This window comes from Pseudophryne corroboree, chromosome 8 (genome assembly GCF_028390025.1).
Source record: "Pseudophryne corroboree isolate aPseCor3 chromosome 8, aPseCor3.hap2, whole genome shotgun sequence".
NCBI lineage: Eukaryota > Metazoa > Chordata > Amphibia > Anura > Myobatrachidae > Pseudophryne > Pseudophryne corroboree.
The window spans coordinates 329167070-329311248 of record NC_086451.1 but is presented as its reverse complement, the minus strand read 5'-3'; the positions used below and the strand labels follow the sequence as shown (position 1 = coordinate 329311248).

Sequence of the window (144179 nt, the reverse complement as noted above, 5' to 3'; positions counted from 1 at the left end):
AAATTTGCTGTTATTCCTTAAAACTGAATAAAAAATGTTTTAAAAAAAAGAAAAGAAAGAAAGTGATCGCTAATGCAATCACTTTACTTTGCGGTTTGGGACCCAACCACAATGGTGTGCATGAGCGGTTTTGAGACTGTACATGAGGGTAGGTAGGGTATGGTATGCCGGTGGCCTGGATCCCTGCGGTAAACATACCGGCTGCCAGAATGCTGTCAGGGGGGCGAGCACAACTAAACCCCTGCACTTGCCACACTGTGGGCCCTGTGGCTTGCTGCATTCGCCACAGGTTCTATTCCCACTCTATGGACACCCACGAGTGGGAATAGCCCCTGTTAGCCGGGACCCTGACCGATGGGATCCCGACTTCCGGCAATGTAACCGCATCCCCATGTGTGAGTGGAGGGAGCCTACTTATCCCTCTCTCAGAAACTGTTGCAGAGTGCTGCCCATAGGCTACAATGACTACCGCCATCTAAAGAAGCCGTTAGACGCTGAACATTTCGGGCTTGGTAAATTTGACATTTTAGCAGCCCCTATAAAACTGCTTTTGTAGTCAAAAACATGGGACTGCAACTGATACCCGGTGATGCTTAATATTTACAGGTAGTCCCTGAAAATGTCTGTTTGTTTTAGATATACTGCAAACATTTGCTCCATTGTGTAGAATGAACAGTTTAGAGATGTGCAGAAAAATATGCCTGAATATTAAGTGTATCTTGCACTTGTGGCCCCGTGTGTCTAGAGAGGCAAATTAGGATGAGCAAACACAAGTAATGTTCAGCAGCGGCATGCACAAGTGCAGGACATACAGTATCGTGGACGTGCAATTACTATAATTATTGGGGATCTGGTCTGAAGATCGACAGTGTCTAGGTCGACAATGTTTAAGTCGACCACTATAGGTCGACAGTCACTAGGTCGACATGGATGGAAGGTCGACAGGGTTTCTAGGTCGACATGTGCTAGGTCGACAGGTCTAAAGGTCGACATGAGTTTTTCACATTTTTTATTTTTTATTTTTTCATACTTAACGATCCACGTGGACTACGATTGGAACGGTAAAGTGTGCCGAGCGAAGCGGTAGCGGAGCGAAGGCACCATGCGAGGGGACGCGGTGCACTAATTTGGGATCCCGGTCACTTTACGAAGAAAACGACACAAAAAAAAAATCCTCATGTCGACCTTTAGACCTGTCGACCTAGCACATGTCGACCTAGAAACCCTGTCGACCTTCCATCCATGTCGACCTAGTGACTGTCGACCTATCGTGGTCGACCTAAACATTGTCGACCTAGATACTGTATATAAAACGAACCACACCCAATTATTAACCTACTATAATTATATAGACTTGGCCACATCTCCAGGTTTCCTCTTAGGAGGCGAATACCTTTTACAGCTAGAAAAGACCAGCTGTAAAGATACAGCCATAAAATAAAATTGATAATTTTTGGGTAATCACCAGAAAAAGTTGCAGTGCTCTTTAGCACAGGCTTACTGTAGTTTCCCATCGCGAGGCCAGCAAGCTTTGGAGGAGCCTTTTTCAAGTACAATATTCCAATATATTACTTACAGCTCTGGGGGGATTTCACATGGTCATCTTCATCATTGTTTATTTATATAGTGTCACAAATTCTGCACTTGGCAAATAGAAACATTAAAGGTCCATAGACATTAGACGATGTTTCTCTGTGAGCGACGTCGTCTAATGTTTCCCCTCCCGGGCCGGCCGGTCGGCGGCCGACTGTACACACTGAGCGATATGACCGCTCATATTGCTCAGTGACGTCACGCCTCCGCCAGCCCTGCATGCAGGTCGTGGACGACAGTCCAGATCCTGCATGCATGCACTGGCGACAGTGACAATCGTTGCCGACCCGCGGGGCCGCGCATCGGTCATCGCTGGCGGCATACACACTTGCCAATATAATGAGCAACGTCGCTCAGGGAGGGGGAAAATGAGCTACGTCGCTCATTTTATCGGCAAGTGTGTACGGACCTTAACACAAAGAAGCGTAATAACAAATAGTAATAATAAACATATACCCAGATTTATCACGGCTTGGAGAGTGATAATTAGCACTGTGATAAAGTACCAACCAATCAGCTCCCAACTGTCATTTTTCAAACTCAGCCTGTAACATGGCAGTTAAGTGATAATTGGCTGGTACTTTATCACTGTGCTATTTATCACTCTCCAAGGCTTGATAAATGAGCCCCATAGAATGAAAGGTCCCAGTCTTCACCTACTGTATAGCAGACTGTATTTCTTATACAGCGTTATACTGTATTTGCCTACCAGTATTCTATTGCCTGCCGGTTTTGTGCATTAGTATAGATTAATATTACTAAGATAGTGCATACATAGGATATACTGAATGCTAGTACCCTGAAACGGGAGGCAGTCAATTTACCGGCTGTTGGGATCAATGAAACATGTATTGCGAATACCAGATTCCAAATAGTACAAGCAAGAAGACTTCAATAGTGGCTGACAGATCTGAGAGACTTCCATGGGAGTTAGGCACAAGTACAGAAGCTGCAGGCAGCCTATTGATAGGGGTGTGGTATGCAAGGTCGACCACACCTAGGTCAACAGTGTGTAGGTCGACCACTATTGGTCGATGGTAAGCATGTCGACATGGTTTCTACGACATGACAGAAGGTCGACATGAGTTTTTTCACTTTTTTTGGTGTTTTCTCCGTACAGTGACCGGGATCCCCAAATAGTACACCTTGTTCCCTCTTATGGCTTGCCATGCTTCGGGCAAGGTGCCTGGCTCCGCTGCGCTCAGCACAGGTTACCGTTCCCAATTGTAGTCCACGTGTATCATAAAGTATGAAAAAGTTCAAAAAATGATTTTTTTTTTAAAAAAAACGCATGTCGACCTTTTGTCATGTCGACCTAGAGTCCCTGTCGACCTAGAAACCATGGCGACCTACTTCCTGTTGGCCAATAGTGGTCAACCTAGACAGTGTCGACCTACTGTAAGTATTGTCCACCTAGAGACCGGATACCATTGATAGGAAGGGTCCTAGGGCAGATCAGTGTCTCGATGCAGACAGGGTTTCCCCATGCAAGTTATAATGTGATCATCTCAGCCAGGCATACTCTTGGGGGAGTGGCACAAAGTTTTTGTTATTTTTTAACACAGTAGATATGGTACTAATCAACATGAATACGATGATAACGCCCTGAGTATCTAAGAGCTTATCTTGATGTGGCCACATATTCACACTGCATTTTGAGGTGCAGGTACTTTTAAGTTTTTATTTTGCCTACAGTATGTTTACACTTCTTTGGGCTTCAAATTTAAATTTTGCCTAAAGTATGCATACATTTTTAAAATTAGCAATAAATTCTGATTTTGACTAATTAGAAAGCTCAGCAAACACATTTTAAATGTATCTTAATAAATATTTACTAGGCTATAGTGTAAAAAATTATAAGAGAAGGACACAAGATCAACTATTGCACAAAAGAGGTTTTCCAGTTTTTCCTTTATTAGTTATATTTTGGAAACAAGAGCAAAGAAAATATGTGGACACATCATAATGAGGTTATACATATGCTAATTAAGTTACTGTTGCAGAGGAAACATTACTTAGGCTGCAGTTCTAGAGGGAATATTACTTTGAAAGCAACCTATTTTTCAAACAATAACAGCAAGTATACTTTTTCTCCCTTTTGTGTTTTTGAAATGATCCCAACGCATTGTGTTTTAATGTCTTGCCAAAAAACAGCAAACAAAAAACAAAAATGAGTCACTTACTTTTTTCCAACTCATTTACATTGCACGCTCATCAATCTACATACAAAACTAAGGTTTTGAATTAGTAGGAGCTTTATGTTCTGTGAGTTGAAGCAAAGTCTGATCTACAAATAGAATAGTAATGATGTGAATTACCATTCTATTTGTAGATAAGATCTGGTTTCATGCCTGACGTCCAAAACTCAGTGAAAGCAACATTTCAGATGATGCTATAGACTGCGACACATGCATAGTTTATATGGGGTTTTAAGGCTCAGTTCACACAGAACTAATAGTTTCTCAAAGTTTTGAGCTAGAAGTAGGAATTACATATTTAAGAGTATATTTTACCTGCTTCGTTGCTTCTGGATTTGTATGTCAACAATCAACAGAAACAGTATGCAGGAATCTGCTGGGTTGAATTTCCAGAGAATATAGATTTGTTCACTGGTGTATTTATAATGGGTGCAGTGTGTGCGGTGCACACGGGCCCCTGGGTCCAGGGGAGGGACAAACTACACACACTGCACCCATTTCTTTAATAATTACCCCTCCAGAGTCTTGGGCCAGCTGCAGCGGTGCTGCAGTAAATCACTGGGAAAATGGTGTGGCGGCCATTTTCCTGGTGTTTTGTGCATGCACAGTAGAAAAATCACTGGCAAAATGGCCACCGCGCCATTTTGCTAAGGATCTGATCATACGCATTGGAGTCTGAGCCCTCCAGACTCACATGCACATGGTCCTCCTCCTGTCTTAAAACACACCTGGATTTGTTTATGCATAGAAATAATCAGCTTGTGTAACTGAATATTCACTGATAAGTGTATTAATATTGTGACAATTATACTGCACACTTATCAATGTCATGCATTGTTATTGTATAAACTACTGACAAAGATGTATATCTGCTCTTAAATTGCTGTGATGATTCTAAATATTTTGAAAGGGCTACTTGTCATATAATACAAGTTGATTGAATATGTAAAGAATGTTTTAAAAATGACATATGCATGTGCTCTTTAATTTTTTTTTAGAAAGGGACCATGGAAAGTAGACCTGATGCGTTTCGGTGCTGGGCTTATGTATCTTATCCTAGGCATTTGAACTATTCAGATGGGGATATACATAAATAGGACGGGTGTAGTATGGTATGCCGGTGGTCGGGCTCCCGGCAGCCAGCATACCAGTGCCGAAATCCCGACCGCCGGCATTCCTGACAGCTGGGCAAGCGCAAATGAGCCCCTTGCGGGCTCGCTGCGCTCGCCACGCTCCAGGCACGGTGGCGCGCTATGCGCACCATGCTATCTATTCTCCCTCCAGGGGGGTTGTGGACCCCCAAGAGGAAGAAAAGCTGTCGGTATGCCGGCGGTCGGGATGCCGGCGCCGGTATTCTGGTTATTGGGAGCCCGGCCGCCAGCAAACTGAAGACCACCCAAATAGGACACATGGTGGTTTATTTACCAATCAATGGGTTCTACAAAACACCAAGTTTTAACAGTTTTCTCATGGAATTTAAAATTGTGATTTCTCTAAAGGCAATATGTCACGATCCGGGTATCTGGACGCCATTTCTTACCTATCAGATGCCTCCTAAGGCTGGCTCAGCGCTCCAGGACCGGATCCCATCTGTTATCCTGATGTGCACATTCCCGCATCCTCTCCTGTCTCTCTGGACGCAGTCACAGTAACGCATTATACATCTGGCATGGCGTCTCCCGCGGCCTCCGCCGCCGTCCCTGAGCTTCTGCATTCAGAGTGGCGATTACGTCAGCCGCGGCCTCCGCTGTGTCCGCGTGGTCGGATGTGCATCTGTCAGCCTTGCGTCTCCTGTCTCCGGTGGCCGGCGCCGCCATTACTGTTTTCCAGACCACATGGATTACAATCCAAACTTCCCTCCAAGTGTCTGCATGGGCGCAGCCATCTTGGATTTTGTCAGCTGATCATTCCTACCAATCCGTGGTCAGTGCTTACTGTCACAACTGAGGGCCTGAGCTGACGGAAGGCAGCCTCAGTTGTAGGGGCTGAGATGTACCGGAACCTGGGAGGTTGTATCAGACCCCTGGACATGTAAGTAACATGAAGAGAAACCGCCCGAAGGCGTGACCACGACAACTTGAGTAAAAGTCAATGATTTTTATGTTACTTTTTACTGCTACTGTGATGCATGGAGTTTGTCATAAATAAATATCATTGACTTTTACTCAAGTTGTCGTGGTCACGCCTTCGGGCGGTTTCTCTTCATGTTACTTACATGTCCAGGGGTCTGATACAACCTCCCAGGTTCCGGTACATCTCAGCCCCTACAACTGAGGCTGCCTTCCGTCAGCTCAGGCCCTCAGTTGTGACAGTAGTAAGCACTGACCAAATGAATCCAGCCGGAGACCAGGATCAAGCGGCCAGGCCGATGCAAGAACTGGCAGCCCGACTTGAACATCAAGAGGCTGCACAGGGCCACATCATCCGCTGTCTCCAGGATTTCTCTACTCGGCTGGATGGGATTCAGACAACTCTCCGTGGATCAGGCGCATCTGGGGCATCAACCACAGTGACTCCAACTATAACCCCACCCACCTTACCTGTTTCTGCTCCACGTCTTCATCTTCCAACGCCAGCAAAATTTGACGGATCTCCAAGATTCTGCAGGGGATTTCTCAACCAGTGTGAGATTCAGTTTGAGCTACAACCTGGCAATTTTCCCAGTGACCATACAAAAATTGCCTACATCATCTCACTTCTCAGTGGCTCAGCCCTTGACTGGGCATCACCGTTATGGGAGAGGTCCAACACCCTGCTATCTTCTTACACTGCATTCGTGTCAACATTCAGGCGCATCTTCGACGAGCCAGGCCGGGTAACTTCAGCTTCGTCTGAGATTCTCCGTTTACGCCAGGGATCACATACTGTAGGACAATATCTTATACAGTTCCAGATCCTGGCATCTGAACTGGCATGGAACGACGAGGCCCTGTATGCTGCATTCTGGCATGGTTTATCCGAGCGTATTAAAGATGAGTTAGCTACCAGAGACTTACCCTCCAAGTTAGATGAGCTAATCTCACTTTGTACAAAAGTTGACTTACGTTTCAGAGAGAGAGCAACTGAGCGTGGAAGATCATCTGCTCCAAAATCTTCTGCTCCTCCTCCTCGCCAACTGTCACCAACTAAAGATGAACCCATGCAAATTGTCCGTTCCCGTTTAACTCCTGCTGAGCGCCGAAGACGTCTCTCTGAGTCTCTCTGTCTGTATTGTGCAGCCCCGTCTCACACTATTCATGCCTGTCCCAAACGTCCGGGAAACTTCAAATCCTAGCTCGCCAAGGAGAGGGCCGGCTAGGAGTAATGATCTCCTCTCCATCTCCTCAAGATTGTAATCTCCCAGTCTCGCTTCAAGTTGCTCAACGTTATCAGAACGTCATTGCCCTCCTGGATTCCGGAGCAGCTGGGAACTTTATTACCGAAGCCTATGTTAAACGGTGGTCCCTACCCACCGAGAGACTTCCTTCCTCCTTTTCCTTAACTGCCGTGGATGGCAGTAAAATTTTTGATACAGTTATTGCTCTAAGGACTCTACCAGTTCGTCTGAGAGTGGGAGTTCTTCATTCCGAACTTATTTCACTTTTAGTGATTCCAAGAGCCACACATCCTGTGGTCCTGGGCCTTCCATGGCTCCGTCTTCACAATCCTACAATTGATTGGACGACTACGCAAATCCTGGCATGGGGTCCCTCCTGTGCTGAGACATGTTTGTTTAAAGTGTTGCCTGTCTGTTCTTCCTCCCCCAGGTCGTCTGATATTCCACCTCCTCCATATCAAGATTTCACGGATGTGTTCAGTAAAGCTTCTGCTGATATCCTTCCTCCTCATAGAGAATGGGACTGCCCGATTGATCTCGTTCCAGGGAAGGTTCCACCTCGAGGCCGAACTTATCCGTTGTCTCTGCCCGAGACGCATTCTATGGAGGAATACATTAAAGAGAACCTAGCAAAGGGGTTCATTCGACCTTCTTCTTCTCCAGCCGGCGCAGGCTTCTTTTTTGTAAAAAAGAAAGATGGTGGTCTGCGGCCGTGCATCGACTACAGAGGTTTGAACGACATTACCATCAAGAACCGCTATCCTTTACCCCTGATTACTGAGCTCTTTGACAGAGTTAGCGGAGCTACCATCTTTACAAAGCTGGACTTGAGAGGTGCATACAATCTCATCCGGATCCGTGAGGGTGACGAGTGGAAGACCGCATTTAACACCCGTGACGGACATTATGAGTACCTCGTCATGCCCTTCGGATTGAGCAATGCTCCAGCTGTCTTCCAGCATTTCGTCAATGAGATCTTCAGAGACATTCTATACCGTCATGTCGTGGTCTATCTAGATGATATCCTCATTTTTGCCAACAATTTAGAGGAACATCGTTTTTGGGTAAAGGAGGTTCTGTCCCGTCTCCGTGTCAATCATCTCTATTGCAAATTAGAGAAATGCGTCTTTGAAGTCAAGTCCATTCCGTTTCTAGGGTACATTGTGTCCGGTTCCGGACTAGAGATGGATCCTTAAAAACTACAAGCAATCCAGAATTGGCCGGTACCCTTAACCCTCAAAGGGGTCCAGAGGTTCTTAGGGTTCGCCAATTATTACTGAAAGTTTATACGAGACTTTTCCACCATTGTGGCGCCTATTACTGCTTTCACCAAGAAGGGTGCTAACCCGTCCAAGTGGTCTGAAGAAGCCATGCAAGCTTTTCATCTTTTAAAACAGAGGTTCATCTCTGCGCCTGTCCTGAAACAGCCTGACATCGACTCTCCTTTCATCCTAGAGGTGGATGCCTCCTCCGTTGGAGTAGGAGCGGTGTTATCTCAGAGGGCTAAAGATGGCCATTTACATCCTTGCAGTTTCTTCTCACGGAAGTTCTCCCCAGCGGAGCGCAACTATGCCATTGGCGACCAGGAGTTGCTAGCCATCAAGCTCGCTCTAGAGGAGTGGAGATATCTGTTGGAGGGAGCTTCTCATTCAATCACCATCCTTACAGACCACAAGAACCTTCTATATCTGAAAGGCGCACAATGTCTCAACCCTCGTCAGGCCAGATGGGCACTTTTCTTTTCCAGGTTCGACTTTAAACTCCAGTTCTGTCCGGGCTCTCAGAATCGCAAGGCCGATGCCCTTTCCCGCTCATGGGAGCAAGAAAATGAGTCAGAGTCTTCAGACAAGCATCCTATTATAAGTCCGTTGGCATTCTCCACGGTAGGGATGGACTCTACGCCCCCATCAGGGAAAAGTTTTGTGAAGCCGACACTAAGGAAGAAGCTCATGCATTGGGCCCATGCTTCCCGCTTTGCCGGACATACAGGTATCCAAAAAACCCTGAAGTTTATCTCTAGGTCCTATTGGTGGCCAACTCTGAAAAAGGACGTTTTGGAGTTTATTGCATCTTGCCCAAAGTGTGCTCAACATAAAGTATCCCGCCAGTCGCCTGCGGGGCAACTGGTTCCACTATCTGTTCCCCGTCGACCATGGACCCATTTGTCGATGGATTTTATTACAGATTTGCCCATGTGCAACAAGTTTAATACCATCTGGGTGGTAGTTGACCGGTTCACCAAGATGGCACACTTCATTCCTCTCACCGGTCTTCCGTCAGCTTCCAAGTTGGCTCAAGTATTCATACAAGAGATCTTTCGACTCCACGGTCTTCCAGAAGAAATTATCTCAGATCGAGGAGTTCAATTCACAGCCAAATTCTGGCGAAGTTTATGTCAAGCCCTCCAAGTCAAGCTAAAGTTTTCCACGGCTTACCATCCTCAGACCAATGGTCAAACTGAGAGGGTGAATCAGGACTTGGAGTCCTTCCTCCGCATCTATGTGTCCTCCTCTCAAGATGACTGGGTTCAATTACTTCCCTGGGCCGAGTTCTGTCATAACAACCAGTATCATTCTTCATCTTCTTCAACACCATTCTTCACCAACTTTGGATTCCACCCTAAAGTCCCTGAGTTCCAACCGCTTCCAGCAACTTCTGTTCCCGCAGTGGATATCACCTTGCATCAGTTTGCCAATATCTGGAAGAGCGTACGATCTGCTCTGCTCAAGGCATCGTTCAGGTACAAGAAGTTTGCGGATAAGAAGCGTCGAGCAGTTCCTGCTCTCAAGGTGGGTGATCGGGTATGGTTATCCACGAAGAATTTGAGGTTAAGAGTTCCCAGTATGAAGTTTGCACCTCGCTACATCGGTCCTTTTAAAATTGATCAAGTCATCAATCCTGTTGCTTACAGACTCCAGTTGCCTCCCTTCTTAAAGATACCCAGGACATTCCATGTTTCCCTGTTGAAACCGCTAATCTTGAATCGGTTTCATTCCTCACTTCCTCCAACTCCGAAAGTCCAAACTCAACGAGGCGTTGAGTATGAAGTAGCCAAGATCCTGGACTCACGTCACCGTTACGGTCAACTTCAGTATCTTATTGACTGGAAGGGTTATGGCCCTGAGGAACGTTCATGGACCAATGCTTCTGATGTCCATGCTCCTGCCTTGGTCCAGAGATTCCATTCCAAGTTACCTCAAAAGCCAAAGAAGTGTCCTGGGGCCACTCCTAAAGGGGGGGGTGCTGTCACGATCCGGGTATCTGGACGCCATTTCTTACCTATCAGATGCCTCCTAAGGCTGGCTCAGCGCTCCAGGACCGGATCCCATCTGTTATCCTGATGTGCACATTCCCGCATCCTCTCCTGTCTCTCTGGACGCAGTCACAGTAACGCCTTATACATCTGGCATGGCGTCTCCCGCGGCCTCCGCCGCCGTCCCTGAGCTTCTACATTCAGAGTGGCGATTACGTCAGCCGCGGCCTCCGCTGTGTCCGCGTGGTCGGATGTGCATCTGTCAGCCTGGCGTCTCCTGTCTCCGGTGGCCGGCGCCGCCATTACTGTTTTCCAGACCACATGGATTACAATCCAAACTTCCCTCCAAGTGTCTGCATGGGCGCAGCCATCTTGGATTCTGTCAGCTGATCATTCCTACCAATCCGTGGTCAGTGCTTACTGTCACAACTGAGGGCCTGAGCTGACGGAAGGCAGCCTCAGTTGTAGGGGCTGAGATGTACCGGAACCTGAGAGGTTGTATCAGACCCCTGGACATGTAAGTAACATGAAGAGAAACCGCCCGAAGGCGTGACCACGACAACTTGAGTAAAAGTCAATGATTTTTATGTTACTTTTTACTGCTACTGTGATGCATGGAGTTTGTCATAAATAAATATCATTGACTTTTACTCAAGTTATCGTGGTCACGCCTTCGGGCGGTTTCTCTTCATGTTACTTACATGTCCAGGGGTCTGATACAACCCCCCAGGTTCCGGTACATCTCAGCCCCTACAACTGAGGCTGCCTTCCGTCAGCTCAGGCCCTCAGTTGTGACACAATACATGTAACATAAAAATATTGGTGCCTTCAATCTTGGTACAGAACTATAGAAAATAATCACCAAAATCATTGACTTGTAAAACTGCAGATTGGTAAATAAACAAAATGCTTGATGGACACATCCAACCAGGAACCACCTCCTATACACCCATACCTAAATTTGAAATTTACCACAAAGCTTCTATTCCCCATATTAAAAAGTAACAGCAATTCAGAGTGGTAAAATGTTCCCTCCACAAATGTACTACATTGGGATTAGAAAATAAAATGTGTTGTTTATTAGTGGGGAGCCATTTTGGTGTTGCATAAAAGCTAATTCTGTAGTTGACAGAATCCTCTTAAACGGTTTTTATTTTCCAATATATACACTACTGTCCTTAAGCTCATTAAATGACATATTAATTTCAGATTTGTATAATAAGATGACCTCCTGTCTGATTAAAACATTTTAAAAACATTTAAATTATTCCCCTTAAAACTGTATAAACATTTGCTGATACTCAAATGTAAGAGATTTGTTAGTCCTCTTTAATGAGCGCTTTCAACTGCAGCTGTGCTCCTTTACCTGTGGCACATCAGCTCAATCTGCTCCAAATGCAATTTCTAACACACAAATCAGAGTCAAGGCACACCACAGCGCTATTCTAAAATCTTCTCCATGGAATATCACTTCTCACCATTATACTCTAATACAATACAATCTGTCCTTTGTGTTCACCTGTACGGTTTCATATATAAAAGTCTCCAGAACAGTCCAGCAAACAGAAAGTGGGTATGATTAAAACACACACTTTTTATTAAAATCCTCCGTAAAACAAATTCCTTTCATTAACGTGAAGCCATTCAGTCTGGCAGAATAAACGGATTACAGGGAGTATATTTACTAAGCTCCCAATTTTGGTGGCCATTCCGAGTTGTTCGCTCGCTGCTGATTTTCGCAGTGCAGCGATCAAGTGAAAAAACAGCAAAAATGCGCATGCGCATGGTACGCAGCGCGCATGCACTAAGTACTTTCACACTAAACTTTGTAGATTTGTACAAGCTCGAGCGACGTTTTTTTCATCGCTCGAGTGATCGTGGTCTGATTTAGAGGAAGTGGGTGTTTCTGGGCGGAAACTCGACGTTTTCAGGGAGTGTGCTAAAAAAAGCAGGCATGCCAGGTAAAAGCACAGGAGTGGCTGGGGAAACGGGGGAGTGGCTGGCCGAACACAGGGCGTGTTTGTGACGTCAAACCAGGACTGAGGTGATCGCAGTCTAGGAGTAGGTCTGGAGCTACTCAGAAACTGCAGGGAATTATTTAGTAGCAGTTCAGCTTATCTTTCGTTCGCTATTCTGCTAAACTAAGATACACTCCCAGAGGGCGGCGGCCTAGCGTTTGCAATGCTGCTAAAAGCAGCTAGCAAGCGAACAACTCGGAATGAGGGCCTTTGGCCGATTTTGTGTTTTTTGTTCAAAGTGTAATCTCGGGAATTTACTAAACTGAAATCTTGGCAGTGATGAGGGCATTCGTATTTTTTTTGAAGGCAGAGAAAAAAAATACTAATGAATACACCATTGGTCAAGCATGCCTGTTATTTTATACAACTCGGTAGTTTACTAAAAATTTGTTTCTGCTGCGGGGTACACTGGACTCCACAAGTCTGGACAATGGGGTGTAGAGTAGGATCTTGATCCTTTGACCTTCTTCCCAAGATGCATAGCGCCGCCTCCTATTTCACCCCGCCTCCCAGCACAGGAGCTCAGTTTGTCAGTTGGTGCTGCAGTAAGCAGGCACTTAACAGACGGGCTGCTCCAAGCAGCCCTGAGAAAAGCTTTTTATGAGGTAAAAAGAGAAGACTTCAAGGGCAACAGCGGTGGTAAATGTCTTGTGACATTCACTGCTGCAGCTCCAGCTCTCCCCAGCGGCGCTGTACACTCCCAAGCCCTGGTTGCCGGGTACCTACAGCGGAGGCTCCGGTTTTCTTCATGTTAGACACACACGGCTGGGGCTCTCCAGGATCACGTGGCCGCTCTTCGGGGGGTGGTAAGTGGGTCTAACACCCCCTATGGGACCTCCAATGCTGGTACAACCGTATGTGGTCCCTGCAGCTAACCCGCCGTGGGCGGACGATTTATCTGCTCAATTAAAGAAGTTGAACCAGTCCCTGACTACTAAAAAGTCTGACCAACGCTCGCCTAAGTCCAAGAGGTCCTCTAAGCGAGCGCTCGTCTCCTCACAATCCACTGCTGTCACTGACATCTCGTCTGATGAAGACAGCACATAAACTGACCTCACAGGTTCTGACTCAGATACGGCTGATGGGGAGGGTAGTTCACATGTGGATGTTCCTGATATTGTGGAGGCTATTAAGTTAATTCTGCAGATTACGGATGATCCAGAGCCATCCGTTCCTCCTAAGAAACCAGATAGGTTCAAGCGTCAGAAGATGATTAAACAAGTTTTACCTCACTCTGACCACCTAGTGGTTATACGTCAGGAACCCTGGCAAAGCCCGGGTACGAAGTTTGTGCCTCAAAAGAAGATGCTAGCTCGCGCCAGAACTGTCTAAGAATTGGGAAACGCCTCCTCCAGTAGACTCACATGTGGCTAGGATGGTGGTTTCCTCAGCTCTACCTGTCACTACCGTCACGTCTCTAAAAGAGCCTACGGATAAACGTGTCGAGGGTTGTCTAAAAGCAATTTACACCCTCACGGGTGCTGCACAAAGGCCCACTTTTGCAGCTACATGGGCGGCAGAGGCTATTGAAGCATGGGCCTTGGAGTTAGAAGCTGAAATCTCCTCTGACCATGCTAGACAATGCTTGTCATATAATGTCACAGCTTCTCACTATATTAAAGAGGCAGCTTCTGATGCCGGTATCCTAGCAGCCAAGGCCTCTACTACGTCAGGCCTGGCTCACAGGATATTGTGGCTGAGATCCTGGTCTGTTGATCTGGACTCTAGAAAAACCCTGGAGGTACTCCCTTTCAAGGGGGATATTCTGTTTGGGGAGGACTTAAATAAGATAGTGGCTGACTTGTCTACTGCCAAAACTGCCTGTCTGCCTAATACAGCTTCTTCTGTGTCGAAGGCCAAAGGCACGTCCTTTCGCCCCTTTCGTCCTTCAGGTAAAGCAAAAGGTCAGGCATACCCTAAGCAGGCCCGCACTTCCAAACCTGGTAAGCCAAGACCGATAAGCCTGCCGCATGACGGGGCGGGCCTCCCCCTGGGGGATCCCAGGGTGGGGGGCCGGCTTTTAGGGTATACCCAGGAATGGTTGAAGACCACTTCAGATGCCTGGGTACGGGAAGTCGTCACTCGAGGTTACGCCATAGCCTTCAAAAACCGACCCCCTCATCGATTTTGCCAGACAGACGTCCCGTTGGACCAGACAAAGGCAAACACTCTGCATTCAGTGGTACAGACCCTCCTGGATACAAGAGTCGTAGTACAGGTGCCTCTTGCTCAGAGGGGCCGGGGGTACTATTCTCCGCTGTTTCTTGTCCCGAAACCGAATGGGTCCTCCCGGCCCATTCTCAACCTCAAGGCACTGAACAAGTTTGTGAAGGTTTCCAAGTTCCGTATGGAAACCCTTCCCTCTATAGTTCTGGCCTTGGAACCTGGGGACTACATGGTCACCCTGGACATACAGGATGCTTACCTGCATATTCCTATAGCAGTGTCACATCAACAATACCTGAGGTTCGCTATTGGCAACCTCCATTACCAGTTTCGGGCGTTACCCTTTGGTTTAACAACTGCTCCGCGAGTCTTCACCAAAGTTATGGCGGTAATGACGGTGGTACTCCGCCGTAAAGGGGTCAGGATACTGCCATATCTGGATGACTTGTTAATCCTGGCAAATACCCCAGATCTTCTCCTGCGTCATCTGGATATGACGGTCTGGTTTCTACAAGCCCATAGGTGGCTCATCAACTGGAAGAAATCCTCCCTGGTCCCTGCTCAGAGCATGGTGCATCTGGGAGCGCTGTTGGACACTCACAACCAGAGGTTGTTCTTGTCTCAGGAGAAAGTCCTGAAACTTCAGGACAGGATTCGTTGCTTCCTTTCTCGTCCGCAAGTGTCGATACATTCGGCAATGCAGGTGCTGGGCCTCATGGAATCAGCATTCAACATGGTGGAGTATGCTCAATTCCATTCTCGCCCTCTCCAGAAGCTGATTATAGCCAAGTGGGACGGCCTGCCTCACCAGATCAGGTCTCAAATGATCTCTTTGACTCCGGAGGTCCGTCTGTCGCTGCTCTGGTGGCTCCAGGACCGACAATTATGCAGAGGCCGTCCCTTCTGGATATCCAACTGGGTCCTGTTGATGACAGATGCCAGTCTAAGAGGTCGGGGCGCGGTGCTGGAGCAGCACTTCTTGCAGGGTCGGTGGACCAAGGAGGAATCTCTCCTCTCGATCAACATTCTGGAATTGCGGGCGGTCTTCAATGCGTTGAACCTAGCCCAGCATTTGATTAAGAACCGTCCTGTTCAAGTACAGTCGGACAACGCCACCACAGTGGCTTACATAAATCATCAAGGCGGCACTCGAAGCCGTTTGGCAATGAAGGAAGCCTCACGGATTCTACGTTGGGCAGAATGCCATCTACCGGCAATATCGGAAATATTCATTCCGGGAGTCCTGAATTGGGAAGCGGACTTTCTCAGTCGTCAGGACGTGCATGCCGGCAAGTGGGGCCTCCATCCAGAAGTGTTTCAACTCCTCGTGGAAAGGTGGGGTCTTCCATATGTGGATCTGATGGCGTCTCGACACAATCACAAGGTTCCAGTCTTCGGATCAAGAACAAGGGATCCTCAAGCAGCATTCGTGGATGCGCTGGCAGTGCCGTGGAGGTTTCGGCTGCCGTACGTGTTCCCTCCGATGTCACTCCTGCCCAGGGTAATTCAGAAGTTCAAGCAAGAAAAAGGAAATCTGCTTCTCATAGCTCCGGCGTGGCCCAGACGGCACTGGTTCTCAGACCTGCAAGGCCTATCGTCAGAGCGTACACTTCTACTTCCACAACGCCCAGACCTCCTCGTTCAGGGCCCCTGTGTCTACCAGGACCTAGCCCGGCTATCTTTGACGGCGTGGCTCTTGAAGATTCCATCTTAAGAGCTAAGGGTTTTTCTGAAGAGGTCATTAAAACTGTGTTGCGGGCCCGGAAACCGGCCTCTGCTCGGATTTACCATCGGGTCTGGCATTCCTACTTTGTTTGGTGCGCATCTAACCATTATGACGCTTGCAAGTTTAGTACAGCCAAACTTTTGGCTTTTCTACAGCAGGGCCTAGATTAAGGCCTGCACCTGGCCTCCCTCAAGGTTCATATTTCTGCCTTGTCGGTGTGGTTTCAGAGAAAAATTGCGACTTTACCTGATGTTCATACTTTCACTCAGGGTGTGGCTCCTTGGGACTTGTCGGTGGTTTTGGAGGCGTTACAAGAGTCTTCATTTGAACCTCTTGGTTCAGCTGACCTTAAGTGGCTTTCCCTTAAGGTGGTGTTTCTGTTGGTTATTGCCTCTGCTAGAAGAGGGTCAGATTTGGGTGCCTTGTCTTGTATTTCCCCATATCTGATTTTTCACCGTGACCGGGCGGTTCCGAGGACTCGTCCCGGATATTTGCCTAAGGTGGTTTCTTCGTTCCACCTTAATCAGGAGATTGAGGTTCCAGCTTTTGTCTCTCCTGATTTGTCTCCCAAAGAGCGGTCTTTGGATGTGGTACGGGCTCTCCGTACCTATGTGAAGAGAACTGCTTCTATTTGAAAGTCTGATACTCTCTTTGTTTTTTTTTTGGATTTCACAAACGTGGCTGGCCTGCTCACAAGCAGACCCAGGCCAGGTGGATCAGAATGGTGATTGCGCATGCTTATGTGAAGGCTGGTCTGTCAATTCCTGTTCACATTACGGCCCATTCTACTCAGTCAGTTGGACCTTCTTGGGCAGCCCAACGTGGTGCGACCCTTGATCAATTGTGCAAGGCGGCAACGTGGTCCTCCGGGAACACGTTTATAAGGTTCTATGCCTTCGATACTGCCGCTTCCCAGGATGCTTCCTTTGGACGCCGGGTTCCTGTGCCCGCTACAGTGCGTCCCCTCCCATTAGGAACTGCTTTAGGACATCCCCATTGTCCAGACTTGTGGAGCCTAGTGTACCCCGCAGCAGAAAATTTGTTTTATGGTAAGAACTTACCCTTGTTAAAACTCTTTCTGCAAGATACACTGGGCTCCACAAGTCGCCCACCCTGACGCACTTAGCTTCTTTGGTTTGATATGGCATTAGCCGCTGACACTTCTCTTGTCGTGAGAGTGTGGTGTATGTGGCTACTAACCGTTGTCGTCTCTTTTCCTGCTACTGCATTGGGCTGGTTAACTAAACTGAGCTCCTGTGCTGGGAGGCGGGGTGATATAGGAGGCGGCGCTATGCATCTTGGGAAGAAGGTCAAAGCTTTGAGCCTGTTGGTGCCTCGGATCAAGATCCTACTCTACACCCCATTGTCCAGACTTGTGGAGCCCAATGTACCTCGCAGAGAGAGTTTTAACAAGGGTAAGTTCTTAATATAAAACTCGTTATTCTCAATTACTGCCATCAAAAGCCAAACACAGCCGTGAAAAAGTACAAATCGTAAAAATAAAGCAGTTTTCAAATAGACCTGCTCCCCCCCCCCCCCCGTATTCTGATAGGCATGCACGGATCAGTGAGATCTGTGCATGTTTATCAGTGGGAAGGGGTTGGAATGGGTTAAAATAAAAATTGCGTGGGGTCCCCCCTCCTAAGCATAGCCAGCCTCGGGCTCTTTGAGCCGGTCCTGGTTGTAAAAAAACAGGGGGGGAAATGACTGGGGTTCCCCCATATTTAAACAACCAGCACCGGGCTCTGCACCTTGTCCTGGTGCAAAAAATCCAGGGGACAAAATACGTAGGGGTCCCCCGTATTTTTAACACCAGCACCGGGCTCCACTAGCCAGGGACATAATGCCACAGCCAGGGGACACTTTTATATTGGTCCCTGCGGCCCTGGCATTACATCCCCAACTGGTCACCTCTGGCCGGGGTACCCTGGAGGAGTGGGGACCCCTTAAATCAAGGGATCCCCCCTCCAGCCACCCAAGGGCCAGGGGTAAAGCCCAAGGCTGTCCCCCCCATCCGTGGGCGGTGGATGGGAGGCTGATAACCTTTTGTGGTAAATAAGAACATTGTTTTTTGTAGCAGAACTACAAGTCCCAGCAAGCCTCCCCCACAAGCTGGTACTTGGAGAACCACAAGTACAAGCATGCGGGGGGAAAACGGGCCCACTGGTACCTGTAGTTCTACTACAAAAAAATCCAAATAAAAACAAAACACAGACACCGTGAAAGTACAACTTTAATGTACATACATGCACAATTACATACATACATACATACTTACCTTTGTTGACACGGAGCCCCTCGGTCCTCTTCTCCAGTTGAATCCATGGGGTACCTGTAAATAAAATATATACTTACAAACAATCCTGTGTAGATCGGTCCTCTTCTTTCTAGTTGTAATCCACGTACTTGTTAAAATAAAAAAACGAAATACCCAAACCACAAACTGAAAGGGGTCCCATGTTTACACATGGAACCCCTTTCCCCGATTGGCGGGACCCCCGTGACTCCTGTCAAAGAGGGTCCCGCCAGCCAATCAGGGAGCACCATGTCTTGGCACTCTCCTGATTGGCTGTGCGCTCCTGCCCTGTCAACCAGGAGAAGCGTACTGGTTACAATGTAGCATAGCGGCGCTCCATTGTTACCAATGCTGGGAACTTTGCGGTCTTGTGGGTGACCCCACTTAACTTGAGAGAGGATGTCTCGTCCTTCTCCCTGTCTTCCCTAAATATAGCCAAATGTCTGATTTGTGAAATGAATACATACATGTGTCTAGGTCACCGATTATTGTTTGAAATATTTTTCTTTTGTTAATAATTTATGGCAGTTATTGTTTACTGCCAAAGGGTGGACTGTCGAAGTCAAAAATATTACATAGAGAGGACATCCAAACTCCACACTGATGAGTCGCTATGCTTGCGAATACGCACAGCGTGCACAGCAATATATGGTAACATACGCACTCACACAGACATGCCACAAAGACATATTCAACACATATTTCATACAGCACATAAATTGAACATATCAAGAACTAGACCAGTGGTTTCCAAACTTTTTGAATCACGGCACCCTAGAATATCAGAATTTTTTTCATGGCACCCCTAGGCCAAAAATTTCTTATTGAGAAATTTAGAAAGAAATATTACATTAAGTAGATTGCGTTTATATGTCATCCTTAGGGTCAGTTGTGTGGTGAGGGACAAGATTTGCTTCTGTTTGGCCACATATTTTATGACTGGCAGCCACCAGCACTGGTTTTGCCTATTATATTGACCATGAATAATTTGAATAGGTCCTGGACCACCAACCTAGGGCACCCCTGCAAGTGTCCCGAGGCACCCCAGGGAGCCACGGCACACAGTTTGGGCACCTCTGCCTAGACATATCCTTTTAAATTATATAATGGAGCATAACGTCATGTATGTGTATTGTTGGAGCGGAGCAAGATGGACATGTCATGCTTGGTGTCCAAAGTAATCAGATTAATGAGTGGATTAATTTGATGCCTGTTGGTAAGTTTTATCACATTGCAATGAGAAGTTCTGATCAAATGTAGGAACATAAAGCCATAATTCTAATGACAAAGAACATTCCATTTGAAGCATGCATGGGCGGAAACCAGAGGCCTGCCCCTATGATGTAATCTTCAAGGCTGGACGTCGCTTGCATATGAACTGACCAATGACTCATCATGAATGAGAAAGTTCCCTCCCCTGGACCAATAACAGAAGACCTATACTCCCCTAACACACACAGTGTATAGCTGATCCCACACACAAGAGCTTCCTGTTTTTCCTGGGTGCTGATCAAGATGGTGTTTTGCCGATATTCTGCTGCTGTGAAGATTGAGAGATATGGAGAGATATGGAGAGCGGAGTGTGCATAGAGAGACAGGGAAATGGTGATGTATTGCTGGCTGTAATGAATGAGTTTGTAATAACTGCTTCCTGTGTAAATTGTAACCAGGGCCCTCATTCCGAGTTGTTCGCTCGGTAATTTTCATCGCATCGCAGTGAAATTCCGCTTAGTACGCATGCGCAATAATCGCACTGCGACTGCGCCAAGTAATTTTACAGTGAAGATAGTATTTTTACTCACGGCTTTTTCTTTGCTCCGGCGATCGTAGTGTGATTGACAGGAAATGGGTGTTACTGGGCGGAAACACAGCGTTTTAGGGGCGTGTGGATAAAAACGCTACCGTTTCCGGAAAAAACGCAGGAGTGGCCGGAGAAACGGAGGAGTGTCTGGGTGAACGCTGGGTGTGTTTATGACGTCAAACCAGGAACGACAAGCACTGAACTGATCGCAGATACCGAGTAAGTCTGAAGCTACTCTGAAACTGCTAAGTAGTTTGTAATCGCAATACTGCGAATACATCGGTCGCAATTTTAAGAAGCTAAGATACACTCCCAGTAGGCGTAGGCTTAGCGTGAGCAACTCTGCTAAATTCGCCTTGCGAGCGATCAACTCGGAATGAGGGCCCATGTAACTATATATATATATATATATATATATACTGTACATGTGAGATATTGTATACATATCCTTTTAATATCAAATATATACATCAATGAGCTTTGGAACTCAGAAATGTGTGTGTGTGTGTTTGTTTTCTCTTAAGGGATGTAGTGTTTGCAATGTAGAGTGCACTTTTATCGTAATAAGATGCGCCTGGTGTTAACAACATATATTAGCGCTGGCATTTTAAATATTTATTAGAAATTAAATTTGACCTTAACACCGGCCTGCACCCATAGACCATACTTACCTCTTCACCGATCAGAGCTGTAACAGAGCAGCAGCTTACTGTACCTTGTGCTGGCCCCACCCACTAAACCTTTGACATCATGATATCCTAAGGATGCTCCGGGCAGCTGCACAGGCTACAGGGTGTCTGCCCAGAGGTTACATACTATTTACCTGTAGGTGGGATGCCGGCTGTCAAGATCCCGACATCGGCATTCCACCCACCAGAATGCCGGCAGCAGGGCGAGTGCTAAGAGTCCCCTTACCAGAGACGTGTTGTGAGGTAAATGGCTCAGGAGGCACTGTCTAGCACTAGAGCCAGATTTACATGCAATACATGAGCCAAAAGGTACATCTTGGGCATTATGCACATGTGCAGCAGTATAAACTCCTGGAAATGTTGAGTTTTGATCAGAGATGTGCAGAAAAGATAGGCTGGAGAGGTAGCCATAGACTTTTTACTCCAGAGTATTGGCTATAAAAATGATTAGAATAATGCAAAGAAGATATTTCAAACATATTCTTAGTATTTCTCATATGCTTTATACAGTAAACAGTAATACAGCTCTACTTGGCACAGTGTGTCTAAGGGGTTCTACCTAGCGCAGTGTGTCTAAGGAATCTACCTGGTGCAGTGTGTCTAAGGGGCTCTACCTGGCGCAGTGTGTCTAAGGGGCTCTACCTGGTTCAGTGTGTCTATGGAATCTACCTGGTGCAGTGCGTCTAAGGGGCTTTACCAGGCACAGTGTGTCTAAGGGGCTCTACCTGGCACAAAGTGCCTAAGGGGCTCTACTTGGCGCAGTGTGTCTAAGGGGCTCTACCTGGTGCAATGCGTACAAGTAGCACTACTGTGTGGTTTAATGTGAATAACGGACACTACTGTGTGGTGTAATGTGAATTGGTATTATTATTATGTGGCCACACCCCTTCCCCATGAAACCGCGCCGCTAAATTTTTGGCACACATTGTCACTAATTTTGAGTATGGGGGGGCACCAATCAATTCCCTTTCTGGCACAGGGCACCAAAATGTCTAGTTACAGCTCTGTCCATAACATCATAATATTAGAAAATTACTGTTGTGATCTTCATGCAGTCCCAAATACCTATTAATTGTACTATCCATGCCAAGAATACACATCTGCTCTCATCGGTCAGCACTTTTTTCTTCATTGTGTGATAGACTATATTAACAATGGTCCTCATATGTCACACCTCGGTCATACCTAATGTTTCATTCATAGCAACAGAAGCTGGACATATCTACTGTAAGTTCTAACTGCTCATTTTTAAATCTCTTTATTTATCTTTAAATTTCTTTATTTTCCATAATTGCACCATATTCACAACCTATTTCCATTTTCACAATTGTTTTTTCTTTACCAATAGTTTCAACAAACAGGAGTAATCACACAAACCTTATGTAGAATAAATACAGTACAGTGAAGAGCGCTATATAAATAAAATTATTATTATTATTATTATAGTACTACAGTAGCAATCATTGCACCAGTCCATCATCTTGGATAGGATTTCTTGTTTTATGTCCTCTGCTGTTTTAAGGATATTCTATCAATGCACTGTTTGTTTGTACTCAATAGTTATCTTTCTTTTTCCCCCCATACATCTGTGCCAAGGGAAAACATTTTTTCATTTGTTAGTCTAGAGGGAAATTGGACACCCTTCTTCAACTAAAAAGTCTGTGAACAAATACGGGGATCAATTAACATATGGACTCTGATAGTTGGTGAGGTGTGGAAAGTTATTTTCAAGCAGGGGTGTATCTAGGGGTCCGGGTGCCTCTGGCAAAGTAAGGGAATGGCGCCCCACATATTTGAAATAGGCGCAGTGTGTGCCAAAAAAGAGGCACGGTCTTGTGGGGAAGGGGCGTGGCCACACAGTAGTGACCCCAATTCAAATTATGCCACACAGTAGTGTCTATTATTCACATTATGCCACACAATAGTGCCCCTTATACACATTATGCCACACAGTTGTACCCCTTATACACATTATATCACACAATAGTATCCCTTGTACACGTTACACCACACAGTAGTACCCCTTATACATGTTACGCCACACAGCAATACCCCTTATACATGTTATGCCACATAGTAGTACCCCTTATGCACATTATGCCACACAGTAGTACCCCTTATACTACAAAGTAGTAACCCTTTTAAATGTTACACCACACAGTGGTACTGCTAATACATGTTATGCCACACAGTAATACCCCTTATACACATTACGCCACACAGTAGTTCCCCTAATACACATTATGCCACAAAGTAGTAATCCTTTTACACATTACACCACACAGTAGTACTCCTAATACATGTTATGCCACACCGTAATACCCCTTATACATGTTACGTCGCACAGTAGTACCACTGGTGGTATGGCCCGATTTGTGGCACAAATGTCACTGAGAGATGCTGCTGACTCCTGCTGTGCACATCAAGGAGCTTAGCAGGCAAATCTTTTTAATGGGTAGCTGAATGGGGTTGTGCTGGGACCCCACGGAAGCATGCGTTCTGGTACATGTGTACCTGTAGTACCCCTGATGCCAGGCCTGTGTTTAAATATTATGTTCTCCTAATACTACATAGTGGGTCTGCACTAATATAGAGTTCCTTTGATGTTTTAGCTGTGCACAGCGCAAATGAAATAGGCACATTTTATCTGGATTTCAATATATACTCTGAATATTTGTATAAATCAATTAATGTATATTTTGATATGATTCTGGAATTTTGGTTTATATTTTACATATATAGCATTTATACTTCAGGTGCCAGGGATACTATTTATATTACTCAATAGCAGGTTCTAAGGGGGACTTTTGTTTAATATTCCTTAAGGCATCCCTACTTATTCATTATTCATACACTGGAGCAGCGCAGGTAAAATCCATTTTAACAAGAATCATCCACAATACAACTGGCAGATACTGACAGTGACAGACATGCACCTCCAGAAAACGACTAGGCTAGACGTGCAGCTCCTGTCCCTAGTCACACACAGCTGTGACAGGCGGGCATGATCTAGAGACAGTCACTAGGTCATGGTCACCCATTGCTGAGAGGCTTCAAGCACGGCTTTTGGTGTCGCCCTACCAGTGGTCTGCACCCTGTAATGATGCCACTGATTCTACCCCTTGCCCGCGGATGGCACCACTGGGCAAAGCCCCACCTCGGCTGGCACTCCTGGTGAGTGCCGTCTTGACCAATGGATAGATAAGCCCCTGTTTTCAAGTCATACCTGCCAAAGTCAGATTCAGTATGGGACCAACATTGGATACAAGTGAATATTTTAAGTGAATGTTAGATATTAATGGCTCATTTGGTAATATCAGCAAGATGATGCACAGATGGGAACAATGCCATAGACCAATGATTGCAGACTTGTGGCCCCTTGACTATAGTAGGAACTCCAGCAGAGGTATGAGTTCTATACACTTTAATATACTATAGGATGTGTATATTAAGGGCGGGATGTACTAATGTACATCGCCGCACAGCGCCACGATGCTGATCGCATATTTACTTACATATGCGATCAGCATTGCGGAGGACAGCTCTTACGATAAGAGCTGTCCTCCGTGATACGCAGCGGTAGCCTGACTTCAGTGATTCGCCCCCGTGAGTCAGTCTGCACATGTGCAGGGTGACAGGGGCGGGCACAAGGCATGCTGGGAAGGATCCAATCGGATCCCTCACACAGCGTTGCGGAGAGAAGCCCATAGGCTTCTATGGGGTATCGCCAGCAAAAGCTGGCAAACCCCGCTGCTGCGATGACCTGGTGTTTACCGCATTTTCCGCTCAGTACATCCCGTCCTATATGTTTACACATAGGATTCAGTTATTTTGAACATTAGACCTCTAAGCATTAGATAATTCAAGAAAGGACTATTAAAAAATGACCACTGATGTATTTAGAGTCATTCTTAATGAGCAAACATCTGTATCACTGTGTTCTCTTTAGTTGTTACCTAGAAGAGAACAGCAGAAGGGAAACAGAAACACTAATTATATTCTGAGGCACACAACCATTTTACATTCTGCAATGGTTTCCTTGTGAATATTGTTACACAGAATATTCCTTTCCAAAGTGACCCATATTGCTAAGATGAATCAGAAAGAATAAAATAGCTCTCTATGAGTGGGCGGACATAGGCTTCTTAACCCCAGAGTGGATAAGGAAAGCTTTTATTGCTACCGTATTCTTTCAAAGAAAATATTCTTAGTGGTAGAGATCTTTCTGGATGTCTTTGGCATGTAAAATACTGAAGATATGTTTACTCAAAAACAGTAATAATTACTATATTACAAAGTTGATATTGTTTAGGATATACCTTAAAATTAAACTATATCATACTTTTGATGCTTTTTATATCTCCTAGATAAAACATTTAGGTGACGTAAAGAAGGAAACTGCAGTCAGTCCCTGAGCAAAATCTAATTCATGTCTAATGACAACATAATATTTGCTGTTTTTTTCTACTCTAGATTACATGCACCTGTGATGTGCCTATAAAATTGATCTGCGCAACTTTCATTCTGTATATCATTGTGCTGTGGGCCATGGATGGGATCAGTAGTTTAAGGGTATGCTGATCCTTATTCTTAGATGTTTCCAGTTCTTGGGATGTTTCCAGGTACAGGGTTGGACTGGCTCACAGGGGCACAGGGAAACCACCTGATGGGCCCCACTGCCTGAGGGCTCACCCCCTCCTCTAGGGATCAGGATCCACCCTGTGCACTTGCATTAAACATTATACATATGTTACATTATACTGCACTGTATTTTGTACAGTGCATTGCTGCTATTAATCTGGTACATTATCATACATACACTAGCAGTATTTGCTATATATAATGTATATTATTAAAGGGGTAAGTAGCGGATCTTGCCACGGGCAAGCAGGACTTTTGCCCGGGGCGCCGCCTTCCGGAGGGCGCCGGCGCCATCCGGAGGGCGCCGCACCATGGCAAGATCCACTACTGCTGTGCCCTCCGCTGCCCGCTGTGTCCCCCGGCTGTGTCCCCCTGTTGTTTCCCTTCATGGAGAGGACCTTTGCTGTGCGGTGCGCGATGACATCATCGCGCACCGCAAAGCAAAGGTCCTCTCCACGAAGGGAACTAGACGCTACGCATCTAGTTTCCCTTCGTGGAGAGGATCTTTGCTGTACGCGTCTAGTTTCCCTTCGTGGAGAGGACCTTTGCTGTGCAGTGCGCGATGACGTCATCGCGCACCGCTCAGCATTTCAGCGGCGCTACTACTGTACAGGGGGCGTAACTGACCACGCCCCCTGTACGAAGCCACGCCCCTATGCACTACCCGGGCTGCAAAAAGGGCTTGAACCGGCCCTGAAAGGGGTCCAGGCCATGAACACTCTAATGGTTATCCAAGCCTCTGTGGAGGCGGGCCACAACCCCTCTAAAAGCTGGCCACATCCCTAAGTATTCCCCAAGTACTTTTTTTTTACAATAGGACTCAAAGTCTCTTTACAGACATCCAATACATGGTACATTGTGCAGTGAATTGGTATTACAAAATATAGAACACCACACAGAAATAGTTAAAAACAACAGAAACCTAGAAAGCACAATAAGCATATTTGCAGTGGTGCAAGTATGCAGGTACGCTCGGGTATGGAGTACCCTTAAGAATTTGGCAGTGGGTACTCAGTACCACCTGCCACTCACTTTGCACCCATGACCGCCATTACACACAATTATAATGCGCCACAAAGCAACAAGACCATGGTGCTTGGCACATGACAGCGCCTCCCACTTTGTCAGGGTTACTGGGGCATGACGGTGACGTCATGGTGTCACATCACACTTCCTCCTCTGGCGGCTGTGGCTGGCATGAAGAGAGGAGCCTGATTGCACTTTCCTGCAGCATCCCTTGCTGGGAGCAGCAGTGCAACTGTTTCCATTCACTCAGCTTTTGTTCTTCACATGCCTCCAGAGTGCAAAAAAATAGGGGCTGTGACATGTGGCAACATCGCTAGTGTCATATAGCCACTCCCATTAGTGGCATGTGGCCACACACCCTCACAACACATGACCGCGCCCATTTTCCGGCACTCAGTACCACTAAGAAAATATTTCTACTTGCACCACTGGATTTGGGTAATAACTTCCACGGGTCATATTCCACTGACAAAAGGTACTAGGCTAGGCAGGCGTCTAGGGTGGAATAGGTTACTCCTAGAAAAGAAAATGGACAATTCCAGCGTACTAACGCCAAGAGTAGGTTCCCACCATAACCGTCAGGTGCCTGCATTTTTGTACCCATCCACAAGCACCCCATATGAGGCAGCCATATTGGGCGCACTACGGAGGTTATACTGTCGGAGGTTAACCATACAAGGACCCACAGTATACATGAGAAAACTGACTCATGTGTGGCAGTATGATAAACCCTGTATGAACAGATACATTTGAAGTACATCCTGCCCATGGAGAAAGCACCTCAGTGGAGGCATAGCAGACAGGCACAGAATACAGTGGGGTGACAGGACATGTAAAAACATGGAACAACAAATACAGCAAACAGTGAAGCGGTTCGAGCACAATCTGTGGTGGGACCACATGCTGACTGATGGAGGTGGCAGTTTCAGCAGGTGGCAGAATCAGCATAGGACAAGGTTAACATAGTCCAAACATAATTAGTGGCGACCAAAAGTTTATGGTTAGAGAGCTCCTTTAGGGTACTGAGAATATTGCTGCAGCCCCAAGTAAAAGATTGCTGGTGTGTCGGTAGGGGGCGTCAGAGCCTCTGTGGCCCATACATACTAACAGATGCGGCCATTGCCACCATCCCTGTGCATTGGTGTTGCGGGTGTCTGGTGTTAGCTGGAGATAGGGACACCCAATAGTAATGTGGCCCTGAGGTAGGGAAGCAGCCTGGGTGGGGGTTTGGTGGCATGATGGTGAGCCCCCTGGTTCCCACGTCCCAACCGGCAGCAGATGCAAGCAGAAGCTGGCAACAAGCATGCAGTGGAAAGATGGCGGCTGCATTCTGGAGAGCGGCCCCACCTCCCTCCTCGGCTACTCGCTCACCTCACCCTAGAAGCTCTCTGCAGGCAGCGCGGCCGGGAAGCGCACCTTTATGCTGACCGGTGAATGTATTGTGGGGAGTAGCACACAGAGCCTGGGCTAGGATGGACAGTTCATGATGCTGCTGCCTTCAGAGGTCAGTGCTGTGGGCATTCCCGGGAAGGCAAGCTCACAATGTTGTGGTTGGCAGGTACTGGCAGTCAGAGCCGGCCTTAGCTATAGGCAGGCTAGGCATTTGCCTAGGGCATTCAAGCATGTCTAGGGGCATCCAAGCATGTCCCTGCAGTATCTCATGCTGAGAGGGACAGTCCGCAAACTAACTGTTACTTTCCAAATGTATTCAATCAGTACTTGTATACACTGCTGTTTACATTTGTCAAAAAAAATGCACACTGTGCCTTAAACTTCCTCCGACATGCTTGAATGCCCCTGACTTGTGAGACCTCAGACAGACAGCAGAAGCCCAGTAAATGCAATTCCTGGACCTGTGACATTTTTACTGACTATATAAGGTTATTACTGGATGGCTTCTTATGATAACACATGTGTATTTTGGAAGACTGCTTCACAGAAACCTGACATCACCTATACTGCTTGTGCACATGGGGGAGGGGGACCCTGCCATCCTGTGTGTGTCCCTTGTCCCTGTGCAAACCCCAGGTGTCTGCAGGGACATAACATGGGCAGTGTTCTCCCCTCACTTTATTTCCTAGTCAGTCCATACCGTAAAATTCCCCTGCCATCTAGCACTGTAACATGGTCAGTAAGTTGCGTTGTGCTATTTCTATATGAAACATCAGTGCAGCGTGACTTTCGGACACATCAGACTGGAGGGCAGAGCATTTAGCTCCCACAGTATAAAGTAAAGGGCATGCAGTTAACGGGAGTAACAGACACCAGCAAACACACTGAATAGTGAAGAGAATGGACAGTTTCTACATGCTTGATACTGATCTTTTTGTATAACCAGCAAGTGTGGCAGTATCTGTGGCAGTATATGTGTATTATGGGCATTACTAATGTGGGGCATATGTGTAAGGTGCATTACTGTGTGGCATTATGTGTATTATGGGCATTACTAATGTGGGGCATATGTGTAAGGTTCCTTTACTGTGTGGAATTATATTTATTATGGTCATTACTGTGTGGCATTGTGCAGAGTTGAACTGGCCCACAGGGTAACCCCCCGGTGGGCCCCACTACCTGAGCGTTGCAGGTACAGATGCAGAACTAGCGGCGGAGCTAGGGGGCACCAGACAAAATTTTGCCTAGGGCATCAAATTGGCTAGGGCCGGCTCTGCTGGCAGTCATAGCTGAAGCAATGTCCTCATGCTGGAAGCAGCAGCAAGGTACTGTGCAGGATGAATGCATCGGGTTGAGCTGGGAGCTCTTTGAGCATGCAACCACCCCCAGCACCTACCAGATCTAAAGATGCTCCATCTAATCGTGGCTCCATCTGTGCGTCTGGGCCACGCGAGCATCCGTGACGTGCACGTGCCCCATACGCTGTAATGGGAGCGTCTCAGTGCACTCCCGTAACACGGCTAGGTGCCAGATCGCTTAGTCACGCCAGGAGTGCACGTTTGTAATGGAGCCACTATAGATGAGCGTGGCGCCATCTGAAGTGTAGAGATCACCAGAAGAGATGTCTTGCTGTGGCTTGGTGGCTTGCCACATATTTGCAAATATATGCAACTGAGAGCTTTACATTGGTATTATCAGGTAAAATGTAAAACTCATTATGCTGGCCTATTTACAGTATGCTGGGGTATTCATTTCCTGGTTTTTTTTCTAGCCTTATGTCAATATCACCTGTTATAAAAGTACGAGGAAGAATAACACAGGTCGAACCATCAAACTGGATGGCCAAATCATACAGGGTTCAGATGTACAGTGACTCGGCTTGACCTATTGGATTACTTCCGGTATCATTGTGCCTGGGATGAGTATTGCAGTCAAGAGATGACCTCACACACAGGCCACTATGAGATATCTACAGCAATCTTGTGATTGTTTTTATGAACATGCTGATAGTGATGCAGGTGGAGTGTAACTTGCTAAACTTTTGATGGTGTTTATGACGGGACGTAGTTGGGCTCCCGGCGTTCAGGATCCCGGCACTCAGAATACCGGCGCCAGAATCCTGACAACTGCCAGAATGCCAATACTGGAAACCCCGCAGCCGGAATCCCGAACATGAGTACTGTATACCGGGGAGGTTAAGGTTAGGCAGCGGGGAGAGAGGGTTAGGCTGTGGGATGGTTAGGGGAAAGGTTAGGATTAGGGATACTTACCTCCACTGCCCCTGTTGGAATTTCAATCAATTGGGATGCCAGGGTCGGTGTTCTGACCGCCAGCATCATGACCACCAGCATCCCATACCTAACCCTTTATGACTAGTCAAACTCGTTCTTAGCACTGTAGGGGTTAAACAAGTTGCTTGCATGAAAATGTTCTAAAATGAATTGATCTCGGAGCAGGGACAAACTGGAGCTTAGAACAGGTCACATGCAAGGGATAAGGGCATGATCATGTATCACAGGGGTGTGGCCACACATCGTGCCGGCTTACCAAAAGTCACAGGAGCGCATCACCCCCCATTGCTGGCTGAACATAGCACTGGGAAGTGGAGCTGCTTGGAAAGGCTCCTAGATGACCTCCGGTCCAGCCCATCAGGCCATTGGCCCTTTTGGCATTTGCAGAATTTACAGATGGCAAGACTGACTGTGTTTTGAAGTACTGAAGTCTTATAATACATGAGTGGATGCTAAGGAATGAGGAAACATTATTGTAACATACAGTATCTGTAAGGCGTCCATTTAAGACATAACTGTTGCACATACAGGAGCTGATTCTGAGTCAGACGGATCTCTATGCATGGACGCAAATGGTGAGCTTTTGCATACAGCTCCTGTGGGTGGAACTTGGCTGCACCTGATGTAATGTATAATATTAATGGTACGCCTGACTTCTTCTCTACCGGATGCACCCCTGCTATTATACATTGCAATTCTGTAGGTCTTCAGTGCAGTCTCCAATTTCTATTTACTGGGCCCCACTGTTATGTATATTAGAAGTGGTGCACATGGCTCTGGAATTCCTGCCTGATTGGTTGCGATGTTGATTCCAGGCTGCAACGGGGTTGTAGCGCTGGGATCGTTAATGACGCAAGTAGGTGCTTAACCCCTCTTTATTCATTTGCATTAGTTTGGATTGCATTTGCAAAGCTGTTGCAGCTTGTAAACTTGTGTGCCAGCAGATTATTGGAGCCAGAGTATGGAAAGTGCTGGAGCAAGACATTGTAGGATATCCTGGCTTGCAGGGCAGGTGGCTGAGGTAAACCACAAGACAAGTTACTTGAACATGGGATAATTAAGTCAGGATTGTCGCAACTACAATATAATTAACAATGATCCTGAGATTATACAGTACCTACAACCCTTCACCTGATAAATAATTCCTAGCCACATCTCTGTGTGCAAGCTGCCACAGACACACACAATCTTACCAACACCACATATGTGTGAGAACTTTCTCTAGTGTAAAACAAAAACATAAAAATATACTAAATGTAATAAAATTCTATTAAAATTACTCTATCAACTATTATTTTATTATGACTATAACCATGTATAATAAATCCCACACTCTTTTTCAAATATTAGTAGGGGACCTTGCAATGCTGTAAACTGTATAACAGCAGTTGGCTTGCAGCCTTATTCTTTCATGCAGTAACTAGTTACCAGCCTGTCAAAGTGACAGAACAACATAACAGTAATGTCAGCGTGCCCGAATGGAGCAACATTAGAATTGCTCTTTTGAAGCCATCTAGTTCCCGCCAGCACACAAAACACTTGAATTGCCCCCATAGAGGTGAGGAGCAGCATTAGACTCTTATTATATAGGATGGTACTGCTTGTGAAATTTAACATTCTTATTTAGGTGGAACATAGTTCCTTCAGCTAGCAGAGTATAATTTGGCGTGTCAGTTGTTCCTGTCTTCCTGAGTGGGATTAGCAGTATAGAAGTTGCTTGGCCACATCATTTGTATAAAAGAATTGTGCTCCATCAATATTTCCCAGTAAGACAATAACCCATACATCCTGTTTGGTGTGATTTGTTCCTTTTAACCATTTGCCTGGCATGGTCACATCAGATGCGGCCATGCCTGCAGGTGCTTTATCTGACCTGGTCGCACAGGATACTACCAGTCAGATAAACAGTGTTAGTAGCGGCAGAGAAGCGAAACTTCCCTACGCTGCTGCTGTCAGAGGGACCGGCAGGCCCTCTGCTTCCCTGCACCCTCCCCTCAGTGTTGCTGTGCGCTGATCACTGCTGATTGGTCAGCACGGCAGGATCCCCCAGCGGCTGCAGACAATAGCAGCCGCTGGTAAGTGTAAATTATCGCCCCCCAAGCCACCCCCAGACCCCCCCCTGTGTACCTGGCAGCTGTCCGGGCTCTAAAAACTAAAGTTGCGATGGTTGCTATGTTACTGATGTTCCGATGATTGAGATTTTTCCTGATCGATGTTTCGATGTTTGGGGGGGATTTAAAAAAATATTTAATTTTTTTTTTAACTAAAATAATTTTGGATAGGGTTAAATTCATGTTCTTCACCTAATTCACTAATAAAAACCCAACAATTTCTGAGCGTTTTTTTGGGAAAAAATCGTCAGTTACGTGTTTAATAAAACAAACTGATATTTAGAATACTACTATGGAGTGGCACCAATATACAGTATGGGGTAAATTTACTAAGGTGGGAGATTTTTAGAACTGGTGATGTTGCCCATGGCAACCAATCAGATTCTACTTACCATTTATCTAGCTGCTTCTAGCAGATAATAGGTATAATCTGATTGGTTGCTATGGGCAACATCACCAGTTCTAAAAATCTCCCACCTTAGTAAATTTACCCCTATGTGTTTACATAAGCCAAAGTGTACTATCCCATTTCAGCCTGAAAACATTTGTCAGTTCTGGCTGATGTTGCTAAAGAGCTCTGAAAATGTCCAGAACATTTTTATTCTTCCCTATTACTAATGTCATGCAAAACTCAGAATAGAAAAAGAAGAAGAGAAAACTGCGACAATTCTTTGCCAAAACATGGAGAGTGTTGTGTATGGTTATGAAATTATGTTGACTAGATGGATCTTGATTTGGGATCCGGTCTGAAGATCGACAGTGTCTAGGTCGACAATGTTTAGGTCGACCACTATAGGTCGACAGTCACTAGGTCGACATGGATGGAAGGTCGACAGGGTTTCTAGGTCGACATGTGCTAGGTCGACAGGTCTAAAGGTCGACATGAGTTTTTCACATTTTTTTTCTTTTTTTGGATTTTTTCATACTTAACTATCCACTTGGACTACGATTGGAACGGTAAAGTGTGCCGAGCGAAGCGGTAGCGGAGCGAAGGCACCATGCCCGAAGCATGGCGAGCGAAGTGAGCCATGCGAGGGGACGCGGTGCACTAATTTGGGATCCCGGTCACTTTACGAAGAAAACGACGCCCAAAAAAATAAATCCTCATGTCGACCTTTAGACCTGTCGACCTAGCACATGTCGACATAGAAACCCTGTCGACCTTCCATCCTTGTCGACCTAGTGACTATCGACCTATAGTGGTCGACCTAAACATTGTCGACCTAGACACTGTCGATAAAACGAACCACACCCCTTGATTTCTATGTCACTGCAAAAACACATGACAAACTAAAAAAAAAAAAGCATCAGATATTTTGAAATATTATGAATTCTAAGTACTGTAATCTCAATTCCATGTATCACATTGGTAGGAATCCAATTGGGCGTGAGGTTTACTGAGGTAAAAAGCCTTGCGTACCTCTCGCCCAATTTTGGATTGCTGCGTGTATGCGCGCTCCCGTTACTCGCAGTATCCATTTTTTTCTTTTGAAATGGTCACGTGGTTTTCAGAGCTAAAAACCCTGTGGCGTGTGAAAATAAAATACTCACCTGTCCGGTGCTCTCCGGTGGTCTTCTGGAGTCCCCGGGGCTGCTGGAGGCTCCAGGGGTGCTGGGGGGATTGCCCCATACACCAGGGGACACTCACATACATGCATACACACATATTCACATAACACACTCACACGGACACACACACCTAACATACTCACCGCTGCTGCAGAGGTCCGGCTCCTGATGCTGGATAAAGAAGACCCCATTTTGGAGGGTGTGTTATTACTGACTAATTAAGCTAATTGGAAGCTCCCAATTGCATAATTAGTCCTCTTTGGGTACCGTCGGGGTCCCAAAGCAAGTCCCGGTGATTTTTCCTGAAAATAACGATTTTAGGAAAAATCAGACTTGTTCTGGAGGTGCGAGAAAAAAAGACAAGGTGATTTATATAGAAATCACTGCATCCAATTTTCTGGGTTCAATTTGAATATCAAAACCCTCCGGCCGTGGATTTTTTTTATTTATTTACCGCATGCAATTGGATTCCTCCCATTATTGAACTAGCCATTAGAAATGCAAAATATGTGTAATAGTTAAATACATAACATCCTCCAGATAGGTTTATTCCCCTTATGAAGCCGGCACATGACAACACTCATCAAAACATTGGCCACAATAAGAGTAAAAAAGCCAAACATCTCTATAGAAAGCAATAAAATACAATACTTGAAAGGGGAAACACAAAGCATTTTGTTGGGTCTCCTTTTGATTTGTATGAAAAGAAGCTGGTACATAATTGTAACACAAAATATTACTTCTGGGTCACCTATAGGTTCAGGTTTCTTCTGCAGCGCTGAATACAAATTATTACCATGGTCAAATGCCAAAGTAAGAAAATCTCTTACAGCCTTTCATTGCTCATTCTCTATTGTGTGAAATAGAATTCAATGTACCTTTCTATTGTTAGGGGATATAGGGGAAAACAAACAGAATTTCTCATTGAACAACGAATCTATAATTTACTTCTACTTTTAAAGTTTTGGATTTAGTACTTCAGAAGAAACTTAGGGGCCTATTTGTTAAGATCACTGCACAGCCTCGAACATTAACATTCCTTTTTGTAGCATATTGTAGTAATAAGGAATTCATTTTTAAATGACGCTTGTCCAGAGAGTGGCTCTAATAATAGCCCATCCAGGGAAATAGTAAAGTTATAGTGTAAGTCGGCTCCAGACCTATCTTGCCTATTGTGGATGTTGTTGGGTCACACATAGGCAAGCACAAGCTACCTTAAGCTGGGTACACACTTGATGACTTTTTAAACAAATTTGCCGTTAACGACAATTCGTGCACTAGTGATCTAGTGTACCCACAAGATCACTAGTGACATCCCCCATCGTTTGCACATGCAGCTCAAGGAGGGGACGTCGCTAGCGATGCACTCCTCACTCACCGCCGCAGCTCCATCGCTGCTGACATCTCCAAGTGTGTATGCAATTGCCGATGCCGGCACCCCCAACAGGTCCGTCACCGCCAATGTCGCACTGGCTACACATCGTTTAGCGTGTACCCAGCTTTTTTAGAGGGATCCAAAGATCTATATCTGGAAAAGAATGCAATATTGTAGCAAGATGGAATTAGCTCTAGGATGGGATCAAGTCCTGAAGCTTGATAGATTGGAGAAGGCTGTTATTCACATTAGAAATAATTGTTAGACAGTGGATCACTCTGTGGTCTGTCTCCGTTCCCAGCACTAGAGGCAGCTTTCCTGCTCTAGTGTTTTTCCTCCTAGTGTTAGCTCAGTGCAGGAGGAAGTGCTTAGCTTCCTCACAGTCTGAGTGAGTTCTTCCTGGGAAAGACAACTGCACTGACGTGCAGCTTCTGCTCTCCTCAGTGTATGACCTTGTCTACCCCGCAGCCTCACCCTGTGTGTAAAAAGCTGCATCCTGTGTGTACTGAGATGCTGTGTTACCACTGTACTGCTTCACATATATACTGTGAGTTCCTGCTGCTGCAGAACATCTTCTATATACTACAAGCTGATATCTCTGTTATCTGAATAAGCTGATCATCCTGGGTAAGTGCCGTTGTTTGGACTAACATCCCTATCTGAACCCGCAACACTCTGCCAACAGGTTATGGGCACAGGACCCCAAGTCGGAAATGCATTCTAAAACAGAGGTACATAAGAAATAAAAGTGCAGCTGATTAAAGAAGGAGTACTTTTATTAACTATAGAGAAGAATGTACAGTACAGGGAACAGTGTGAACTTTACAAAGCTAAAAGGCTCAGAGAATTACACAACGTGGAAATTCGCCATGGAGATGCAGCTTAAGCGGAAAAGTTATGGAAAGTTACAATTGAGCCAGGAGCAAACCCAGTTGAAGTGGATAGAGCCATCGGGGCGATAGGCTTGGCCGTGGACCAACACGTCTACTCCATTCTCAGTGGGAAAGTGTTAGCCAAAGACATGTGGGCTGCTCTGCAAATGGCATATGAGGACAAAGGTCTGATGAGAAGAATAAACTTAAGGTGCATGCTGTACGGGACAAAGTTAAGTGTCTGTAATTACATGAATGATTATATTGATAAAATACTGTCAATAGCTCAGCAGTTGACATCTGTGGGAGCACAGGTGGATGACGAGGAAGGGGCGGTGGTGATGTTTCAAAATCTGATGCCGGAATTTGATTTCCTGGTAATAGCTTTTGAGTCTAACGATTCCAAGCTGACAACAGAAATTGTAAGAGTCAAGCTGCTGGAGTTCCAAAAACTTATTCCTGTCGAAACACATGCTGAGGGTTCTGCCTTATTCACAAAAGGTACTAAGTCCAGAAAGCTCAAGTTCAAGTGCTTTATATGTCACAAGGTGGGGCACAAGGCGTCAGATTGCAGACTGAGAAATTGCAGTGGTACGCAGAAGAAGCGTGACAAACCAAATGAGTCAGCATTGAATGTAGCAGAAAGTCACAAGAAGGATTTCTGGTACATGGACTCGGGGACCACTAACATTTCAGTTGTAATCAGGGATGGTTCAATTCACTAACAGCATGTGAACCCATTACAGTAAAATTGGAGAAAAAGTCCTTACTGCTTCAAAATTTGGTACAATCACAGTGCGTCTAAGAATTAAAGGTAAAACAGTTATTACGGACATCCAAGACATCTTGTTCGTGCCAGATTTGGGAAGCAATCTCATTGCTATAAGCGTCCTGGAGAAAAAAGGGTTACAGAGTCCAGTTTGCAAAGGGCAAATGTATGGTGCAAAATGAGAAAGGGACTGTAATTGCTTCAGCAACCCGGTGCAACCAACTGTATGTCCTGGACACCGAGCAGTGTTCTGCAATGGCAGCCTCTGATTCAAACCAGTTGATGGAGCTGTGGCACAGGTGCCTAGGTCATCTGGGGCATGACAATGTCCAGAAACTACTCGATGGAATGGCAACTGGACTCATTGTAATACTGAGAGGCCTGTGTGCGAGAGTTGTATAAAAGGAAAGCAGACTCACACCCCATTTCCTAAGTCTACTAGTAGAGCGGAAATACCACTAGCCCTAGGCATACTGACGTATGTGGTCCGATGGAGATGGAATCAATGAGTGGCTACAGGTATTTTATAACATTTATTGATGATGCCACAAGTATGACACGTGTATTTCATAAAAGCTAAAAGGGAAGTTGTCAATAAAATTGTGGAATACAAGAACCTGGTGGAGACTCAGGCGGGTCTGAAATTAAAAGTCTTGAGATCCGACAATGGCGGAGAGTATGACAACAGAGTTTTAGCACAGTTCCTGAAAAAATCTGGCATAGAGCATCATCTAACAATTGCTTACGTGCCAGAACAAAACGGTGTGAGTGAGCGTGCAAATCGTACAATTGTTGAGAGAGCATGGACTATGTTGAGTGACGCAGGCCTGGAGAAAAGCTTTTGGGTGGAAGCAGTGTCTACTGCAGTTTATCTTAATAACCGTGCGCTCACAGTAGCTGTAAAAGGTAAAATGCCACTGGAGGCGTGGTCCAAGAAAAAGCCAGCTGTCAATCATCTCCGTGTCTTCGGCTGTAAAGCTTATGCACATATACCTAAGGAGAAAAGACAGAAATTAGATCCAAAGTCAGTGGAATGTATTAGGCTAGGATACTGTGAAGAAAGCAAAGGATACAGGCTTTGGGACATTACAAACAAACAAACATCTTCTAAAGTCTAGAGATGTGGTTTTCCATGAGACAGCACCAATCACTGGAACAGTGGAACAAGAATCACAGCAACAATATGTATCGCTGGATGTACAGGCAGCGGCAAGCTACCTATATTTTGTATCATTTGAAAACATGATCTAATGAGTAACTGCTGCCCCATTGTGATTTGTTGGTCTAGTCTCGTAGTTATTAAATTGCTATATAAGCGTTGTTTTAATTGATGAAAATACAATAAAATGAGAGACTAGTCTATCAAATCTAAAACTAAAAAAAATTCCAGTTAATTTAAATTAGTCCACTAGGGTCTTGATCCATTGACCCTCCATAGAGAGAGAGAGAGAGAGAGAGAGAGAGAGAGAGAGAGAGAGAGAGAGAGATTAAAATAAGATTTTAAACCTACCGGTAAATCTTTTTCTCCTAGTCCGTAGAGGATGCTGGGGACTCCATAAGGACCATGGGGTATAGACGGGCTCCGCAGGAGACATGGGCACCTATAAAGAACTTTTAGTATGGGTGTGCACTGGCTCCTCCCTCTATGCCCCTCCTCCAGACCTCAGCTAGAGAACTGAGCCCAGAGGAGATGGACAATACGAAGAAAGGATTTTGTTAATCTAAGGGCAAGATTCATACCAGTCCACACCAATCATACCATATACCCTGGAATACCCAAAGTCAGTTAACAGTATGAAAAACCAACAGCACCGGTCCAAGACCGATTCCAACTGTAACATAACCCTTATGTAAGCAATAACTATATACAAGTCTTGCAGATCTTCCGCACTGGGACGGGTGCCCAGCACCCTCTACGGACTAGGAGAAAAAGATTTACCGGTAGGTTTAAAATCTTTTTTCTCTTACGTCCTAGAGGATTCTGGGGACTCTGTAAGGACCATGGGGTTTATACCAAAGCTCCCAATCGGGCGGGAGAGTGCAGATGACTCTATAGCACCGACTGAGCAAATGCTAGGTCCTCATCAGCCAGGGTATCAAACTTGTAGAATTTAGCAAAAGTGTTCGAACCCGACCAAGTTGCAGCTCGGCAAAGCTGTAATGCCGAGACGCCTCGGGCAGCCGCCCAAGAAGAGCCCACCTTCCTAGTGGAATGGGCCTTTACTGAATGTGGTAACGGCAATCCAGCCGTAACATAAGCCTGCTGAATCGTGTTACAGATCCAGCGAGCAATAGTCTGCTTTGAAGCAGGCGCGCCAATCTTGTTGGCTGCATACAGGACAAACAGAGCCTCTGTTTTCCTAATTCTAGCCGTCCTGGCTACATAAATCTTTAAGACCCTGACTACATCCAGGGACATGGAATCCTCCAAGTCACTCATAGCCACAGGCACCACGATAGGTTGGTTCATATGAAATGAAGACACCACCTTAGGTAAAAATTGAGGACGAGTCCTCAATTCTGCTCTATCCACATGAAAAATCAAGTAGGGGCTCTTGTGAGACAATGCCGCCAATTCAGACACCCGCCTTGCCGAAGCTAAGGCCAATAACATGACCACCTTCCAGGTGAGAAATTTAAACTCAACCGTTTTAAGGGGTTCAAACCAGTGTGACTTAAGAAACTGTAACACCACGTTCAGGTCCCATGGCACCACTGGGGCCACAAAAGGAGGCTGGATGTGTAGCACTCCCATCACAAAAGTCTGGACTTCTGGAAGAGAAGCCAATTCCTTCTGAAATAATAGCGATAAGGCCGAAATCTGTACCTTAACAGAGCCTAACTTCAGGCCCATATCCACTCCTGTCTGTAGAAAGTTGAGAAAACGGCCCAGGTGGAAATCTTCCGTAGGAGCATTCTTGGCTTCACACCAAGATACATACTTCCTCCAGATACGGTGATAATGTTTCACCATCACCTCCTTCCTAGCCTTTATTAGAGTAGGTATGACCTCCTCCGGAATACCCTTCTCGGCTAGGATCCGGCGTTCAACCGCCATGCCATCAAACGTAACCGCGGTAAGTCTTGGAACGTGCAGGGACCCTGCTGTAACAGGTCCTCCCTTAGCCAAAGAGGCCAAGGATCTTCTGCGAGCATCTCCTGAAGATCCGAGTACCAGGCCCTTCGAGGCCAGTCTGGAACAATGAGTATTTGTACTCTTTTCCGTCTTATGATCCTCAACACCTTTGTGATGAGAGGCAGAGGAGGAAACACATAGACCGACTGGAACACCCATGGCGTTACCAGAGCGTCTACTGCTATTGCCTGAGGGACCCGGGTCCTGGCACAGTACCTCCGAAGCTTCTTGTTGAGGCGTGACACCATCATGTCTATTTGAGGAACTCCCCAGAGACCCGTTATCTCTGCAAAGACTTCTTGATGAAGTCCCCACTCTCCTGGATGGAGATCGTGTCTGCTGAGGAAGTCTGCTTCCCAGTTGTCCACTCCCAGAATGAAGACAGCTGACAGAACGCTTACGTGATTTTCCGCCCAGCGAAGAATCCTGGTGGCTTCTGCCATCGCGACTCTGCTCCTTGTCCCGCCTTGGCGGTTCACATGAGCCACGGCTGTGACATTGTCTGATTGAATCAGAACCGGTAGGTTGCGAAGAAGACCCTCTGCTTGTCGAAGGCCGTTGTATATGGCCCTTAATTCCAGCACGTTGATGTGCAGAGAGGACTCCTGGCTTGACCATAGTCCTTGAAAGTTTCTTCCTTGGGTGACTGCTCCCCATCCTCGGAGGCTCGCGTCCGTGGTTACCAGTACCCAGTCCTGAATGCCGAACCTGCGACCCTCTAGAAGGTGAGCACTTTGCAGCCACCATAGGAGAGACAACCTGGCCCTGGGGGACAGTGTTATTTTCTGATGTATTTGTAGATGGGAACCGGACCACTTGTCCAGAAGGTCCCATTGAAACGTCCTCGCATGGAACCTGCCGAAGGGAATGGCCTCGTAGGCTGCCACCATTTTCCCCAGAACTCGAGTGCATTGATGAACTGACACTCTTTTTGGCTTTAGCAGGTCTCTGACCATGTTCTGGAGGTCCTGGGCTTTTTCCAACGGGAGAAAAACCTTCTTTTGTTCCGTGTCTAGTCTAGTATCATGCCGAGGAATGATAGTCGAGTTGTTGGAACCAATTGTGACTTTGGCAGATTGAGAATCCAACCATGTTGCTGGAGCACTCTCAGAGAGAGTGACACGTTCTTCAGTAATCAATCTTTTGATCTCGCCTTTATCAGGAGATCGTCCAAGTATGGGATAATTGTGACTCCTTGCCTGCGCAGGATCACCATCATTTCCGCCATTATCTTGGTGAAAATCCTCGGGGCCGTTGAAAGCCCAAGCGGCAACGTCTGAAACTGGAAATGACAATCCTGTACCGCGAATCTCAGGTACTCCTGATGAGCAGGATATATGGGGACATGCATCCTTTATGTCCAGTGACACCATAAAATTCCCCCCTTCCAGGCTGGCTATTACAGCTTGGAGTGATTCTATCTTGAATTTTTGAAGAAGCCGGGGAGGACTTCTGTTCCTGGGAACCCGCCGCGGCAGGTGTTCTTTTCCCTCTACCCTTACCTCTGGAAAGGAAGGAGGAGCCCCGACCTCTATTGGGCTTTTGCGACCGAAAGGACTGCATCTCATACTGTGGAGTTTTCTTTTGCTGTTGGGGAACAAAAGGTAGATTTACCTGCGGTAGCTGTGGAAACCAAGTCCGCGAGCCCATCCCCAAACAACACATCACTCTTATAGGGTAAAACCTCCATATGCTTTTTTGAATCCGCATCACCCGTCCATTGGCGGGTCCATAAGGATAGTCTCGCTGAAATAGCCATGGCATTGGCTCTGGAACCCAACAATCCAATGTCTCTTTGAGCGTCTCTCATATATAAGACTACGTCTTTAATATGTTCTAAAGTTAGCAAAATAGTATCCCTATCTAGGGTATCAAGGTCAGCTGACAGGGTATCTGTCCAAGCTGCAACTGCACTACATACCCATGCCGACGCAATTGCCGGTCTAAGTAAAGTACCAGTATGTGTATAAATAGACTTTAATGTAGTCTCCTGCCTGCGGTCCGCAGGGTCCATGAGGGCCGCTGTATCTGGAGACGGCAGTGCCACCTTCTTGGACAGGCGTGTTAGAGCCTTGTCCACTATGGGAGAGGATTCCCAACGTGCCCTGTCCTGTGTAGGAAAAGGGTACACCATAAGAACCCTTTTGGGAATCTGCAGTCTCTTATCTGGAGATTCCCAAGCTTTTTTAAATAACTGATTAAGTTCATGAGATGGAGGAAAGTTTACCACAGGTTTCTTTTCCTTATACATGCGCACCCTCGTGTCGGGAACAGAGGGGTCGTCTGTGATATGCAAAACATCTTTAATTGCAATAATCATATACTGAATAGTTTTTGCCACCCTAGGGTGCAATCTAGCATCATCATAGTCGACACTGGAATCAGAGTCCGTGTCGGGATCTGTGTCCACAATTTGTGACCAGGGACGCTTTTGAGACCCTGACGGGCCCTGTGAGTTGGTCCAATCCGTGGATTGACCCCCTGATGTCTCCCTGGATTCTGCTTTGTCTAGCCTCTTATGCAATGATGCTACACTTGCATTTAACATATGCCACATATCCATCCATTCCTGAGTCGGCACTACCGACGGGGACACACCACTCATCTCCTCCACCTCCTCCTTTGATAAGCCTTCCGCTTCAGACATGCCGACACGCACGTACCGACCCCCCACACACACAGGGATATAACTAAACGGGGACAATTCCCCAACCAGGCCCTTTGGAGAGACAGAGAGAGAGTATGCCAGCACACACCCAGCGCCAAACTGACACTGGAAAACCCAGATAGCGCTTTTATATATAATGCCAATGCTATTACCACTCACTGTGCTTGAAATGTGCCCCCCTCCTCTTTTTTTCAGCCCTCTGATGCATTCAGCAGGGGAGAGTCCGGGGAGCCAGCGTTCTCTGCAGCTTCTGTGGAGAAAATGGTGCTGGTTAGTGCTGAGGGATCAAGCTCCGCCCCCTCCAGCGGCGAGCTTCGGTCCCGCTTCAATATCATAAAAATGGCGGGGGATCGTCTATTTGCTGCCTCCGCATCCTAATATATATATTTGTGCCAAAAATGAGGTTTATTGCTGCCCAGGGCACCCCCCCTGCGCCCTGCACCCATCTGTGCCTGTGTGTGTTGTGTGGGAGCAATGGCGCGCAGCGTTACCGCTGCACGCTTACCTCATGAAGATCTGAAGTCTTCTGCCGCCTTGAAGTCTTCTTTTCTTCTTATACTCACCCGACTTCTATCTTCCGGCTCTGCGAGGAGGACGGCGGCGCGGCTCCGGGACAAACCCCAGGGTGAGACCTGTGTTTCGACTCCCTCTGGAGCAAATGGTGTCCAGTAGCCTAAGAAGCTGATCCTATCATTTAAGTAGGTCTGCTTCTCTCTCCTCAGTCCCACGACGCAGGGAGTCTGTTGCCAGCAGTGCTCCCTGAAAATAAAAAACCTAACAAAATTCTTTTACACAGAAAACTCAGGAGAGCTCCCTGTAATGAACCATATCTCCTCTGGGCACAAGATCTAACTGAGGTCTGGAGGAGGGGCATAGAGGGAGGAGCCAGTGCACACCCATACTAAAAGTTCTTTATAGGTGCCCATGTCTCCTGCAGAGCCCGTCTATACCCCATGGTCCTTACGGAGTCCCCAGCATCCTCTAGGACGTAAGAGAAATTATTTTAAACATTCTCTGTGATGCCAAAGTTTCAAGATATGTGTATTATGTTATGCTGAACTCAAAGACATGAATTTTCTTTTATATATTTGTGCTGCCTCTATAGAAGTTTTTATTGATCATTTATATGAAGAAGTATTAAGATCTCTGCTAATGCTATTTGACTGATGAATCAAGTATGCACAGGTGTTTTCTATAATGTGAACTTTTCATTGGCTGAAACCAGCATAAATACCTACCTAACAGGGACACCTGTATACACCTCCTGAGGAAACCGCCAAACTGCCAGTGTGGAGAAATGCATAGTGGAACGTTGCATGTGTGCACTCTTGGTCCGGTGACCAGACTTATTGATGCAGCGTGCGCCCTCCCCCCATCAGGGATTTTTGCCGTGACCGCCAGCTCCGGTTTCAAGACCGTACCAAGGTCTCAACAAGTACCTTTCCAGGGGGGACCTTACCGGGACCGCCAGCTGGCTCCAGCACTGCCAAGAGTCCAACTAATGCCGCAGGTGCCTGAGAGGTCTTAAACACCAGTACCTCTGTGCGGGAATGGGCTGCGCTTGTGAGTCCCACAGTGGATAACCTATTCCAACCATCAGGGGTGAGATTATATACAAATATCGGGGGTCTGAGCATAGCGTACCTGGCCTAATGCTAACGATAAAATCTGGACTTAATCTATTTTGAACTGTACTAAAAATCACCAGAGAGCTCTCTAACCAACCTGGAAGTAATACTGTGCATGCATATGAACATTACTTGTAAACACATCAGTCTGAACTTTTTTGCTATCAGAGATCTTTTTAATGCTATTGTGTTAATACTGTTTTTGATAATTAAATATCTCTATGATTCTTTAAAGCGCTCCTTATCATTGGTTTATATATCAATGTATTTCTTTGTTTAATTGACATCTAGACTGTCCCCTAGGAGCTGCAAAAATGTTTTAAACATTGAGGTTTTTGCACTATTAGTTTCTTACATGAGATTGTGTTAACTATTGACTATTTTCATTACTACTAAGCTTTAATTGTGTGCCCGATTATTCTTATATGTATATGTAGATACGAAACATATTTAAAGAGCTAGTGAAAGCGTGTCTGAACCTGAAAGAGTTAATGCAGATACCCAATCAGGAAACAGAAGTTCCATGCGGAGCAATAAAGGTGTTCCATACAAAAGATATAGTGAGGAATATGCAAATATAGCTTACTGTGAACCCCAAAATATACAGTAAGCAAAATCAAGTAACAACTGGAAACAATGGAAGTCAGCAATAGATACAGAGCTGTCAATTGTGGATGATAACAGTACATGGACTGTAGTTGACAGGCCAAATAACCATAAGTGGGTCTTTTGCAGAAAGCTGAATGCGGACGGGACTATTGCTCGTTATAAAGCCTGCTTTGTTGCTAAAGGATACACACAAAAATCTGGGATAGACTACGGAGAGATCTTTTTACCTGTTGCAAGGTACAGCACCTTGAGGTTAGTCATTGCCATTGCTACACTTCATGATTTATTGTTATACCAGTTAGACTTTGATTCTGCATTCCTAAATGGAGAGTAGAGGAGAACATTATGATGAGCGTGTTTTCAAAAAGGGGAAAAGTTTGCCTCTTAATGAAATCTTTGTACGGACTAAAGCAAAGTGGTCATTGTTGGTATGTAAAGCTGGATGCTGTGCTGCTAGAGATTAACTTTGTTAGGTCAGAGACTGATCACTGCTTATATCACAAAACTATAGAAGAAAAACGGTTAATCATAGTTGTGTATGTGGATGATCTATTGCTAGCAGGTCAAAAAGAGCACATTACTGATGTAAAACAGCAGCTGAAACAAAGATTCAAGCTAAAGGATTTAGACCCAACAAATAATTTGTTGCATGAGGATTGTACAAAACCTGAAAGATGGGACTGTTACAATTGATCAACAAACATATATTGAAGCAATATTTTGCAAGTATGGAATGTCTGATGCAAAACCAGTGAGCACTCCTATTAACAAAAGCATAAAGATGGCAAAAGCCATGTCACGGCCAGCCAGGAGGAGGTGGAAGAAATGAGGGAGGTTCCTTAATGTATGCAAGTATTGAGACTCGCCCCGACATCACACATGCAGTGAGCCGGGCAAGCCAGTTTGCAATTAACCCTGGAGGGCAACACTAGATTACAGTCAAAAGAATCTTGAGACACCTGAAAGGTACAAGTTAATTAAAGTTGATGTTTATAAAAAAGTCAAAAGGTATGACTTTGGAAGTTTCTATGATGCCGAATGGGGTTCAGATGATCTACAATAAAAGGTGGGGAGGAAAATACTACCGCGCCCTACGGATGGCTGCGATGGGTGTGTAGAAGGAGATGTCACTCAATCTCCAAAAGGGCATGTGAGGAAGAAAAATACTACCACTTTGCGCGCTATCCAACACAATACAGGAAATAAACAATGGAATGGATATGTAGACAATACAATAATTATATTATGAAGTAAATGAGTCAATGTTCAAAGTGATGGGAATCCTGTGGAGTAGGTAATCATCAAAAAGGAGCATTCTTAAGGATAAGAAAAAGTACCACGGGGTACACACCGTACTCACGTTGGAGAAGAGTAATCAATGCTCATACTGGTTTCTTTTCCGGTTGAAGTCTCATTTAGATGGTGTATGTTTGAATAGACCTCTTCATATTGGTGTGCATCCTCCCATATATATAGACAGTAAAAATACCAATAGTGCAGTATATCCCAACCAGTGTGTAGAAGATAAGTGAAGAGAGAAACTTGAAACTATATAGGCAGTTGAAAGATTCCCAACGTACCAAACTTACGTGGGTACATGTATGGATCCTATTGTTAACGTTTGTCCTGTTAAGGAACGGGGGTGGAACGCAAGTGCCATCATGTAACAGGGTGCTTCCGGGTCCGTGGAACGCATACGTCATCCCGCCTCCCCTCGCGCCCTACGTCACACGGACAATACGCGCTGGAAATAGCGCCCAGCTCGACCCCTCCCCGCTCTCCATTTCCGTGTCCTCCCTACCAGCATGTCACAGGACGTTTATGTCACATGCCTGTGACGCGCGCCCGGCAGCCCCCTCTTCATGTTCTTGGAACGCAGGTCTCTTCCTGCGTTCCTCATAAAAATATGTACCACACAGTACACCCTGCTATTTCCGGGAACCGTAATGGCCGGGACCGGATATCCGCCGGAAGTTGTTTGCGTTCCAAAGGGCCGGAATGCAAATGACTAATTAATGTTTTTATATGAATATTTTATGTTCTAAAGTTACTTGTATCATGTATAAATATACAGCTGCACTCTTGTAACAGACAAAATATACCAATATCAGTGATATCCCAGTATAAGGGATTTATATACTCCTCTTTGAGCTAATTACCTTCCCCCGCCCCTTAAGGGGGTGGATCTATAGCTTAAGGTATATATAGACATCACTTGCAATGCACACCTACCTTGATAAAGACTGCTTGTCAAAACGTGTTTGTTTTTACTTCTAGAGGACACTTGATTCCTTAGGGGTCCAGTCCCTAGGAGTGTGGCAGTCCGGACCTCACCACCATCCAGGTTCTGTTTTTATATACCGTCTCCCCTCTAAGTTTCATTGTGTTTCCCATTCTTTTATTATACATATCACTCAGGATGTGACTTTCCTTTTTTTAAATTGATTGTATCATTAAAACCTTTTTATATACATTTTGGATTAGCCCCTCCTGATTCTCTCACGTGAGATTTAGAGGGATTACTTAGGAAGGGACTAGTGTAAGGAGGGGTCTGAAAGGAACCTCCATATACCTTGTGACCCCACACTGGCGAGTGTATACCATACCATTGGTTCCTTTTTTCTGCTTGCCTTTGTCGTTATCACGAGAAAAAGCTCAGAAGAGGGGACTACTGGAACAAGATACACTGCAGGAAGGCTAGCGCTGGTTCTTGATGAACATAATCCATAAGGGAGAGAAGATTGAAAGATACCTTTATAAGCATCGTTTATCATCCACCTGATGTGAGTTGGGTACGCTTTACCTAGAGATATCTCCTCCCACTCCTCCTACCTCCTTCATCTGTTAAAGATACCTTTATATAAGGATCCATACACGTACCCACGTAAGTTTGGTACGTTGGGAATCTTTCAACTGCCTATATAGTTCCAAGTTTCTCTCTCCACTTATCTTCTACACACTGATTGGGATATACAGTACTACACTATTGGTCTTTTTACTGTCTATATTTTCGGTTCCACATGGGAGGATGCACACTACCATGAAGAGGTCTATTCAGACATACACCATCTAAACGAGACTTCAACTGGAAAAGAAACCTTTATGAGCATTGATTACTCTTCTCCAACGTGAGTACGGCGGGGTTCAGATGATGATGACCATCGTTCCTATATAGGATACTTGTTCATTTTGGCAGGTGCAGCCATCAGCTGGGTGAGCAAAAAGCAACCCACTGTTGCCCTATCCACCACTGAGGCAGAGTACACGGCACTTACAGAACCTGCAAAAGAAGATTTATGGATAAAGATACTTTATGTGAGCTTAGTCTTCTTTACCACAGTGAGACTATCAACATTGCATGTGATAACAAGGGAGCAATTGATTTGTCTTCCAGCACCAAGCATTATGAATAATCCACATTGCCATTAGACATTACTTTATCCGTGAGTTAGTGGAAAACAAGTCTGTCAATGTGGATTAGATAACAAATGAGAGCAATGCTGCTGATATGTTGACAATGGGACTGTCATCACACTTGCTGAATATGTTCATGAGAAATGTTGATTTGTTTTACTGTTTGCTTACCATGCTTTATTAATGTGTTTTCGGTTACAGGAAAACTTTATTGAGAAATGTTTTGATAAAGTGTTATGCAACAGCCTTGAGCGGATGGGGGGGGGGGGGGGGGAGTTACACAGTGGATCACTCTGTGGTCTGTCTCTGTTCCCAGCACTAGAGGCAGCTTCCCTGCTCTAGTGTTTTCCCTCCTAGTGTTAGCTCAGTGCAGGAGGAAGTGCTTAGCTTCCTCACAGTCTGATAGAGATCTTCCTGGGAGAGACAACTGCACTGATGTGCAGCTTCTGCTCTCCTCAGTGTATGACCTTGTCTACCCCCGCAGCCTCACCCTGTGTGTAAAAAGCTGCATCCTGTGTGTACTGAGACGCTGTGTTACCGCTGTACTGCTTCACATATATACTGTGAATTACTGCTGCTGCAGAACATCTTCTATATACTACAAGCTGATATCTCTGTTATCTGAAAAAAACAGTCATCCTGGTTAAGTGCCGTTGTGTGGACTAACATCCCTATACAACACCGCAACACTCTGACAACAATAATAACCTGCATTACTCTGTGATATCTCCTGCATTCTGTTTTTGTTATACAGCAGTGATAGTAAAATCACAAAGATATGTATAAATATTGCCCTTAATCATAACTTCTAATTGAGGCAAATTTATTTTTTAGTTTAAGATATAACAAGTGTTGGAAGGGGGTGTGGATCACTAGATCTACAATAAAAAGGTCTACAGTCAATAGGTCGACCACTAATGGTCAACATGCATTAGGTCAACAGGGTCAAAAGTAGAAAGTGTAGAATACTTAGGGCCTTATTCAGGTTTGTTAGCAAACCAAAAAAGCACACTAATGAGCAAAACCATATTGTACTGCAGGTGGGGCAGATGTAACTTGTGCAGAGAGAGTTAGATACAGTACCTTTCAAATCCAGTCCTTGTACTGATCTGTTGACAATGACAAATAGACAGAAGAAAGGATCCTGAACAATAGGAGACCACAGAGAGTTGCAGAGATTTATGATAATATTTGTAATTAGAAAAAAAATTACCACAAAAAACTTTTTCACATGAAAAACGTGTTGCAGCCCATTGAATCAAATCATATTCTGTTATCTTTGTTCTATTTGGAAAATTAAAGCACAGTTCTAATGTGTTAATACAGCTTTTTTTTTTTCCCCGTTTTCGATTTTCATAAATGTCTGTAATTTATTGTTTTGTTTTCATCTTTTTTTATAGTTTACACTACACATGCAGTGAAAAGCCGTTTCACTCTCCCCCGGTGATAACAGGCTTTTTACCTCTTCGATTCATTCACAGTAGGGGTTGCCGTGGAGAAATCTTAGATTTCTTCAGCTGTGCCCCTAATTAATGTAAATATTTAATGTATGGGGAAAGTGATTCCGAGGAGAATGGAAAGCTTCTCTCCAAAGAAATATCCCTATCTCAGGATGTCATAATGATGGGAAACTAGCACAGGGGTGGGAGAAGAGCAGGGTAGATTAATATCTTCCTTCTGTATCTGGTTGATAGATCTACTGTAAAAAGATAGACAGTTAATAGGTTGACTTCAAATGGCCGACATGTAAAAGGTCACCTCTGGAGCCGCCACTGGTTACCATCCACATGGACTACAATTGGGAATAGTAACCTGTGCTGGGTGTAGCGGTAGTGGAGTGAAGAACCTTGTCCGAAGCATGGAGTGTGAAGCAAGCCCACAAAGGTGTACGTTTCTACTAATTTTACTCAGATATGGTGAAACATACAAAATGACACAAAAAACAGAAAAAAAGTGGTCGACCATTTCTGTGTCGACTAGTATTTTCATGTTGACCTTTTGACCCTGTCAAACTTTTCTACTGTCTACCTTTTGACCCTGTTGACATTTTGCATTTTGACCTATTGACTATGTTTTTAATCTAGATCTATTGAACCACATCCCTTCCTGCCTCTTCCCCCTATTCACCAGTCACTCCACTACTTCTCTACTTGGGAAAATACTTTTCTTCACTCTCCCCACAGATACAGTATATCTCCTGTTCCTCCCACTTGTACAGCTCTTCAGCTCCCTTGTGCCCTGCTGCAGTGTTGCACATCTGACATACTGTACAGTATATGCAGCGATTGGAGGGCTATCAATGCACATGCATGAACAGTGCCAGACTGGGGCATGGAGGGCCCACCGGGGGAATGCAGTAGTAGAGGGCCCATGTTTAGAGGTGTGGTCAGTCTCCAGAGGGGATGTGGCCAGCCACTACATTGGTTTGCCTAACCGTTAGTGCATGGGCAGGGGCTCTTGATATCAGCGCCGTAACTACGTGTGTGCCAAGGGGGCTTGGCACACAGCGCAGTTGCCCTGAGGGTGCAAATGCCAGCGGCATGTAATGAGTCAAATTGACTCATTACATGCCGCCTCTGTGTGCGCCGTGCGCGGCTGGAGGGAGAAGAGACCAGCGCCGGGTTCAAGGAGGAGGAGGGAGCGGGAGCAGGGAGCCGCAGCAGCGCTATTTGATTGGTAGTAAGCGCCGCTGCAGCATCCCCCTCTCCTTCTGTATTGGCTGCCAGGCGCTGCTATGGATGCTGGGATGCAGTTCCTTCATCCCAGCATCCATAGCAGCGCCGGGCAGCCAATACAGAAGGACAGGGGGATGCTGCAGCGGCGCTTACTACCAATCAAATAGCGCTGCTGCGGCTCCCTGCTCCCCCTCCCTCCTCCTCCTTCTCATCTCACTGCCTGCACCGAGAGGGAGATGCCAGCACGAGGAGCCTGTCAGCGGGGAGAAGGTAAGTATATCCCTCTCTCTCTCTCTCTCAGGGGGACACCGTCTGCCGCAATGTGTAAAAAGGGGTCCTGGCTGCCGCAATGTATAAAAAGGGGGTCTGGCTGCCGCAATGTGTAAAAAGGGGGGGGGTCCTGGCTGCCGCAATGTGTAAAATGGGGTCCTGGCTGCCGCAATGTGTAAAAAGGAGGCCTGGCTGCCGCAATGTGTAAAGAGGGGGCCTGGCTGCCGCAATGTGTAAAAAGGGGTCCTGGCTGCCGCAATGTGTAAAAAGGGGGACTGGCTGCTGTAATGTGTAAAAAGGGGGACTGGCTGCCGTAATGTGTAAAAAGGGGTCTTGGCTGCCGCAATGTATAAAAAGGGGGTCTGGCTGCCGCAATGTGTAAAAAGGGGTCCTGGCTGCCGCAATGTGTAAAATGGGGTCCTGGCTGCCGCAATGTGTAAAAAGGGGGCCTGGCTGCCGCAATGTGTAAAGAGGGGGACTGGCTGCCGCAATGTGTAAAAAGGGGTCCTGGCTGCCGCAATGTGTAAAAAGGGGTCCTGGCTGCCGCAATGTGTAAAAAGGGGTCCTGGCTGCCGCAATTTGTAAAATGGGGTCCTTGCTGCCGCAATGTGTAAAAAGGGGGCCTGGCTGCCGCAATGTGTAAAGAGGGGGACTGGCTGCCGCAATGTGTAAAAAGGGGTCCTGGCTGCCACAATGTGTAAAAAGGGGGCCTGGCTGCCGCAATGTGTAAAAAGGGGGCCTGGCTGCCGCAATGTGTAAAGAGGGGGCCTGGCTGCCGCAATGTGTAAAGAGGGGGCCTGGCTGCCGCAATGTGTAAAAAGGGGTCCTGGCTGCCGCAATGTGTAAAAAGGGGACTGGCTGCCGTAATGTGTAAAAAGGGGGACGCTGTCTGCTGTAATGTATAAAAGGGGCTCTACCTGGTGTAGTGGCGCTACTGTGCAGCGTAATTTGAATAATGTAGACTACTGTGCACCGTAGTATGAATTGCTATTATTTTGTGGCCACGCCCCTTCCCCGTGAAGCCACGCCCCTATAATTTTTCACGCGCCTACGGCACGCACTGCCCCTATCTTACATGGGGGGGGCGCCACTGTCGTTTCTTGCACACAGCGCTAAAATGCCTAGTTACGGCACTGCTTGATATATATATATATATATATATATATATATATATATATATATATATATAGTAAATACTGCAAGTGTGAGCATGATAATGTACCAGATTAATAACAGAGATGCACTGTAGAGAATTCATAACCCTGTGCAGTATAAGGTAACATATGTATAATGCATAATTCAAGCGCACAGTCTGGAAACTGATCCTAGAGGAGGAGGTGGGCCCCCAGGCAGCAGGGCCCACCTGGGGTTTCCCCTGTAGGCCAGTCCGAGCCTGTGCATGAAGTTCAACTGTGAATTCAGATCCAAGGACTCTGATGCAGTATTTTACAAACCGCAGTGATAGGCTGCCTTGCCGAGAAGACTGGATATCGTTGAACACTGCAAGATGTGTTATTGTATCACTTGTTAGATATGTTGCATCAATATAATACAGTATCTGTATGAATAGACCCCTCATTTTTTCAGGCCAGTTTGCAATTCAACCACTGTAGTATTTTATAGGCCTAGTTAGTAAAAATGTTTCTGACTGACATTACAATTAATAGTGCAGAAACATAACATAAGAAATCTGGAGACAGGCCTAGATTTCTTTTTAACCTATATTTTCATAAAAAAATGTTAAAAACACATGAAAACTAAAACTGTACAAGAAACCACTCTAGTACCCTATTCTAGATGCCTTATGGGGATATAAGTTATTGTATCTCACTTGCGCTATTCATGCTTTGCATTTTTATTTATACAACCCACTGTATTGTTTTAGTAACACATTTTTTCGCCTTACAATATGACAAATAGGAGATGTCACGTTTTAACAAAAACTAACAATAAGGGGTAAATTTAATAAGGGGTCTATTTACTACGCCTTGGATAAAGTGGATGACGATAGTTCCTAACTGCCATCTTACAGGCTGTGTTTGAAATTGACAGTTATGAGCTGATTGGATGGAACTTTACCACTGTCCACTTAATCTCCATCCATGGCTTAGTAAATAGACTTCTAAAGCGTCTAAAAATGAAAGGTGGTGATGTTGCCCATAGAAACCAATCCGATTTTGTTTATTATTTCTCTATAGCATTCTAGAAAATGATAAACAGATTCTGATTGGTTGCTATGGGCAACATCACCATTTTTCATTTTTAGAAGCTTCAGTAAATTTACCCCTAACATTTTAACATACATGAGCATTTGAGAAGCACAAGAACAGTAGATACAGCGGGTACGGATATTAACGACATACTTTTTTTTTAATCCTTGTTTTTTTTTCTTCTTTTGCTGTCTCCATAAATCTTTATTGTCTTTATTTTTGTTGCTCTCCATTTTATATATGTTTTAAAGTTCCATTATGATGTTGCTTTTGTTTAGTTTTAAGAACTAAGGGGCAGATGTATTAACCTGGAGAAGGCATAAGGAAGTGATAAACCAGTGATATGTGCAAGGTGATAAAGGCACCAGCCAATCAGATCCTAACTGTTAATTTACATATTGGAGCTGATTGGCTGGTGCCTTTGTCACCTTGCACATATCACTGGTTTATCACTTCCTTATGCCTTCTCCAGGTTAATACATCTGCCCCTAATTTCCCAAAAGTGTACTCTTCCTTACAGATGAGTTATGTGTGCTTATGAATGATCTATAGCACAGGTTCTCAAACTCGGTCCTCAGGACCCCACACAGTGCATGTTTTGCAGGTCTCCTCACAAAATCACAAGTGAAATAATTAGCTCCACCTGTGGACCTTTTAAAATGGGGCAGTGAGTAATTAATACACCTGTGCACTTGCTGGGTTACCTGCAAAACATGCACTGTGTGGGGTCCTGAGGACCGAGTTTGAGAACCCCTGCTCTATAGCATATATCCAACTACAAATGAATAAGCCACAGCATGAAAATATCCGGACATTTCTAAACAGGCTAACTATTTGTGACAGCCTCTCGTCATTGTTCCCCAGGCAACTGCGCCTCACCTTCGTTGTATGTAAAAATGTCGTTTTCTGGGAATGCTGCATGTGATGTCCTGGTCATCAGCACATAGACATGTAACAAGGGCCTGATTCAGAGATGGATGGAAATGCAATGCTGCCTGTAAGCAGCATTTAATTTCTGTCTGAGTTGAAGGTGGGAACATGCAGGAGATGTATCAGCAGAAGATATGCTTCCTGCATGCAGCTGCGATCCCAGCACTGCATCCAATATTGCAACAGTCGGCATAGGCAAACGCAGGGGGGGGGGGGGGTCTGGTTGCCTGGAAACCCCCCCTCCTCTTGGCAAGTGGCTCAAATTATAACAATAGCAATGGTATATAATATGATGGTAGCTGCCATGAAGAAGAGACAGGAGCCTTTCCATGGGGTGGGAGAATGTGTGCTTAGAAAGTGCACTTCTGTCTACTACTTGTTTTATTATGTTTATTTATTTATTTATTTAGTATGGCATGTTTAACCTTTTCCTGACCACTTATCTTATTTATATTGTTTAAATATGTTTGATACAGCCTATACTATAGACAATCTATAGCGTTAAATATTAATACTGTATTCCATACAGCATCAAATGTATAAAAAGTACCAATGTTCAGGATCATTACTAGGTTCTTCTACCGCTCCCCCGACTCCTGCACTTGGTCCGCAGAGTGGGAGATTATGGATTGCATTTGGAAACCCAGCCCTAGAAATCCTGCGTTTGCCACTGGTCGGTTGCAAGGTTCATGCAGATGGCCAGCTGAGTAAGCCTCAGCTTACGCAGCTAATCAGTGGAACGGGGGTCTGCGAGGCCAGGAAGTCTGTGTGGTGACATGCGGACCCTGTACTCTCTCCTCCCAGAAAACGGGGGTGACGTCCCCTTTTCTGACAACACAAGCCTCCCCTTACCACCACCACACACCCTCAACACCGCTGCCTGTCAATCATGTATTGGCAGAGAGGAACTAGGGGTTTTGCGCAGCTGCAGATTCACGATAATCTACTCTGTGCTTGTTCAATATAACTTTTGTTTTTCATTTATAAAAATGATGATTAATGTGAACAACTTAATACTATAACCTTTATTTCACTTATTTATTTTGCATTTGTCTGATTTTTCATCTCAGATCAAGTTAAAAACAATTACAAAATCCTTTACTGCTTACATACTACTTGCCACAAAGTGCTATTATGTTGCCGTGGGAATAACAGGTATACATTACTGTACATGACTTGTAATAGTCACAGTCTTAGTAATTCTTTTTCTTTACGACAACACTCATAAATATATGTTAACCAGTAATAGTGCTATAAATCCAGCGTCAGTACGTGTTAAAGTTAATAGACCATTAGATTTACAATATCAAGCTGTGTATCAGCCATCACTTCCATTTACATGTAGAAGCAAGTAATCCTCATTGTTCCCCTGTCCAGCTGTCATATACTTATTTATGTTATTTATTGTCCTTCAAAAGAGAGATACATGGTGACAATGAAAACAATCTTAGACAACAGCTTAGATTATGTCATTTCTTTCACAAACATCAGAAGTATAAGAACAAACATTTATTCTTAGGCCTCTGCATTCCAGTATATAGATTGTTTTAATACGTGAGATAACTATGAAGCTCTGTAGATTGTATTGATGACAATGTAACCTGTCCAGTGTACTATAGGTCCAGTGTACTATATTGCTGTTATCAATTATTTCTGTGACTGTAATAGTATACAGTAGGTATTAGAGATGCGTGGGTTCGGTTCTCAGAGAACCAAACCCTACCGAACTTTGCCCTCCGAGTCCGGATCCGAGCACGGCTCAGGTTTTCCCGCCTGACTCGGAAACCCGAACACGGCAAATCGTCATCATCCCACTGTTGGATTCTCGCGAGATTTGGATTCCATATAAGGAGCCGCACGCCGCGGCCATTTTCACTCCAGTCTCGGAGAGTGTATAGAGAGGACGTGTCCTCAGTGTTCAGTGTCTGTGTGTTGGGGCGGAAAAGTGGGGTGGCAAGTGTTGTCCAGTCCAGTGTAGTCACTCAGTGTAGTGTGCTGCATCAGTCCAGGCAGTCACAGTGTTGGTGTTCTCTGCTGCCATATATCCAGTGTAGCTGTATAAGTGGTGCTGTGTTGTGCAGACCAGTCCAGTGTAGTCATTGTATTGTGCTGCATCAGTCCAGCCATTCACAGTGTTGGTGTTCTCTGCTGCCATATATCCAGTGTAGCTGTATAAAGTGGTGCTGTGTTGTGCAGACCAGTGGTAGTGTCCTGTGTCATCAGTAATTCCAGTGACGATATACGATGCTGCTATATGTCCAATGCTGCAGTATAATAATTATAACAACAACGTGTTATGCTGCATCAGACCAGTGGTAGTGTCCTGTGTCATCAGTAATTCCAGTGATGATATACGCTGCTGCTACAAGTCCACTGCTGCAGTATAATAATTAGAACAACGTGTTGTGCTGCATCAGACCAGTGGTAGTGTCCTGTGTCATCAGTAATTCCACTGCTGCAGTATAATAATTATAACAACAACAACCTGTTGTGCTGCATCAGACCAGTGGTAGTGTCCTGTGTCATCAGTAATTCCAGTCATTCCTGTGACGCATATTGTCTCGTATAACTCCCAAAAAATAATGGAGAACAAAAATTTTGAGGAGAAAATAGGGAAAGATCAAGAAGAACCACTTCCTCCTAGTGCTGAAGCTGCTGCCACTAGCCATGACATAGATAATGAAAGTATATCAACGTCGTCTGCCAAGGCCGATGCCCAATGTGATAGTAGAGGGCATGTAAAATCCAAAAAGCCAAAGTTCAGTAAAAAGAACCAAAATTTTTTTTTTTAAATCGTCTGAGGAGAAACGTAAACTTGCCAATATGCCATTTACGACACGGAGTGGTAAGGAACGGCTGAGGACCTGGCCTATGTTCATGACTAGTGGTTCAGCTTCACATGACGATGGAAGCCCTCATAGATGAGGCCTTGACACTTATGTTGGTGTTAGATGTGCTTCCGGTATCCACCACTAGTGCAGTGGGATTTAGACAATTGATAGAGGTATTGTGTCCCCGGTAACAAATCCCATCTAGATTCCACTTCACTAGATTTGGACGTCTAATTACAGTAATTTTGCCAATTAATTACAGTGATTTATAATTATTAATTCCAGTGATCTTGCCAATTAATTCCAGTGATTTATAATTATTAATTACAGTGATCTTGCCATTTAATTCCAGTGATTTGGACGTCTAATTACAGTGATTTTGCCAATTAATTTCAGTGATTTATAATTATTAATTACAGTGATCTTGCCAATTAATTCCAGTGATTTGGACGTATAATTCCAGTTGGAATTGTTTGTGTTGCTTGGCTTAGTCATACAGCTACCTCATTGCACCTCTTCTACATCTTTGCATGAGGTGCTGTTTGGGGCCTAGTTTTTGAAAAGTGCCATCCTGTGTAACACTGCCGTATGAGTCCAGGGGTACTGCTGTATTAGTCCTGGGATACTGCCGTATAAGTCGACCAATTGCAGATTTCTTTTTTTTTTTTTTTTAAACATTAAATTTTTATTGAAGGGTTTACACACAGAAATGGGGAACAGAAAAAAGAAGGGGTTAGGGAAACACAGGGGAAGTCCAGAATGGTTACCATATACAGAATATAAACAGTGCACAGTTGGATGAATATACAATTGGCTACATTAAGCTTTCAAATACGTGAGAAGTAGAAAGCATTGAGAAAAGAGATGGAAGAAGAGAGAAAAAAAAGAACAATAAGGATTAAAGTGCATTACACATAGGGAATACCTGATAGCATAACATTTTTGTTGAGGTCAATCTAGGATGGGTAAAGCACAGACACATCAATTGGAGAGCTATAAACAGTTAGCCTACCCTCTCTACTCCTATAGTCGGACCATCCTAACCATTTCAGGTGAATAGAGGTAGCCGAGGAAGAGTATTTAGCCTCCGCTGTTTCGAAAATGAAATGTTTGTGAATTTTATTTTGAATAAACTCTAATGTAGGAATATTCTCAGACTTCCACAATTGTGCTATAGCAGCTTTAGTGGCTATCAAGATGTGTCCCAAGACGTAGCGATCACCTACGGAGAGGCGATCAACGCATAAATGGAATAGCGCTAGAGCTGGGTCCATGGGGATGTTGAGCCCTAACACTATACTAGCCATATGCAAAACCTCTCTCCAAAGAGGCTGTACCTTTGGGCATGCCCAGAAGATATGAAAGATATCCCCCGTAGAGCCACATTTCCTCCAACATGATTTAGATTGTGAAGGCCAGATCCTGTGTTGTTTTGCAGGGGTAAAGTAGGCCCTCTGTATAAGCTTGTAGAACATTTCAGAGTGGTTTATACATTTGGAGACTTTAAAACAGGATCTAAATATACTGTCCCAATCTGCATCAATAAAGGACCTGTTCAAATCTCTTTCCCATAAAGTCTGAGATTTAAGTTTTGTCTGTGGGCCATTAGTTAATTGAAATTGGTACCACCACGTAATCCCATATTTATGCGAGGACGATTTCAATCGACTTATAATATAAGACGGAAGAGAAGGTTTGTGGAGATGTGGGGGAGTAAATGAGTGTAACCAACTTCTCACCTGCAGGTATTTGAAGAAATCTTGAGTCCGAATCCCAAATCTCTCTTGCAGTTGAGAGAAGGACATCAAGACGTCGCCTACAAATAAATCGCCCACAGTAAAGAGCCCCTTTCGAATCCACTCCTCTAGGGAGACGTTAGGAATTGATGACATAAGAGCAGATAATGACAGGCAGGGGGCAGGTAAATTAATCTCTTCCGAAGAGAGCACTAGTTTATGCCATGAATCTAGGGTCGTTTTAATAGACTTGCAGGATCCGGCCCTACCCCGAGCAGCAGACAGTGGTAACCAAAACAGATCAGGGAGAGAAACAGCGTCTAAGCATGAAGCTTCCAGGATAACCCAAGGTTTCGGGCTCGAGGTGTCGAACCAGTCTCTAGACTGACTCATCAGACATGCAGCATGATATTTTTCTATATCTGGGAAAGCTACCCCACCAGACAGTTTGGGCAGAATGAGAGATTTTTTTGCAATTTTTGGTTTAGAGCCTCCCCACACATAACTGGTCAGGACCTGATTAAATTTATTATAGAAGAGTCTGGGAAGGGGCCTTGGTATAGCGCGAAACAGGTACATTAATTTCGGCAACAGGACCATCTTGGCAGCAGCAATCCTGCCCAACCAAGACACCTCCTGTAGCATCCACTCCCCAGTCAGCTCCGTAAATGCTTTTAATAACGGGGCATAATTACACTCAATCAAATTAACTTCTCTGGTTAAATTAATTCCTAGATATCTCAAAGAGTAGGACTTCCAGGCATATTTGTACGAGTCCTTCAACCTAGAGACCACAGTCGGGGTTATATTGAGTGGGAGGGCTTCAGTCTTATTTGTATTTAATTTACAAAAGGAAACATCAGAGTAAGTTTGTAGGACGTCATGAAGAACCGGCAAGGAAGCCTCGGGGTCAGAAAGACATAGCAAAATATCGTCCGCAAATAAGCTAATTTTGTGGGAAATGCCCCCTATAACCGGGCCTCATCGAGTCCCGGGATCTAATGCAGGCAGCCAAGGGTTCTATCGCCAATGCAAAAATAAGAGGAGATAGCGGACAGCCCTGTCGTGTGCCATTAGAAAAATTGAAGGGTGAAGAAAGGCATCCTTTAACAAAGACCCGCGCACTGGGTGTGGAGTAGAGAGCCAGGATAGAGTCTAAGATCCTTCCAGAAAAGCCAAATTTGTCCAGAGTTAATCTCATAAAATCCCAGTTCAACCTATCGAACGCCTTTTCGGCGTCCAGAGACAAAACTAGGAGGGGTTCTCCTCTACAGGCAGAGTGCTCAATGACATTAATCACCCTACGTGTATTATCCGGGGCCTGTCTGTTTAAAACGAAGCCCACTTGATCGGGGTTGATAAGGGAAGGGAGAAGGGGACTGATACGGTTAGCAATTAATTTGGCATAGATTTTTAGATCCGTATTTAATAAAGCAATTGGTCTAAAATTTTGGACTGAGGTAGGGCTTTTTCCCGGTTTGGGAATGGTGATGATTTGAGCTTCCAGCATCTCTTTGGGGAAGTGGCCAGCCTCTGAGGCTTCATTAAACACTGTCAAGAGCACCGGGACCAAGTTCTCCTTAAAGGATTTATAGAAACCAGAGGGGTAACCATCAGGTCCCGGGGCCCTATCTGCTGGAAGGGAGTCAATGGCCTTTTCAACTTCGGCTAAAGTCCAAGGCGCACTGAGTGAGCTACATGACTCCGACGACAGCGAGGGGAGAGGAAAGTTACTCATAAAATTCTTAACATCTATGCCTGTAGGTTGAAAAGTAGAAGGATCCCCCCGTAAGGTTGTATAATTTAGAGTAATAGGATGCAAAAACATTTGCAATTTCGTCAGGATCGTAAACTCTCTTACCCTTATCTGTGTGAACAATATGGATTTTTTCTTTCGCCCTCTTACCCCTCAGCTTCTTCGCCAGTAATCTACCAGCTCTGTTGCCATAAACATAAAATTTTTGGTTCAGTCTATGTAGGTTGCGTTGGACCTCCGCTAGATAGAAAACATTTACCGCCTCCCTTGCTTCTTTCAAGGACTTAAGGAGGGCTTTATCGTGCGGATGTGCCTTGTGAGAACTCTCCAGGGAAGCGACCGTGAGCTCAGCTTGTTCTAATTTCTTACGATATGCCCTTTTAAGCTTAGCCGTAGTTTGAATCGCCGTCCCTCGTGTTACTGCTTTGAGGGCGCACCAGAATGTGAAAATAGATGTCTCCCAAGGAGAGTTCTCAGAGAGGTAATAATCCAAGGTGGTTTGGATCGCCTGCGTGGTCTCTGGCTGAAGAAGGCTAAGTTTACCTACGCGCCAGGGGGCCGGGGAAACCTTTCTACTATTTATGTCCCATTCGATCTATAGTGGGGAGTGATCCGACCAGGACATGGGGAGGATGGAGATTTTACGGATGGACTGTAGAGTCCACTTGTCTGCTAATGCTAGATCTATTCTAGAATAGGAGTCGTGCACCGGGGAGAAAAACGTGTAATCTCTGTCCATTGGATGTTTAACGCGCCAGAGGGCTAAGAGATTATATTCCGCCAGTAGCTGGCTAAAGCCCTTTGCATTCCTATGGAGCTGACTGGAGAGCGAGGGCCGCTTGCTAGAGTTATCAACTAGAGGGTCCAGGGTCAAGTTAAAGTCCCCCATTAGGAGTAAAGCGCCCTTAGCCAATTGTTGCACCTTAGCGCAAAGTTTCCTGCAAAATGCTAGTTGCTTGTTGTTGGGAGCGTAGCAAGAAACTAATGTCACTTCTTTATTTTCAAGAGTGCCAACCAAAATTAGAATTCTCACCTGAGGGTCGCAGTATTGCGAAGTGAGGGAAAACGCGCAGTGCTGAGATATCAAGATTGCCACCCCCGCCTTCTTTGCTGGCCCGTTGGCTAGGTAGCAGTGGGGAAATCTCCCATTAGTAAACCTAGGAGGGGCTGATTTAATAAAGTGAGTCTACTGGACGGCTATGATTTGAGCTTTAAGTTTATGGAAATAATTAAGTGCTAATCTCCTCTTGTGTGGGGAATTAAGACCCTTTGCATTTATAGAAACAATGGGGTACATTTACTAAGATTCGTATTTTCCAGAATCATGTCCAAGTTCAATCACGAATGACATCGACAGTGTAAAATTGCAACTTTTTGAATTGATTACGATGGATTTACTAAGCTGTCGTATTCGGGTTTTTCTTTTCTTCCGATGTCGATGTCATTCGTGGTTTTTTACCTATTTTTACGGCAGTGATTAGCAAAACACTGCCGACTTTTTTTACAATCAATCTCGGCCGGATCTGTGTGATCCGTGCTGGGGTTTTTTTTTTTTTTTTAAATTAAACACTGTAAAATCATTAAAAAAAATGCATGGGGTCCCCCCTCCTAAGCATAACCAGCCTCGGGCTCTTTGAGCCGATCCTGGTTGCAAAAATATGGTGAAAAAAATGACAGGGGTTCCCCCATATTTAAGCAACCAGCATCGGGCTCTGCGCCTGGTCCTGGTCCCAAAAATACAGGGGACAAAAAGGAGTAGGGGTCCCCCGTATTTTTAAAACCAGCACCGGGCTCCACTAGCTGGACAGATAATGCCACAGCCGGGGGTCACTTTTATATAGTGCCCTGCGGCCGTGGCATCAAAAATCCAACTAGTCACCCCTGGCCGGGGTACCCTGGGGGAGTGGGGACCCCTTCAATCAAGGGGTCCCCCCCCCCAGCCACCCAAGGGCCAGGGGTGAAGCCCGAGGCTGTCCCCCCCATCCAATGGGCTGCGGATGGGGGGGCTGATAGCCTTTGATGTTAAAGAAAAGATATTGTTTTTAGTAGCAGTACTACAAGTCCCAGCAAGCCTCCCCCGCATGCTGGTACTTGGAGAACCACAAGTACCAGCATGCGGCGGAAAAACTGGCCCGCTGGTACCTGTAGTACTACTACTAAAAAAATACCCAAAAAAAGACAAGACACACACACCGTGAAAGTATAATTTTATTACATACATACACACATACATACATACTTACCTTAAGTTCCCACGCAGGTCGGTCCTCTTCTCCAGTAGAATCCAAGGGGTACCTGTTGAAGAAATTATACTCACGAGATCCAGGGGTCCAGGCTCCTCGGCAAATCCAGGGTTAATCCACGTACTTGAAAAAAAAAAAAAAAAACGGTGTCCCGACCACGAACTGAAAGGGGACCCATGTTTGCACATGGGTCACCTTTCCACGAATGCCAGAAACCCACTTTGACTTCTGTCTAAGTGGGTTTCTGCAGCCAATCAGGGAGCGCCACGTTGTAGCACTCTCCTGATCAGCTGTGTGCTCTTGTCCTCACTGACAGGCAGCACACGGCAGTGTTACAATGTAGCGCCTATGCGCTACATTGTAACCAATGATGGGAACTTTCAGCTCAGCGGTGACGTCACTTTAGGTCAACCGCAGGGCAGAAAGTTCCCATCATTGGTTACAATGTAGCGCATAGGCGCTACATTGTAACACTGCCGTGTGCTGCCTGTCAGTGAGGACAAGAGCACACAGCTGATCAGGAGAGTGCTACAACGTGTCGCTCCCTGATTGGCTGCAGAAACCCACTTAGACAGAAGTCAAAGTGGGTTTCTGGCATTCGTGGAAAGGTGACCCATGTGCAAACAAGGGTCCCCTTTCAGTTCGTGGTCGGGACACCGTTTTTTTTTTTTTCAAGTACGTGGATTAACCCTGGATTTGCCGAGGAGCCTGGACCCCTGGATCTCGTGAGTATAATTTCTTCAACAGGTACCCCTTGGATTCTACTGGAGAAGAGGACCGACCTGCGTGGGAACTTAAGGTAAGTATGTATGCGTGTATGTATGTAATAAAATTATACTTTCACGGTGTGTGTGTCTTGTCTTTTTTTGGGTATTTTTTTAGTAGTAGTACTACAGGTACCAGCGGGCCAGTTTTTCCGCCGCATGCTGGTACTTGTGGTTCTCCAAGTACCAGCATGCGGGGGAGGCTTGCTGGGACTTGTAGTACTGCTACTAAAAACAATATCTTTTCTTTAACATCAAAGGCTATCAGCCCCCCCATCCGCAGCCCATTGGATGGGGGGGGGGACAGCCTCGGGCTTCACCCCTGGCCCTTGGGTGGCTGGGGGGGGGGGGGGCCTTGATTGAAGGGGTCCCCACTCCCCCAGGGTACCCCGGCCAGGGGTGACTAGTTGGATTTTTGATGCCACGGCCGCAGGGCACTATATAAAAGTGACCCCCGGCTGTGGCATTATCTGTCCAGCTAGTGGAGCCCGGTGCTGGTTTTAAAAATACGGGGGACCCCTACTCTTTTTGTCCCCCGTATTTTTGGGACCAGGACCAGGCGCAGAGCCCGATGCTGGTTGCTTAAATATGGGGGAACCCCTGTCATTTTTTCCCCCATATTTTTGCAACCAGGATCGGCTCAAAGAGCCCGAGGCTGGTTATGCTTAGGAGGGGGGACCCCACGCAATTTTTTTTGACAAAATAAGCACTTTCCCACCCCTTCCCATTGATATACATGCACGGATCTCATGGATCCCTGCATGCCTATCTAATCACGGGGGAAAAAAAAAGGTCTGGTTTTTTTTAGCACTTTTTTACGAGTTGTAATTTTTCACGGCAGTGTTTGTTCTTTTTTTGCTTTGCACTTCTTAGTAAATGACCGAGATTCATACTTAAACAGCCGCGTTTTGACCGATGGTGTATTCATTCGTAATTTTTTACCTGAACTTGCAAAAAATTACGAATGCCCTCATCACTGCCGTGATTAGTGCTTAGTAAATTACCGAGATGACACTTTGATGAAAAAACGGCATCTCGGTCAAAATCGGGAGCTTAGTAAATTTCCCCCAATGTTAACCATTTTGTAGAGCTGTCGGGGATTGCATAACTATCGACAACCAACTGGCAAGTAAAAAGTGTATGTAACGTTTCCGGACAAATATAGAGGGAAAGGGAGAGAAAGGACACAAAAGATGAAGGATGACAGAAAGAAGAAACAGAACAATAGCCCCTCTCGGGGGCACATGTGGACGCCTAACCATGGCGACTCAGAGTTAAACTGTGGGGGGTAGTGGTCAATCTGCCCGCACCCGAACCAGGATTAAACAAATTGTAGTTCCTCGGTACTCCATCTCTGGTCCCCCCGACCGCCACCGGAATTAAAGGAGACTCGGGTAGAGTTCCCAGCCGACAGAAAAATGCGGGCGGCAGACGGGGCAGCAGAGACAGGCAACTAACAGTAAATCGGCAAAGAGAAGGCATCACTGAAAAACATGCTAATAACACACAGCTATCACATAGACACCCTCATCAAACAGTTGCCAAGGAACTGGTGCAACGTAGGAAATACGACACTATAAACCAGTCAGAAAACATGAAATCAATGCAAGTGTAGTAAATCAATCAATACTCAAAGTTCTGCAGCCGAAGAGGCCCAGTCCCGCTGAAGGCCCCGCTCGGGAGAGGTGTGTGTAGAAGAACTTGCAGAGTTCCATGATGCTAGGATCTTTTTACCCTCCTCGACAGTTTGCTGAAGAGGTCAACTGCAAAATCTTTTAAAGCGCTATTAGCGACGGCTTCCGGGACACCACGTAGCTTTATGTTGTTACGTCTCGCTCTGTCTTCAATATCCGAGAGTTTGTCCCTGAGTGCGTGACCTCATTTTGGAGCAGATCATGAGAGGAGATCAGGTCGTTGTGCGACGACACCACCTCACCCATTTTCGTTTCTAGGTGATCGGTGCGACCACCTATCTCGTCGATAGATCTCTGACATTCCTTCATAGTCGCTCTGAATTCTGCCGCGACTTCATCCTTAAATTGTGTCAAGAGATGTTTCATCGCACCCACCGTAAGCGAGTCACCATCATTGATGGAGCGGGGATGTGCTGTGGTAGGGGCAGACATGTCTCTAGATGGCGAGGGCACCGGCACAGCAGGTTTAGAGGTACCACCCCATGCATCCTTTGCTTTAGCGGCCAGAGGAGAAGGTTTAAAGAACGCCACCTGGGAGACAGTTTTAGCGGCCTTATATTTCTTGGGAGGCATGGCAGCGCTGGATGACAGAAGTAGAGGAATGGGAGGCACACGGCTTCTGGAGTATCAATCGAGGAGGGGTCCTGTCAGGAATCGACTCACCAAGCTGACATCTGTCCGCCGCTGCGGACTCCATCCTGGGTCCCTGCGTTCATCTGTCATCCGCGTCTCTGCCATCAGACGCCATCCTGGGCCTGGGAGCGCTCCTGTGATAGCGGGCGTGTAACACGCCGCGTTCCCGCTAGGCCGCGGCATGGGCGCCGCCATGACAGCCTCCAGCAGTCAGCATACGGCGGCCAATCCGGTGCTTGGCCGCACCCACTTTTCCTCACTCCACCAATGATTGTTTAACAAGGGGTATATATGAAGCTGCAGGATCAGTCTGCAGGCATCCTGAACTTTGTGTCACTCCTGCGACTCATGTGTAAGGTTCTGGTTCCTGTTTCCTCCGTGTACCTGGATACCTACCTGCTGTTCCGTGTTCCTGGCTTTCTACCTGAGACTTTGTACTCCTGGTTACTTTTCACAGCTCCGTGGAACTTCAAGCCCCAGCAATACCTGCTTCCATCTACAGGCTTCACACTCATCACCATCTCTGTGTGCTTCAGCCTAGCAGTAGAGACTGACTCCAGGTGTGTTCCATCTCTCCACCTGTGATACAGCTTGCTTGCTGCCAGTGCCTCATCACCTGCACTGTGAGTCAGACTCCTGCCTCTGCTACCAGGTTTGCTATACAACACCATCTCTGCTGGTTCCATGTTTTAATCTGCTCTGGTTCCCATACCAGAATATTCTCTGCCAAATTATCACTCATCTGTTATCATCACTACCGGTTATTATTTCATCAGTCACTATTCATTCTGTTACCATAGACTTTCAGCTGCCACGCTGTACAATTGACATTTGCATTTCCTATTGTTATTTTCTGCTGCCGTTTTGTGAACCATCTGTTTAATAAATATCATTGCGCTCATGCGCAGAAACATAATCCAGCCTCCTCGTTTTCTCCCATCCACCTCCACTGACCCACTAGCGCCCCCTCCGGGGACACAGACAAAACCAAGTCTGACAGTAAGTTCAGGATCGATGGACTCGGATGGTGGACGGAGTGTGGGGTCAGAGGCCTTGCAAAATCTGGTCTCCCGTCTGGATGGTCAAGAGGCTGCGCAGCAGCAGATGTTCCAGTTCCTGCAAGGGATGTCCTCCCGGATAGATACACTACAGCAATCCCTGCCTAGTGTACTCACTTCTACAGTTCCTGTTACTCCAGCACCTGCCAGTACTGTGAGTTCCTCTATGCCGGCTACATCAGCTCCAGTGTCACGTCTGCACCTGCCCGTGCCAAGCAAGTATGATGGCAGCCCAAAGTTATGTCGCGGGTTTCTCAACCAATGTGAAATCCAGTTTGAATTGTTGTCACATAATTTCCCCACGTCAAGATCCAAGGTTGCCTACATCATCTCTCTACTTTCTGGATCTGCTTTGAGTTGGGTGTCTCCTCTGTGGGAACGTGCCGACCCTCTGATTAACAACTATACAGAATTCGTGTCAACCTTCAGACGGATCTTTGACGAGCCTGGTCGTGCAACATCAGCTTCTGCAGACCTAATCCAACTTCGTCAAGGTACCCGTAGTATGGGACAATATGTCATCCAGTTCCAGACGTTGGCCGCAGAGATTCAGTGGAACAATCAAGCCCTGGTAGCAGCTTTCTGGCATGGACTCTCTGATCGGATCAAGGACGAACTGGCAACCCGCGATCTTCCTGTACAATTGTCTGATTTAATTTCCCTGTGCATCAAGTTGGACTCTCGCATCCGCGAACGCAACAATGAACGTGCTCGGAGTGAGCCACGCAGATCAAGGATGATACCTTCCGTACAGTTCCAGTCTCCACCTTCTGATGAGCCTATGCAAATAAATAGGTCCCGCCTAACTCCTGAGGAGCGGTCAAGAAGACTTCGTGAGAGACTTTGTCTTTATTGTGCGGCTGCGGGTCACCAGATTAATTCCTGCACAGTGCGTTCGGGAAACGCCAGATCCTGACTTGTAAAGGAGGAGTCAAGTTGGGATCTTCTAGACAAGCTCCTTCTAATCAAGACCTTATCCTTCCTGTGACTTTAGAGACTTCAGTTGGGCTTCAGTCTGCATCAGCATTAGTGGACTGTGGAGCCGCAGGAAATTTCATCACCCAAGCTGCGGTAAATACATTTTGCTTGCCTGTATGTGAACTTTCTTACCCAGTCTACATTACCGCCGTGGATGGTAGCCGAATCTCCAAGGGGAATATTTCTCACCAAACTGCACCAGTGGTTTTGGGAGTTGGGTTCCTACACTCAGAATTAATAAAGTTCTTAGTCATTCCTCAAGCCACCCAGGAGATCGTTTTGGGCATGCCCTGGCTCCAGCTACACAATCCACAGTTTGACTGGTCAACGTTACAACTTACTTCATGGGGTTCACATTGCCATCAGTCCTGTTTAGCCCAAGTTTGTCCAATCAAGTCTACTGAAGTAAAAACCCAGTCAAGTCTTCCTGCGGCTTATCAAGATTTCTCTGATGTCTTCAGTGAAAAGGCCGCGGATGTCCTGCCGCCCCATAGAGAATGGGATTGTCCCATCGATCTCCTTCCTGGCAAGAAGCCACCTAGGGGGCGTACCTACCCGTTATCTGTTCCTGAAACTGAAGCGATGAGCGACTACATCCGGGAAAATTTACAGAAGGGATTCATCCGTCCTTCATCATCACCCGCTGGTGCAGGCTTCTTCTTTGTTAAAAAGAAGGATGGAGGACTGCGTCCATGCATTGACTACCGGGGTCTCAATGACATTACCATTAAAAATAGTTATCCATTACCACTCATTACCGAATTATTTGACAGAGTTAAAGGAGCCCGCATCTTCACCAAGCTAGATCTCCGCGGTGCCTACAACCTCATCAGAATCCGGAGTGGTGACGAATGGAAGACAGCTTTTAACACTCGAGATGGTCATTACGAGTACCTGGTAATGCCATTCGGGTTGAGTAATGCCCCAGCAGTGTTCCAACACTTTGTGAACGAAATCTTCCGTGACGTTCTGTATAAATACCTCGTTGTTTATCTGGATGATATCCTCATCTTCTCCCAAGATCTTCCCTCTCATCGTCTACAAGTCCGTGAAGTCCTCCGACGTCTTCGTGAGAACCGGCTCTACGGTAAACTATCCAAGTGTACCTTTGAAGTTTCCTCTATACCCTTCCTGGGTTATATAATTTCCGGATCGGATCTCCAGATGGACCCGACAAAGTTGGAAGCCATTGCCAATTGGTCCATTCCAAATTCTCTCAAGTCTATTCAGCGGTTCCTGGGATTTGCCAACTACTATAGGAAATTTATTCGGGGATTCTCCACTATCATCGCTCCTATTACCAACTTAACTCGGAAAGGGGCAGACCATTCCAACTGGTCAGAAGAGGCTTTAGCGGCCTTCCAGAAGATCAAGCTGGCCTTTATGTCTGCTCCAGTTCTGTCCCAGCCAGATGTAAAAAACAGACCGTTCGAGTTGGAGGTGGATGCCTCTACAGTTGGAGTTGGAGCTGTTCTCTCTCAGAAGGGAACCGATGGGAAAATCCACCCCTGTGGATTTTATTCTCGTAAATTCCTCCCTGCAGAAGCTAACTACTCCATTGGAGATCAAGAACTACTGGCGATTAAGCTGGCCCTCGAGGAATGGAGGTATCTCCTGGAAGGGGCCAAACATCCGTTCAACATCTACACGGATCATAAAAATCTGCTATATTTAAAGGCAGCCCAGTGCCTTAATCCTCGCCAGTCCAGGTGGTCTATGTTTTTCTCACATTTTAACTTTAAGCTTCATTTCCGCCCAGGTTCGCAGAATGTTAAAGCTGGCGCCTTATCCCGATCTATGGAATCCGAAGAGGAAACGCCTGACTCAGTTCCACATTCCATCCTGAGTCCAGTGGTATTTGCTGCATCTCAAGTCTCCCCAGCTCCTCCTCCTGGTAAGACTTTTGTTTCCCCAGAACTCCATCCCAAGTTGCTGTCTTGGGCCCATCAATCCAAGTTCACTGGTCATCCCGGTGTCCTGAAAACCTTCAAGTTCCTCTCTGAGACATACTGGTGGCCAAAGATGAAAGCTGACATCAAGGATTTCGTAGCATCCTGTCCTAAGTGTGTGCAGCACAAGACTCCTCGTCAGTCTCCAGCAGGTCAGTTACAACCATTGTCTATTCCTAGTCGCCCTTGGTCACACCTGTCCATGGACTTTATCTCCGACCTTCCTCCTTCTCAAGGATACAATACCATCTGGGTTGTAGTGGATAGATTTACCAAGATGGCCCATTTTGTTCCTCTCCAGGGTCTCCCTTCTGCCCCAAAACTCGCCCAAATCTTCCTACGGGAGATTTTCCGCTTACATGGTCTACCCTCAGAAATAATATCCGACCGAGGTGTACAGTTTGTAGCGAGGTTTTGGAGGGCTCTCTGTTCTGCCATGCAGGTTAAACTGAAGTTCTCGTCATCTTACCACCCTCAGACGAATGGGCAGACAGAGAGGGTAAATCAAGAACTAGAGACATTTTTAAGATTGTATGTTTCATCTTCTCAGGATGACTGGTTTGATCTGCTCCCATGGGCCGAGTTTGCCCACAACTTCCGCTACCACACTGCTACTGAGACAACTCCATTCTTTGCAGTATATGGGCAACATCCTCGTGTTCCAGACTTCCAAGAACTCCCTCACATGGATGTTCCTGCTGCCACTACTGCCCTGAGTCAGTTTTCTTCAATCTGGAGGAAGATTCACATTTCTCTCAAAAAGGCCTCCAGCCGGTATAAATACTTTGCTGATCGCAAAAGACGCGCAGTTCCTAGCCTGAAACCTGGGGACAAGGTTTGGCTGTCTACCCGGAACCTCCGTCTTAGGGTCCCGTCTATGAAATTTGCACCACGTTTCATTGGCCCCTTCCCTGTCGAAAGAGTCATCAACCCTGTGGCCTACAAGCTGAAGTTACCACCTTCTCTGCGAATACCTAATGCTTTTCATGTTTCTCTCCTCAGACCTTTAGTCCTGAATCATTTCCAAAGAGCTCTTCCAGTTGGCCCCAAAGTTCGAACTCAGCGGGGCGTGGAGTTCGAGATTGGCAAGATTCTGGATTCCCGTTGCCGGTATGGACGTCTTCAATACCTTGTCGATTGGTCCGGTTATGGCCCAGAGGAGAGAAGTTGGGTGAATTCGTTGGATGTCCATGCTCCAAGGTTGGTCCGTATCTTCCATAACACTCATCCTTCCAAGCCACGTGGGTGTTCGGTGTCCACCCTTAAAGGGGGGGGTACTGTCAGGAATCGACTCACCAAGCTGACATCTGTCCGCCGCTGCGGACTCCATCCTGGGTCCCTGCGTTCATCTGTCATCCGCGTCTCTGCCATCAGACGCCATCCTGGGCCTGGGAGCGCTCCTGTGATAGCGGGCGTGTAACACGCCGCGTTCCCGCTAGGCCGCGGCATGGGCGCCGCCATGACAGCCTCCAGCAGTCAGCATACGGCGGCCAATCCGGTGCTTGGCCGCACCCACTTTTCCTCACTCCACCAATGATTGTTTAACAAGGGGTATATATGAAGCTGCAGGATCAGTCTGCAGGCATCCTGAACTTTGTGTCACTCCTGCGACTCATGTGTAAGGTTCTGGTTCCTGTTTCCTCCGTGTACCTGGATACCTACCTGCTGTTCCGTGTTCCTGGCTTTCTACCTGAGACTTTGTACTCCTGGTTACTTTTCACAGCTCCGTGGAACTTCAAGCCCCAGCAATACCTGCTTCCATCTACAGGCTTCACACTCATCACCATCTCTGTGTGCTTCAGCCTAGCAGTAGAGACTGACTCCAGGTGTGTTCCATCTCTCCACCTGTGATACAGCTTGCTTGCTGCCAGTGCCTCATCACCTGCACTGTGAGTCAGACTCCTGCCTCTGCTACCAGGTTTGCTATACAACACCATCTCTGCTGGTTCCATGTTTTAATCTGCTCTGGTTCCCATACCAGAATATTCTCTGCCAAATTATCACTCATCTGTTATCATCACTACCGGTTATTATTTCATCAGTCACTATTCATTCTGTTACCATAGACTTTCAGCTGCCACGCTGTACAATTGACATTTGCATTTCCTATTGTTATTTTCTGCTGCCGTTTTGTGAACCATCTGTTTAATAAATATCATTGCGCTCATGCGCAGAAACATAATCCAGCCTCCTCGTTTTCTCCCATCCACCTCCACTGACCCACTAGCGCCCCCTCCGGGGACACAGACAAAACCAAGTCTGACAGGTCCACTCAAAAATTAAGTTGTCATATCATGTCATAGGAGCATTCGGGTGTAGGCAGAGTTATCTCGGAGCGATCACTTCATGATATCTTGGCTATTCAACCGTAAGGACATCACGACCGATCGTCTCGGCGGGTGACGGGATATCTGCGATCCTATAAATTCTGCAGAGTAATATGTATTTTATATCCAGCACCCTGTATGAAAAATGTGTGCTATTACACCCAGAGGCCACTAGATGGTGCAGTTGCAGTATAGAATATTAGTGCCAAGTAAAAGGCTATTTCTCCACTCACAGGTGTAAGCACAAATCCCTCAACAGGGGCCCCAGAGTGGGAGCAGGGGGAGAACAGAGCCAAAGGGCCACCAATCCAGGTGTAGCCCTAATCCAGAGACCCCCACAGAGACACAGGCACACAGCTACCTCAGGTGAAGCTTCTTTAGTTGAATCCAAGATGGCCGCCGCGTCTCCCTGGGCCTCGGATCCACTGCTCCCTCCTGCTGTCAGGCGTCTCCCCAGCCTGCTGCCCCAGGGGGTATCCACTCAGGGGGGCAGGGGAGGGCTCCTTGATGGTCCGGTGCCCCTGTGAGGGGTCCACGCCGCTTCCCGGCGCCGCGTCTCCGCCGTGAAGCTCGAATCGCGGGGGCCGGGAGTACGCGAGTCCCCGGCTTCCGGGGATGTATAGGCCGCAACCTGCGAGAGCAGTGAAAACTGCTCCCCGGCTCTGCGGCAGTCGCTGCAGGGCTTAGGAGGCCTGCAGGGAGGGAAGGGGGGCCCCCGGGGAGAACTAGCAAAGGGTAAGCCTGTAAAAAGAAGAAGTTAGTAGACTGGAGAGAGGAGGCCAGCAGATACACGTCTGCTCTCTTCTCCAGTCACGCCCCCTGCAGATTTCTTTTAAAGTAACTGGAGCGTGCTGGAGATGCTGTCAGTGAACCGAACAATTGCGTCCCACTCTCGACATTCAGCCACTGCGTGACACTACTAGATGGGCCAGGTGGTTGTGTCGCTTAGCTTAGGCCTACAGCAACCTCGGTGCACCTTTTTTTCTTCTTTGTATCATGTGCTGTTAGGGGCCTTTTTTTGATATCTGCTCTCCTGTCTGCCACTGCAGTGCCACGCCTAGATGGGCCAATTGTTTGTGTCGCTTGGCTTAGTCATACAACTACCTCATTGCAATTCTTTTTCTTCTTTGCATGATGTGCTGTTTGGGGCCTTTTTTTTATATCTGCCCTCCTGTCTGACACTGCAGTGCCACTCCTAGATGGGCCAGGTGTTTGTGTTGTCCACTTGTGTCGCTTAGCTTAGTCATCCAGCAACCTCGGTGCAACCTTTTGGCCTAAAAACAATATTGTGAGGTGTGAGGTGCTCAGAATAGACTGGAAATGAGTGGAAATGATTGTTATTGATTGTTATTGAGGTTAATAATACCGTAGGAGCAAAATAACCCCCAAATTCTGTGATTTTAGCTGTTTTTATGTTTTTTCCCCAAAAATCATCCAGATCCAAAACCAAAACAAGAAAGGGTGGTGTTGGCAAAACCAAAACACAAAAGTGGAATTAGAACCAAAACCAAAACACAAAACACGAAAAATGCCCGCTGCACATCTCTGTGTTATCCAATATATCTTGCAGAAAAGTGAGCATTATTTGCAGCACTGTACTGTATTTGTCATAAGACTATGAGTTTTACTACAGTATACTGTATAATAAACATCTACCCGCAGTTGCATAGGTTCTATTACCACTCAGTTAGTGGCGAGGACCCACCAACCATGTGGGAATACTCGGCGGTGGTCGTGATTCCGGCTGTCGGTATCTCACTCACCGGTTGTTGGGATTCCGGCCTTGGTCTCCTGAATGCCGGGATCCCGACAGCCGGTATACCCGACTGCATCCCGCTATACCCTAGCTACTGTATACACTAGATACACATTTGCCGGATTGTGGTCATACTGTACATTACTTGAAATATGCTGCCCATAGCATCATCCAGTTTATACTTCATGTTACATATGCACAGATAAAACCAATGTAGCAAAAACAACAAAAACAAAAGTTAAGTAATAACATGTACAAATTAAATAAAGACATCCGTGATATCTGTTTAGTCTCAAGACTTACTTAAGGCCCAAACGAGACTCCAAGGAGCAGTTTTACATGAGTAAAATGGAAAACTAATTTACTAAGGGACTTGTGCTGTTATTACCTTTGCTGACAGGTGCATTGTGCATTCCTATCATGGACTGCAATCATGCAAATAATTAGCGGTATTTTCACACAGTCAATTCTACAAAACCTCTACTAACCATGAACCTCAGTATGTGCCAGCAGTCACAGTGGCACATGACAAGAATTGTGTTATACACAGTCACATATTATTCTGTTTCATAAATGATTCTTGACATATTTCATATATTATATTTATTATATACAATACATATATCTATATACATATTATGTTATTTATGTTAATAGCAATGTCACTATATTGTTGCTTTACATACATAGCTGTTTGCTTTCCTGCAAAATGCACATAATCACATAAAATAATAAAACAGAAAATTCTCTTTAGCTGGACCCGCCACTGGGATCGATGTTGTCAGTGGCGTGTCCCAGCGTAGGGGTAGGCATCGGCAAGTGCATACACACTTGCCAGTGCCGCCAGCGACGAGCAACAGGGGAGTCGGGGGTGCCATGAAGCATTTCAGCAGCATTGCCCTCGCTGGCGATATCGCCCATCTGGCATGCATGCACGGCCGATGGATGATGTCGCTGACAACGCGAGGGAGTGAGCATCGTCAGTGACATAGTGTATATAGGTGATATCGTGAACGTTGTGTCGGTATTAGCCATATTGTTCTCTTCATCGTCTAGTTTGTACCCAGCATAAGTGGTCTATTCATGTAGCAGAGAGAAGCTCTGTTTTACATTAAATAGGCCTTTTCCCTGCCTAGTGCAATTCACAGAGCGGGTTACTGTGGAGAAGTCAATGACTTCCCCAGCAGCACCCCCGCTTTGTGTCTGAATTGCATCATCATACTTTTGTATGGTGAGTGCGATTCATGAAGGAGTGGAAATCTCAGCTTTCTGCTTCTCCATGGAGTTCAGGTTCGCAATCTCAGAATGGCGATACCTGAACTGTGGTGCGGAGATGGCAGGGAAGCACAATGCTTCCCTGCTCGGCACCCGATGCTGGCTCCGCCCCGTGACCTCCGAGCAGCCACTGCGGCCTGCCAGAGGGTCAACAGGTGGAGCATACGCAGAGGGCCCTGCCAGCGGACTCAGCGCATTGCAGAGGAGGACCGCTGGAGAAGCCCTCACTGCTGGACCCCTGGATTCCGCAGCGCATCATCGGAAGGGTGAGTATGCAAGAATTGCTACTTATTAAAGCTTTACATCGCATCAAAGCGATGCAATGTACAGTGATAAGTAGCAATTAAGTTTTTGTTTTCTTTATGAATAGACCCTCTAATGGGTCTATTTACTAAGTCTTGGATGGAGATAAAGTCGCTGTAGATAAAGTACTAGCCAATTGGCTCCTGTCATTTTTCAAACACAGCCTGTGGCATAGCAGTTAGGAGTCGATTGGCTGGTACTTTATCTCCAGCGACTTTATCTCCATCCAAGGCTTAAATAAATAAATAGTAAATAGACCCCTAAGTCTCTTACAACAAACAAACAAAAAACAAACAAACAAACAAACATATAAACAAACAAACAAACAAACAAACCCTTTTGGGTACTAAAACTAAGTTTCTTTGCAAATCAAATAGTCAAACAAAAAGTCTTTGCATGTTGAGTGTTTTGTGCATCCCTGGGGATGTAGTAGCTTTTATAGCTTTTCACAATTTTATATGATCTGTAATGTGAACATGCTCTTTTAAATGTATAATTATAATTACTAACACATATGTAAGTGCTTTGCAAATTGCTGTATATACAGACCATGGCCCTTTTTCCGAGTTGATCGCTAACTGCCATTGTTTGCTGCGTAGGGGTCATTTAAAAAAATGGCAAAACTACGCACGCGTATGGGCCGCAATACGTACGCGCGGCGTATAGGTACAAAGAGCATCGTTGCTGTGCAATGCTTCTAGCGACGATTCCATTTGCACAGCCGATCGCAAGGAGAATGACAGGAAGTGGGAGTTTTTGGGTGTCAACTGACCGTTTTCTGGGAGAGTTTGGAAAAACGCAGGCGTGTCCAGCGGTTTGCAGGGCGGGTATCTGACGTCAATTCCGGGACCTTTGTTGCAGCAATCATCGCACAGAATAAGTAACTACAGGGCTGGTCTTGTTTTGCACAAAATGTTTTTGTACCGCTGGGCTGCACAGGCGTTCGCACTCTTGCAGAGCGAAAATACACTCCCCCGTGGGGGGTGACTATACACGGCTGCTAAAAGTAGCTAGCGAGCTATCAACTCGGAATGAGGACCCATGTTCTTCAACAAAATCTTGTCTATAGACATTAATACACTCTGTATGTAATGAACTGCATACCCACTTAATAAAGCTGCTTTCACATCGCAAAACCTGCTTTTGAAATGGTATTTGAAACGGTTCTTAAAACGGGTCTGAGCAGTTAAACCCCTTTCACATCTCATGTTGTAACCAGTAAATTACCATTTCATTCCCGTTTTGGTACCTTTCACACTGAACCCGTTTCACCTATAGAAAACAGTGGTTGTCATTATAAATGGACTTTTCTGGCCCACACATTATTATTAATCACTAATTAATTCATTATTAATAATTTGGATAGTCGTACGATGGAACCCAGCAGCTTGAAGCATATCTATTTTTATTAGATGGGATTAGGTACTTGGTTTGTCTTTTTTGGAGGCACAAGTATTATTTATATATTTTTTTAAATTATTATTATTTTTTTTAGATGGAATGGTTAAATACAGGAAAAAAATGGCGTGGGGTCCCCCCTCCAAAGCATAACCAGCCTCGGGCTCTTCGAGCTGGTCCTGGTTCTAAAAATGCGGGGAAAAAATTGACAGGGGATCCCCCGTATTTTTAAAACCAGCACCGGGCTCTGCGCCTGGTGCTGGTGCAAAAAATACGGGGGACAAAACGAGTAGGGGTCCCCCGTATTTTTCACACCAGCATCGGGCTCCACTAGCTGGACAGATAATGCCACAGCCGGGGGTCACTTTTATGCCGTGCCCTGCGGCCGTGGCATTAAATATCCAACTAGTCACCCCTGGCCGGGGTACCCTGGGGGAGTGGGGACCCCTTCAATCAAGGGGTCCCCGTCCCCCAGCCACCCAAGGGCCAGGGGTGAAGCCCGAGGCTGCCCCCCCCCATCCAATGGGCTGCGGTTGGGGGGGCTGATAGCCTTTGTTGTAAATGAAAATATATTGTTTTTTCCAGTAGTACTACAAGTCCCAGCAAGCCTCCCCCGCAAGCTGGTACTTGGAGAACCACAAGTACCAGCATGCGGGAGAAAAACGGGCCCGCTGGTACCTGTAGTTCTAATGGAAAAAAAAATACCCAAATAAAAACAGGACACAGACACCGTCGACAGTAAAACTTTATTACACACTGCCGACACACACATACTTACCTATGTTCATACGCCGACATCGGTCCTCTTCTCCATGTAGAATCCAGGGGTACCTGAAAATAAAAGTTCAATATACTCACCTCAGCCATGGTCCAGAGATAAATCCACGGACTTGGCAAAAAAAGAAAACGAACACCCGGACCTGCGGACCGAAAGGGGTCCCATGCTGACACATGAGACCCCTCTCCCCGAATGCCGGGACATCACGTGACTCCTGTCACTGAAGTCCCTTCAGCCAATCAGGAAGCGCTACTTCCGTGGCGCTCACCTGATTGGCTGTGCACTGTCTGAGCTGTCAGACAGCGCATCGCAAAGCCGCTCCATTACTTTCAATGGTGGGAAGTTTGCGGCTAGCGGTGGGGTCACCCGCCGGTCAGCCGCTGACCGGCGGGTGACCCCACCGCTAGCCGCAAACTTCCCACCATTGAATATAATGGACGGAGCTGTGCGATGCGCTGTCACAGCACAGACAGCGCACAGCCAATCAGGTGAGCGCCACGGAAGTAGCGCTTCCTGATTGGCTTAAGAGACCTTTCTGTGACAGCTGTCACTGACAGGTCTCATTCGGGGATAGGGGTCTCATGTGTCAGCATGGGACCCCTTTCAGTCCGTGTGGTCGGTTGTCCGGTTTGTTTTTTTCTCCAAGTACGTGGATTTATCTCTGGAGCCTGGTTGAGGTGAGTATATTGATCTTTTATTTTCAGGTACCCCTGGATTCTACATGGAGAAGAGGACCGATGTCGGCGTGTGAACATAGGTAAGTATGTGTGTGTCGGCAGTGTGTAATAAAGTTTTACTGTCGACGGTGTCTGTGTCCTGTTTTTATTTGGGTATTTTTTTTCCATTAGAACTACAGGTACCAGCGGGCCCGTTTTTCTCCCGCATGCTGGTACTTGTGGTTCTCCAAGTACCAGCTTGCGGGGGAGGCTTGCTGGGACTTGTAGTACTACTGGAAAAAACAATATCTTTTCATTTACAACAAAGGCTATCAGCCCCCCCATCCGCAGCCCATTGGATGGGGGGGGACAGCCTCGGGCTTCACCCCTGACCCTTGGGTGGCTGGGGGGGGGGACCCCTTGATTGAAGGGGTCCCCACTCCCCCAGGGTACCCCGGCCAGGGGTGACTAGTTGGATATTTAATGCTACGGCCGCAGGGCACGGCATAAAAGTGACCCCCGGCTGTGGCATTATCTGTCCAGCTAGTGGAGCCCGATGCTGGTGTGAAAAATACGGGGGACCCCTACTCGTTTTGTCCCCCGTATTTTTTGCACCAGCACCAGGCGCTGAGCCCGGTGCTGGTTTTAAAAATACGGGGGATCCCCTGTCAATTTTTTCCCCGCATTTTTAGAACCAGGACCAGCTCGAAGAGCCCGAGGCTGGTTATGCTTTGGAGGGGGGACCCCACGCCATTTTTTTCCGTGTTTTTCACATTTAAACGTTTATAAAGCCACTCTCTCATGTGTCTCCTGTGTTTTCCAAGCTGTTTCCTGGTTGTGGCTGGTGACATCACACATGGAGACAGCCTATCATCTTCTGGGGCTTGCAAATACCGCTTCAGACCCTTTCACACTGCACAGTGAAATGGGACTGAAACGGGTAGGACCCTTCTTTTTTACCGTTTCAAAATACCGGTATTTTGAAAACGGTAAATTGAAGGGGACCCTTTCACATCGCAGCTTGACCCATTTAGGAAGCCAGTTAAAACGGCAAAATACCGGGTATAAGCTGCGGTGTGAAAGGGGTCTAACTGAACAACTTGATGGAGTTTCCCTGTTAATTGTGAATACATATATACAGTATACAACAAGGCAAGAGTCATTAGACAAGCGGTTTAACTGGAAATGTTTTGTACTGTATGTGTCATTCTAATTAGAAGACAGCAGAAAATGAGTTACTGGTATTACAAGCAGATCAAGCTGTTGTCACACATCTGCAAGCACGAGACGCAGATACTAAGCTTCAGCTGCACTTCAGAAGGAAGTTCTAGTGATGTGCACCGGAAATTTTTCGGGTTTTGTGTTTTGGGTTCGGTTCCGCGGCCATGTTTTGTGTTCGGACGCGTTTTGGCAAAACCTCACCGGAAATTTTTTGTCGGATTCGGGTGTGTTTTGGATTCGGGTGTTTTTTTCAAAAAACCCTCAAAAACAGCTTAAATCATACAATTTGGGGGTCATTTTGATCCCATAGTATTATTAACCTCAATAACCATAATTTCCACTCATTTTCAGTCTATTCTGAACACCTCACAATATTATTTTTAGTCCTAAAATTTGCACCGAGGTCGCTGGATGGCTAAGCTAAGCGACACAAGTGGCCGACACAAACACCTGGCCCATCTAGGAGTGGCACTGCAGTGTCAGACAGGATGGCCCTTCAAAAAAATACTCCCCAAACAGCACATAATGCAAAGAAAAATGAAAGAAAAAAGAGGTGCAGGATGGAATTGTCCTTGGGCCCTCCCACCCACCCTTATGTTGTATAAACAGGACATGCACACTTTAACGAACCCATCATTTCAGCGACAGGGTCTGCCACACGACTGTGACTGAAATGACTGGTTGGTTTGGGCTCCCACCAAAAAAGAAGCAATCAATCTCTCCTTGCACAAACTGGCTCTACAGAGGCAAGATGTCCACCTCATCATCATCCTCCGATTCATCACCCCTTTCACTGTGTACATCCCCCTCCTCACAGATTATTAATTCGTCACCACTGGAATCCACCATCTCAGGTCCCCGTGTACTTTCTGGAGGCAATTGCTGCTGGTGAATGTCTCCACGGAGGAATTGATTATAATTCATTTTAATGAACATCATCTTCTCCACATTTTCTGGAAGTAACCTCGTATGCCGATTGCTGACAAGGTGAGCGGCTGCACTAAACACTCTTTCGGAGTACACACTGGAGGGAGGGCAACTTAGGTAGAATAAAGCCAGTTTGTGCAAGGGCCTCCAAATTGCCTCTTTTTCCTGCCAGTATACGTACGGACTGTCTGACGTGCCTACTTGGATGCGGTCACTCATATAATCCTCCACCATTCTTTCAATGGTGAGAGAATCATATGCAGTGACAGTAGACGACATATCAGTAATCGTTGGCAGGTCCTTCAGTCCGGACCAGATCAGAATCAGAATCAGCTTTATTGGCCAGGTATACTTACGTATACTAGGAATTTGTCTTCGGTTTGCTATACAACAGCCAAGTAGGTAACAGGTAAGCAGGTGTGTGTGTGTGTGTGTGTGTGTTGGGGGGTTGTCAGCACTCGCTCCAGACTGCCCTGCATCACCGCCAGCAGGTGGGCTCGGAATTCTTAGCCTTTTCCTTGCAGCCCCAGTTGCGGGAGAATGTGAAGGAGGAGCTGTTGACGGGTCACGTTCCGCTTGACTTGACAATTTTCTCACCAGCAGGTCTTTGAACCCCTGCAGACTTGTATCTGCCGGAAAGAGAGATACAACGTAGGTTTTAAATCTAGGATCGAGCACGGTGGCCAAAATGTAGTGCTCTGATTTCAACAGATTGACCACCCGTGAATCCTGGTTAAGCGAATGAAGGGCTCCATCCACAAGTCCCACATGCCTAGCGGAATCGCTCTGTTTTAGCTCCTCCTTCAATGTCTCCAGCTTCTTCTGCAAAAGCCTGATGAGGGGAATGACCTGACTCAGACTGGCAGTGTCTGAACTGACTTCACGTGTGGCAAGTTCAAAGGGTTGCAGAACCTTGCACAACGTTGAAATCATTCTCCACTGCGCTTGAGACAGGTGCATTTTACCTCCTTTGCCTATATCGTGGCCAGATGTATAGGCTTGAATGGCCTTTTGCTGCTCCTCCATCCTCTGAAGCATATAGAGGGTTGAATTCCACCTCGTTACCACCTCTTGCTTCAGATGATGGCAGGGTAGGTTCAGGTATTTTTGGTGGTGCTCCAGTCTTCTGTACGCGGTGCCTGAACGCCGAAAGTGGCCCGCAATTCTTCGGGCCACCGACAGCATCTCTTGCACGCCCCTGTCGTTTTTTAAATAATTCTGCACCACCAAATTCAAGGTATGTGCAAAACATGGGACGTGCTGGAATTTGCCCAGATGTAATGCACGCACAATATTGCTGGCGTTGTCCGATGTCACAAATCCCCAGGAGAGTCCAATTGGGGTAAGCCATTCTGCGATGATCTTCCTCAGTTGCCGTAAGAGGTTTTCAGTTGCGTGCATATTCTGGAAAGCGGTGATACAAAGCGTAGCCTGCCTAGGAACGAGTTGGCGTTTGCGAGATGCTGCTACTGGTGCCGCCGCTGCTGTTCTTGCAGTGGGAGGCAATACATCTACCCAGTGGGCTGTCACAGTCATATAGTCCTGAGTCTGCCCTGCTCCACTTGTCCACATGTCCGTGGTTAAGTGGACATTGGGTACAACTGCATTTTTTAGGACACTGGTGAGTCTTTTTCTGAGGTCTGTGTACATTTTCGGTATCGCCTGCCTAGAGAAATGGAACCTAGATGGTATTTGGTACCGGGGACACAGTACCTCAATCAAGTCTATAGTTGCCTCTGAATTAACGATGGATACCGGAACCACGTTTCTCACCGCCCAGGCTGCCAAGGCCTGAGTTATCTGCTTTGCAGCAGGATGACTGCTGTGATATTTCATCTTCCTCGCAAAGGACTGTTGTACAGTCAATTGCTTACTGGAAGTAGTACAAGTGGTCTTCCGACTTCCCCTCTGGGATGACGATCGACTCCCAGCAGCAACAACAGCAGCGCCAGCAGCAGTAGGCGTTACACTCAAGGATGCATCGGAGGAATCCCAGGCAGGAGAGGACTCGTCAGACTTGCCAGTGACATGGCCTGCAGGACTATTGGCTTTCCTGGGTAAGGAGCAAATTGACACTGAGGGAGTTGGTGGTGTGGTTTGCACGAGCTTGGTTACAAGAGGAAGGGATTTACTGGTCAGTGGACTGCTTCCGCTGTCGCCCAAAGTTTTTGAACTTGTCACTGACTTATGATGAATGCGCTGCAGGTGACGTATAAGGGAGGATTTTCCGAGGTGGTTAACGTCCTTACCCCTACTTATTACAGCTTGACAAAGGCAACACATGGCTTGACACCTGTTGTCCGCATTTGTGTTGAAATAATTCCACACCGAAGAGCTGATTTTTTTTGTATTTTGACCAGGCATGTCAATGGCCATATTCCTCCCACGGACAACAGGTGTCTCCCCGGGTGCCTGACTTAAACAAACCACCTCACCATCAGAATCCTCCTTGTCAATTTCCTCCCCAGCGCCAGCAACACCCATATCCTCATCCTGGTGTACTTCAACACTGACATCTTCAATTTGACTATCAGGAACTGGACTGCGGGTGCTCCTTCCAGCACTTGCAGGGGGCGTGCAAATGGTGGAAGGCGCAAGCTCTTCCCGTCCAGTGTTGGGAAGGTCAGGCATCACAACCGACACAATTGGACTCTCCTTGGGGATTTGTGATTTCGAAGAATGCACAGTTCTTTGCTGTGCTTTTGCCAGCTTAAGTCTTTTCTTTTTTCTAGCAAGAGGATGAGGGCTTCCATCCTCATGTGAAGCTGAACCACTAGCCATGAACATAGGCCAGGGCCTCAGCCGTTCCTTGCCACTCCGTGTCGTAAATGGCATATTGGCAAGTTTACGCTTCTCCTCAGACGCTTTTACTTTTGATTTTTGAGGCATTTTACTGATCTTTTGTGTTTTGGATTTTACATGCTCTGTACTATGACATTGGGCATCGGCCTTGGCAGACGACGTTGATGGCATTTCATCGTCTCGGCCATGACTAGTGGCTGCAGCTTCAGCACGAGGTGGAAGTGGATTTTGATCTTTCCCTATTTTTTTAACCTCCACATTTTTGTTCTCCATATTTTAATGCGCACAACTAAAAGCCACCACAGGTATACAATGTAGATGGATGGATAGTATACTTTATGGATGACGAGTGACGACACAGAGGTAGGTACAGCAGTGGCCTACCGTACTGCTATATACAGTATAATGGACCTGGTGGACACTGTCAGCAGACTGCTAAACTACTAGTATAAAAAAAAAAGCCACCACAGGTATACAATGTAGATGGATGGATAGTATACTTAATGGATGACGAGTGACGACACAGAGGTAGGTACAGCAGTGGCCTACCGTACTGCTATATACAGTATAATGGACCTGGTGACACTGTCAGCAGACTGCTAAACTACTAGTATAATAAAAAAAAGCCACAGGAGTGTTTTTCAGGCAGACAAACGTATACTGGTGGTCACTGTCAGCAAAACTCTGCACTGTACTCCTGCTATAGCTGCTCCCCAGTCCCCACAATTAAGCAGTGTGAGCACTCAGCACAGATATATCATGCAGCACACTACACTGAGCACAGATATGGTATGGAGCGTTTTTTTCAGGCAGAGAGGAGAACGGATAAAAAACTGGTGGTCACTATCAGCAAAACTCTGCACTGTACTCCTCCTAACAGCTGCTCCCCAATCCTCCCCACAATAGTAAAATAAACAAGCAAATTAAGCAATCAGATCAACTGTCTCGTATATAAACGGAGAGGACGCCAGCCACGTCCTCTCCCTATCAATCTCAATGCACGTGTGAAAATGGCGGCGACGCGCGGCTGCTTATATAGAATCCGAATCTCACGAGAATCCGACAGCGGGATGATGACGTTTGGGCGCACTCTGGTTAGCCGAGCAAGGCGGGAGGATCCGAGTCTGCTCGGACCCGTGTAAAAAAGGTAAAGCTCGGGTGGGTTCGGTTTCTCGGAAACCGAACCCGCTCATCACTAGAAGGAACCATGGCTGTTCTATCATTAGCCAGTAAAAGGAGACAGCAATGAGATCAGAGAAGGGGAGAAGAGGAGAATACTGTAGCAAGGGAGGTGGAGTGGATAGGAAAAGCTAAATGGAATAAAGAGAGAGAGAGAAAAGGAAAACAAGGGGTGTTATAGGAATGATAAAATTAGTTGAAAATGGACAATTAGGGGAGGAAACTCCTTGGAGACTGGGATGGGAAGAGTTTAGAGGCAATAGATAGACAAAGGAAAGATAAGGGAAATTGTTGAATACAAAGGGAATAATGATTAGACATAAGCATAGAGAGGCAGAGAGCGCACTTAGGAGAGAATAATAGGAGTTAAGCAGACAGAACCAAAAATGTAGAAAATTTATTAACAGAGAATTTAGAAGACATAGTAGCCATTTATTAAGTCAGTTTACCAATTACTAGTCAGTAAACATAACAGTTAGGGCCATATTTTATTTATTAATGATTGGGCTGTAGACCCGATAATTATAATGTCTTGCCTCCACTTATCGCAGCAGTAAGAAATTAAGGGCCTAATTCAGTCCTGGTCACACGCAGGCTATTTTTTGCACTGCTGCGACCAGGTAATCGCCGCCCACATGGGAGGGCTTTGCAGGGATACAAATGCTTGTGCAGAGAGCTGCACAAACAAAAGTGTGTGCAGTCTCTGCACAGCTCAGGACTTACCCGCTGCGACGATCCGGGATGTTGATGACGTCAGGATCCCTCCCAGAAAACGGTGAGTTGCGCCCACGAAAGCCTTCTGCCTGTCAATCTTCTTGCGATCGCCGGTGCGATCGCTTTCTTAGTTCGTTTCGTCGCTGCCCGGCGATGCACCTGCGCATTGCGACCCATGCGCATGATCAATATAGACCCGATAGCACAGCTGCAAAAAACTGCAGCGTGCGAACGGGTCTGAATGAGGCTCTCAGTTTCTCCTGAATGTATTAATAAACACTTGCAGGGACAAGGGCTCCGATGTGATCACTAATGTGATCACTTTTCCATTGGGACCCCGGCGCTCTACTGCACATGTACAGTCTGCGGACCACGCATGTGTGCAAGTGGCCATTGCTGGGATCCTACAGATCCCTCATCCAGTAAATGTTGTGATATGTAGCCCTTAGGCTCAGGGGCATTTCTACAGAGGAGGGGACCCGTGTGCACCTCCGGATGGGCCTCCACCTCTGAATGGCACTGTAGACTCCGACATTGTGCCGGAGTCTACTGTGCATGCACAGGCCTCCAGAAACATGGCGCCCGCCATGGTCCGGAGACCAATTTGGCTACTGCACATGCCTGCCGGTCATTTTGGCGGCGAATTCCACCACAAACTCAGCACCCGCCGCTGTACTCCGGAATGGTATTAAAATGGGTGCAGTGTGTACTGTGTGGGCACCCCCGGGCCCGCGTGCACCGCACACATTGCACCTATTATAGAAATGCCAATGCTTAGGCTACAATGGCTAGTGCTGTTTAAGATGAACTACCACAGTGAAGCTCAGGAATGCTTCACATTCCGGAGCTTGGTAGATTTGGAAGCCCTAATAGAAAACTATGGGAGCTGATTTTGCAATCGTAGCAGATATCTGCAATAGTCTCCTGTAGATACATTCAGGTGGCACTTAATATTTGTGGGAACCCCCTTGAAAATGTATGTTTTGGGGAGATACCTGTATCCAGTATATATGCTTTCATAAATAGGCCACTTTGTCAGTCAATCAGTTAGTCATTTGCTATAATCTAGTCATCAATCTAGAAAACAGTTTATTAATATTTTGTCAGCTTGTCACTCATCTTCACATTGTATTGTCAGTTAGACAGTTTATGAACATTAAGTCAATTGTACTCCCTGAATATAAATGTTTAGTTGTATGTACGGTTACTAACCGGGGATGTATGTGGGTTGAGATGTTCCTTCTCTCATTTTCTTCTTGGATGACAGATTCAATTTGGAGCTTTTGGAGATCACCGTCCTTCATATCACAGAGCAATCGGGGATTACTGAAGGACTCAGAATTGGTTAGTGTAGTATAGCCGATCAGATAAGCGGCACTTGGTAAAATAAAGGACAGACCACAATACAATACTATGATTTTGTTTTAAAAGTGATTAGTCACAATATTATTCACTTTAGCTTCTAGTGCAATTTCTGTAGTACAATTATCAGATTCACAACAAACGTAATACCACAATAATAATACATTCAGTCAACATAACAATTATGTAACGGATATAAGTATACCTGGGTTCAAGATTAATATTCTTCGGTAAATGTCCCATATATTTATATATGCATATATAATTTGGTGGTGCACACACGTTGCTGCAGTTTCCAAAGAAGCCCTTACTAGTGGCCAACACGTAATTACTGTGACACAGTCAATAGTCTATTTTCTCCTCCAGAATGGAGTTAAGTCAGTATATGAGAAAAGAGCAACAATCCTAGTTGAACCACAGGGTGGCACTAGACGCTCACTGAGTCCCTTCAGACAGTGAGGCAAGTGTCCTTCTTATGATGAACAGGTAACTTTTGATTACTGTGAACTGTAACTTTAAAATATACTTCTGATTGTAGTTCAGTGTCCTAAGATGAGACAGGGTGCATGAGACAATTCTAATGGAGAAGATTGCTTGCTGCTATGTGGCAAGGGGGAGTGCTGTATTGCTACACAGTCTCTGCTGAGAGGTAGGTAGAGTATATGGACACAAAAAGCTTGCTAACGTGTGCTAAGTTATCTCTTTCCACGGCCACAAGAAGGTGCTGCCTGGATGCTGCTGGGCTGTGGCTCTCAGAAGCGGTTCTTGGTGCGGTCAAGCAGTGCCTGCACCCGGGGCACTGTGGCCAGGGGGCGCGGCCGCAGTCACCGCGCAGGCGCCTGCCGCCTACCCGCACCCCGCTCACCGGCTGCCGCAGATGCCGTGGGCTGTGTGGGCATCCGCTGCAGCCGGCGCACCTGTCAGACGCTAGAGGTCATTATTGACCTCTAGTGTCTGTGCGGCGCTGCTATGGGAGATTTGTCATGACGTCTCTCCCATAGAGAGGAGCTGCGGGCGGCCAGACGGAGCAGCAGCGGTCGGGAAGCAGGAGCGGGGCAGTGGTAAGTATTGGTTTTTTTTTGTGTGTGATAGCGGCTACTAAGGGGCACAGCGACAGGGGGCACAACTACTGAGGGCACAGTGAAAGGGGGCACATCTACAGGGTGCACAACTACTGGGGGCATAGCTATAAGTGGCACAACTACTGGGGAAAATCTACTGGAGCACAGCGATGGGTGCACAACTACTGGGGGCACAGAGACAGGGGGCACAACTACTGGGGGCACAACTACTGTGGAAAATCAGCTGGGGGCATAGCTATAGGGGGCACAACTACTGGGGGCAAATCTACTGGGGGCACAACTACTTGGGGCAAATCTACTGGGGGCACAGCTACAGGGCGCACAGCTACTGGGGGCATAACTGTGGACATGCTCCTTATGAAGCCACACCCCTAATTTTTGCCACGCACCTTCGCCGCGCACTGTTTTGCCTCTTGGGGGGCACCAGTGGACACTTTCGCACTGGGCGCCACAAGGTGGCTCTGCTCATTCTGCTTTCTCCTCTGAAGCCACATGTGCAGCGGGCAGAGGTAGAGAGAGTAGCTGCTGCTGCTACCTGCTGAAGAGATATACCAGCGTCTCCTGTACACTCCACAGTGGTGTTGCCCTCTGTTCTAGGTGCCAGTCCTACTGTCTGAATCTCATACACGGCCCACAAACACTGTCTTTTCTTCTCACACTCCTTCTCTCTCCAGAGTCAACTCACTCCTCCTCCTCCTCCTCCTCCTGCAGGTCTCAGCACCCTCCCTCCTATATCATCAGATAGGAAGCCTCAGCCAATCCCTGTCCTTTGCTCACATGTTCTTCTCATGCTCAGTCTCACTTGTTAATCCACTGTGGTCCAGATGCTTATGCTCTGGATAGAGCATCAAGTCCTATTAACCCCTTTCCAGTCCTGGGGTATTCCTGGAGGATCAACAGTGAATATTTCAATAGTCACTTAGGAGCCAATTCATCATTTCTTTAAGTGGTGAAAAAAAAATGTTTTTCATCTACTTTTGAAAGCATAAAAGTAATGGATCCATTCATTATAAAGGTAATGCAGGATATAGCATTGGTAGGGATGCAATTAATTTACTGGCTGTCGGGATCCTTGCTGTCAGGAGACCAATGCTGGAATCCCGACAGCCGGTGAAGTGCCGCCGGTCAGAATACCGACCACAGCGATTTAATGGCAGGTCCCACCTGGTGGACCCTCCCCGTAGCAGCCACGCGAACCAGGAGAGCATCTGCAACTGTGTGCCTAAGCCGGAGTGTCTCCGCTGCAAGAACCTAGGAACTGAGCCAGTGGGAGTATGCAACGCCGCTTGGGAGGTGATGGAGCTGCATCGCTGAAGTGTCACCATGACAGCACAGTTTTAAAGAAATTTTCTGTCAGAAAAAGATTTTTCAGGGCTGCCCAGTTCAGCCCACCTATTAAGTGACCTGCTTCTGCAGACACCAACTGAAAACTGAGCTCACAGTGCATGGAGGCGCAATAATGGACATACAGATGTGGGGGAGCACAATAATGTGGACATACAGAGATGTGGAGGAGCATAATAATGGGCATACAGATGTAGAGGAGCACAATAATGTACATTCAGATGTAGAGGAGCACAATAATGGGCATACAGATGTGGCGGAGCACAATAATGGGCATACAGATGTGGGGGAGCACAATAATGTACATACAGATGTAGAGGAGCACAATAATGGGCATACATATGTAGGGGAGCACAATAATGGGCATACAGATGTGGGGGAGCACAATAATGTACATACAGATGTAGAGGAGCACAATAATGGGCATACAGGTGTAGTGGAGCACAATAATGGACATACAGATGTGGGGGAGTACAATAATGTACATACAGATGTAGTGGAGCACAATAATGGACATACAAATGTGGGGGAGTACAATAATGGGCATACAGATGTGGGGGAGCACAATATTGGACATACAGGTGGGGGATTGAAGAACAATGCAGAAAATGGTTGGTGGCATAGTACAGAACATGTACAGTGAGGCAAGGAGAGGTTTAAGTTGGGTACACACTGGCTGATATATCTCAAGCCCGTTGGTGAGTGTGTGCACCCAATATGTCTGTAAATGACGTTGTTCACAAATATATTGCATTGACTGTGCAGCGCAGCCAATAGCTTCAGATATATCATACCACCTAGCTGTGTGTAACTGCGATCTGCCAACTTCCTGTACACATGCTGTAGGCAGTTGATATCACAGCTGGGTGGGCAAATTCAAATGCATCCCCAGCTGGGTTTCCTGATCGACATGTCGAGCGGCCGATCGGTAAGTGTGTATACTTACCTGGATTGATCACTCATTCGGCACAATGACAGGTCTGCCAATGTTTTGGTCAGGTGTGTACCCAGCCTAGGCATAACACATACAGACAAAAATGTAAGATGAAAAAATAATTTGGGTGCTGATGTTCTTTCTCGCCGATGGTGCTAGAATGTCTAATTTTAGCTTTCTCATAGGGTGAGGTGGGATTCCAACTCCACTGTTGTTTGAGAATATCTGCGCATGTGTAACCACCTAACCTGTCTGTGATCAAATCTCCATCCCTAGCACTTATAATGAGACCACACTTAGCAGTCAGCAGCCACATCTCTCTACTGAACCTTGAACTTATTTCGGGGGGAGGCAGTCAAATTATCGGCTGTCGGGATCCCGGATGTCAGGATAACGATGATGGATTCCTGACACACAGTGAAATACCGGCAGTCGTAATCCCAAGCGGCAGCTGGAATGCACCCTAGGGTGGTGGGCCACGCCACCTGAGGGGTAATATAACCAGGTGTTGACCGAATTTCACCACCAGACACGTAGCGCAGCGAGCCCATGAGTGGACACGCTGTATCCCTGTTGTCGGGATGCCAGCATTGGTCTCCTAACCGCCGGGATCCCAACAGCTGTAATATCATACTGATCCCATGTATGGAATACACTTACATTTTTGGCTTATATTTTTCTGCTACTATTGCCTATCCATGTACCAGACTGCTCAGCCTATCATTGGACCTTACTTTGCCTAATTCTTGAGAAAAGAGGGGTTGTGATACTGCACTGGCTTGTGAATTGGAGAACTATAATGGAAAAAAACAAAAGTGGACAATTCAGTTGCTAGAACAATTAGCTTATTTCAGTCTGTTTGGCGGTGCACCCCGAGTCAGAAAAAGTACATACAGTGTATATGGAAAACAGAGAAAAAGAAGATTCTTCTTTGGGTGCACTCTTTTGTATTTACATTCTATAGACAATATTTCAGTATTAAATTAAGACTTAACTTTTAATGGTTCTTCACATAAAAATAATCAGTAAATGAAATTAACATCCAAAAAGGCTGCAAAACCTTAAAAACAGAATATGTTCTGATCCATCAGCATATAACAATGGTTTCAGACAGAAAGATAAATACCGGTAATTCTACTTCCGTCTGTCGTGGATCAGTACAAAACCAGTTTGTATTAATGAGACCCACAAGGGTCAATTGGTGTGAGGGAAGACCAACTCACTGGATTTGCACCACTATCATGACAGTTGTACAGATATATCACAATTGTCTGCATTAATTGCTGTATCCTATTATATATTGTGTGTAGATTTGGAAAGGAAATGTACTGAGACTAGAAGGATTCAAGTAAAAAAGTTGTGATGCTGCTGTTAGTGTCTTTGTCTGACAATCCTCTTAATGCCTTCCCACTCCACTGGGTATTCCCTGGAGGTCTCCTATCCAGGTACTAACCCATCCCACCACCGTTTGGCTTCCAAGATCGGACGAGATTGGGCATGTACGTTGGGGTATGGTAGTAGAAAAATATGGCCGATGTTACAGACATACTAATGAGAGTGCACCAAAATAATTGATTGGCCCGTAGATGAACGGGAACACCCAGGCCAATCAAAAAGAGAGAAAAGAAAAGGAGAGAAGAGAAGCGAGAGAAAAGAGCTTAGCGAATATGCTAGAGATTATTGACACCAGAGAAAGAAAAAAGAGGAAATAAGAGAGGGAAGAAAATAAGTTGTGGATCTGCTGTCCACGTTAGACAGGCATGCGTGTTCCCCCATCTGCAACAGGGGTTCACCCGCCTGAAACGTAAATGAGAGTCCACGGAATAAGTTTAGACAGAACAGGCAGTATATATACACAAATGTGTATATCACTAAATTCAAATTTCAAAGTAGTGTGCTCACTTATGTGTTCAACAGTCAAATGGGATATAAACCCAGTTTTTTAAAAGACAATGGAAAAAAGATTAGTATTGATCTCTATTATGGCTGCAAACAAAAATGTGTGGTTGGTCCAAAAAACTGTTTAAGAGTAAGCAATTAATCATCCAGTACACTTATATAAAAAGGGTATATGCAAATTAAAGCAACCAGAAAGGATGTAATTAGAACAATGTGATGTATACTGAAAAAAATACAAATCTTATATATATATATATATATATATATATATAATAGTAAAGATCTGTTGCCTCCACAGTAAAAAAAATAGATATATAATAATAATGATGATGACTTGTTGCCTCCACAGTCATTAAGGATATTGCTTGTGTCAGATATCTCGAATAAGTTGCATAAACTATATATTCAAGTACCAGAGTAATGACAGAACCTACTAAACTAGGTAGGCTAAACTGAAGTTAATACACTGTTATACATATTCGCAATTATCAGTCTCACCTAAATACACAATTGCACATGCTATTGTTTCACAGGTGGACAATTCATACATAATTTCAGACGTTTAAACAGGTATCCACCAAGTAAATCAAAGACTTGATCAGACAAGAGAGGCATTCAATCATATCATTAGGGAAAAAAGATACCAAAAATACCAGTGGGTGTCAAAGTCTCCAAAGGTCTCAGGGTGATTTGGTCTCCTAATCCGAGATCCTAGTGAGTGAGGTCTCCTATGGAATAAACGTTTTACCCGCTAAACGGGCTTGTTCACTTCCGGGAAGCCTGTAGTCAGGCTGTATGAGAGTGTTTAAATACCTTATAATCTGATCATCAGCCAATCGCTGTGATCAGAGGCGGGGACATGCTATTGAAGCTAGTCAGCTTGTGCGTCCCGGTGATTGTATATGTCATAATGTACGTGGGTGCATGCCAACTTCCGCCGCATCACTGAATTACAGTGTTAGCAGCGGAAGTTGCAGCCCCACTTAGTTGCTGGGTAACGCGCAGCTAAAGACACTAGTTGATCGCCGCCCCCAGCGTCCACCGCGTCACTAGGTTACAGTGTGAGCGGCGGAAGTAATGCCCCGCTCTGTTGCTAAGTAACGCGTCACTAAGGACGCAAATGGGTAGCCGCTGCTGCAGCTTAGAGATAGCCATGGCAGCCACAACTAAATAACAGAGATGAGGATGGTCACCCACATAGAAGAGGCAAAGTTAAAAACACAGGTCGCATAACGAGATACATTTGATGATTAACACACAAATAGTGAGTCATTAGATCTGTTTACAAGTGACCTGCTGGTACTGTAATTAAAAATTAGGGAAATATATAAAACTTAGGGGAAAACCCAAGGAAAAGGAAGGAAAAAGAAGAGAGAGAGAGAAACAAGACAATTCTAAATTGCATGGTAAAAAGAAAGACATTTTAAACTTAATTATGTAAATAAAGTTCTCTTTCCAGGGATAATGGAGAGAGATATAATTAATTCTATTATAAGTGAGTCTGTGCTTACAAAAAATTGTACATTGCCAGTGCTCAAAAATATAATTTACATGTATAGGTTGGTGTGGGGTCAATTAATATTGATGCAGTGATCCGTATACTTGGGTATAGAAATATAGGTCTAACAAAAAGATTACGCTATCGGGACCATATTTCTATGGTTACAAAATATGAAAAAAAGTGATGATAATAGGAATTGTACCATGAAAAAAAGTGTAATAAAACTCAATGTGATGAAGAGCGAGTAAACATGAGTGATGTGTGCAGTGAAAGTATTGTATCTTTAATTAGAGGAAAGTGAAAGTTGTAAGACCGTTGCTAAAAGAAAAAATTGGAAATGTGTTACTTGTAGAAAAAGAGGGGGGATATCAAAAAATGTGAACCATTATGGATTGAGGTGAGGGGAACTGAAGCGATGAATGGGAAAACCAAGAAGTGTGGACTAAATTTGGTCAAAAAAGGAAAGAAGGTAAGTGAAAGGGGTTATGGAGCAGAGTACTAGATTAATGCTAAGGATGAGACAAAAAAGGGGGAAAACAATATATATAATAGATTCCATGTGTTGGGTTTAGGTAACTGTCATGTTAAGCAGAATGACAAGATTATGGGATATAGTCCAGAAATAGGTACTATGTTATTAAGTGAAGACTTACAGGAAGGCACTATAATTGATATTTTCATTAAGGCCTGTAGGTTTTAACCCACCTAGTCTGCAGATCCACTCGCTCTCCTTTTTGAGCAATTCTTCCATAATATCGCCTCCTCTGACTCCTAATTGTATTTTTTCCAATCCGAAGATTTTCAGATCCTTGTGATAATCTTTATAATAGGTGTAAAAATGTCTTGCTACAGATGTCAGTTGTGTCATCCGGGCAAGGGCCGTTGTAGCATTGCGACACGTGCCAACATGCTCCAAAATTCTCTCCTTGAATTTGCGGGTAGTCATCCCCACATATTTGAGGTTATAGCTACACATTATATAGTATACCATTGCCTGAGTGTCACAATTGAAAAAATGCTTGATCGGTATTGTGTACCCATATTTGTCAACCACAGAGTTTTTTTAAGAATCTGGGGACAAGCTTTACATTTCCTACATGGGAAAGAGCCTGTCAAAGTACTGTGTCTCTGGGTTGTTTCTGTAAAATAACCAATCAGTGTGCTTTGTCTATATGTTTTTTTTGGTGGTGAAGTGGCTCCTGACTAGATGGTCCTTGATATTCTTCGACCTTCGCCAACTCATCTGAATTTTTGACTCTATATAAGGTGAGAGATCTGTATCAAGATGGAGTATTGGTAAATGTTTCTCAATTGCATTTTTCTCCACTCAGGACAAAAAGTCCCACTGAATCTGATTTTTCATCATTTGTATTGACCTGGGGCTTCTTCTGAAGGATCAAAGAATCTCTGCTTATGTGTGTTGCCTCTCTTTGTGCTCACTTAAGGGATCTTTTGCTGTAACCCCTTTCCTCAAGACGGTCAGTCAATTCCTGGCTCCTTATTTTAAAAATATGGTCCTCTGAAGAGTTGCGTCTCAATCTCAGAAATTCTCCTTTGGGGATATTTTTTATAGTAGGAAGAAAATGTGCACTTGTTTGGAAGAGAAGACTGTTTGTCGCTGTCTCCTTACGATAGAGTTCTGTAGCAAGTGTTTCATCAGTTGATTTATAGACCTTTAGGTCCAAAAAGGATACCCTGTCTTTGCTGATTGTATGCGTCAGATTGATATTCAAGTTATTGGAGTTGAGAAGTTTGACAAATGACAGCAGATGTTCTTCATCTCTGTCCAAGATAATAAAGATGTCATCTATATACCTCAGCCAAAGTAACACATTTTGAGTGTACCCCTCATTGGATTCATTGAAGAACTGTGTCTGCTCCCACCATCCCAAAAATAAATTAGCATACGTTGGGGCACATGCTACCCCCATTGCTGTGCCTCTTATCTGTAAATAAAAATGATCATGAGAAGTGAAGTAGTTTTTTTTCTAGGACAAACTGCAACAGGCTGCATAGTGTAGTGTTGAATTCTTCATTTTCTCCCCTGCTCATAAAATATTTAACGGCCTCAAGGCCCTTCCAATGGTCAATGCTGGTATATAACGCTTCTATATCCAGTGTAGCCAGAAGAAAATTATCTTCAAAAGTGATATATTGGATCTTACGGAGTAAGTCAGATGTATCCTGCAAATAGGTGTTACGCACACCAGTGCTAACAGGAGTATACCGGTGTATGAACAGAGAGGGAAGCGAATCAAATGAACTCACAGACAGTATAACATAACATACACAGGAGGTGATGGAATAACTAATAAACACAAAGTGAACGGAGAAGCCCAAAGGCTCAGGAATTGGGTGTCTCCCTAGTGTCAGGAATGCTCAGATGGAATAGAGCGGACAATGAAGCGATGTGTAGTGATTTAACATGTGGAGCACCTGAAATGATGTTGCTAAGAGCAACAGAAAAAACCCCAAAGGGTTACCAACGGGTGTGGGAATAAACTCCTTGGTCAGAGATAGAAATATAGACACAAGGAGAGTATCCACAATCCTAACCCCCACTTGCAGGGCACAGGTTCAGCTTACTGCCACTAAACTGACACCTGGACGCCCTGCACAGTGAGGGAGGATTAAGCAAGCAGGTCTGAGAGTACAGCCGCAAACCTGCTGGGTTCACAGAATAGCAAAAGAACCCCAGCAGGTCAAACAACTGACTCCAGTCTTACTGCTAGGTCCGGATTGGCAGAATGAAGTACCGAATCCCAAGGCCTATTCGCAGTAAGCAACAAGTAAATACAAAGTCACACAGTACTAGCTAACTCTCTGGAACTGACTAACAAACAAAGATTCAGCAGCATTTGCCTAGCCTGAGAGGATGGTTTATATAGCAGGTGCTGTCCACGCCCCACTCAGACCTCACAGACTATGAGCACAAAACCAGCGCCGGATTCCCTGCCGTGCACAGAGCCTGTAACCACTACACAGTAAAAACCCGGACCGGAGTATCAGCTGCACTCAGGTTACTTCGCTAACACTTGCCTCCCGGTTGCCATGGCGACGTGGCAGCACAGAGCAGGAGATCCTAACAATAGGATGGCAGTAATAGTACATATTCATGGAGATGTAGATCTAGGAAGCGACTCGGTTGTTCTAATAAGCCTCCATTCCCTGACATAATTGGTCTTCCAGGTGGTCTCGTGATATTCTTATGAATCTTGGGAAGGAGATAAAAGGTGGGTGTCTTGGGGTTTATTACTATCTAATAATTATGTTATTGTTTCGTAATTGAGCCTGATGAAAGTGCTTCATCAATAAGTCGAGTATATTCCTTCAGAAACTGTTGTGTAGGATTGGTTAGCAATCTTTGTAACACGAGGTCTGATTAAGTTGACGAAGTGCCTCAGTAATATACATTTCCACCGGCCAAAGGACAATATTTTCGCCTTTATCCGAAGGTTTTATAACAACATGTTTCCATGTCTGTATTTCGTTGAGTGCCTCTCTTCCTCTGAATTTTAGATTTTTAGGAAAAATATAAAGTTTCCTATGGCTCTTCATATGGATGAGATCAAATTCTTTGGAGACCATATTAAGGAATAGTCGTACTTCAGGGCAGTTATTGTCAGGGAGAAAAAAGGTTGATCTCCCTTTACACATCGGGCGTTGTTTGGATATCATATCTGTATTGGAATTCCAAATAGAGATCCTCAAGAGTTTCAAGTTTGTTCCTATCCTCATCTGTCAATGGGGACTCATCTGTGTATTGTGGCTGTTTGTATCTGTTGGCAAAGAATTTCTTAAGAAGCAACTTACTTCCAAATAATATTAAATCCTTTTCCCATGTAAATCTATCAAATGGTTTTGTTGGAGAAAAGGACAATCCTTTACTCAAAACACTGGTTTGTTCAAAATACAGTGTTTTGTTTGTAAGATTGATAATTTTGAGATGTTGTGAGGTAGACATGTCTATCACATTTGTTTCTTCTGTCGTGCTGGGTATTTCGAAGTCCGTGGTGTGTCCCAGCTGGGATCTCTTTTCCAATGACTCTTCTTCCCTCCTCTTCTCTTCTTTCTGAGGGTCTGCTTCTTCCTCTTGTTCTCTGACCAATACCTAAAAATTAGGGGGAGTCTTCATTATAGTTCCGATTATAATTGGGACGTACGGTCTCAGTCTCACTCATGGAGTCTTCACTATTAGATGATTCAAATTCAGAGAAGGTATATCCCTCCTGTGGTCTCCTACCCCTATTCCCTGGCGACTATATATTCCACCTGAATATGTTTCCTTGAGAAAAATCACATTTATCTCTTTGTAATTTGATACGCTTCCAATCTATTATGGTTTTCTCATAGGTTTCCAGGTCCCTTTTATGTTTCTCAAATGTTGTCTGGAAGGATAAATCATTTTTTCCCAGCTCTCTAAATCCTTGCCTAGATCCTCTATCTCCTTTTCAACTTGGTCTAGGATCAGAGTATCGTATTTAATCAAAATATGTAGTAGGTAACTCGAGCATTGGAGTAATGCAGATTCGCATTCACTTTTCAGAGTCTCCATTGCCAACAGGAAAGAGAGAAAAATCTTAGGTCTAAGCCCCCTGAGTACAATTTTATGTTTGATATAATTCTCCAATGTGGTTATGTCCCGGTCAAGTGAGTCCTCCGCTGTAATGTTTTCTGTAATTTCGAAAAAGTGATCTTCCAATCCGTGGATGTTTTGCCTTGATCATACAGTATGTGTCAGAGAAAAGATCCTGAAATTGTTCTAAATTTCTCTATTTGGACAATTCATTATTTAGGGAGAAGGAGGTCATAATGTATATGTATATAATGTGGGGATGACTACCCGCAAATTCAAGGAGAGCATTTTGAAGCATATTGGCACGTATCGCAATGCTACAACGGACCTTGCCCGGATAACACAACTGAAATCTGTAGCAAGACATTTTTATACCTATCATAAAGATTACCAGAAGGATCTGAAAATCTTCAGATTGGACAAAATAGAATTAGGAGTCAGAGGAGGCGATATTATGAAAGAATTGCTCAAAAAGGAGAGCGGGTGAAAACCTACAGGCCTTAATGAAAATGCTCAAAAAGGAGAGTGGGTGAAAACCTACAGGCCTTAATGAAAATATCAATTATAGTACCGTCCTGTAAGTCTTCACTTAATAACATAGTACCTATTTCTGGACTATATCCCATAATCATGCCCTTCTGCCTAACATGACAGTTACCTCAACCCAACACATGGAATCTATTTTATATATTGTTTTCCCCCTTTTTTGTCTCATCCTTAGCATTAATCAAGTACTCTACTCCATAACCCCTTTCACTTAACCTCTTTCCTTTTTTGACCACATTTCGTCCACACTTCTTGGTTTTCCCATTCATCGCTTCAGTTCCCCTCACCTCAAACCAGTTTTTCTGGATCCCTGTCACATAAATATTTATTTTTTTCACTAACCTTTTGGGTTTTTTACGAGCATCGGATTTGCTACACACTTCACCCTTGCCATCTGTTCATAATGGTTCCCATTTTTTGATATCCCCCCTTTTTTTCCACAAGTAACACATTTAAAAAAAGATCTTTTATCAACAGTCTTACAGCTTTCACTTTCCTCTAATTAAAGATACAATACTTTCACTGCACACATCACTCATGTTTACTCGCTCTTCATCACATTGAGTTTTAGTAAACTTTTTTTCTCGGTACAATTCCTATTATTCATATTTTGTAACCATAGAAATATAGTCCCGATAGCGTAATCTGTTTGTTAGACTTATATTTCTATACCCGAGTATACGGATCACCGCATCAATATTAATTCACCCCACACCAACCTGTACACCTAAATGATATTTTTGAGCACTTGCAATGTACAATTTTTTATAAGCACAGACTCACTTATAATAGAATTAATTATATCTCTCTCCATTATCCCTGGAAAGAGAACTTTATTTACATAATTAAGTTTAAAATGTCTTTCTTTTTACCATGCCATTAAGAATTGTCTTGTTCTCTCTCTTATTTTCCCTTCCTTTTCCTTGGGTTTCCCCCTGAGTTTTATATATTTCCCTAATTTTTAATTACAGTACCAGCAGGTCACTTGTAAACAGATCTAATGACTCACTATTTGTGTGTTAATCATCAAATGTATCTCGTTATGCAACCTGTGTTTTTAACTTTGCCTCTTCTATGTGGGTGACCATCCTCATCTCTGTTATTTAGTTGTGGCTGCCACGGCTATCTCTAAGCTGCGGCAGCGGCTACCCATTTGCATCCATAGTGACGTGTTACTTAGCAACAGAGCGGGGCATTACTTCTGCCGCTCACACTGTAACCTAGTGACACGGCGGAAGCTGGGAGCGGCCGTCAACTAGCGTCTTTAGCGGCGCGTTACCCAGCAACTAAGCGAGACTGCAATTTCCACTGCTAAAACTGTAATTCAGTGACGTGGCGGAAGCTGGAATGCACCCACGTCCATTATGACGTATACAATTACCGGGACGCACAGGTTGACTAGCTCCAATAGCATGTCCCCGCCTCTGATCACAGCGATTGGCTGATGATCAGATTATCAGGTATTTAAACACTCTCATACAGCCTGACTGCAGGCTCCCCGGAAGTGAACAAGCCCATTAAGCGGGTGAAATGTGAATTCCATTGGAGACCTCACTCACTAGGATCTCGGATTAGGAGACCAAATAACCCTGAGACTTTTGGAGACTTTGACACCCACTGGTATTTTTGGTATCTTTTGTCCCTAATGCTATGATTGAATGCCTCCCCTGTCTGATCAATTATTTGATTTACTTGGTGGATACCTGTTTAAACATCTGAAATTATGTACGATTTGTCCATCTGTGAAACAATAGCATGTGCAATTGTGTATTTAGGTGAGACTGATAATTGTGAATATGTTTAACAGGGTATTAACTTCAATTTAGCCTACCTAGTTTAGAAGGTTCTGTCATTACTCTGGTACTTAAATATATAGTTTATGCAACCATGATTTGAGATATCTGACACAGGCAATATCCTTAATGACTGTGGAGGCAACAAGTCATCATCATTATTAAAAAAAATTCTGACTGTGGAGGCAATAGATCTTTTACTCTGATTGCTTTAATTTGCATATACCCTTTTTATACCAGTGTAGTGGATGATTAATTGTTTACTCTTAAACAGTCTTTTGGACCAACCACACATTTTTGTCTACAACCATAATAGAGATCAATACTAATCTTTTTTCCCATTGTCTTTTAAAAAACTGGGTTTATATCCCATTTGACTGCTGAACACATAAGCGAGCAGACTACTTTGGAATTTGAATTAAGTGATATACACATTTGTGTAGATATACTGCCTGTTCTATCTAAACTTATTCCGTGGACTCTCATTCATGATTCAGGTGGGTGAACCCCTCTTGCAGACGTGGGAACACGCGTGCCTGTCTAACATGGACAGCAGATCCATAATTTATTTTCTTCCCTCTCTTTTTTCTTTCTCTGGTCTCAATAATCTCTAGCATATTCGCACATCTCTTTTCTTTCTCTTCTGTCCTTTTCTATCTTTTTGATTGGCCGGGGTGTTCCCGTTCGTCTACGGGCAAATCAATTATTTCAGTGCACTCTCATTAGTGTGTCTGTAATATCGGACATATTTTTCTACTACCATACCCCAACGTACATGCCCAATCTCATCCAATCTTGGAAGCCAAACGGTGGTGGGCTGGGGTAGTACCTGGATAGGAGACCTCCAGGGAATACGCAGTGGAGTAGGAAGGCATTAAGAGGATTGTCTGTAAAGACACTAACAGCAGCATTACAACTTTTTTTTAACTTTAATCCTTCTAGTCTCAGTACATTTCTTTTCCAAATCTACACACAATATATCAGTGAATTTCAACCTTTTTTTTCTCGCGGCACACCAAACAATATTTTAAAATTGCCAAGGCACACCATCAGTTCCCCACAGAAAAAAATAAAAAAAACACACATTGGCCCTCATAGCAATAAAAAAAAAATCCACACATACATTGGCCTACACAGAAAAAACAATCACATTGCTCCCCACATAAATCCTATTGCTCTCTACATAAATCCTATTGCTCCCCACATAAATCCTATTGCTCCCTACATAAATTATATTGTTCCCTACATGAATTATTCACATTGTTCCCCCCATAAATCCTTATTCTCCCCACATAAATCCATAAATCCTTATTCTCCCCACATAAATCCTATTGTTCCCCACAGGAGAAAAAAAATAACAAATATTAGCCCCTACCGGTCAGCTGTCCTCCTCCCTGTCCCTCAGTGGCGGGGATTGTTCATAGTGGAGTGCTGCGAATACTGATCAGTGGGCGGTCGGGCAGGTGTGGATGTGGGTGGGCAAGGAAAGCTGTGTAGGCAGGCAGGAACTGGAAGATATGTGTGCAGGTGGGTGGGCTGGCTGGGTGGTGAGACGCGGTGGCCGTGACCTATGATATCACACCGCCGCGTCTTCAAGGCATACGTCACGGCTGGAGCACGACTGATCCTCTAAGAAGAGCCCTGGCCAACAGTTCATTCTGAAGGTGCAGGAAGCTGCTCTAGCTCCGCGGCACACCTTGCAACTGGCCGCGGCACACTAGTGTGCCACGGCACACTGGTTGAAAAAGCCTGCAATATATAATAGGATACAGCAATTAATGCAGACAATTGTGATATATCTGTACAACTGTCACGATAGTGGTGCAAATCCAGTGAGTTGGTCTTCCCTCACACCAATTGACCCTTGTGGGTCTCATGAATACAAACTGGTTTTGTACTGATCCACGACAGACGGAAGTAGAATTACCGGTATTTATCTTTCCATCTGAAACCATTGTTATATGCTGATGGATCAGAACATATTCTGTTTTTAAGGTTTTGCAGCATTTTTGGATGTTAATTTAATTTACTGATTATTTTTATGTGACGAACCATTAAAAGTTAAGTCTTAATTTAATACTGAAATATTGTCTTTAGAATGTAAATACAAAAGAGTGCACCCAAACAAGAGTCTTTTTTTTCTCTGTTTTCCATATATTTGCCTAATTCTTTTCTGATTATCCATGCTCGTCATGTGTTCTCTTTGTCTGATTAGGGGGGAATTCAATTAGCCACTGTAAATTACGGTGACTAATTGATCCCCCGATTGGTTATTCAATTGTTCCGAAAGACGGCACTATTGAGTATTTTTTTAATTTTTCGCTCACCATATATTGCCATCTAACAGTGTATCTTTGCCATTGAGAGCAAAGTGAAAAACAAACAAAACAGTAACAAACACACAGTTGCCTGTGACAACCCTTCGTAATAAAAGTGATTTGGGTCTTCTATGGGTTCAGGTCTGGCCTCTCTCTTTTTGGGGTGTCAAACATACGCAAGACAAATTTCTTTCCAAATCATACAGTGGATAAATCACAGATTAAAGGGGGGTACTCACGGAGCGATATTTTAAGTAATCTCGCTGGGTGAAATGAGCGGCCCCCCCGTCTCCCCCCGCACGCTCAGCACAGATCGCACTGTGCGGAGCGGCGGGAGAGATGTGTGCTGAGCGGTTCGCTCTGCACACATCTCTCCCGCATTGGCCCGTCTATATGGGCCTATAGAGTATATCAAGAGAAACGTACATAAATGTTGATGAATTAATTTACAAATAGATAACATATTATTGTATTTAATAGTCTTTACTTTTTGAAATCTTCTAAAGAAAAACCAGACTGAATTTACTAATTCATAAATGTTATAAAGCTTATTAGGGAGTAGATTCTAAATTTAAAGTCTGGAAAATGTTATTTTATTTATTAGTGTTGCTGGACACATTTTGCTATATTGTTTGGAAACTGTTACTTTTCTGTATTTAATAGCAAGCCACTTCTCATTTTTATACACATGTCATGCATAAGAATAATAGCTGTTCATTGATTCTAAACGTTTCTGGGCTATTTAACACAGCATGGGCTCTTGGTACATTACATACAGCAACTAAAACCAACCTAAACAGGGTATTTTAACACAGAAGACTACATTTATTTACTGGCCCTTGGATGATTAAATGGTCCATGTTATGAAGACCAATTACATTAAATCATATTGTATAAAATACAGACTAAAATGAAGACAAATTTCTGTTTGTTTGTTGTTTACTCTTTTTTTAGTGGTGGATACCGTGACTGTTGATATAAACATATATGTATTCTGTATTTCCTGCTATCATTTTGGATTTAATTGCAAACCATTTTCGAAATAAATGATACCTTGCTAGTAGAGGAGGTTTGATCCTTGACTTACATATAAACTGGTACATAAACATAAATATCTGACTCTGCAGTATTGTTTACATGGAAAATTAAATGTTAAATTCCAACATTGCAGTGAAGGTTTCACATACTTCCCAAGTTTACAGATAAAGGGGGTCATTCAGACTGCGATCAGGTCCGAACTGCGCATGCGTATGCACTGCAATGCGCAGGCGCGTCGTATGGGTGCAAAGCGGATCGTTGCTGAGCGATGGATTGTATGAAGTATCCATTCGCACAGCCGATCGCAAGGAGATTGACAGGAAGAGGGCGTTTGTGGGAGTCAACTGACCGTTTTCTGGGAGTGTTTGGAAAAACACAGGCGTGTCCAAGCGTTTGCAGGGCTGAAGTGATCGCAGCGGCTGAGTAAGTTCTGAGCTACTCAGAATCTGCACAAAACTTTTTTGGACTGCTCGGCTACACATGCGATCGCACACTTGCAAAGCTAACATACATTCCTCTATAGGTGTCGACTATCTGATAGCAGCGCTACAAAAAAATAGGATTTTAATACCTACCGGTAAATCCTTTTCTCTTAGTCCGTAGAGGATGCTGGGGTCACTTTAAGAACCATGGGGTATAGACGGGATCCGCAGGAGACATGGGCACCTTAAGACCTTCAAAGGGTGTGACCTGGCTCCTCCCTCTATGCCCCTCCTCCAGACCCCAGTTTAAGGAACTGTGCCCAGGGAGACGGACATTTCGAGGAAAGGATTTATTGTTAAAGCACGGTGAGCATCTTACCAGCTCACACCGCAAGCATGAGCAGAACGTGGCATTCAACAGAACACAAGCCAACGGCATGAAGAAATTTGCAGCAATATGCTGACAAAAACTGTAACACAACCTGTGTGTAACCACAACCAATAACTGCAGATACAGTACGCACTGGGACGGGTGCCCAGCATCCTCTAAGGACTAAGAGAAAAGAATTTACCGGTAGGTATTAAAATCCTATTTTCTCATACGTCCTAGAGGATGCTGGGGTCACTTCAAGAACTATGGGGTTATACCAAAGCTCTAGAACGGGCGGGAGAGTGCGGATGACTCTGCAGCACCGATTGACCAAACATGAGGTCCTCATCGGCCAGGGTATCAAACTTGTAAAACATTGCAAAAGTATTTGAACCCAACCAAACATCTGCTCGGCCAAGTTGTAATGCCGAGATCCCCCCGGGCTGCCGCCCAGGATGAGCCCACCTTTCTAGTAGAACGGGCCTTCACCGATTTCGGTAACGGCAATCCAGCCGTGGAATGAGCATGCTGAATCTCACCACAGAGCCAACTCGCAATGGTCTGCTTGTAAGCAGGACACCCAATCTTGTTGGGAGCATACAGGACAAACAGAGCCACCGTTTTCCTAATCTGAGCCGTTCAGGCGACATAATCTTCAATGCTCCAACCACATCCAGAGACTTTGACTCAGCAAAGGTGTCAGTAGCCACAGGCGCCACAATGGTCGGTTCCTGTAGAAAGAGGAAACCACCTTCGGTAGAAAATGCTGACGTGTCCTCAATTCAGCTCTATCTTCAAGGAGGATCAAACAAGAGCTCTTGTGATACAAGGCCCCTAACTCAGACACCCGCCTTGCAGATGCCACGGCCAACAGGATGGCCACTTTTCAAGTGAAAAAAGCAACTTCACCTTCTTAAAGGTTCAAACCCACGTGATTGAAGGAACTGCAACACCACATTACGATCCCATGGTGCCACTGGAGGCACAAATGAAGGTTGGACGCGCAACACGCCTTTCACGCAAGACTGAACTTCCGGAAGGGAAGCTAATAGTTTCAGAAAGAAAATTGCCAATGCTGAAATCTGGACCTTAATGGAGTCCAACTGCAGTCTGCATTTCCCCCAGCCTGTAGGAAATGGAGAAAACGCCCTAACTGCAACACTTCCATTGAAACTTTCTTGGATTCACACCAAGACAAATATTTTGTCTAAAAACAGTGGTAATGTTTAGACGTTACTCCTTTCCTGGCCTGAATAAGAGTGGGGATGACACTTCCTTGGGAATACCCTTTTGGCTAGGATTCAGCGCTCAACAGTTATGCCGTCAAACATAGTCGTGGCAAGTCTAGGTACACGCACGGCACCTACCGTAGTAGGTGCTCGCGAAGAGGAAGAGGCTCAGGATCTTTTAATGAGCAACTCCTGAAGATCTGGGCACCAAGCCCTCCTTGGCCAGTCTGGGGCAGTGAAAATTGCCCGAACCCTTGTTCTTCTTATGATCCCGTGAACTTTTGGGATCAGTTGAAGTGGAAGGAATACATTGACCGGAATAGCCACTGGGTCACCAGAGCATCTACTGCTATTGCCTGAGGGTCTCTTGACCTGGTACAATATTTCTGAAGCTTCTCGTTGAGACAAGAAGTCATCATGCCTACTTGAGGAACTCCCCAAAGACTTGTCACCTCTGCGAAGATTTCTTGGTGGGGGTCCCACTCTCCCCGATGGAGATCGTGTCTGCTGAGGAAGCATTCTTCCCAGTTGTCCACTCCCGGAATGAAAATTGCCGACAGAGCCCTTACATATTTTTCTGCCCAGAGGAGGATCTTCGTCACCTCTGCCATTTCCGCTCTGCTTTTCGTTCTGCTGTTGCATTGTCCAACTGGATCCGCACGGGGTGATCATGAAGAAGATGTACCGCCTGTTGAAGGCCATTGTAAATGGCTCTCAATTCCAGCATGTTCATGTGAAGGCAGGCTTCCTGACTTTAGCATTTTTCTTGGAAGCTTTTCCCTTGAGTAACAGCTCCCCAGCCTCGGAGACTTGCATCTGTGGTTACCAGGACCCAGTACTGAATCCCGAACCTGCTTCCCTCTAGTAAGTGCGAGCTGTGGAGCCACCACAGGAGCGAAATCCTGGCTTTTGCCGACAGGATTATTTTCCGGTGCATGTGTAGGTGGGATCCTGACCACTTGTCCAACAGGTCCCACTGGAATACCATGGCATGGGACCTGCCAAACTGTATGGCCTCGTAGGCTGCCATCATCTTCCCCAACAACCAAAGGCACTGATGGATCGACACACTCGATGGTTTCAATATCTGTTTTACCATTTTCTGGATTTCCAGAGCCTTTTCCACCGGAAGAAATACTCTCTGAACTTCTGTGTCCAGAATCATCCCGAGAAAGGACAATCTTGTCGTCGGTTCCAACTATGACTTTGGATAATTTATGATCCAACCATGTTGTTGGAGTATTGACAGGGAGAGTGTGATGTTTTGTAACAACTGCTCCCTGGATCTCGCCCTTATCAGGAGATCGTCTAGATAAGGAATTATATTGACACCTTTTTGACGCAGGCAAACCATCATCTCCGCCAACACCTTGGTGAATACTCTCGGCTCCGTGGAGAGACCGAAAGGTAACGTCTGGAATTGGTAATGGCAATCCTGAACCGCAAATCTTCAGATAAGCCTGGCGAGGAGGATAAATGGGAACATGCAGGTAAGCATCCTTTATGTCTACAGACACCATGTAGTCCCCCTCCTCCAGACCGGATATCATTACCCTCAGTGATTCCATTCTGAACTTGAATCGTTTTAAGTGGATATTCAGATTTTTAGATTTTTTTTTTTTTAGGTTTTGGATCGGTCTGACCGAGCCGTCCGGCTTCGGAACTATGAAGAGGCTTGAATAAAACCCCTCTCCTTGTTGTTACAAAGGTACCAGGACTATGACCTGATCCTGACATAATTTTTGGATTGCCGCTGTTACCGCTTCCCTTTCTGGAAGAGAAGCTGGCTAGGTCGATTTGAAAAATTGGCATGGGGGAACGTCTTGAAACTCCAGCTTGTATCCCTGGGACACTATTTGCAACACCCAGGGATCCAGGTCAGACAGAATCCAACCTTGGCTGAACAGTTTGAGACGTGCCCCCACCCGAGTGGCCTCCCTCAAAGGAGCCTCAGCGTAATGCTGAAGATTTGGCAGAAGTAGGGGTAGACTTCTGCTCCTGGGAACCTGAAGCCGTTGTGGACTTCTTTCCCTTTCCCCTTCCCCTACCTGCAAAGAAGGGGGAACCTCTTGTCTTTTTTTATTTATTGGGCCGAAAGGACTGGATGTGCGAGTGATAGGTCTTTTTTGCCGGTGCAGGCGCAGAGGGCAAAAAATGTCGACTTTCCTGCGGTAGCCGTCGAGACTAACGCATCCAGGCCATCGCCAAATAAGGCCACACCTTTATATGGGAGAGCCTCCATGTTTCTTTTGGAATTTGCATCCGCGTTCCACTGACGAATCCCCAACACCCGCCGAGCCGATACTGCCCTGGTAGCAGCTTGTGAACTCAAGAGTCCAATATTTCATCGCCTCTAGCATGTATGCAGCAGCGTCTTTGATATTCCCTAACGTAAGAAGTATCTCATCTTAATCAGTCGTGTCAATTTCTGATGACACGCTTTCTGATCATTTTTCAATAGCGCGACTCACCCAAGTGCAAATAATAGTGGGTCTGAGCAGCGTACCATTTGCAACATAAATGGATTTTAATGTAGTTTTCACCTTTCGGTCGGCAGGCTCTTTTAGTGACGCCATGCCCGGTGCAGGGAGAATTACTTTCTTTGTCACCCTGGACATCGCACTAACACAGGGGGTGACTGCCGGGAAAGAATATATTAAGCCCGTGGGAGGGACTCTTATTAGATCTATTTCCTTGGATTCCCTATCGTCGACACAGGACTTAGAGTCCGTGTTGGTAGCAATAGTCATAACATTTGTAAATGGACTTTATGTGACCCAGGGAGGGTCACCTGCAGATGGAATAAGAGAATCCTGAAAAAACACATCTTCCACATATCCAGCATGCAGTATTAGATACAGCCTTATCTAATCTCCTATTGATGCATACTACCACGTATTTCTTTCACCGATGCAGGCTCTTGGTGTGCCAGTATCGCCACCACCGTACAACTCTGTGTCCCTACAATGGCTTCCTCCAGGGAGGAACTCCCTGCCTCAGACATGTCACACACGTGTACCACATACACTCACAGACACACTGGGACTTATAGGGAACAGACCTCTGTCAGATGGACACAGAGAGGAAAAACCAGCTCACACCCCAGCGCCAAGCACACACAATCTGTGAAACATATCATTGAGCACAGACCTGCAGCGTTTTTATTATTATAATACAGGCACCATATACATCTCCCCCCCCCCCCCCCCCCATTTTTGCACCCTGATACATGTCAGTACTGAAGGGAGGACCAGCGTTTCTGTGAGGAGAAAATGGCGATGATTAGTGTGCTAGCTTAGTGAGGAAGAATCCACGCCCCCTTACTGGCGCGCTTCACACGCTCTTAACTAATCAGTTAATTATACTGCCGGGGGTTCCTTTTGCCATAAACTAAGTTTTATGCTGCCCAGAGCGCCCCCCCCCTGAGCCATGCACCCTGCAGTTCTCAGCAGTGTGTGTGTGTGCTGTGAGGAAGAAGCTCCGCCCCCGTAATGGCGCGCTTCCTTCCCGCAATTTTCAACAAATATTTATACTGGCGGGGATTAGGACAGTGCCTTGGCACAAATGTCCCCTTATACCAGTGTCAGAATGAGGATTTATATGCTGCCCAGGGCGCCCCCCCAATTCCCCCCCCCCCCCCGTGCCCTGCACCCTGTAGTGCCGCTGTGTGTGGGAGCATGGCACGCAGCGTGCGATCGCTGTGCGGTACCTCAGAAGCCGTCACTGAAGTCTTCTTTGCTTCTTCTACTCACCTGCCTTCTGACTTCTGGCTCTGCAAGGGGGGTGACGGCCGGCTCTGGGAACGAGCATCTAGGTGTACCTAGCGATCAGACCCTCAGGAGCTAATGGTGTCCTGTAGCCAAGAAGCAGAGCCTTTAAACTCACTAGAAGTAGGTCTAACTTCTCTCCCCTAAGTCCCACGAAGCAGGGAGACTGTTGCCAGCAGCCTCCCTGAAAATAAAAAACCTAACATAAGTCTTTTTCAGAGAAACTCAGTAGAGCTCCTCAGTGTACATCCAGTCTCACTGGGCACAGAATCTAAACTGGGGTCTGGAAGAGGGGCATAGAGGGAGGTGCCAGGTCACACCCTTTGAAGGTCTTAAGGTGCCCATGTCTCCTGCAGATCCCGTCTATACCCCATGGTTCTTGAAGTGACCCCAGCATCCTCTAGGACGTATGAGAAATAGCTAGCGAGCGATCAGGTCTGAATGACCCCCAAAGATGGATAGTTTCTCTTATCTACTAAACCAAACCCTAATCTACCCAGGCACTGGTCACATTATCAACTGAGAAAGGGAGCGACTAGGCACCAGGAAAATCAAGAAAAACTATACGGAATTAACCAGCCTGGGACGATCTAGGTGCAAACTATCTTGAAATTAGTATATCCGCCTGGTGGTGTGCCCTGAGTCAAAAAAGAGTATACAAGCATATACAGAGAGAGGAAAGAAGACTGTGTGTAATATGTAAATACTAAAACATAGCTTTTAATGAAAATACCATATAAAACAGTAACATATCTCACTGCAAATAGTTAGAGAAATAGTCTGAGATATCTAAATGTACAAGATAAGAAAATAGACAAACATAAGATGAGAACAAATTCCCATTGCAGCTTCACACCACTGGGTTCTGATTGTTCATATACTTGACTATAATTATTAAACTAGAAAAATAAGTGTTTGTTCTGGTCACTCTCCATTCATTATGGGTTGCCGGTTTGCAGTCATAACTTGGGATGCATCCTACCGCCCTGACCAGTACAGATAGACTGTATTGTCGAGGCCATTAAAAGCTATGTTTTAGTATTTACATATTACACACGGTATTTACCAATTAAGAAGAGTGCGCCCACAAAAAGAGTCTGTATATACTGGTCACATTATACCAAGGCACTGCTTCCAAATAACTTAATGGGATTATTTTACAGGAACATGTAGATAGAGTTGTCTAACCTTTATTATCCTTATTTCTTGGCTCACAAGTTGGAAATAGATTGCTAGGATCATGCAAGTATTAAAGGGTATGTCAGAATACAACAGTTACAAGCTAAGTTTTTCCTGGAAACTATACTTGAGGGACATTAGGTGGCACTATTCTCAGTGCGTTACTGTGTATCCTCTCTGTGTTGTGAAAATGTACTCTCTTATTTATGGTTGTGGTTCATTGGGTCATTCAGAATTAGATTGACAGTCAATCAGTCAACATGTTAAAGGTAGACAATAAAAAGGTCGATAAGTACAAAAGGTCAACATGGAAATGGTCGCTACAATTTTTTGATTTGGGTGTCATTTTCTGTGTTAAAACAGATGTGCCCCAATTAGTGCACGTCACTCATCTCACTTTGGGCAAGATGTCTCACTCCGCTACTGTTGTGCTCGGTACAGGTTACTATTCCCAATCATAGTCCATGAGGATGGTAAATGATAAATCATATGTCTGTCGACCATTGTCATGTTGACCATTTGCATGTTGACCTTTTGAACCTGTCGACCTAATGCATTTCGACCATATGGGATTGGCCTATTGACTGTTGCCCTATTGACTGTTGACCTATTGACCGTCGACCTATCATCTGGATCCCCTCTCTTACTTCTTTCTGTAATGCTCCAAGGTATGTTAGAAAGTTTTACATGTTCTGGCTAAAGTATAAATCCACAATCTTTCCATACGTATTTAATGCTTAAACAAAGAAGCGTTTTCTGCAACAGGGTAATGCAGAGGTTGCCAAACGTAGTCCTAAAGACACCCCAACAGTCCAGGTTTTAAATGTATCCAGCTTGGACACAGGTGACTTAATTAGCACCTAAGTAAATTTGACTTAACCATCTGTGCTGAGCCATGGATATACCTAAATCCTGGACTGTTTGGGTGCCTTGAGGACAGATTTTGGGTACCTCTGGGTTAATGGATTTAGAAATAGTACAACAGCAGAATACAAACCAATATTCCAAGAAAATCTTCGAAGCCTAAGTGAGTACCTCAATGCTGTATTTCAAATGAAGTAAAGAAGGAAAAAGAAAGAAATGGCTGGTAGCCCAGAACTTAAGCTTGCAATGGCTAAACCGAATAATAACAATAATCAGCTGGGAAATTGTAAGGTTGAAATGCTGCAATCTAGAGATAACTTGTGGGTGGTTATTACTATAAACAGACCAAAGTGCAAAGAAAGGGATTAAGAAATACATTTAGGGCCTGATTTAGCACAGATGGCAAAAGCAAAATCTTTCTCTAATGGTCAAAATCATGGTGGTAATTCAGACCTGATCGATAGGCTGCGTTTTCGTACAGTCTGCGATCAGGTCTAAACTGTGCATGCGTATGCACTGCAATACACAGGCACGTTGAACGGGTACAAAGCGGATCGCACTCAGTGATGGGTTTGTGCGAAGAATCCATTTGCACGGCCATTCGCAAGGAGATTGACAGGAAGAAGCCGTTTGTGGGTGGCAACTGACCGTTTTCAGGGAGTGGTTGGACAAACGCTGGTGTTCCCAAGCGTTTGCAGGGAGGGTTCCTGATGTCAATTCCGGTCCCAAACAGGCTGATGTGTTCAAAGCGGCTGAGTAAGTCCTGGGCTGCGCAGAGACTGCACAAGATCTGCTTATACAGCTCTGCTACACATGCGTTCGCACACTTGCAGTTAAAATACAATCCCCCGGTAGGCAGCGACTATCCGATAGCCGCAGTGCAAAAATCGCCTGCTAGTGATCAGGTCTGAATTAGGCCCCATGTGCACTGCTGGTGGGGCAAATCTAACATGTGCAGAGAGATTAACATTTGGGTGGGTTATTTTGTTTCTGTGCAGGGTAAGTACTGGCTGCTTTATTTTTACACTGCAATTTAGATTTTAGTTTGTACACACCCTATCCAATTCTACTCTCTCTACACGTTACATCTGCCCCACCTGCAGTGCAACATGGTTTGAAAGATTTTGCTTTTGAGATCCATGCTGAATCAGGCCCATAGACATACTGTAAGTAAATGTAAGTTTTGTAGTTGAAGATTGCCAGACAAAATCACATAACATAAGAGACTGCTGCAAAAGACATATGTGATCATTACAGAAGCTTCACAAAAGATACAATTTAAAAAAAAAAGAAAGGTGTTTAATCTGAGAAAAAGATACAAAATGATACAGGAACGAAAAGCATATGCAGGAACATAATAATAGTATGCATGACATACTGTAGTAGAACAACGCTAGTCGATGGATGAGAATGGTCCTTAAAGCTAAGTAAAGTCACATTATATGAACATTAGGCATGAGTTACATCTAAGATAAAATAATACCTAAAAAAAAAAATCAACATGGAAACAGAGAGTTCAAACCACACACAGACAAATCAGTGGAGTGGAACTATTAGAGGTACTAAAGGACATCTGTCCCCTCACATGACAAGTTATAGAAACTGCACCACAGGGCTGTACCTAAGTACACTGCGCAAAAAAATAAAGGGAACACTAAAATAACACATCCTAGATCTGAATGAATGAAATATTCTTATTAAATACTTTGTTCTTTACATAGTTGAATGTGCTAACAACAAAATCACACACAAATTATTAATGGAAATCAAGTTTATCAACCCATGGAGGTCTGGATTTGGAGTCACACTCAAAATTAAAGTGGAAAAACACACTACAGACTGATCCAACTTTGATGTAATGTCCTTAAAACAAGTCAAAATGAGGCTCAGTAGTGTGTGTGGCCTCCACGTGCCTGTATGACCTCCCTACAATGCCTGGGCATGCTCCTGATGAGGTGGCGGATGGTCTCCTGAGGGATCTCCTCCCAGACCTGGACTAAAGCATCCGCCAACTCCTGGACAGTCTGTGGTGCAACGTGGCGTTGGTGGATGGAGCGAGACATGATATCCCAAATATGCTCAGTCGGATTCAGGTATGGGGAACGGGCGGGCCAGTCCATAGCATCAATGCCTTCGTCTTGCAGGAACTGCTGACACACTCCAGCCACATGAGGTCTAGCATTGTCTTGCATTAGGAGGAACCCAGGGCCAACCACACCAGCATATGGTCTCACAAGGGGTCTGAGGATCTCATCTCGGTATGCTCTGGATACTACGCTGACAGACACAGCAAACCTTCTTTCCACAGCTCGCATTGATGTGCCATCCTGGATGAGCTGCACTACCTGAGCCACTTGTGTGGGTTGTAGACTCCGTCTCATGCTACCACTAGAGTGAAAGCACCGCCAGCTTTCAAAAGTGACCAAAACATCAGTCAGAAAGCATAGGAGCTGAGATGTGGTCTGTGGTCACCACTTGCAGAACAACTCGTTTATTGGGGGTGTCTTGCTAATTGCCTATAATTTCCACCTGTTGTCTATTCCATTTGCACAACAGCATGTGAAATTGATTGTCAATCAGTGTTGCTTCCTAAGTGGACAGTTTGATTTCACAGAAGTGTCATTGACTTGGAGTTACATTGTGTTGTTTAAGTGTTCCCTTTATTTTTTTTGAGCAGTGTATGTGCAGAGTATGCCACCGCACATAGGGGGTAATTCAGACTAGAGATGTGCAGCAGGCATTTTTCGGGTTTTGTGTTTTAGTTTTGGATTCGGTTCCGCGGTCGTGTTTTGGATTCGGATGCATTTTGGCAAAACCTCCCTTAAGAATTTTTGTCAGATTCGGGTGCGTTTTGGATTCGGGTTTAAAAAACAAAACAAAAAAAAAAACTCAAAAACAGCTTAAATCATAGAATCTGGGGGTAATTTTGATCCTATAGTATTATTAACCTCAATAACCATAATTTCCACTCATTTCCAGTCTATTCTGAACACCTCAAATATTATTTTTAGTCCTAAAATTTGCACCAATGTCGCTGGATGACTAAGCTAAACGACCCAAGTGGGCGGCACAAACACCTGGCCCATCTAGGAGTGGCACTGCAGTGTCAGACAGGATGGCACTTAAAAAAATAGTCCCAAAACAGCACATGATGCAAAGATAAATAAATAAATAAATAAATAAATAAAAGGTGCAAGATGGAATTGTCCTTGGGCCCTCCCACCCACCCTTATGTTGTATAAACAGGACATGCACACTTTAACAAGCCCATCATTTCAGCGACAGGGTCTGCCACACGACTGTGGCTGAAATGACTGGTTGGTTTGGGCCCCCACTAAAAAAGAAGCAATCAATCTCTCCATGCACAAACTGGCTCTACAGAGGCAGGATGTCCACCTCCTCCTCATTGTCCTATTCCTCACCCCTTTCACTGTGTACATCCCCCTCCTCACAGAGTATTAATTCGTCCCCACTGGAATCCACCATCACAGGTCCGTGTGTACTTTCTGGAGGCAACTGCTGGTAAATGTCTCCATGGAGGAATTGATTATAATTCATTTTGATGAACATCATCTTCTCCACATTTTCTGGAAGTAAACTCCTACGCTGATCGCTAACATTGGGGAGCGGCTGCACTAAACACTCTTTCAGAGTACACACTGGAGGGGGGAAACTCAGGTAAAATAAAGCCAGTTTGTGCAAGGGCCTCCGAATTGCCTCTTTTTCCTGCCAGTATACGTACGGACTGTCTGACATGCCTACAGTGATGCCGTCACTTATATAATCCTCCACCATTCTTTCAATGGTGACAGAATCATATGCAGTGACAGTAGACATCATGTCAGTAATCGTTGGCAGGTCCTTCAGTCCGGACCAGATGTCAGTTTTCACTCCTGACTGCCCTGCATCACCGCCAGCGGGTGGTTTTGGAAATGTTATCCTTTTCCTGGCAGCTCCAGTGGCGGTAGAAAATGAAAGAGGAGCTGTTGGCGGGTCACGTTCCGCTTGACTTGACAAGTGTCTCACCAGCAGGTCTTTGAACATCTGCAGACTTGTGTCTGCCGGAAAGAGAGATACAACGTAGGCTTTAAACCTAGGATCGAGCACGATGGCCAAAATGTAGTGCTCTGATTTCAACAGATTGACCACCTGTGAATCCTGGTTAAGCGAATTAAGGGATCCATCCACAAGTCCCACATGCCTAGCGGAATCGCTCCGTTTTAGCTCCTCCTTCAATCTCTCCAGCTGCTTCTGCAAAGCCTGATAAGGGGAATGACCTGACTTAGGCTGGCAGTGTCTGAACTGACTTCACGTGTGGCAAGTTCAAAGGGTTGGAGAACCTTGCACAATGTTGAAATCATTCTCCACTGTGCTTGAGTCAGGTGCATTCCCCCTCCTTAGCCTATATCGTAGGCAGATGTATAGGCTTAAATGGCCTTTTGCTGCTCCTCCATCCTCTGAAGCATATAGAGGGTTGAATTCCACATCGTTACCACCTCTTGCTTCAGCTGATGGCAGGGCATGTTCAGGAGTGTTTGCTGGTGCTCCAGTCTTCGGCACGCGGTGGCTGAATGCCGAAAGTGGCACGCAATTTTTCGGGCCACCGACAGCATCTCCTGCACGCCCCTGTCGTTTTTAAAAAAATTCTGCACCACCAAATTCATTGTATGTGCAAAACAAGGGACGTGCAGGAATTTGCCCAAATGTAATGCACGCACAATATTGTCCGATGTCACAAATCCCCAGGAGAGTCCAATTGGGGTAAGCCAATCTGCGATGATGTTCCTCAGTTTCCGTAAGAGGTTGTCAGCTGTGTTCCTCTTATGGAAAGCGGTGATACAAAGCGTAGCCTGCCTAGGAACGAGTTGGCGTTTGCGAAATGCTGCTACTAGTGCCACTGCTGCTGTTGTTGCTGCGGGAGGCAATACATCTACCCAGTGGGCTGTCACAGTCATATAGTCCTTAGTCTGCCCTGCTCCACTTGTCCACATGTCCGGGGTTTAGTGGACAACAGCATTTTTTAGGACACTGGTGACTCTTTTTCTGACGTCTGTGTACATTCTGGGTATCACCTGCCTAGAGAAGTGGAACCTAGATGGCATTTGGTACCGGTGATACACTATCTCAAGCAATTCTCGAAGTCCCTGTGAACTAACGGCGGATACCGGATGCACATCTAACACCAACATGGTTGTCAAGGCCTGAGTTATCCGCTTTGCAACAGGATGACTGCTGTGATAATTCATCTTCCTCGCAAAGGACTGTTGGACAGTCAATTGCTTACTGGAAGTAGTACAAGTGGTCTTCCGACTTCCCCTCTGGGATGACGATAGACTCCCAGCAGCAACTACAGCATCGCCAGCAGCAGTAGGCGTTACACTCAAGGATGCATCGGAGGAATCCCAGTTAGGAGAGGACTCGTCAGACTTGCCAGTGACATGGCCTGCAGAACTATTGGCGTTCCTGTCCAAGGAAGAAATTGACATTGAGGGAGTTGTTGGTGTGGTTTGCAGGAGCTTGGGTACAAGAGGAAGAAGGAATTTAGTTGTAAGTGGACTGCTTCCGCTGCCACCCAAAGTTTTTGAACTTGTCACTGACTTCTGATGAATGCGCTCCAGGTGACGTATAAGGGAGGATGTTCCTAGTTGGTTAACGTCCTTACCCCTACTTATTACAGCTTGACAAAGGCAACACACGGCTTGACACCAGTTGTCCGCATTTCTGTTGAAATAATTCCACACCGAAGAGGTGATTTTTTTTTTTGTATTTTTATCAGGCATGTCTATGGCCTTATTCATCCCACAGACAACAGGTGTCTCCCTGGGTGCCTGACTTAGACAAACCCCCTCACCATCAGAATCATCCTTGTCAATTTCCTCCTCTGCGCCAGCAACACCCATATCCTCATCCTGGTGTACTTCAACAGTGACATCTTCAAATTGACTATCAGGAACTGGACTGTGGGTGCTCCTTCCAGCACTTGCAGGGGGCGTGCAAATGGTGGAAGGAGCCACCTCTTCCCGTCCAGTGTTGGGAAGGTCAGGCATTACAACCGACACAATTGGACTCTCCTTGGGGATTTGTGATTTAGAAGAACGCACATTTCTTTGCTGTGCTTTTGCCAGCTTAACTCTTTTCATTTTTTTAGCGGGAGGATGAGTGCTTCCATCTTCATGTGAAGCTGAACCACTAGCCATGAACATAGGCCAGGGCCTCAGCCGTTCCTTGCCACTCCGTGTTGTAAATGGCATATTGGCAAGTTTACGCTTCTCCTCAGACGCTTTTAATTTAGATTTTTGGGTCATTTTACTGAACTTTTGTTTTTTGGATTTTACATGCTCTCTACTATGACATTGGGCATCGGCCTTGGCAGACGACGTGGATGGCATTGAATCATCTCTGCCATTACTAGTGGCAGCAGCTTCAGCACTAGGTGGAAGTGGATCTTGATCTTTCCCTATTTTACCCTCCAAATTTTTGTTCTTCATTTTTTTAATGTGTGGAATTATATGCCAGTAATATATATGGAATTATATGGCAGTAATGTCTGGAATTAGATACCACTAGATATATACCAGATACCACTGTGACTGGAATGATGATGACCTATGTACAGTGACAGCACCCTACAGCAGCAAGATGCAGCACAAGACACTGGACTTTTAGTAATGTACTGTAGTATACTGGTCACCACAATGCAGCACAAGACAATGGGGGTCATTCCGAGTTGTCCGCTCGTTGCCGATTTTCGCCACGGAGCGATGAAGGCGAAAATGCGCATGGTACGCAGTGCGCATGCGCGAAGTATTTTAGCACAAAACTTAGTAGATTTACTCATGACCGAACTAAGAATTTCCATTGTTGAAGTGATCGGAGTGTGATTGACAGGAAGTGGGTGTTTCTGGGCGGAAACTGACCATTTTCTGGGAGTGTGCGGAAAAAAGCAGGCGTGCCAGGATAAAATGAGTGTCTGGAGAAACGGGGAAGTGGCTGGCCGAACGCAGGGCGTTTTGTGACGTCAAACCAGGAACGAGACGGGCTGAGCTGATCGCAGTGTAGGAGTAAGTCACGAGCTACTCAGAAACTGCTAAGAATTATCTATTCGCAATTCTGCTAATCTTTCGTTCGCAATTCTGCTAAGCTAAGATACACTTCCAGAGGGCAGCGGCCTAGCGTGTGCAATGCTGCTAAAATCTGCTAGCGAACGAACATCTCGGAATGACCCTCAATGAGTAGTGATACTGAGCACTGATGAGGATACTAGAACTGACACTGGGCAACGAGATGCAGCACTGGACTATTATACTGTAGTATACTGGTCACCACAATGCAGCACAAGACAATGAGTAGTGATACTGAGCACTGATGAGGATGCTAGAACTAACACTGGGCAGCGAGAACAGCACTGGACTATTGTACTGTAGTATACTGGTCACCACAATGCAGCACAAGACAATGGGGGTAATTCTGAGTTGATCGCAGATGGAACTTTGTTAGCAATTGGGCAAAACCATGGTGGTCATTCCGAGTTGTTCGCTTGCAAGCTGCTTTTAGCAGCTTTGCACACGCTAAGCCGCCGCCTACTGGGAGTGAATCTTAGCATAGTAAAATTGCAAACGAAAGATTAGCAGAATTGCGAATAGACACTTCTTCACAGTTTCTGAGTAGCTCCAGACTTACTCGGCAACTGCGATCAGTTCAGTCAGTTTCGTTCCTGGTTTGACGTCACAAACACTCCCAGCGTTCGCCCAGACACTCCCCCGTTTCTTCAGACACTCCCGCGTTTTTCCCAGAAACGGCAGCGTTTTTTCACACACACCCTTAAAACGGCCAGTTTCCGCCCAGAAACACCCACTTCCTGTCAATCACATTACGATCACCAGAACGAAGAAAAAAACCTCGTAATGCCGTGAGTAAAATACCTAACTGCATAGCAAATTTACTTGGCGCAGTCGCAGTGCGAACATTGCGCATGCGCAATTAGCGGAAAACGCTGCGATGCGAAGAAAATTACCGAGCGAACAACTCGGAATGAGGGCCCATGTGCACTGCAGGGGGGCCAGACATAACATGTGCAGAGAGAGTTAGATTTGGGTGGGTTATTTTGTTTCTGTGCAGGGTAAATACTGGCTGCTTTCTTTTTACACTGCAAATTAGATTGCAGATTGAACACACCACACCCAAATCTAACTCTCTCTGCACATATTATATCTGCCCCCCCCTGCAGTGCACATGGTTTTGCCCAACTGCTAAAAAATTTGCTGCTGCGATCAACTCAGAATTAGGCCCAATGAGTAATGATACTGAGCACTGATGAGGATACTAGAACTGACACTGGACAACGAGATGCAGCACTGGACTATTGTACTGTAGTATACTGGTCACCACAATGCAGCACAAGACAATGAGTAGTGATACTGAGCACTGATGAGGATACTAGAACTGACACTGTGCAGCAAGAACAGCACTGGATCTATTGTACTGTAGTATACTGGTCACCACAATGCAGCACAAGACAATGAGTAGTGATACTTAGCACTGATGAGGATACTAGAACTGACACTGGGCAGAGAGAACAGAACTGGACTATTGTACTGTAGTATACTGGTCACCACAATGTAGCACAAGACAATGAGTAGTGATACTGAGCACTGATGAGGATACAAGAACTGACACTGGGCAACGAGATGCAGCACTGGACTATTGTACTGTAGTATACTGGTCACAACAACGCAGCACAAGACAATGAGCACTGATCCTGAGCACTGATGAGGATATTAGAACGGACACCGAGTAGCGAGATGCAGCACTGGACTATTGTACTGTAGTATACTGGTCACCACAATGCAGCACAGATACTGAGTACTGATACTGAGCTTTCCATTCAGAGAACATAGCCACGTCTTCTCGCTCTCTCGACAATGCACGAGTGAAAATGGCGGTGACGCGCAGCTCTTTATATGGAATCCGAATCTCGCGAGAATCCGACAGAGGGATGATGACGTTTTCCCTCGTTCGAGTTTTCCGAGTAAGGCGGGAAGAACCGAGGCTGCCTCGGAACCGTGTAAACCACGTGGAGTTCGGGGGGGTTCAGTTCTCGGAGAACCGAACCCGCTCATCTCTAATTCAAACCTGATCGCTATGGTGCATTTTTATCATCCCTGCAATCAGGTAGCCACTGCCTTCGCTGTGCAAGTGTGCGTTCGGATGTGTTGGAGAGCTGCACAAACTAATTTTGTGCAGTGTCTGCACAGCTCGGGACTTACTCTTTCAGTGCGATGATCCAGGCCGGAGCTGATGTCAGACACCCTCCCTCCAAACGCCTGATCCCTCCTGCGTTTTTCCGGACACTCCCTAGAAATGGTCAGTTGCCACCCACAAACGCCCTCTTCCTGTCAATCTCCTTGTGATCGCCAGTGTGTTCGGATTTTGCGCACCATCCCGTCGCTGCCCGACGATCCCCGTTGCTGCAATCTATCGCACCTGCACATTGTGGTGCATACGCAGTTCAGACCAGATTGCCCGCTGTGCGAAAACAGCAGCAATCAGGTCTGAATTAGCCCCATAGCGCTGCAGGGTAGGGGGCGTCGTCGGCAGCACTTTTCTGTTTTAATTAATTTCACTTGCAGTTAACCCCCTTTTTGAAGCCTCCCCTGTCTCCTTCCCCCCACTGTCCTTTATTATGTTTAAAAATGCATGTGGCATTGCAGTCATAGGGAGGATATTCAATTATCCCTGTTAAAACATCGGATCTGAAAAACGGCCATTTTTTCCAATGTTTCACCGATTTTTTTTTTTACAGGCTTTCCAGATGGATCGCCTGTAAAAAAAAACAACCTTTCTCCCGAAAACACACAAGTTCAGTGAAACCTGTGTGTTCTCGTGTGAAACAGCCCCATTTTCGGACGAAAACGGGGCTGTTTCCGGGGACTCTGCTTCGCCTGCCGGAGGCAGGTGAAACAAAATCTCTGAAAAGCCGCGGCACGCGCCGGCTTATCGGGGCTAATTAGATAGCCCCCGGCAGGACAATTAGCCCCGGTAAATTACCGGGGCTAATTGGATATCTCCCATACACTCTATTCATTGAGCCATCATTCCTTACATAGAAAGCTAGAGAATTCTAAGTGTATTATCCTATTCTGAATGGAATTACAGTGATAGTCAGCACCAAAGCAAACAAACACCTTTATTGTTTCAACATTGTAAAGAATCAAATGAGACACACAGACATGATAATTACATTCATAGTAATAATAATAATAATAATAATAATAATAAATGACATTAATTTGTGGCACAATTACCCGCCACACAAACACCTACAAACACCTACTGTAGAAAAGCATACAGGAACTGCAAAGGCGAGACTTTCAGCTTATCCATCAATGAGTTTTGTTACACCATGGTGTAGTCCCCCTGTGCTGTGAGGGTCTGGATCACACAGTCGACCACACTTAGGTCGACAGTGTCTAGGTCGACCACTATCGGTCGACAATAAGTAGGTCAACATGGTTTCGAGGTCGACAATATCTCGAGGTCGACATGTACAAGGTCGACAGGACGAAAGGTTGACATGAGTTTTTTTTTATTTAGTGTCGTTTTCTCCGTAGAGTGATCGGGAACCCCAATTAGTTCACGTGGATCGTAAAGCATGAAAAAGTTACAAAAATGAAAAACAAATGTGAAAAACTCATGTAGTATGTATAAAGAAGAAAGAAAAAAAAACCACGGGTAGGTGGTATACAATTATGGATGGACTGCCGAGTGCCGACACAGAGGTAGCTACAGCCGTGGACTACCGTACTGTACTGTACTGTGTCTGCTGCTAATATAGACTGGATGATAATGAGATGTAGTATGTATAAAGAAGAAAGAAAAAAAAACCACGGGTAGGTGGTATACAATTATGGACGGACTGCCGAGTGCCGACACAGAGGTAGCTACAGCCGTGGACTACCGTACTGTACTGTACTGTGTCTGCTGCTAATATAGACTGGATGATAATGAGATGTAGTATGTATAAAGAAGAAAGAAAAAAAAAACCACGGGTAGGTGGTATACAATTATGGATGGACTGCCGAGTGCCGACACAGAGGTAGCTACAGCCGTGGACTACCGTACTGTACTGTGTCTGCTGCTAATATAGACTGGTTGATAATGAGATGTAGTATGTATGTATAAAGAAGAAAGAAAAAAAAACCACGGGTAGGTGGTATACAATTATGGACGGACTGCCGAGTGCCGACACAGAGGTAGCTACAGCCGTGGACTACCGTACTGTACTGTGTCTGCTGCTAATATAGACTGGTTGATAATGAGATGTAGTATGTATGTATAAAGAAGAAAGAAAAAAAAACCTCGGGTAGGTGGTATACAATTATGGACGGACTGCCGAGTGCCGACACAGAGGTAGCTACAGCCGTGGACTACCGTACTGTACTGTGTCTGCTGCTAATATAGACTGGATGATAATGAGATGTAGTATGTATAAAGAAGAAAGAAAAAAAAACCACGGGTAGGTGGTATACAATTATGGATGGACTGCCGAGTGCCGACACAGAGGTAGCTACAGCCGTGAACTACCGTACTGTGTCTGCTGCGACTGGATGATAAATAATGATATAAAAAATATATATATATCACTACTGCAGCCGGACAGGTATATATTATATAATGACGGACCTGCTGGACACTGTCTGTCAGCAGAATGAGTTTTTTATAGAATAAAAAAAAAAACACCACACAAGTCACACGACGAGTGTTTAACTTTTTCAGGCAATCACAATATAGTATACTATACTGGTGGTCAGTGTGGTCAGGTCACTGGTCAGTCACACTGGCAGTGGCACTCCTGCAGCAAAAGTGTGCACTGTTTAATTTTAATAATATGTACTCCTGGCTCCTGCTATAACCTATAACTGCTCCCCAGTCTCCCCCACAATTAAGCTGTGTGAGCACAGTCAGATATTATACATAGATGATGCAGCACACTGGGCTGAGCACACAGATATGGTATGTGACTGAGTCACTGTGTATCGTTTTTTTCAGGCAGAGAACGGATTATATTAAATAAAACTGCACTGGTGGTCACTGGTCAGTGGTCAGTCACTAGTAAACTCTGCACTCTCTAGTACTCCTAAGCTCCAGTAAATCAAGTGTCTCTGTCTCAATCTCACTCTCTCTCTTCTAATCTAAATGGAGAGGACGCCAGCCACGTCCTCTCCCTATCAATCTCAATGCACGTGTGAAAATGGCGGCGACGCGCGGCTCCTTATATAGAATCCGAGTCTCGCGATAGAATCCGAGCCTCGCGAGAATCCGACAGCGTCATGATGACGTTCGGGCGCGCTCTGGTTAACCGAGCAAGGCGGGAAGATCCGAGTCGCTCGGATCCGTGTAAAAAAAGCTGAAGTTCGGGCGGGTTCGGATTCCGAGGAACCGAACCCGCTCATCTCTAGTGCAATATAGTGGATTTATCCAGAAGGGATACCGCAAAGCTGGGTAGAGTTATGAGAATATGTTTGGCTATCAGTTAAAATGGACCCATGATTTTATTAGTTAAAAAAATATATATATATATATATTTATTAACAGTTTCTTATATAGCGCAGCATATTCCATCGCGCTTTACAATTAGAACACCATTAATAGAACAAAACTGGGTAAAACAGACAGACAGAGGTAGGAAGGCCCTGCTCGCAAGCTTACAATCTAGAAAATATGTCATGGCAGAATCATACACATAGGCCCTCATTCCGAGTTGTTCGCTCTGTAAAAATCTTCGCATCGCAGCGATTTTCCGCTTAATGCGCATGCGCAATGTCCGCACTGCGACTGCGCCAAGTAAATTTGCTATGCAGTTAGGATTTTTACTCACGGCTTTTTCATCGTTCTGGTGATCGTAATGTGATTGACAGGAAATGGGTGTTACTGGGCGGAAACAGGCCGTTTTATGGGCGTGTGGGAAAAAACGCTACCGTTTCCGGAAAAAACGCAGGAGTGGCCGGAGAAACGGGGGAGTGTCTGGGCGAACGCTGGGTGTGTTTGTGACGTCAAACCAGGAACGCCAAGCACTGAACTGATCGCAGATGCCGAGTAAGTCTGGAGCTACTCTGAAACTGCTACGAGGTGTGTAATCGCAATATTGCGAATACATCGTTCGCAATTTTAAGAAGCTAAGATTCACTCCCAGTAGGCGGCGGCTTAGCATGAGCAAATCTGCTAAAATTCACTTGCGAGCGAACAACTCGGAATGAGGGCCATAGAGCCATAGTAGGTCAGTTTTTCAAACTGTCATATTTTGTCTCTATGAAAGATTTGCCTTTCACTTCATTCTGTATGACATTTTAATGAAATACATCTTTTGATTACAAAGGTTACCCATGGAAACTATCAAATTGTGTGCTAAAATTATTTCAAGAAAGTCTCAGTTAAGGAAATAGAACCAGCCGATTTATTCGTACAGGTTGAGCTTATATTTATAAAAATCGCACCAATATCACCGGCAAATATTTTCAGTGTTTATGGGTGGTCATTCCGAGTTGTTGGCTCGTTGCCATTTTTCGCAACGCAGCGATTAGGTGGAAAATGCACATGCGCATGGTACGCAGCGCGCATGCGCTAAATACTTTCACACAAAACTTAGTAGATTTGCACAAGCTCAAGCAACGTTTTTTCATCGCTTGAATGCTCGTAGTGTGATTGACAGGAAGTGGGTGTTTCTGGGCGGAAACTGGCCATTTTCAGGGAGTGTGCTAAAAAACGCAGGCATGACAGGTAAAAACGCAGGAGTGGCTGGAGAAACGGGGGAGTGGCTGGCCGAACGCAGGGCGTGTTTGTGACGTCAAACCAGGAACTAAACGGACTGAGGTGATCGCAGTGTAGGAGTAGGTCTGGAGCTACTCAGAAACTGCAAGGAATTATTTAGCAGCAGTTCTGCTAATCTTTCGTTTGCAATTCTGCTAAGCTAATATACACTCCCAGAGGGCAGTGGCCTAGCGTTTGCAAAGCTGCTAAAAGCAGCTAGCGAGCGAACAACTCAGAATGACCACCATGGTCTACAATTAAAACTCCAGGATCTATTCCATTCTTCCTCTGGAATTCAAGCAGCTAGCTGTCTGTATTCACTCACGTTCTCTTGCTATCTGCAAACAGGAAATAAATGAAAACCTCTACTTCAGGGCCTACTGTACTTTAGATATGAATACAATTCACTTTGCTGCAGCATCTTTGGACACAGGGCTGTTTTTAGGGCTGTGCAAAACATGCAATCGCCCGGGGCGCCACGGTCAGTGTTGCAGTAGTATCCTATACGGTCTAGTTGACCGCGCAGAATGCTAATGGAATGTCCCCCCCAAAATGGCCGCCGCCATTGAGGAGATAGATGCTAGAGGTCCTACTGGACATCTAGCATCTGTCGGCGAAGATGACGCCAATACCCGGAAGTGCTGGGAGATGCCGGGGAGATGCTGGGGAGATGCTGCAGTGACCGCGACCGGGTACCAATAATGGGGCAGGCCAGGGCATAACTTTGGGGCATAGTAAATTATGCTGGGCAGTACTGTGTGAGACATAAGTGTTAGGGGTAATACTATGTATCGTGCACAGAAATGCTCCTGACACTTTATTATGCCTCACACAGAACTGCCCAGGACAACTTATTATGCCCCACAGTTACACAGTGTATGGATTATTATGGTGCTGGTGCCATTATTGTGTAGGGCATATTATGGTGCAGGGATCATTACTGTGTGATGCTTAATATGGTGCAGGGGGCATTACTGTGTGGGGCATATTATGGTGCGGGGCATTACTGTGTGTTGTATAATATGGTGCAAGGGGCATTACTGTGTGGGGCATAATATGGTGGATTTTTTTTTCTTTCCTGTAAGGTAGTCTATTCTTGCAAGGCCACACCCATTTTAGTGAGGCCACCCTCACTTTAATGAGGCCACACACCCTCACTGGGGTGGGGGGGGGGTTGGGGGGGGCACAAAAAAGTTTCTTTTTATAATGTCTATGGGGTAGGCCCACATTTTTTTTTTCTGTTCACACTGGGAGCCAGCATGCCTAGAAACAGTTCTAAAAATCTAAAAATATGCTGCAGGAGGCAACTGAGAGTAAAAGACACCTCCTGCCAGCATTGCAGATCTGAGTGCTGTTTTCTAAGACATTGGATCATCTGAAAGACCATCGACCATCTGTGGAACCCTGAGGTTACTTATATTGGCCCTTGCAGCTCCGTAGCCAAGGCCAGGTAGCAGGATCGGCGCCAGGTATGTTCGACCTGAGCAGCCGAACAGGATGCCAACTTTAATGGGTGCAACAATTTTTTACCATCATATTGCCTCCTCCCTTTGCCTGGCGCTGGCTAAAGTGTGTGCCCCATCTGTCTAGCTGCCTGTTCTACCACCAAACCGCCACCAGCCCACATCCAGTAGGCTCATCCAGCCTCAGTGGCCAGGACCCAATAGGACAGCGGCAGCGCTGTGGATGGTCACATACTGCTGCGCTGCTGGTGGTGGCCATACTGTGGGCTTCAGTGTGGACCTGGACCAGTGTGTGGGAGTTAGAATGGGACCTGCGGGGTGGTGGTGACTAGTGAGTGGCTGGCAGCCCTGATCTCAGAATCAGTCTCTGAATTATACTACATGTAGATGTGATTGATTTTATGTCAGTGCACTCATGCACTGCATACAGTGACTTTCACTGTGATGACTTTCCCTCTTTTACTGTGTGGACATAATGTGTAAGGGGCACTACTACTGTATTATTATTATTATTATTATCCTTTATTTATATGGCGCCACAAGTGTTCCGCAGTGCCCAATTACAGAGTACATATGCACATAATCAAAACAGGAAAACAGTGACTTACAGTTGAAGACAATATAGGACAAGTACAGGGTAACTAAGCATAACTACACCAGTAAATGACCGAGATAAGTTCCAGGTGGCCAAAAAACTGCGTGATTTAGGCAGTTGAGGATTATTAAAGTAAGAAAAGGATAAGCACATGAGGGAAGAGGGCCCTACTCATGAGAACTTACATTCTAATTCTGTATATGTGTAATGTGTAAGTGGTACTACTAGTGTGTGTGTGTGTGTGTGTGTGTGTGTGTGTGTGTGTGTGTGTGTGTGTGTGTGGACATAATGTTTAATGGGCACTACTGTGTGGTGTAACATGTCTAGGGAGTAGTATTGTGTGGGCGTAAAATGTAATGGGCACTGCTACTGTGTGGTTGTTATGTGTAAGGGGCACTCCTACTGTGTGGGCATAATGTTTAAGGGGCACTACTGTGTGGCATAACATGTATAAGGAGTATTACTGTGTGGGCATAATGATTAAGAGGCTCAACTACTGAGTGGGCATAACGTGTAAGGGGAAACCCACTGCCTCACCCTATGCTTTTCCCCTGCATCACTATCTCCCCATCGCCCTCTCTCCCCTTTCTCCCTCTGTCTCTTCAAGACATCACCCTCTTCACATCATATGAAAATGGCATTCCTTTTGAGGCCATGCCCCTTGTTGTGAGGCCATGCCCACTTTACAGGAGACAAATATTTTATTTTATCTTAGTTTTTTTTTTTTTTTTTTGGGGGGGGGGGGGGCGATTCAAAAATTCTTGCATAGTCTGCTAGTAGACCAGGAGCCGACCCTGCCAGGAGGTCTGTATAAGAACACACAGACCCCATCAATCCAGCTGCGGCTCAGTGGGCTCTGTGTGCAATCTATTGTGACTCGTACTGCACAATGGAAGAATGGATCCTGTGCATGGGAAGTCTCACAAACATTGGAGGTGTATGTAAACCATTGGGATTACATAATCTCTGAATCAGGCCCAGAGGCACTTATAATATTATTAATATTACCTGAACATCTGTAATGGGAGACTGTACTCATCCTAACAAATCTAAACAAAGAGAATTAAAGAAAGTAATACAGTTGAAAGTCCAAATAAAATATCAGTCAATAAACAAAAATTAATTAAAATACAATATACTTTGAACTGTCAATCTCTGCAATGTATGTAAATCACTGGTGTAACTACAGCCTCCGCAGCCACTGCGGGGGCTTGGAGGAAACAGATGCTAGAGGTCATACTTGACCTGGCCATGAGCATGACATCCCCAGAGCATGAAACCCCTGGCAATGAGCATTACACTCCTGGCAATGAGCATTCACCTTGGGTATCGAGCATTGCACCCCTGGCAACGAACATGACACCCCTGGCAACAAGCATGACACCCAGAGCATTACACCCCTTGCAACAAGCATTCACCCCTGGCAATGAACATTCACCCCTAGTAACAAGTATGACACCCACAGCATGAAAACCCTGGCAATGAGCAATACACCCTTGGCAACGAGCATGACACCCAGACCATTAACCCCTGGCAATGAGCGTGGCACCCAGACCATTCACTCCTGGCAATCAGCATGGAACCCAGAGCATGAAACCCCTGGCAACAAGCAGGTAATTTAAAAGTAATTAGACGCCTTACTGTGGGGCATAATGTATCAGGGGCATTGTGGTGTGTAGCATAATGTATCACGGTCATTGCAGTCTGTGGTATAATGTGTCAGGGGCATTGTGGTGTGTGGCATAATGTGTCACAGGCATTATGGTATGTGGCATAATGTGTAAGGGGCATTACAGTGTGTGGTACAATGTGTAATGGGCATTGCAGTGTGTGGCATAATGTGTAATGGGCATTACTATAAGGAGGAAAAATAACAATGACAAATAATAAGATTTTACTTACCGATAAATCTATTTCTCGTAGTCCGTAGTGGATGCTGGGATTCCGTAAGGACCATGGGGAATAGCGGCTCCGCAGGAGACAGGGCACAAAATAAAAGCTTGAGATATCAGGTGGTGTGCACTGGCTCCTCCCCCTATGACCCTCCTCCAAGCCAGTTAGGATACTGTGCCCGGACGAGCGTACATAATAAGGAAGGATATTGAATCCCGGGTAAGACTCATACCAGCCACACCAATCACACCGTACAACTCATGATCTGAACCCAGTTAACAGTATGATAAATTTAAAGGAGCCTCTGAAAGGATGGCTCAACAATAATAACCCGAATTTTTTGTAACAATAACTATATACAAGTATTGCAGACAATCCGCACTAGGGATGGGCGCCCAGCATCCACTACGGACTACGAGAAATATATTTATCGGTAAGTAAAATCTTATTTTCTCTAACGTCCTAAGTGGATGCTGGGACTCCGTAAGGACCATGGGGATTATACCAAAGCTCCCAAACGGGCGGGAGAGTGCGGATGACTCTGCAGCACCGAATGAGAGAACTCCAGGTCCTCCTCAGCCAGGGTATCAAATTTGTAGAATTTAGCAAACGTGTTTGCCCCTGACCAAGTAGCTGCTCGGCAAAGTTGTAAAGCCGAGACCCCTCGGGCAGCCGCCCAAGATGAGCCCACTTTCCTTGTGGAATGGGCTTTTACTGATTTTGGCTGTGGCAATCCTGCCACGGAATGTGCAAGCTGAATTGTACTACAAATCCAACGAGCAATCGTCTGCTTTGAAGCAGGAGCACCCAGCTTGTTGGGTGCATACAGGATAAACAGCGAGTCAGTTTTCCTGACTCCAGCCGTCCTGGAAACATATATTTTCAAGGCCCTGACAACGTCCAGCAACTTAGAGTCCTCTAAGTCCCTAGTAGGCGCAGGTACCACAATAGGTTGGTTCATGTGAAATGCAGAAACCACCTTAGGTAGAAATTGAGGACGAGTCCTCAATTCCGCCCTGTCAGAATGAAAATTTAGGTAAGGTCTTTTACATGATAAAGCCGCCAATTCTGACACACGCCTAGCTGAAGCCAAGGCCAACAGCATCGACACCTTCCACGTGAGATATTTTAAATCTACCGTAGACAATGGTTCAAACCAGTGTGATTTTAGAAATCTCAACACAACATTGAGATCCCAAGGTGCCACTGGAGGCACAAAAGGAGGCTGTATGTGCAGCACCCCTTTCACAAATGTCTGAACTTCAGGTACTGAAGCCAGTTCTTTCTGGAAGAATATCGACAGGGCCGAAATTTGAACCTTAATGGACCCTAATTTTAGGCCCATAGACAGTCCTGTTTGCAGGAAATGCAAGAAACGACCCAGTTGAAATTCCTGTGTAGGGGCCTTCTTGGCCTCACACCACGCAACATATTTACGCCAAATGCGGTGATAATGTTTTGCGGTTACTTCCTTTCTGGCTTTTACCAGAGTAGGGATGACTTCTTCTGGAATGCCCTTGTCCTTCAGGATCCGGCGTTCAACCGCCATGCCGTCAAACGCAGCCGCGGTAAGTCTTGGAACAGACAAGGCCCCTGCAGTAGCAGGTCCTGTCTTAGAGGTAGAGGCCACGGTTCGTCCGTGAGCATCTCTTGAAGTTCCGGGTACCAAGACCTTCTTGGCCAATCCGGAACCACGAGTATAGTTCTTACTCCTCTCCTTCTTATGATTCTCAATACTTTCGGTATGAGGGGCAGAGGAGGGAATACATACACTGACTGGTACACCCACGGCGTTACCAGAGCGTCCACTGCTATTGCCTGAGGGTCCCTTGACCTGGCGCAATATCTGTCCAGTTTTTTGTTTAGACGTGACGCCATCATGTCCACCTTTGGTTTTTCCCAACGGTTTACAATTTGGTGGAAGACTTCTGGGTGAAGTCCCCACTCTCCCGGGTGAAGGTCGTGTCTGCTGAGGAAGTCTGCTTCCCAGTTGTCCACTCCCGGAATGAACACTGCTGACAGTGCTATCACATGATTTTCCGCCCAGCGAAGAATCCTTGCAGTTTCTGCCATTGCCCTCCTGCTTCTCGTGCCGCCCTGTCTGTTTATGTGGGCGACTGACGTGATGTTGTCCGACTGGATCAACACCGCCTGACCCTGAAGCAGAGGTTTTGCTTGAATTAAGGCATTGTAAATGGCCCTTAGTTCTAGAATGTTTATATGAAGAGATGTTTCCATGCTTGACCACAAGCCCTGGAAATTCCTTCCCTGTGTGACTGCTCCCCAGCCTCTCAGGCTGGCATCCGTGGTTACCAGGATCCAATCCTGAATGCCAAATCTGCGGCCCTCTAGTAGATGAGCCCTCTGAAGCCACCACAGGAGAGACACCCTTGTCCTTGGCGACAGGGTTATCCGTTGATGCATCTGAAGATGCGATCCGGACCATTTTCCCAGTAGATCCCACTGAAAAGTTCTTGCATGGAATCTTCCGAATGGAATCGCTTCGTAAGAAGCCACCATTTTTCCCAGGACCCTTGTGCACTGATGCACTGAGACCTGTCCTGGTTTTAGGAGGTTCCTGACTAGCTCGGATAACTCCCTGGCCTTCTCCTCCGGGAGAAACACCTTCTTCTGGACTGTGTCCAGAATCATTCCTAAGAACAGTAGACGTGTCGTTGGAATCAGCTGCGATTTTGGAATATTTAGAATCCATCCGTGCTGACTTAGCACTACCTGAGATAGTGCCACTCCGACTTCTAACTGTTCCTTGGTTCTTGCCCTTATCAGGAGATCGTCCAAGTAAGGGATAATTAAGATGCCTTTTCTTCGTAGAAGAATCATCATTTCGGCCATTACCTTGGTAAAGACCCGAGGCGCCGTGGACAATCCAAACGGCAGCGTCTGAAACTGATAATGACAGTTTTGTACTACAAACCTGAGGTACCCTTGGTGAGAAGGATATATTGGGACGTGGAGATAAGCATCCTTGATGTCCAGCGACACCATATAGTCCCCCTCTTCCAGGTTCGCTATCACCGCTCTGAGTGACTCCATCTTGAATTTGAACCTTTTTATGTAAGTGTTCAAAGATTTTAGATTTAATATTGGTCTCACCGAGCCGTCCGGCTTCGGTACCACAAATAGTGTGGAATAATACCCCTTCCCCTGTTGTAAGAGGGGTACCTTGATTATCACCTGCTGGGAGTACAGCTTGTGAATGGCTTCCAGAACTGCCTCCCTGTCGGAGGGAGACTTTGGTAAAGCAGACTTCAGGAACCGATGAGGAGGAAACGCCTCGAATTCCAGTTTGTACCCCTGTGATACTACCTGTAGAATCCAGGGATCCACTTGCGAGTGAGCCCACTGCGCGTTGAAATACTTGAGACGGGCCCCCACCGTGTCTGAGTCTGCTTGTAAAGCCCCAGCGTCATGCTGAAGACTTGGCAGAAGCAGGGGAGGGCTTCTGCTCCTGGGAAGCGGCTGCATGGTGCTGCCTTTTTCCTCTTCCTCTGCCCTTGGGCAGAAAAGAGTGACCTTTTGCTCGCTTGTACTTATGGGAACGAAAGGACTGAGTTTGAAAAGACTGTGTCTTTTTCTGTTGATGTGAAGTAACCTGGGGTAAAAAGGTGGATTTTCCAGCCGTTGCCGTGGCCACCAGGTCTGTTAGACCAGCCCCAAATAACTCCTCCCCCTTATACGGCAATACTTCCATGTGCCGTTTGGAATCTGCGTCCCCTGACCACTGTCTGGTCCATAATGCTCTTCTGGCAGAGATGGACATTGCGCTTACTCTTGATGCCAGGGTACAAATATCCCTCTGCGCATCACGCATATATAGCAATGCATCCTTTAAATGTTCTATAGTTAACAGAATATTGTCCCTATCCAGGGTATCAATATTCTCAGTCAGGGAATCCGCCCATGCGACTCCAGCACTGCACATCCAGGCTGATGCGATTGCTGGTCGCAGTATAACACCAGTATGTGTGTATATACTTTTCAGGATATTTTCCAGCCTCCTATCAGCTGGTTCTTTGAGGGTGGCCGTATCAGGGGACGGTAACGCTACTTGTTTAGATAAACGTGTGAGCGCCTTATCTACCCTAGGGGGTGTTTCCCACCGTGCCCTAACCTCTGGCGGGAAAGGGTATAGTGCTAATAACTTATTAGAAATTAGCTGTTTTTTATCGGGGGAAACCCACGCTTTATCACACACCTCATTTATTTCCTCAGACTCAGGAAAAACTATTGGCAGTTTTTTCACACCCCACATAATACCCGCCTTTGAGGTATTTGTAGTGTCAGAAAGGTTCAATGCCTCTTTCATTACCGTGATCATGTAACGTGTGGCCCTACTGGACATTACGTTTGTCTCGTCACCGTCGACACTAGATTCAGTATCTGGATCCGTGTCGACCCACTGAGGTAGCGGCCGTTTTAGGGCCCCTGAGGGTGTCTGAGACGCCTGAACAGGCACTAATTGATTTGCCGGCTTTCTCATGTCGTCAACAGTTTTTTGTAAATTGCTGACATTATCACTTAATTGCTTAAACACAATCATCCAGTCAGGTGTCGACTCCCTAGGGGGTGACATCACTAACACAGGCAACTGCTCCGCCTCCACCTCATTTTCCTCCTCATACATGTCGACACACGCGTACCGACACACAGCACACACACCGGGAATGCTCTGATAGAGGACAGGACCCCACTTAGCCCTTTGGAGAGACAGAGGGAGAGTCTGCCAGCACACACCCAGCGCTATATATATATACAGGGATAACCTTATATAAGTGTTAATCCCTTATAGCTGCTGTTAATCTAGTTATTTGCTGCCAAAATGCCCCCCCTTCTCTTTTTTACCCTGAATCAGATGCAGTACTGCAGGGGAGAATCAGGGAGCCGTCCTTCCAGCGGAGCTGTGAGGGAATAATGGCGCCAGTGTGCTGAGGAGATAGGCCCCGCCCCTTCACGACGTCCTTAACTCCCGCTTTTTTGTGTAAAATGGCAGGGGAAAAAATACATCCATATAGCCCTGGAGCTATATGTGATGTATTCCTTTTGCCAGCTAAGGTATATGTGTGTTATATTGCGTCTCAGGGCGCTCCCCCCCAGCGCCCTGCACCCTCAGTGACCGGAGTGTGAAGTGTGCTGAGAGCAATGGCGCACAGCTGCGGTGCTGTGCGCTACCTTAGTCTTGAAGACAGGATGTCTTCTGCCGCCGCTTTCACCGGACCTTCGTCTCTTCTGGCTCTGTAAGGGGGACGGCGGCGCGGCTCCGGTGACCCATCCAGGCTGAACCTGTGATCGTCCCTCTGGAGCTAACGTCCAGTAGCCTAAGAAGCCCAATCCACTCTGCACTCAGGTGAGTTCGCTTCTTCTCCCCTTAGTCCCACGATGCAGTGAGCCTGTTGCCAGCAGGACTCACTGAAAATAAAAAAACCTAACTAAACTTTTATTCTAAGCAGCTCTGGAGAGCTACCTAGTTTGCACCCTTCTCGGCCGGGCACAAAAATCTAACTGGCTTGGAGGAGGGTCATAGGGGGAGGAGCCAGTGCACACCACCTGATATCTCAAGCTTTTATTTTGTGCCCTGTCTCCTGCGGAGCCGCTATTCCCCATGGTCCTTACGGAGTCCCAGCATCCACTTAGGACGTTAGAGAAAATGTAAGGGGCATGATTTATGATTTTTTTTTCTTGTGGTGGCCAATGTCTGGTTGTGCAGGCTGCAAAACTAGGGTATAAGATAGTCTGCAATGCCACGCTCCTTTCAATGAAGTCACACCCCTTCCAATTATATCACGCCCTTTTTTGGAGCCAACTCCAATGGGGCGTGCACATTTTTTACTTTTTTAAATAGTTTGGGGGTGACAGTGGAAACTTTTTTGGCTTGGGAGAGATAAAGTTCTAGTTATCCAACTGGTGTAAATGTATTAACAGAATTATGCACATCTTTAAAACGGCATACAGCTAAAATCAAACAAACTCAAGCCAAGCACTAGAAATTAAGACTGGGCTCTCAGTCATAAATACCACGTATCATTATGTTCAAGAAAAAGTAAAATTCAACAGGCAATTAACCTAATCATAGGGAATTAGTTCCTAACACTGATGTTATATTCTCCTTATAATGTCCAATACAGAACAAACATCCATTACACAGTATGCATTTACCAGATCCAAAGCAAGATGGCATGGTATGTGATGAAACATTTATCACATCTACAAGACTGTGAACTAGAAATAAATACTATGCAGATACTAGCGGGGATCTTGGTGCTGTCCTATTGTTAAATGATCCAACGTGTCAAGGCTGGGAGCCAGCTGAATGGCAAGTGCAGGGCATCCTGCAGATTTCTTTTTAACGCTCTGCTCCAATTAAATAAAGCAAGCGAGAAGTATCAGAAGCAAATCTGCATGACAACTAGTATCCAGCGTCTCTCCAAAAATCTCTCCTGTTACTGCTAGGAGCAATTAGATGTAAGGATCCCAGGTACTAATGAAAGACTATGAATCCTGTACATAAGCTATCTTAATATAGTCAGTGAAATTGTATTAAAAAGTCTGATAATTGACAAAAATCTTTATGAATTCTAGTGAATGCAGCGGTGATGTGGTTTAGTAGTTCCCGCAGCGGTCACATGCAAAGTAGTACCACCCAGCCGCAATGATCCACACCACCACCAGGGCTGGGCAACTGAAATAAAAAGCAGAATGGGGATAAAAACCTGGAGATTCTGTATTTGGGAGTGGATAGAACAAATAGTGGGGATGAGGCATCCCAGCATACCTCCCAACATGACCCTCTCCAGGAGGGACACAATGCTCTGCTTCTGGATTTTTCTCTTAATTTATGATTGCCAGCACCTGTGTTGAACAGGTTAATGGATAAGAAAGGTGTTTCAGCACAGGTGATGGCAACCTTAAATTAAGAGGGAAGTCCAGGAGCAGAGCATTGTGTCCCTCCTGGAGAGGGTCATGTTGGGAGGTATGTCCCAGCCACAACCTAACACACTTGCTTCAATTGTTCTGGCCAATGGTTGGGGACTAGGGGTCTATTTACTAAGCCTTGGATGAAGATATAGTGCACGGAGATAAAGTATCAGCCAATCAGCAACTACCTGGCATGTCACAGGCTGCGTTTGAAAAATGACAGGAGAGCTGGTTGGTTGGGACTTTATCTCCATGCACTTTATCTCAATCCAAGGCTTAGTAAATAGACCCCACAGTGTATCCATAGCAAGGAAGACTTCCCCCATGGACTTTCTCACATGACTATAAGGGCCACACCAGAAAAATAAGTTACATCCACATACAAAAGACACAATACAGTCCTCTCACTATACTCTGTCCTAGAGCTACCTGGCAATGTGTGCTACACCCTGTAAGCAAGCGGGCTCAATGACCCAACAACAACTAGCTGTTTACTCTGCTTCACAACAAACTGCAGCTAGGTATGGTGCACCATATTTCTGATGGGACCCTTCACAACTTCCTTCTCCAGGTAAGTCCATGTGCACCAATCACATATTTTATAAAACCAACATTATTTCTTTGATTTGACCCTGTCAGTACAGCATACCTTTCAACATGATCCATTCAAGGAGGGACAAAATGCTCTGTTCCTGGACTTCCTAGTTTTCTTTATAGCACCCTGCAACTTTCAAATCCTGTGCAGTTCCTCTTTCCAGCCTGGGGTGTCGCTCTCTGCTCTGGTGCTTCTCTGCACACACAGGTCTGTATCACAGCACTAACAGATCAGAGTGTGCTAAGAAGCACCACAGCAGAGAGACACCCCAGGCAGTTAAGAGGAACTGCATGGATTTTGAAAGGTGCAGGGTGCTAGATGAACACTACTTCCATCTTAATTTCTGATTGCCGTCACCTGTGTTAACTACTTAAATGATTAGAAAGAAGAAAGGTGTTTCAACACAGGTGAAGGCAATCATAAATTAAGAGGGAAGTAAACAGAACTCATTGTTCACCTTAGAATGGGTCATGTTGGGAGGAATGGTACAGGGATCCTATACCATAAACATCTACATCTGAAATTCTAGGTAAGGAGATGGTTAATATTTTTCTGGATTGTGGGAATACTATTAACAAAGCATATGAAGCAATAGGTTTTATAGATATTATCTTTAAAATGTGAATCCTATGTCACCTAAGGAAAAGGATCAAACTAACAACACATCTTTATTACTAAACTCAATAGATCTCCATATAAAATTAGACAGATTGTTAAAAAGACTGATCCTTTTTGGAATAAGAACCCATACTTAAGATTCACCTTCCTTTCTTTACAGTTTTTATTTTTGGAAATGGAAACTATGTAAAGAGATTGATTTTATTAGGGGTGATGCTGGCGATGCCTGATTTTGGGAGCCCCTAAATCATGTTCACTATGGGGCTGCAAACTACAATACAAAACTTAGGGGTGAAATTAGGGCATTTTAGGGTGCCATTGCCAATGTTTCAATGATGCTGCAACAACATATACTGTAGTGCCCACTTTCCTGCAGTTTGACCCAAACTGAATTGAGGAAAAATAATTTTCTAGCTCTAAGATTTTAATTTCAGCAGATATTGGGGTAAAATGCAAGACTCAGCAGCGTCACTAGGGGGGTGCGGCCCGCACCCGGGTGTGACACTTGGAGGGGGGTGACACCAAATGTCAGCTCCTCCGCAGTGACAGGAGCCAGGTGCTGCAGTGAGAAAGTCTCCTACAGCACCGGGCTCCTGTAATAGAAGAGGAGCCGAGAGCGCACGAAGACTGTTTCTGGGGGAAGCCCAGCATCTCCGGAGATGCTGGGCACGCCCCCAGAGTGACGATTCCGGGATCCCCATGAAGCCACGCCCCCTACGTGTAAGACCACGCCCTTTTTTGCCGCAATCGCAGCAGGAGATCAGGAGTGCGCACCAGGTGTCACCACACCCGGTGACGCCTCTGGCAAGACTCCTAGTGATGATGTACACAGGATGTGGGCTATAGTCTTGGATGTGTATACATTGAAATGATTTGTGGTCCATTTGGATTTGGGGAAGATTCAATTAGCTGCAGGGTGTACCCTACGGCTAATTATCTACCTTACCCTATTCATTTTGCGCTGCATCCTAAGGTTCAATAGGGTTTGAGATTACCTAAAGGATTAAAAAAACGGGCAGACTAGATGGGCCAAGTGGTTCTTATCTGCCGTCAAATTCTGTGTTTCTATCCTCGTGTTAAGACCCAAGGGGTGTATTTGATGTGGGTTTTTCCTTGCTGTCTCAGGACCTGTGAGGTAAAAAGCTGTTTTAAAACCCTCTGGAATTTAGTCCCAGATTTATCAAGCCTTGGAGAGTGATAAATTGCACAGTGATCTATGGGTTTCCTTGCACAATAAGGCCAAGATTTATCAAGTCTTGGAGAGTGATAAATTGCACGGTGATTAAGAACCAGCCAATCAGCTCCTAACTGCCATGTTACAGGCTGTGTTTGAAAAATGACAGGAGCTGATTGGTTGGTACTTCATCACAGTGCAATTTATCACCCTTCAAGGCTTGATAAATCTTGGCCTTAATGAGTAAGGAAACCCATAGATTACATGGAATCTATGGGTTACCGCACAAGGAAATTTCCAATGAACTGAATAGCTCCAGGCATTAAACCTGGAGCTTTCCCTCGGGTAATTGAATATGACCCTATATTGTGAGTTTTATTCTTAGTTTTTTTTGTATTGTTGACATCTTATTTTAACCTATAATGCTATATTACTTTCCTCTTTCCTCACCATCTAGCCAAAACCCCAAAGACTACAGACTTCCCATCAGCAGCACGCAGTGAATAAACACAGGAGACCCTCTCCTCAATTATGTGCAACCCATACAGCATGTTACAGTTCACAGCCTACATCTGAATGGAGTCATTAGCTCAGCAAAATCAGATTTTTTCTTGCAAGAAAATTGTAGTAACATATACATATAAAAATGTTCAGATCATCACAATAGTGATAGTTAAAGACAACTTTGCTTAATTAATTTTTGAGTGGATGTCCCATGACCCATTTGACTGGTATTATTTTTCCAAATTCGCAATGTGAGTTATTGAATTTACTTTTTTCAAAGTAGTTTAATGCACTGGAATGGTGACAAACAAGCCATTTGGATTCTGCAATGTGCTGTTTGTTTGCTGACAAGCCTTGTTTTCTACTAATGACTATAATTTTTTTTCCAGTGACTGAATGTATAGTGTCCCAGAGGCTTGCTAGAAATTATGAACATTATAGTTAACATATAACAGTGTAAAAGCAATGTTTAATTGAAAATGAGTGGCCAAGCAGCAGCAATGAGGAAAAAAAGAGGAAAAAAATTCAATTTTGTGCACTTTATATGCAGATTTTTATTGTACTGGATGAACATCCATCTTCATTTTTTGTTAATTGTATGTCAGAGGATTAATTTACATATAGCAATAAATGACTTTTGCCACAAGCAAAGTGATTATTCCAAACGGCATGTCTACTTGCAATTTAAATGACAACCATCTAAATGACAACTTGTAAATGGTGACATTATTTTTTTTCCTGATGTGACTTTTTGTTTAATTTCACTTTAATATTTTCTGTCTGTAGTTTAGCTGGGCAGTATTTTATAACTACATAAATGATGACTATGACCCTAGGCTTGACCTTTGCAATTCTTTTCCACATCCCCATGGTGATTTGGCTCATATAAGTACTGGTTTACTGCTTTGACAATGTCCATTTCCATCTCCATCTTTATCCACAATCCAACAGAATATCATGGAGAGTGTTTTAAAAGTAAACTTCCAATATCAGAATGAGCATGTGCGTACACACACACACACACACACACACACACACACACACACACACACACACACACACAAAAAAGCAGGTAAACAGACACAGCTGAACATATGGAAAGAGCACACATCTGCAGATGGTAATGAACCCTTACAGGAGTTTTTGTATGAGTACAGTCTAGATGTTTGGTTCTGTCAGGCCTGAAGTGACAGTCTGTTTTCATATGAATATTTATTAACATTTATTTTACCATTTATTATTACCATATAATGCACACATACTTCACAGTGCTTTACAAAGAATACTGCATTTGGCCATTCACATCAGTACCTGTCCCAGTGGAGCTTGCAATCTATATTCACTACTACATGTACACACACTTACACACTAGGGTTAATTTTGTTGGGAGCCAATTAACCTACCAGTGTATTTTTGGATTGTGGGAAGAAACAGAAGCACCCGGAGAAAAGCGACGCAAGCATGAGGAGAATATACAAACTCCACACAGTTAGGGCCATGGTGGGAATTGAACCCCTAACCATTACACCATCCATGCTGTTAACTTCATGTTTAATGTTAACAACCACGACTCCAAAGGGAAACTGTATCTTGCACCAATTTATGCAGCTCGTCACGTTTCAGCATGATTTTATTCCGATTCAGAAAAGGGCAGATATACTTATTGTAATACATAAGTGGCACATACAGAGTATCTATAACTAAAGTTCACCTATTCCCAGCAGTCTACAGCAAAAATGACTTATTGGGATGTCGCCAAATTTTCAGTGCATCTTAATGAGGCCAAGGGAAGGAAACTAACTGTAAAAAATTGGACTCTTTTGAAGATTTTTCAGTGACCTAAATCTCCACAAAGCTTCTGGTACTGAATTTGCATTTTGGTAAAACAATTTCACCCGTAACACATGTTCTCAAATGAGAACGAAAAACGTTGTGAGGATGTTGTTTAATGTAAGTAGTGATAAGAGGGATGACATGCTAAAGGAAATTTGCAATCTGATACCATACAAGTGGAAAAACGCCCCCTGGTGTTGATTTCTTTTAACTAATTATTTTTTGCTGGGAATTCCTTCCAATGACCTCATTAAGATGTACCGGAAATTTGGCAACATTGATACTGATAAGTAGTTTTTGCTGTAGACTGCTTGGAATAGGTGAATTTTAATTATAAACACACTGTATATTATTTAATATTACTAAGGGGACATGTATAGTTTTTATTGAGCTGAGCTCCAGGAGTAGATGAGTGGCAGTTGGCTGTGACTGATCCCTGATAAAACAGAGGTCTTTATTATAGGTCACAGGACAAGACTGCAGCATAGCCAGCCAACAGGACTTACACTTTGGGGTTCAGAACTACAAAACACTGAACATGAGCAGAATCTTGGTTTTGTCCTTAATAGTGGCTTGACACTTAAACATAAGATATCAGCCACAATCAAATGCTTATTCTTTCATCTGAGAAACATTGGCAGAATAAAGAACGTAATTCCCTCTGAAGATCTGCCTAAAGTCATACATGCATTTGTATCATCACGCCTAGACTACTGCAAGGTCCTCTACTTTGGTCTCCAAGCAACAAAATTGCACCGCTTGCAAATGGCACAAAATGCAGCTGCCAGGATATTAACCAAACAGCCCTGTTCCAGCCACATAACACCCATTCTTTACTCCCGTCATGACTTCCTGTAAGATGGCGAATAATTTTCAAGATTGGCTTACTTGCTTTCAAAGCCCTACATGACCAGGCCCAAGGTACTTAAAGCAGCTTCTGATTCCATACTGTCCCACTCAATTACTATGATCTGCAGATGAAGGACTACAGTATTAGCAGTGCCTAGAATCTCCCAGAAATCATCTGGAGGCCAAGCTTTCAGCTTTGTGGTTCCTACTCTATGAAACTCTCTTCTCCCCATAGGCCAAGAAGCCTTCACTCTAGAATTCTTAAAAAATAAATAAAAAAAAAAACAGACTTGGTTTGAAATTACCATAGATTGCTAGCAATTTAGGTTTAAGCACCTCCAAACCCCTGGAAAATAAATATGGCAGTTTGGAGGGCAGAATTGCTAACTATGCAGTGATATGGGGTAATTTCAAACAAAGGGTAAGAATGTGCTTGATAAATTTACCCCCAAGTCTTATATTTATTACATTCTAACAATTATTCTTACTGATGAATTTACAAAGTTTGTACAAAATGCGTACAATTCTGGAGATAGAAGATAAAAGAATTTAAAACAAAAGTGGATCATTTCTAGAAAGTTAAGGGTTTATGAACAAACCCAATGGGAAAATTGCACTTTAATGTATGTTATTGATGTGTCAGTAGGGTATAATTGTTAGTACCTTTTTTATTTATTGGTAAAAATGTTACTTTTTTTTTTTTACAATCAGATAATTTACTGATGTTTGGCAAACCTGGAATATACAGCTGCTGTAGGACCTCTAAATTTACAAGACTTGTTGAGTTTTCCCGCAGGACAAAGACACATTCTCCGCAATTGTGGTACTAAAAGCACTACACAGAAAAAAAAAATATTTTCAGTCCCTTACAAGATGTTTTGTATTATAGGTTCTATGATACATCCTCTGTGAGCAATTCAGAATGAATTCCACGTTGTTTTACCATGTTTTCTATTTGCATACTTTAATAATCTGACCTTAACCTTTGTCTTCATGCATACTAAAACCCTAGCATAAAACATGAGTGTTTTATTTTTTATTGTCACTTTATTGTCTATGTAATAAAGCAGGCCCAATCAAATGGCTGTGATTTATGAGTTATTAAGATTCAATTTTTTATTGAATTGTACCTTGTACCATGAGTGACAGCTTTAGCAAGGCACACTGTATTATTTTACAACAAATTCCGAAGGGCTACCTGAGCAGCACAATACGTGAACAAATATCATTGTTAATAATTCAAAGTGTTGGTGTGTTCTTTGAAGGTGAGTGATCAAATCATTCTTGTAGTGATATTTACTGACATCATAAGACTTAAAAAAAGGCCAATATCCTGCTTGTCAGTAATAATAACGATATGACATATTAAAGGCTTTGCTGTTCTTGAGTCACCAAGGATAGGATGAAAACAACTCAGGAGTGAAGTTGAAGAATGTGTTTTCACAAACAAAAGATGTCCTTTACAAGCATAAATTATTTAAGAATACTTTGTCCCTTAACTTCTATTTTATTAACCCTTTTCTACTGGGAATGGTCTTCTACTGTAGATGACACATGGAAAGCTTTTAAGAAAAATAAAAACATTGAAAATAAAACATTTGAAATTATTTTAGCGAGGAACATTTGTATCTTCATGGAGAGAAATGAGGATGGTGATGTTGAAGGTAATCATTCTTCTTCTTCTTCTTCTTCTTCTTCTTCTTATTATTATTATTATCATTATTATTCTTTATGTTTATTTATGCATTTATTTATAATTCAAAATAGGATAATTAAGCTTCACTATTAACACTGAAACATTAAACTATTCCTAAACCCTTACTCCGTTTTTACCCCATTGGCTGACTTAGGTGTAGATTCAATTAAACCCTGTGACTATTTGTATGACTGGACCTATGCAATTAGCGCTGCATCCCCACGTGTTAGGCCTCAGATGGTGCAGTTAATGTAGATCCTTCCTCTCAGCGCCTGAGAAAAATCTGCATTAGGTTAACCCTCTTGTACTTAACACATGGAGAAACCAATGGATTCCAGCACTTGGGAGCCTATTTATTAATATTATTTTTCCTAAA

The 144179-nt window shown here is 45.1% G+C and overlaps 1 long non-coding RNA gene and 2 pseudogenes across 1 annotated transcript; 1 reads left to right on the top strand and 2 right to left on the bottom strand.

Annotated features, from left to right (window-relative positions):
• Positions 1-36263: 36263 nt before the first annotated feature.
• Positions 36264-137364, bottom strand: LOC134947761 (uncharacterized). Its single transcript, XR_010182753.1, has 3 exons — positions 137184-137364; positions 45371-45462; positions 36264-38095 (listed from the first exon to the last, which is right to left on the bottom strand). It is a non-coding gene; the product is annotated as an uncharacterized LOC134947761 (long non-coding RNA).
• LOC134950038 (5S ribosomal RNA) lies at positions 91747-91865 on the bottom strand (annotated as a pseudogene).
• LOC134950029 (5S ribosomal RNA) lies at positions 101409-101527 on the top strand (annotated as a pseudogene).
• Positions 137365-144179: the final 6815 nt, after the last annotated feature.